General features: G+C 41.5%; 1 protein-coding gene across 1 annotated transcript; it reads left to right on the plus strand.

Annotated features, from left to right (window-relative positions):
• The first annotated feature begins 20,082 nt into the window (after window positions 1–20,082).
• Window positions 20,083–119,165, plus strand: lypd6 (LY6/PLAUR domain containing 6). The gene is made up of 5 exons (XM_060928632.1): window positions 20,083–20,434; window positions 82,335–82,508; window positions 104,078–104,176; window positions 105,378–105,508; window positions 117,122–119,165. The coding sequence occupies exons 2-5, from the start codon at window positions 82,391–82,393 to the stop codon at window positions 117,287–117,289; spliced, it is 516 nt and encodes a 171-aa protein (XP_060784615.1). The 5' UTR covers window positions 20,083–20,434; window positions 82,335–82,390; the 3' UTR covers window positions 117,290–119,165.
• The last annotated feature ends 15,667 nt before the right edge of the window (window positions 119,166–134,832 follow it).

Raw genomic sequence — 134,832 nt, forward strand, 5'->3', positions numbered from 1 at the left:
TTCAGTTAACCTGCTTAATGCACAATTTGAAATTGCAAATTAAAAAAATGAATAATGGAAACAAGTGAATTTAAAAGAAAACCTCAAATATTGCAAAATGAGTTTTGGTTTTTTTTTGAAAATTCAATAAAGCAATATTTTGCAAACTTGAAATGGAAATATTTTTTCACAATTAAGTCACATGAGCAAATAGAAACTATAACTTTCTGAAAAAAGTACTCTGTAAGAGATATCACGAGAGGAGAAAACCCAGCTTTACTTGCATAACATCACTCAGTGGAAACACAAACCATTCACAATTATGCTTTGTTGATTTTTTTTTTTTAAAATAGAAGAAACATTTTGTGCAAAACTGCAGAAGAAACCCTGCTAATGATGCAGTGGCCGAATGAAGAGTTACTGTTATTTTCCTACAACAGCACGCCAAAAGAGTTTTATTCCCTTTATTCCACAACAATTTGCCAACGATTACATTTTTTTTTTATAGTTAATGTTGTAGCGGCACGGTGGTGTAGTGGTTAGCGCTGTCGCCTCACAACAAGAAGGTCCGAGTTCGAGCCCCGTGGCCAGTGAGGGCCTTTCTGTGTGGAGTTTGCATGTTCTCCCCGTGTCCGCGTGGGTTTCCTCCAGGTGCTCCGGTTTCCCCCACAGTCCAAAGACATGCAGGTTAAGTTAACTGGTGACTCTAAATTGACCGTAGGTGTGAATGTGAGTGTGAATGGTTGTCTGTGTCTATGTGTCAGCCCTGTGATGACCTGGCGACTTGTCCAGGGTGTACCCTGCCTCTCGCCCATAGTCAGCTGGGATAGGCTCCAGCTTGCCTGCGACCCTGTAGAACAGGATAAAGCGGCTAGAGATAATGAGATGAGATGGGTTAATGTTGTGGAATGTCCATGAAACACATTGGGTCTTGGTTTCACTTGCATTATAACAGCTGTAAATAATTGTTAATAGTATGAAAAATGAAGCTTGTTATTGAGAAACCGCAAATCCTTCTATCCTGAAGACTGGAAAATATAATTACAGCTTTACCTCGGACTGTGACAAAGTGCTGACACTGGAGACTCCTTCCAAAAAAAACAAGAAGACAGAGTCATCTATATCCCCTGCCCTATATACCAACTATATACCAATTTTTCAAGATGATATTTGTCACATTTTTCAAGTTCTGCTGCAGGAAACCAACCCTACCTCTTTACACTGACCTCAGCAGCTCATGGCATAAGCCCACCGGACCTTTGGTCTAGGTGAGCTAAAAATTAACATTTCCCACATTTCTTAGTATCAAAAGGCACATATACATTACTTAAACAATACATATATCAACTTTCAACACCATACCACTCATAGTTTTCAAGTTCTGCTCCGGAAACAAAACCTACCCCAAAGACTAACCTGAGAGACTAAGTCTGAAATTGTTTCCATGGAAACATGAAACATTTTCTCAAACTTCTTAGTATGAAAAGGCACATCTACATCACCTTGTTAACATGTCCACCAAGTTTCAAATCTGTATCATGAATAGGTTTGGCTATATGCTCCGGAAACGAACATTGCTCTTGGAAACTAAGTCAAAATCTATTTTTTATGTAAAAAATTGAAAAAATTTTTTTTACAAAAATCCAAAATAGCAAAAAGCACCAGTTCACATGTTGCTTGATATGTATACAAAGTTTCATGAAGATGCCTTCAGTAGTTTTAAAGATATGGCCCGGAAACGAAAACGTGACCAGATGGACTGACCGAACCTGTTTCTATATTCCCCGCCAAACTTCGTTTGGGTGAGGGATTAAAAAAAAAGCAAAATAAATGTCTCCTTCCAGAAAACGGTACCAGATCAGCAGTTCCACATGTTCAGCTGTTTATGTGGCGCTTCTACCATACAAGTCCCTGTGTAAGCTGTTGCTTCAGAAATGATCATGTATTAGAGCGAGTGCATTAATATAAACCTGTGACTCGTCAGAGCTGCTGCTATAGAAAACTAATCAACACCTTCTGATCAATCAGACATGCAAATCTAGTTACAACTCAACCAAACTCAAGTCATATCATTCATTACTCTCTGGGATATGATGCTGTAGTCAAGAAGATGAATCCTTAAGCAGCCATGCTGAGCTAAAAGATGTTTATCTATTATTGGTCTGATTAAAAAAAAAAAAACCCTGATCTTAGATGTACATGTGAATGAGAAATCTAATTGTAATTCGAACTAAAGGACACTTTTAAAGAAAATGTCAAAGTAATGTGTTCACAATTCAGTTAATTTAGTTGGTGTAACTATGACTATATACAGGGTGTTTCAAAAAAAATTATATTATTTGAGATGTAAATATCCCAGGAACTACATAGTCGAGGCAAATGAAACTGACCAGGTTTAATGCTGAGCAATATAAGATTTATTCCTCAAAATCTGAATGAGAAATTCAAAGGTACAGTTAGGTCCATAAATATTTGGACAGAGGAAACATTTTTCTAATTTTGGTTCTGTACATTACCACAATGAATTTTGAACAAAACAATTCAGATGCAGTTGAAGTTCAGACTTTCAGCTTTAATTCAGTGGGTTGAACAAAATGATTGCATAAAAATGTGAGGAACTAAAGCATTTTTTTAAACACAATCCCTTCATTTCAGGGGCTCAAAAGTAATTGGACAAATTAAATAATTGTAAATAAAATGTTCATTTCTAATACTTGGTTGAAAACCCTTTGTTGGCAATGACTGCCTGAAGTCTTGAACTCATGGACATCACCAGACGCTGTGTTTCCTCCTTTTTAATGCTCTGCCAGGCCTTTACTGCAGCGGTTTTCAGTTGCTGTTTGTTTGTGGGCCTTTCTGTATGAAGTTTAGTCTTGAACAAGTGAAATGCATGCTCAATTGGGTTGAGATCAGGTGACTGACTTGGCCATTCAAGAATATTCCACTTCTTTGCTTTAATAAACTCCTGGGTTGCTTTGGCTTTATGTTTTGGGTCATTGTCCATCTGTATTATGAAACGCCGACCAATCAGTTTGGCTGGATTTGAGCACACAGTACGTCTCTGAATACCTCAGAATTCATCCGGCTGCTTCTGTCCTGTGTCACATCATCAATAAACACTAGTGACCCAGTGCCACTGGCAGCCATGCATGCCCAAGCCATCACACTGCCTCCGCCGTGTTTTACACATGATGTGGTATGCTTTGGATCATGAGCTGTACTGTACCACGCCTTCGCCATACTTTTTTCTTTCCATCATTCTGGTAGAGGTTGATCTTGGTTTCATCTGTCCAAAGAATGTTCTTCCAGAACTGCGCTGGCTTTTTTAGATGTTTTTTAGCAAATTCCAATCTAGCCTTTTTATTCTTGAGGCTTATGAGTGGCTTGCACCGTGCCGTGAACCCTCTGTATTTACTTTCATGCAGTCTTCTCTTTATGGTAGATTTGGATATTGATACGCCTACCTCCTGGAGAGTGTTGTTCACTTGGTTGGCTGTTGTGAAGGGGTTTCTCTTCACCATGGAAATTATTCTGCGATCATCCACCACTGTTGTCTTCTGTGGGCGTCCAGGTCTTTTTGCATTGATGAGTTCACCAGTGCTTTCTTTCTTTCTCAGGATGTACCAAACTGTAGATTTTGCCACTCCTAATATTGTAGCAATTTCTCAGATGGGTTTTTTTCTGTTTTCGCAGCTTAAGGATGGCTTGTTTCACCTGCATGGAGAGCTCCTTTGACCGCATGTTTTCTTCACAGCAAAATCTTCCAAATGCAAGCACCACACCTCAAATCAACTCCAGGCCTTTTATCTGCTTAATTGAGAATGACATAACGAAGGAATTGCCCACACCTGCCCATGAAATAGCCTTTGAGTCAATTGTCCAATTACTTTTGGTCCCTTTAAAAACGGGGTGGCACATGTTAAGGAGCTGAAACTCCTAAACCCTTCATCCAGTTTTAATGTGGATCCCCTCAAATGAAAGCTGAAAGTCTGGACTTTATGTCCATGTCCATTATATAACTATAACTTGAATATGTTTCAGTAAACAGGTAAAAAGAACAAAATTTGTGTCAGTGTCCAAATATATATGGACCTAACTGTATGTGGATTCCATGAACGATTTCACAAATTTTCAATATTCACGAACCCACTCACTCGACCGTCTCTTCCGATGCTGGTGGTCATCCAGATCCTTTTACCCTGCATACACAGCCTTTCTCTTTGAACTTTTTGTGCCGTGTCCAAATCTGTATTGCAGTTGGTGCATTTTTAGAGAATTCTCTCATAAACGCACGCTGCAGTCTTGTTCGACTGTGTTTGAGCGTACTCTAACACACAAAACACCTTTTCTTTTCCAGTGAATGGTGTTTCTATACCTAAAGAGATGAAAACAAAAAAACATTACACATAAAATTTGACCCGTTTCCACACATGCTGTTAAAATTTGAGGTCAATTGAACGAGAATTGGTAACGCTATTAGATTGTGAAATGATATAAAAAAATTTTTTTGAAACACCCTGTATTTAACCCTCTCTCTCTCTCTCTCTCTCTCTCTCTCTCTCCTCATCAGTTCAATTCTAATCTCTCTTCCTGTCTTGGTGCCCCCCCACCCCTACCCCTGGGTCAAATTCTCCTCATCTCACTTCTCATCTCTTCATTACATGAAACTGGAGCCTGTAATTCTGGAAAACGGGTCGATTTATAGATTCAGAACTTTTAATCAGAACTCAGTGGTGCGTGAAACTTCTACATGGTTCTCATAAGATAAGATAAACTTAATTTCCCCACCAAGGGATGAATAAACATGTTACAACAGCTCACAAACAGAAAAAGAGTCAGAAATAAACAGTAATATGTGTGTAAAGTAACCAAGAAATGACAGACAGGCTATGAACATAAATTGTAGACAACAATATAAGAGTGAGACTTAAATAAGAAAATACTTGCAAATAAAAATGATATTGTACCAAATAGCAATATTATTGTACAGCATAAGTAGATGATGGTGATGAGATGCAAATAAAGAGCAGTACAGTGGTGTGGTGGTTAGCGCTGTCGCCTCACAGCAAGAAGGTTCTGGGTTCGAGCCCAGCGGCCGATGGGGGCCTTTCTGTGTGGAGTTTGCATGTTCTCCCTGTGTCTGTGTGGGTTTCCTCCGGGTGCTCCGTTTTCCCCCACAGTCCAAAGTCATGCAGTTAGGTTAACATGGGGTGGCCTTGGGCTGAATTAGCCTTGAGCAAGGCACCTAACTCCCAACTGCTCCCCAGGTGCTGTAGCATAGCTGCCCACTGCTCTGTGTGTGTGTGTGTGTGTGTGTGTGTGTGTGTGTGTGTGTGTGTGTGTGTGTGTGTGTGTTCACTGCTTCAGATGGGTTAAATGCAGAGAGGAATTTCTCTGTACTTAAGTGTACATGTGATAAAGTTCTTCTACTACTTCTTCATTCTTCATAAAGTGACCAAAAGGTGATGGCAACATCTCATCTCATCTCATTATCTGTAGCCGCTTTATCCTGTTCTACAGGGTCGCAGGCAAGCTGGAGCCTATCCCAGCTGACTACGGGCGAAAGGCAGGGTACACCCTGGACAAGTCGCCAGGTCATCACAGGGCATGATGGCAACATGGGAAGAAAAAAAAAAACTGGAATGTTATGCCAGGCTGTCGTTGAAGAGTCTGGCAGCAGTTGGAACCTGCGGTAGCATTCCTTCTTGCACCATAGGTGCAGCAGTCTGCTGCTGAAGGAGCTGCTCAGAGCACCAGCAGTCTCCTGTAGGGGGTGAGAGGTGTTGTCCGTGATTGACATCTCATCTCATCTCATCTCATCTCATCTCATCTCATTATCTCTAGCCGCTTTATCCTGTTCTACAGGGTCGCAGGCAAGCTGGAGCCTATCCCAGCTGACTACGGGCGAAAGGCGGGGTACACCCTGGACAAGTCGCCAGGTCATCATAGGGCTGACACATAGACACAGACAACCATTCACACTCACATTCACACCTACGGTCAATTTAGAGTCATCAGTTAACCTAACCTGCATGTCTTTGGACTGTGGGGGAAACCGGAGCACCCGGAGGAAACCCACGCAGACACGGGGAGAACATGCAAACTCTGCACAGAAAGGCCCTCACCGGCCACGGGGCTCAAACCCGGACCTTCTTGCTGTGAGGCGACAGCGCTAACCACTACACCACCGTGCCGCCCCGTGATTGACATTAGCTTAGCTAACGTCCTCCTCCCCCCACCTTCTCAATGGATTCCAGAGAGTAGACTAGGACAGAGGACCCTTTTCACCAGCTTGTTAAGCCTTTTCCTGTCCCTCTCAGAGCTTCCACATCCCCAACAGACCATGACAAAGATGATGTCAGATGCTACCACAGTGTCGTAGAATGTCCAGCAGTGTCTTGCACACTCTAAAGGGCCTCCGTCTCTTCAGCAGGTGAAGATGACTTTGGCCCTTCTTGTACAAAGCATCTGTGTTGGTAGTCCAGTCCAGTTTATTGTTAAGGTGAACACCTGGGTATTTATATTCCCTCACGATCTCAATATCCAAACCCAGAATGTTCACTGGTGCAATCTGTGGAAATCGATCACCAACTCCCTCGTTTTCCTGGCATTGATGTGAAGGTTGTTATTTCCACACCAGTTGACAAAGTCATTGATGACCCCCCTGTATTCATGTTCGTTCCCCTCTGACACAGGGTACTTTCAGGCAGGACAGAAGATGTGAATCCAGATGTGCTCGTGGGCTGTTTAAGCAGACTGTAAAATGAAACCTGTTTCAAATTTATAAGCACATGGCTCGGCTCATTTTGTTCAGCATATGTTATTTTGTCTGTATATGTTTTCAGGACATGTCAATATTTGGATATATTTTTGAATATAATTTTGTACACCGTGTGTGTGGAGGGGAGCCATGCAGAAAAAAGATTTGTAAATGTGAGAAATGCTACAAGTTGGTGGTAGTAGTGGTAGTAGTTGTAGTAGTGGTAGTAGGACTACCGCCGCATTATAATGAAGAAGGATTACAAGAAATCCATTACGTAAGGAATAAAACACTTCAGGGTGTGCTGTTGTAAGAAATTAATCAACAACGAGAGGGTGGTATGATGTAACATGACATGAAGCGGAGTTAATGCTACCACCCCAGCATGTCCTACTTGTGGAACAGCACAGGCAAAGTGTTTTACTCTTTTTATTCTGTAGCAATTTACCAAGAAATCTTTTTTTGATGAAAATATAATGTCCGTTTGCATTTATACTGTAGTTATGGTTTAATTTTTTGGAACGTCTATGAAACAACAGCTACCAGATATAAACACACTAGGGGGGATGATTTAGTGGTTCGTTAAATGTGACAAAAACAAATCTATGGTTTTTACACACACACACACACACACACACACACACACACACACACACACACACACAAATGAAATTATTAGAATTAATTCAATGCTTGAAGTTCTGTACTAAATAAATTAAAGTAAATACTTTCCTGAGTTAAATTTACTTTAAATTGATTTAATTTTGAGCGTCATGGGTAGGCCATTTTTCAGTATTTCTTGTTTTGTGTTGGCGTTAAGCCCCAAGGCTTTTGTATTATGAAATAATTTGACAGATCAAGTGTTTCTGTCAAGTTTTCTTGCCCTTATACTGTTTACCCATTGGAATTTACTACTAGTTGGAACATGGAACCATGTTAGTCGCCATTAAGTTGTAATGATGAGATACGATCTGCGAAGTCAGATGTTGAGATTTACGTAATTGATTTAAGCTGTCTTGCATGAAATAAGCTTGAGTAAAATTTACAAACAAGAAAGAAAGAAAGAAAGAAAGAAAGACAACTCCTAGTTAAAAATATGCTTGGATAAATGTATTATGAGGCTATGTGTGGAAATTGTTACCACACTTTTCTTGAGTAAATCTCACTTCCGTTTTTTTTTTTAGTGCAGTCTTTCATTTTTCTCTCAATCTTTACAGTAATACGACAAAAATCTTAAGACCCAAAATACAAAGAAATTCAGCATAACCAGGATTGAATCATGCTAAAGGTCTAAAATAATTAAGTTATTCCATGAAATCAAGTCATATATGAGCTGATAGCTGACAAGGCATTTCATGCCAAGTTGGCTGTAAACCGTGTACGACAAGATTGAGTGGAATAACTGTTTTATTCTCTCCACACTCACTGGATTTTGACAGAGAATTTTTATTTTTTGCAAATTTAATAAATAACAATTTTATACAAAACGTCTGACAAAATAATTTCTGTTTAGAATGTAAACAAACCGGCAAAATGACAGCAGCAATTTGTGAAAAATGCTATAATAATAATTCTTGAAAAAAAAAAAGATATGTTCTTACCATCAAATACTTTCATTCCATGTTTTGTTCCTTTTTTTCGGGGGGGAGGAGTTGTTTTCGAGTACAGTTTATTTCGTCCTCGGTTGGTTCAGCAACATGCTCTGCCATTTTGTTTTTCTCTACTCACAGTATACAGTGGTCCTTGAAAGTTTGTGAACCCTTTAGAATTTTCTATATTACTACCACCACCATGTTTCACAGATGGGATAAGGTTTTTGTGCTGGAATGCAGTGTTTTCCTTTCTCCAAACATAATGCTTCTCATTTAAACCAAAAAGTTCTATTTTGGTCTCATCCGTCCACAAAACATTTTTCCAATAGCCTTCTGGCTTGTTCACGTGATCTTTAACAAACTGCAGACAAGCAGCAATGTTCTTTTTGGAGAGCAGTGGCTTTCTCCTTGCAACCCTGCCATGCACACCATTGTTGTTCAGTGTTCTCCTGATGGTGGACTCATGAACATTAACATTAGCCAATATGAGAGAGGCCTTCAGTTGCTTAGAAGTTACCCTGGGGTCCTTTGTGACCTCGCCGACTATTACACGCCTTGCTCTTGGAGTGATCTTTGTTGGTCGACCACTCCTGGGGAGGGTAACAACGGTCTTGAATTACTTCCATTTGTACCCAATCTGTCTGACTGTGGATTGGTGGAGTCCAAACTCTTTAGAGATGGTTTTGTAACCTTTTCCAGCCTGATGAGCATCAACAATGCTTTTTCTGAGGTCCTCAGAAATCTCCTTTGTTCGTGCCATGATACACTTCCACAAACATGTGTTGTGAAGATCAGACTTTGATAGATCCCTGTTCTTTAAATAAAACAGGGTGCCCACTCTCACCTGATTGTCATCCCATTGATTGAAAACACCTGACTCTAATTTCACCTTCAAATTAACTGCTAATCCTAGAGATTCACATACTTTTGCCACTCACAGATATGTAATATTGGATCATTTTCCTCAATAAATAAGTGATTAAGTATAATATTTTTGTCTCATTTGTTTAACTGGGTTCTCTTTATCTACTTTTAGAACTTGTGTGAAAGTCTGATGATGTTTTAGGTCATATTTATGCAGAAATATAGAAAATTCTAAAGCATTCACAAACTTTCAAGCACCATTGTATGAGCTGATATCCTAGTACTAGTAGATTAGCCAATCAGAGCGCACGATTGCTCATACTGTATCTCGTGAACATGAATAAAATAAAACATAATGTTTTAAAATGCCCAAACATTAAGGAAAGTCATCCAGTTCTATAGTAAGAAGGCATCAAGGTTAGTACTGTATCATGTAGGCTGACGTTCATCAGACCGATTCATATCAAACCAGAAGATACCAAGCATGCTGAAAATTCTGGCACCCTGGGGACCACCAGCATATCCTCACACCACACATCACACACACATCCTGTCTGAATGCACACACACTCCACACTGGTGCTTTGAAGTGCACATTTCGACAGTCAGGGTTATGTGCTGCTGATGGATTGATGTACTCTGGATGTAAATGTGAGCAGAGTAGATTTTTTCCAGTGGAATCTTTCTAAAAATACACAGATGCCCTCGATGACTGGGAAACTAGTGCTCAGTGTTGTGGTTGTGAACAGATTTGTTTAAAAAAGGCTATTTATTGATATGAAGAAATGAATAGTGAAATGGCTCAAGCAATTAATGGAATATTCCAATGAATGTTTTTTTTCCCGCATATTTAATGGTGTTCACATTTATGTGAACACCTTACCATCACACCCAAATGTGCCCTTAACAAAACCATAGGCGTGAACACGGACTTGGTCCCCCTTCTGCTGTTATAGTAACCTCTATTAGATTTTGGGGCATACATTTAGGGGTTTGTGTTCATTCAGCTACAAGAGCGCTCATGAGATCAGGCACTGATGCTGGGTGAGGAGGTCTGGGGTGTAGTTCTTCCCAAAGCTGTTCATTGGGATTGAGATCAGGACACTTGAGTTCTTCCAGTCCATTCATCCATCCATTATCTGTAGCCACTTATCCTGTTCTACAGGGTCGCAGGCAAGCTGGAGCCTATCCCAGCTGACTATGGGCAAGAGATGGGGTACACCCTGGACAAGTTGCCAGGTCATCGCAGGGCTGACACATAGAGACAAACGACCATTCACACCTACAGTCAATTTAGAGCCACCAATTAGCCTAACCTGCATGTCTTTGGACTGTGGGGGAAACCGGAGCGCCCGGAGGAAACCCATGCAGACACAGGGAGAACATGCAAATTCCACACAGAAAGGCCCTTGCTGGCCACTGGGCTTGAACCCAGGACCTTCTTGCTGTGAGGCAACAGTGCTAACCACTACACCACCGTGCCACCTCTTCCAGTCCAAATTTGGCAAACCATGTCTTCATGGAGCTTGCTTTGTGCACAGGGGCATTGTTGTGCTGGAACAAGTTTGGGTTCCAGTGAAATAATGCTAAATATATTCTAGACAATTGTGTGCTTCAAATGTTAAGGATAGAGTTTATGGAGGAACCTTGTATAAGTGTAATGGTCAGGTGTCCAAATATATTTGGCCATATCGTATACCTATACTGTAGGTAATTATTTCTTCATTAGCTTCATGGCTAATATTTGAACTGTAGCCTAGTAGTAGTTAGTTTAGTTACAGTGTCAATTTGCTTAGTCTTTTTTTTTCTCTCTCCAACAATGAAGTTGGAATATTTGTTATTAAAGATCTCACCGTATGAAGAATTATTTCAACCAGAGTATACTGAGGACAATTTGGTGCAGGTGGAGTCTAAAGATAAATACAGAGAGTATCGTTTTCCGACTATCAAAATCATCGAACAGGATAATGGGAATAGTGTCTGGAAGTGTCTTTGGATGTCCACAAGTGTCATCGTCAGGAGGCCTACTGGTGGAAGAACAACCAAAATAATGTGGCTCCATTTCAACAAATGGTGGTGGCTGCTTGGAAAACGAGTGGTTATGGTTTTATTCTTGGTTATAAGGTACAGTAGGAACCTACATTTAAATATGCTCACTGGCTCTCTAATCAGCCAATCTCTTGATAGCAGCACAATTCATCAAATCATGCAGATACCAATCAAGAGCTTCAGTTAATGTTCAGTTCAAACATCAGAATGGGAAAAATTGTGGTCTCAAAGTGTGACTTTCTTTCACTGTGGCATGGGTGTTGGTTTGAGCCAGATAGACTGGTTTGAGTATTTCAGAAACTGCTGATCTCCTGGGGTTTTCACACACAACAGTCTCTAGAGTTTACACAGAATGATGCAAAAAACACTGAGTGAGTGACAGTTCACTCACTCCGTCAACTCTTGCGGTCGGGTATTGATGATGGTTCTCCAAAAACGTCTATCCTACATGCTGGTTCCAATCTTCTGGATCTCATAACCAGTGTCATCCTGTAGTAGGTCAGCGTAGGTCTTTATGGGACGCCCTTGAGTTCTTCTCCCTTGTATAGGCTGCCATGTAACCAATTTTGACACCACACTCCCTTCTGCCCTTTTACAATGTCCTGCAAAAGCCAGTCTCCTGGTAGTGATTTTAGTTGTGAGATGAGGTACGTCACCAGATAGTTCTTTGTTGGTCATATGTGATTTCCAGCTCACATTCAAAACTGTTCTCAACATTCTGGTGTAACACCCATCCAAGGTTTTCCTGATTTTCTTTGTAATGGTCCAGGTCTCACATCCATATAGCAGCACACTTTCAACGGTGGCTTGGAATAGCTTTACTTTTAGGGGCCTTGGTAGGCTCGCCTTCTATATTTTATTTCCATATTCAATAGAACAACAGTTCTGCGGGTGGAATGGGCAGATTGGTTTGAGCTGCCAGGAAAGATATAGTAACTCATATAATCACTCTTTACAACCGTGGTGAGCAGAAAAGCATCTCAGCATGCAACAGCAGAAGAACACATTGGGTTCCACTCCTGCCTGCCAAGAACAGGAATCTTAGAATCAAGAACAAGTTCCGATTAAAGTGGCCAATGAGTTCCATTTTTTTTTTAATAAGTCTAAATTTAACATGAATCCAGCTAAAACTGACTAATGCTGTCCCCATGAATCCGCCTACAAAAACCACAGTCAAAAGGTGTGCACTGTTTAAGATACAAGATCCACTGTTTAATTCACAGCTGAGACACGCAATGGGAGCGAGACCTTTAAAAGAGCATTCCAAACATTTTTGCCTTAAGTATAAGAACCACAGACATTTTAATAGCCTGGAAAAGTTCGATATAAAGGGACACCCGAGGCCTTCAAATATTTTCTTGAGATTATTAATTAAGCCACTGGTAAATTAGTCCTTGCTTACTCAGTGATAATTACACCACACACTAGATTGCTTTCTGGCTATGCTTGCAGTGCAACAGGTTTCATGATTTATGACTATTGAATCCAGTGTGAACAGGGCAGCTATTTTCTTTTTGCAGAAACACACAGGTCTAATATCTGTAATGTAAAACTGGAGTGTTTATGTCTCTGTAAAAATAATAATAATAAAAAAAGCTAGCCACAAAAGCAGCTTCTTTAGATTGGTAGTTTTCAAAGTGGGGTCCAGAGACCTCCAGGGATCCGTGACTATTTTTGTTGCTACTGCCTCATGGAGGCGGAGCCACTATGTCATCGTGTTGTAAGAATGAGTGTAACAATAGCGCAACTTCGTAACCAATCAGCACTTATCTTGATCAAGTTCGATTACCTGTTCTACTTCTTGATCAACTTCAGAACCAATCAGAACCAGAACCGAAATAAGAGAAACCTCGTTATAACTTTGTAGTATCGCAAGATAATCGGCGGATAAAAAGATATAAACGAAATTCACCTCGTGGTTCGCCAAGGTTACTGATTCGATATTGAGTAAGTGGTGTTTATTTTAAGAAAATTTACCTTTTGATGATCACAGCTTTTGTTTGGTCCTTCTGAAAGGTCAAATGAAAGGTTTTGTAAGGTGGTTTTTTTTTTGAGCTTTTTTGGCAGATACACTACCGTTCAAAAGTTTGGGGTCACCCAGACAATTTTGTGTTTTCTATGAAAAGTCACACTTTTATTTACCACCATAAGTTGTAAAATGAATAGAAAATATAGTCAAGACATTTTTCTGGCCATTTTGAGCATTTAATCGACCCCACAAATGTGATGCTCCAGAAACTCAATCTGCTCAAAGGAAGGTCAGTTTTATAGCTTCTCTAAAGAGCTCAACTGTTTTCAGCTGTGCTAACATGATTGTACAAGGGTTTTCTAATCATCCATTAGCCTTCTGAGGCAATGAGCAAACACATTGTACCATTAGAACACTGGAGTGAGAGTTGCTGGAAATGGGCCTCTATACACCTATGGAGATATTGCACCAAAAACCAGACATTTGCAGCTAGAATAGTCATTTACCACATGAGCAATGTATAGAGTGGATTTCTGATTAGTTTAAAGTGATCTTCATTGAAAAGAACAGTGCTTTTCTTTCAAAAATAAGAACATTTCAAAGTGACCCCAAACTTTTGAACGGTAGTGTATTTACACCAAGAATTCCAGCCATTCAACAAAAACTCAAGAAGGCAGCGAAGACAAGGTTGGAATCTTTTGAGCGATGCACTCGGTTTGCAATTACAAAAGTCCCATGTGGGAATAAATCAGCTCCTTTGTGAAAACTAAAAGTATAATTGGTCAAATTTCTGCGATTCACTTTAATTTTTAAATTTTATTTTTTAGTCTTTACACTACACTTGTGAAACAAAACGTGCTCATTAGTACTTAATAATGCTTCGAAGACAATTCATGAACAAGTGCTTTCTTACTATATTGAAAATGGATCTAGTTCACAGCACTGTATTTTGAACAAAACACAGTAAACAAAATTGGTAACCAAAATACTCCAAGCCCTGATGCTGCTCACAGCTTGGTGATGCTTGCAAGAGATGAGGCGAGTAGAATTGATAACATGTATATATGTGATATTTACTGTATGGACACATGGGATCAGAAACCAATTTTATTTACAAGCAGTAGCCACATGCACCCATAGGGTACCTATTTTTTCTTTCTTTTTTTTGTTGAAGCGGTTGTAATCAGTGCCAAATTTCAGACCCTGCCAGAATTTTGTCATTGGCTGTCTTTAGTCACATCATAGTACCTAAAACCAAGGAATTATTTTACGATGTGTGATCGAGCCTTGTGGCGAACTGTGTCCTTTCTGTGTGGAGTTTGAACATTCTCCCCATACCTGTGTCGGTTTCCTCTGGATGCTCCGTGACCCTGCCAGATACAGTGGTGCTTGAAAGTTTGTGAACCCTTTAGAATTTTCTATATTTCTGCATAAATATGACCTAAAACATCATCAGGTTTTCACACAAGTCCTAAAAGTAGATAAAGAGAACCCAGTTAAACAAATGAGACAAAAATATTATACTTGGTCATTTATTCATTGAGGAAAATGATCCAATATTACATATCTGTGAGTGGCAAAAGTATGTGAACCTCTAGGATTGGCAGTTAATTTGAAGGTGAAATTAGAGTCAGGTGTTTTCAATCAATGGGATGACAATCAGGTGTGAGTGGGCCCCCCTGTTTTATTTAAAGAACAGGGATCTATCAAAGTCTGATCTTCACAACACATGTTTATGGAAGTGCATCATGGCACGAACAAAGGAGATTTCTGAGGACCTCAGAAAAAGCGTTGTTGATGCTCATCCGGCTGGAAGAGATTACAAAACCATCTCTAAAGAGTTTGGACTCCACCAAGTCGGACAGATTGTGTACAAATGGAGTAAATTCAAGACCATTGTTACCCTCCCCAGGAGTGATCAACCAACAAAGATCACTCCAAGAGCAAGGCATGTAATAGTCTGCGAGGTCACAAAGAACCCCAGGGTAACTTCTAAGCAACTGAAGGCCTCTCTCACATTGGCTAATGTTTATGTTCATGAGTCCACCATCAGGAGAACACTGAACAACAGTGGTGTGCATGGCAGGGTTGCAAGGAGAAAGCCACTGCTCTCCAAAAAGAACATTGCTGCTCGTCTGCAGTTTGCTAAAGATCACGTGGACAAGCCAGAAGGCTATTGGAAAAATGTTTTGTGGACAGATGAGATAAAAATAGAACTTTTTGGTTTAAATGAGAAGCGTTATGTTTGGAGAAAGGAAAGCACTGCATTCCAGCATAAGAACCTTATCCCATCTGTGAAGCATGGTAGTGGTAGTATCATGGTTTGGGCCTGTTTTGCTGCATCTGGGCCAGGACGGCTTGCCATCATTGATGGAACAATGAATTCTGAATTATACCAGCGAGTTCTAAAGGAAAATGTCAGGACATTTGTCCATGAACTGAATCTCAAGAGAAGGTGGGTCATGCAGCAAGACAACGACCCTAAGCACACAAGTCGTTCTACCAAAGAATGGTTAAAGAAGAATAAAGTTAATGTTCTGGAATGGCCAAGTCAAAGTCCTGACCTTAATCCAATCGAAATGTTGTGAAAGGACCTGAAGCGAGCAGTTCATGTGAGGAAACCCACCAACATCCCAGAGTTGAAGCTGTTCTGTACGGAGGAACGGGCTAAAATTCCTCCAAGCCGGTGTGCAGGACTGATCAACAGTTACCGGAAACGTTTAGTTGCAGTTATTGCTGCACAAGGGGGTCACACCAGATACTGAAAGCAAAGGTTCACATCCTTTTGCCACTCACAGATATGTAATATTGGATCATTTTCCTCAATAAATAAATGACCAAGTATAATACTTTTGTCTCATTTGTTTAACTGGATTCTCTTTATCTACTTTTAGGACTTGTGTGAAAATCTGATGATGTTTTAGGTCATATTTATGCAGAAATATAGAAAATTCTAAAGGGTCCACAAACTTTCAAGCACCACAGTAAGTGGTACAGATGATGTTTTTTTTATTTTTTTGCTTGACTGATGACAGATCGGGCGGCACGGTGGTGTAGTGGTTAGCGCTGTCGCCTCACAGCAAGAAGGTCCTGGGTTCGAGCCCCGGGGCCGGCGAGGGCCTTTCTGTGTGGAGTTTGCATGTTCTCCCCGTGTCCGCGTGGGTTTCCTCCGGGTGTTCCGGTTTCCCCCACAGTCCAAAGACATGCAGGTTAGGTTAACCAGTGACTCTAAATTGACCGTAGGTGTGAATGTGAGTATGAATGGTTGTCTGTGTCTATGTGTCAGCCCTGTGATGACCTGGCGACTTGTCCAGGGTGTACCCCGCCTTTCGCCCGTAGTCAGCTGGGATAGGCTCCAGCTTGCCTGCGACCCTGTAGAAGGATAAAGCGGCTAGAGATAATGAGATGAGATGAGATGATGACAGATCACTGATATTTTGGCACAAACCCCTGATTTTGACTAAATATAATACCGTACTTTTTTTTTTTGAAACATGATTTTGGATGTAAAACTGACAGCGTTTCCTTTTACTCCTCACCAGCAGAGGGCCATGTAATAAAATGCAACCTACAGTACGTTGATTAATTAAAACCCAGCTCTCGTTTCAGGATATAAAAACAAGATTCGTTTTTTGGAGCTGGAATCCTGAACCTGGAATGCAGAGTGAGAATCATCATCAACAACAAGAAGTTAGAATCTTCTGAAATAAATATGCACATGAACCTAACTGCACCAGTGACATGGTGTACGCTGGATGGAATATTGTAAACTCTGATGAAATAGAGTTCTGTGGAGAAAGTCTTAGGCACATGCAACGAAGTGCTGTAGAGCAAAGACACCTTCAAACGTCATTAAATTAAATGTTTCAGTAAATAGTCATGAATGAAACATTAATTGGTGTGATGACACTGTTTTAAAAAATGATAATGAAATGAGTTGTAGGTTTTCCTGAGTATCTTCCAGAACCGGGCGGCACGGTGGTGTAGTGGTTAGCGTCCTGGGTTCGAGCCCCGGGGCGGGCGAGGGCCTTTCTGTGTGGAGTTTGCATGTTCTCCCCGTGTCCGCGTGGGTTTCCTCCGGGTGCTCTGGTTTCCCCCACAGTCCAAAGACATGCAGGTTAGGTTAACTGGTGACTCTAAATTGACCGTAGGTGTGAATGTGAGTGTGAATGGTTGTCTGTGTCTATGTGTCAGCCCTGTGATGACCTGGCGACTTGTCCAGGGTGTACCCCGCCTTTCGCCCGTAGTCAGCTGGGATAGGCTCCAGCTTGCCTGCGACCCTGTAGAAGGATAAAGCGGCTAGAGATAATGAGATGAGATGAGATCTTCCAGAACCAGACACAGATCTTCTGGAGATTTTGAGTGTCACAATTGCTTCTTATTTTTGGAGGAAAACCCAGCAGCCTTCATTACGGTGGTGGTTTTTTTTTGGGGGGGGGCCTGAAAAGTATCTCTTACGTAATATACTTCTGTCTTTACAGTTTTCTGTAACATATAATTTTGTTCTGGAAAACTAATTTTCGGAATCGAAAATGTAGAAGTCAGAAATTAAACATCTATAATAAAGTTTGTCCTCAAACATAGTGTACCTCAGACTTTTGCACTGTCGGGGACAGCGACGAGACTTGGGGGGAGACAGGAGACATTGAGGGGAGACATGGAACAAAAATAAAATACTTAGCTTCATCCTACATGCTTAACTTTTATTTAGCATCAAAACTTGTCCCATATGACCTGTATGAACACACACTGCTGGTACAGCGATAGAAAAATATCAGTTTACCCAAAACCTGACGAGACAAAACAGTTCCATTCTCAAGAAGGAATGAAATAAGTTTAATCCTCAGGCAGGTACACGCCCACATTTTTAAACAGGTTTATATCTGTAAACAACAAGAAAAAAAACCCTGTAACATGATGAACTGTCCCAACTCTCCCCATCTGAACATTTTAGGGAAAACAATCCTGAATTTTTTTTTTTCCCACCAGAATTTAAGTTGAATAAATAATACTATTTGGTAACTGGGGCGGTATGGTGGTGTAGTGGTTAGCGCTGTCGCCTCACAGTAAGAAGGTCCTGGGTTTGAGCCCAGTGGCCGGCGAGGGTTTTTCTGTGTGAAGTTTGCATGTTCTCCCCGTGTCTGCGTGGGTTTCGTACGGTTTCCCCCACAGTCCAAAGACATGCAGGTTAGGTTAATTGGTGGCTCTAAATTGACCGTGAGTGTGAATGGTTGTTTGTCTCTGTGTTAACCCATGTGATGACCTGGCGACTTGTCCAGGATGTACCCTGCCTCTCACCTATAGTCGCTGGGATAGGCTCGAGCTTACCTGCGACCCTTTAGAACAGAATAAGTGGCTCCAGATGACGGATGGATATTTGGTAACTCTCAGCTATGTACATTAATTCCTGACAATTCACCAGTGTACATTACACCATAGAGTAGAGGTGGAGTAGAAAATACAAGTTTTGGTTGATACAATATTGAACTGCACAAACCTTTCTGCACTGTCCAGCTTTGTGGCTCCAAAGGAAGTAGGTTACTCTAAGGGGCAACATCGAACGTCTGATGTCATCTCAAACCTTCCATCCATCCATTATCTGTAGCCGCTTATCCTATTCTACAGGCGAGCTGGAGCCTATCCCAGCTGACTATGGGCAAGAGGCGGGGTACACCCTGGACAAGTCGTCAGGTCATTGCATGGGTTAACACAGAGACAAACAACCATTCACACCTACGGTCAATTTTGGAGCCACCAATTAACCTAACCTGCATGTCTTTGGACTGTAGGAGAAACCCACTGGGTCGATGCTGGGCTCGAACCCAGGACCTTCTTGCTGTGAGGCGACAGTGCTAACCACTACACCACTGTGCCACCCACATCTCAAACCTGATTGGTTGAAATTAATTCATGGGAATACAAACTCTCCCGGCGGCACGGTGGTGTAGTGGTTAGCGCTGTCGCCTCACAGCAAGAAGGTCCGGGTTCGAGCCCTGTGGCCAGTGAGGGCCTTTCTGTGCGGAGTTTGCATGTTCTCCCCGTGTCCGCGTGGGTTTCCTCCGGGTGCTCCGGTTTCCCCCACAGTCCAAAGACATGCAGGTTAGGTTAACTGGTGACTCTAAATTGACCGTAGGTGTGAATGTGAGTGTGAATGGTTGTCTGTGTCTATGTGTCAGCCCTGTGATGACCTGGTGACTTGTCCAGGGTGTACCCCGCCTTTCGCCCGTAGTCAGCTGGGATAGGCTCCAGCTTGCCTGCGACCCTGTAGAACAGGATAAAGCGGCTACAGATAATGAGATGAGATGAGACAAACTCTCCCAAGTCTTCCCTGTCCCAAGTCTCCCCTAATGTAAGTTAAGTGAAAAACAAATCCATACTACTACTACTACTACTACTACTAAGACAGATTCAGGTAGTCTGAGACTGTCCTCAGACCCGCAGCTTGTGAACAGGCAAGGCAGGCAACTGCTTGGGGCCCCCTGGCCCAGGGGCCCCCCGAGAGTCGGGGCCCGAGGGCTTATTTATTTTGTTTTTTTATTGTTCTTTACCATTGTATTTTCATATTTGGAATTTAAAAAACTTTGGTTTCATACATTTTTCGTTGGTGTCAGATTATTTATAACATACTGGTGATGAACATTGGTCAGAAGGGCCCCCTGGAAATTTTTGCTTGGGGCCACAATAGACTCTAGAATCGCCTCTGGCTGTCCTCCCCACATGATCAGTGTAAATGTTCACACTCGGATTTCTGTTTATTCGGCTGTGGTGTGGGTTGAGGTGTGTGTAATGAAAACACTCGCCCTGGGCGGATAAAAAGGTTGAGGTGCGCGTAACCGCGTAGACCAGAGCGCGCACACTGGAAGGGGCGCGCAAACTAACTCGTGCGCTCGTGCACACTGAGGACCTGCGACAGCAGCAGCAGCGCAAAACCCGGGGGAGCGGAGAGACGCAGCAGCAGCGCAAAACCCGGGGGAGCGGAGAGACGCAGCAGCAGCGCAAAACCCGGGGGAGCGGAGAGACGCAGCAGCAGCGCAAAACCCGGGGGAGCGGAGAGACGCAGCAGCAGCGCAAAACCCGGGGGAGCGGAGAGAGAGGCGCACCGGGAGCGGAGAGGCGCACCGGGGGGAGAGACGCTAACGGGAAGCCGGGAGACAGACAGACAGACAGACGGGTGTGAGGTCGAAGCTGATGAGGACGGAGAGGATCGTGTGTGTGGTTCCGGTGAGTCTCTCTCTCTGGTTCCGGTTCTGAGGGTGTGAAAGCAAAACAAGTGAGCGGGACTCAGGCGGAGCCGGTAAACACGCACACAACAACATTGTGTTCCTTGGGAAAGGGGTTTTACACGACCAGTAAAACCATCAGTGAATCCCAGTTAACGCTGAGTTTAGTGTTCAGTCTGTGTGAGCTGCGCTCAGTGCGGCACAACCGAGCCGAGACCCGCAGCGACTGCGCTCATTTACCCCTGCTATAGGCGCAAACACCATCCATCAGCATTATTATTATTATTATTATTATTATTATTATTATTACTGCTGCTATAGGCGCAAACACCATCCATCAGCATTATTATTATTATTATTATTATTATTATTATTATTATTACTGCTGCTATAGGCGCAAACACCATCCATCAGCATTATTATTATTATTATTATTATTATTATTATTATTACTACTGCTATAGGCGCAAACACCATCCATCAGCATTATTATTATTATTATTATTATTATTATTACTGCTGCTATAGGCGCAAACACCATCCATCAGCATTATTATTATTATTATTATTATTATTATTACTGCTGCTATAGGCGCAAACACCATCCATCAGCATTATTATTATTATTATTATTATTATTATTATTATTATTACTGCTGCTATAGGCGCAAACACCATCCATCAGCATTATTATTATTATTATTATTATTATTATTATTATTATTACTGCTGCTATAGGCGCAAACACCATCCATCAGCATTATTATTATTATTATTATTATTATTATTATTACTGCTGCTATAGGCGCAAACACCATCTCTCAGCATTATTATTATTATTATTATTACTGCTGCTGCTATAGGCGCAAACATAATCCATCAGCATTATTATTATTATTATTATTATTATTATTATTATTATTACTGCTGCTGCTATAGGCGCAAACACCATCCATCAGCATTATTATTATTATTATTATTATTATTATTATTATTACTGCTGCTATAGGCGCAAACACCATCTCTCAGCATTATTATTATTATTATTATTATTACTGCTGCTATAGGCGCAAACACCATCTCTCAGCATTATTATTATTATTATTATTATTATTATTATTACTGCTGCTATAGGCGCAAACATAATCCATCAGCATTATTATTATTATTATTATTACTGCTGCTATAGGCGCAAACACCATCTCTCAGCATTATTATTATTATTATTATTATTACTGCTGCTATAGGCGCAAACACCATCTCTCAGCATTATTATTATTATTATTATCATTATTATTATTATTATTACTGCTGCTATAGGCGCAAACACCATCTCTCAGCATTATTATTATTATTATTATTATTATTAAAGATATTTTGGAGAATGTGCTGCCTTAAATGTTGAAATCATGCATCATTTATGAAAAGGTGTTTATTATTATTATTATTATTATTATTATTATTATAATATCTCATCTCATTATCTCTAGCCGCTTTATCCTGTTCTACATTTTATTATTGTTAAAGATATTTTGGAGAATGTGCTGCCTTAAATGTTGAAATCATGCATAATTTATGAAAAGGTGTTTATTATTATTATTATTATTATTATTATTATTATTTATTTATTTATTTATTTAAAAAAATTAAAGATATTTTGGAGAACATGCTGCCTTAAATGTTGAAATCATGCATCATTTACAAAAAGGTGATTATTATTATTATTATTATTAGGGCGGCACGGTGGTGTAGTGGTTAGCGCTGTCGCCTCACAGCAAGAAGGTCCTGGGTTTGAGCCCCGTGGCTGGCGAGGGCCTTTCTGTGTGGAGTTTGCATGTTCTCCCCGTGTCCGTGTGGGTTTCCTCCGGGTGCTCCGGTTTCCCCCACAGTCCAAAGACATGCAGGTTAGGTTAACTGGTGACTCTAAATTGACCGTAGGTGTGAATGTGAGTGTGAATGGTTGTCTGTGTCTATGTGTCAGCCCTGTGATGACCTGGCGACTTGTCCAGGGTGTACCCCGCCTTTCACCCGTAGTCAGCTGGGATAGGCTCCAGCTTGCCTGCGACCCTGTAGAACAGGATAAAGCGGCTACAGATAATGAGATTATTATTATTATTATTATTATTATTATTATTATATTTTTAAAATTTTTCATCTCATCTCATTATCTCTAGCTGCTTTATCCTGTTCTACATTTTATTTTTTTAAAAGATATTTTGGAGAACGTGCTGCCTTAAATGTTGAAATCATGCATCATTTATGAAAAGGTGTTTATTATTATTATTATTAATCATAATAATATCTATTAGATGCTTTACAATATACTTCACTTTCTTTCTTTCTTTCTTTTCTTTTGTATACCATGCTTCATCTCATCTCCTGGGAAAGGTTAGGAATGATGCATGTCTGTTCAGTCAGAATGTGTTAAGGCCATGCTATGCCATGTATTATGCATGGTCCGATTTCACAGTCAGTTCATGGTTATATCGGACTCAAGCCGTGTTCATATGGACTGCCACTGCCCAGGGTGAGCACAAAGACAAACACAAGCAGGTGCATGTGTGAAATTCATACACACTGTGTGTGTGTGTGGAGGCATGTGTGTGAATCTGTGCACTTGAGAAATTCTTTGTTTTCGTGATTTGAAATAGTTTAAATTCAGCCTTAAACAAACAGGAAGACGATTTTATATATATATAAAGCATATTTATATATCAACATACAGTATATACAGTTTAGACTCTGAGACTGTCTAAGGTGGATTTACACTTTGCTCCCAGTTTTTCCAGGATAGGGTCTGGATCCATCATGATCCTGACCAGGATAAAACGCTTACTGAAGATGAATGAATGAATTATACAGATCTTTTCTCTTACATCCTGCTATTGCATATATATATAATAATTTTTTTGTGAAATCCACAACTGAAAGTATGAGATGAACTTTATCTGCTGATTGTGGATCTTTTTTTTTTTTAAATAAAATAAATCAATAGGAAAAAAAATGTCATAGAAAGCATCAGGAACAGTCAGTGTGCAACATTTACTACTGAATTAAATCACTGTGAGTGCGGCCAGGTGTTTCATGTGATTCATCGCATTATTATAAACCGTATTACGATGAATTTGAGCTTTGTTTTTTAAACAGCTGATTATCTATTTTATTCATAGTTGGTGATTTTTGCACTGTGGTTTTAACGTTTATATAAATATAGTCTGTTTAGATTCGAACACCTTCAGCAAAATCCTTGCATTGACCCTTTCATGTATACTGTTCACACAGAGTGAATTTAAGGATATTTTTTTTTAAAGTAGGAAAATATAAGATGCACATCAACATTACGGGCATTTATTATTCATTATTGTGATTTCTAGGCTATTTACTAATTTCTCATATCACTGGTAAATAATGTCATGCACAATCTATAAATAAATCCCAAATTACAGTAAAAAACCAAACAAATAAATAAATTTGCCAGTTTGTGTCATGCAACTGTATACACTAATATTATTGATCAAGAATATTGCTAGTTTGTTCAAACATTATATTTTTTTAATAATTGCAGTACTCATTTTATATTACACATGAATGCGATATTTTTGTTTAAATAGTAGGAGGATTTTTTGTATAATTTTTTATCCTTTTACTTTTTAATATACATAATATTTATTCAGGGCGGCACGGTGGTGTAGTGGTTAGCGCTGTCGCCTCACAGCAAGAAGGTCTGGGTTCGAGCCCCGTGGCCGGCGAGGGCCTTTCTGTGCGGAGTTTGCATGTTCTCCCCGTGTCTGCGTGGGTTTCCTCCGGGTGCTCCGGTTTCCCCCACAGTCCAAAGACATGCAGGTTAGGTTAACTGGTGACTCTAAATTGACCGTAGGTGTGAATGTGAGTGTGAATGGTTGTCTGTGTCTATGTGTCAGCCCTGTGATGACCTGGCGACTTGTCCAGGGTGTACCCCGCCTTTCGCCCGTAGTCAGCTGGGATAGGATCCAGCTTGCCTGCGACCCTGTAGAACAGGATAAAGCGATAATGAGATGAGATAATATTTATTCATATTCATGACCTGCAATTTAAACAATAATAATAATAATTTTAAAAAATATGTGGATGTTTTATTCAGGGTTTATTCAGGTTTTCTTTTTTAATTCTTATTAAACTTTTGACCAAAATGTTCTCTCCTCCTTTCTAGTTAAGTGACTTCTTTTAGATGTTGTAGAGATAATTCTAACACCGTTGCAGTAATATAGTTGGCCGAGTTGCCTGCTGAGATGATCAGTTATTTTGCTGAGGCAGAAGTGGGTTAGGACTCGAGACTGTTGTGCTGAAAGCCATGAAATGTTCATGCAGAGAGGAGATCCACAGTGACAGACATGGCCTTCCTTTGATGTGTGGTCTGAGAGACGTGCAGTGTCTCGAAGAACCTGCCGGTTGTTTTGCTTCATGTTCAACCTCTATACTAATATCCAGTGTAATCATTTATAATGTGCTTTATAATAAAGTAATACAGACCCAGCTGTATAAAGAGTAACAGAAATGCACATTTTTAGTGCCACATGCATTAAAAAATAGAATTACAGCACCATATCCAAAGCCCAGCAATAACAGAAAAGCAGTGAAGCAGCACAATCCCTTGAACAATGGATCCAAAGGAATATTTTAGGGATGAAAGGATCCTCGCTGCCATAAAAAATGTATTCCGTCTTTAAAAGCACAGTAGCCTACGCAAGACCCCTGATAGTCAAGGAGTCCTGTTTATCTGACGCTGCGGAATATTAATGCTCCAAATCACAGGGCTGACAGATAGATATTTAGGCAGTATGATGATATAATATCAGTATCATGATATATTATGAAACGGTACGGTATGATCATTACCTCTGCCAACTTTGTTGAAGAACATTATGTTTTCACTTCTGTTTGTTTGGCTGTTCCCAACGTAACTCAAAAAGTAATGAATGGATTTTGATGAAATTTGGAGGAAAAGTGAGCCATGGGCCAAAGAACAATTAGATTTTGATGCAAATCTGGACATGCATGTGAATCCAGGATTTTTTTTTTTTTGTCTGTTCCCAATGTAACTCAAAAAGTAGTGAGCGGATTTGGATAAAATTTGGAGGAAAAGTGAGCCACGGGCTAAGGAACAATGGCTTAGATTTTGGTGCAAATCCGGATATGTATGTGGATCCCGGATCCAGATATGTATGTGGATCCAGGATTTTTTGTCCGTTTCCAATGTAACTCAAAAAGTAGCAAACAGATTTTGATGAAATTTGGTGGAAAGGTGAGCCATAGGCCAAAGAACAATTGGTTAGATTTTGGTGCAAATCCGGATATATAATGTGGATCCAGGATCTGGATATGTATGTGGATCCAGGTTTTTTTTTTTTTTTGTCCGTTCCCAATGTAACTCAAAAAGTAGTGAACAAATTTTGATGAAATTTGGCAGAAAAGTGAGCCGTGGGCTAAGGAACAATTGGTTACATTTTGGTGCAAATCTAGGTATGTATGTGGATTCAGGATTTTGTTGACAGTTCCCAGTGTAACTCAAAAAGTAGTGAACGAATTTGGATGAAATTTGGTGGAAAGGTGAGCCGTGGGCCAAGGAACAATTGGTTACATTTTGGTGCAAATCCAGATATGTTTGTGGATCCAGGCTCCAGATATGGATGTGGATCCAGGATTTTTTTGTCCGTTTATAATGTAACTCAAAAAGTAGTGAACAAATTTTGATGAAATTTTGCAGAAAAGTGAGCTGTAGGCTAAGGAACGATTGGTTAGATTTTGGTGCAAATCCAAATATGTATGTAAATATAGTAAACATCTGGATATTCTAACATGTGGCTTGGTGGAAGTATACGCTCTACCGAGTGCCCTTCTAGTTAATATGCTTTTATAATTGCAACTTTTGAACAAAAGCAGCAGATTGGATATCACTTTATATTGGTTTTGTGCAGAATTTCTTATTTCTTATTTTTAGTGTTAAATAACATGAATGTATTGTTAAATAGGTTTTTTAGGGGTTTTTTTGTTTGCAAGTCGACTGTTTTGCTGGCAAAGCTACATATTGTGACATCATACAGTAAATCACAGAAGTATCATGCTATATATTTTTTTCATATTGCCAAGGAAAACAAATGAAGTCATTTTGTAACACTTTGTGATGTCAAGAACCGTTTTCCTTCTCCCAGCCACTTGCCTGTTATTAGCTTGCAGTTAATTGTTTGCATTTCTAGCTCCACCATTGATTGACAGTGCTGCCAGGTCTGTTCAATCTGTGATATCCTTTTCAGTAAAACCTTGACATCTATGAACCTTATGATGTTCATTTGATGATCTATGTGGCATCACAGTTAGCCGTGCGGTTGCTAATCATATTCAGGAAGGCTGAAGCAGTGATTTGACGGATCACACCAGTGTTTGATGGATTAGGTTGTTCCTGCCTGCCAGAATATCTTGTTAGCTCCGTCTTGAGAAATGAGCTGTCGGATGTGTGCCGAGACCAGATTCATGCCCGTTAGCATGGACACTTTCAATTATGGGGGCTTTTGATGGAAGACCGCATCACACATTTGTGTATCAGACAGCCTTAAGCGACATTAGCCCCTATGATATTAGCAGATGTGTCCTCTGTTTTTGCCCAGATGGTTTTGAGAGAGTGAATGGTATCATTTGAAACCTGCTAATGACATGTTGGAAGATGCAATGAAGGCACGCATGAGGGTCATTATGAACTGCCAGTAATCTACATGCTAGGGGTGGATGGTGTAGCCAACTTTTGGAATCACAATGTAGTCTTTTTTTTTTCTAAGGGATCTCTGCAGAATGAAAGTGGAGGCTTTAATTTAATGGCCATTGGTGTTATGTAGTTTTCAACACGGAACCTGTTTGCTGTTGGTGCAACATTTCAATATTTCTTCTCTTTCTGTTTATTCAATGTCAACCTATACAACTTGCTTTCTCTAACACTCATTAGTGTCACCTGAATAACTGAACTACAAGCTCAAAAAAATTCCACAACAATACTCTGTCCTCCATTTAACAAATGTTGCCAAGCAAAACAAACCTTGCCTGGCAGCACTTATTTTATACCTATATGTTGATAATGGGGTGGCACGGTGGTGTAGTGGTTAGCGCTGTCGCCTCACAGCAAGAAGGTCTGGGTTCGAGCCCCATGGCCGGCGAGGGCCTTTCTGTGCGGAGTTTGCACGTTCTCCCCGTGTCCGCGTGGGTTTCCTCCGGGTGCTCCAGTTTCCCCCACAGTCCAAAGACATGCAGGTTAGGTTAACTGGTGACTCTAAATTGACCGTAGGTGTGAATGTGAGTGTGAATGGTTGTCTGTGTCTATGTGTCAGCCCTGTGATGACCTGGCGACTTGTCCAGGGTGTACGTCGCCTTTCGCCCGTAGTCAGCTGGGATAGGCTCCAGCTTGCCTGCAACCCTGTAGAACAGGATAAAGTGGCTAGAGATAATGAGATGAGATGTTGATAATGGTAATATTTCTCAATCATCAGCTGTCAGGTTATAATCCTATGAAAATCCATGACCTTCAGTTTGACATTTCAAAGTAATTCAAGGTCAAAGGTCATGGTGCCAAATGAAAGTCCATATGGCACTTCCAATAAGTTAATAATGGTAAATATCTGTCTATCATCAACCATTTTCAAATTACAGCCCTCTGAAAATCCATGTCCTTGAGTTTGACCTTTCAAGGTCACTCAAGATCAAAGATCATGGTGCCAAATGAAAGGCCATATGGAAGTTCCTATATGCTCATAATAGTAAACATCTGTCTATCAGCAACCATTTTTGAGTTATAATGGAAAATGTTATTTTGACCAAAAGGTTGACCTTTCCTGCGACCTTAACCTTCACCTTGACCCGATTACCCCCAAAATTTAATCAGGTAATCTACAGACCATTGCCCACCTACCCTGAAAATTTGAAGTCAATCAGTACAACTGTCTAGACGCTAGATTAACAGACACAAACAAACAAACAAACAAACAAACAAATGAAAGTTTGAAAGAAAACTATGAGAGATATCCCATCATGTAGCATATCAGTGGAAGCAGAATTGAAAGATGAACATTTTGGAATTGGTTTGAAGTAAATATGATGAATATGAAGGAAGGTATCACAAAAAAATGATGTTGACCTTTTTGGTGACCTTGACCGGGTGACCCTCAAAATGTTGGCGGTTCTATTTGAGACCAATGCCCATCTATCCTGAAAGTTTCATGAAGATTGGTCCAGCCATTTTCCTCGCCCCCTGGTGGACTCTGTCCCGGGCGAGGTAATGAAGTAACTGGTGCAGATTATAGCCAAGCTTGAGAAATGTCTTTATATTATGGCTATACAACTGCATGTTGTCCACATTTTACAACCCCAAACCAGAAAAAGTTGGGACGGTATGAAAAATAACAAATAAAAAAAAAAGAAAGCATTGATCTCTAAATTTACTTTGACTTGGAGTTCATTGCAGATGGTATGAACCCAAGCGCTTTCATGTTTTGTTGGTCAACTTCATTTCATTTATTAATATACTTCCATTCCTGAGTTTCAGGCCTGCAACACATTCCAGAAAAGTTGGGACGAGGGCAATTTAGGGCTAGTAATGAGGTAAAACAATTAAATAATGATGTGATTTGAAACAGGTGATGTCAACTGGTGACTGTAATCATGATTTGGTACAAAATCATTATCCAGGAAAGGTCTAGTCTTTGAGGAGTAAAGATGCACCGAGGATCTCCAGTTTGTCAACAAATGCATGAGAAAATTATTGATATGTTTTACAACAATGCTCCTCAAAGACAGATAGAAAGGGATTTGGATATTTCACCCCCTATGGTGCGTGATCTCATAAAACGATTCAAGAAATCTGGAGGAATTTCAGTACATAAAGGCCAAGGGCGCAAGCCTAAGCTGAACAACCTGTGATCTCCGATCCCTCAGACAGTACTGCATCAAGAATTGTCATTCACCTATAGCTGATATAAGCACATGGGCTCGGGATTACTTTGGCAAACCTTTTGTCAAGCACTACAATACGGAGCTACAGTACATCCACAAATGCCAGTTAAAACTTTACTGTGCAAAAAGAAAGCTTTATGTTCACTGTGTCCAGAAGCCCCGTCAACTTGTCTGGGTTTGGAAGCATCTGGGATGGACCATCACAGAGTGGAAATGTGTATTGTGGTCAGACAAATCAGTATTCCAGGTCTTTTTTTATTTTAATAAGAAATTGGGGTGGCAAGGTGGTGTAGTGGTTAGCGCTGTCACCTCACAGCAAGAAGGTCCGGGTTCGAGCCCCATGGCCGGCGAGGGCCTTTCTGTGCGGAGTTTGCATGTTCTCCCCGTGTCCGCGTGGGTTTCCTCCGGGTCCTCCGGTTTCCCCCACAGTCCAAAGACATGCAGGTTAGGTTAACTGGTGACTCTAAATTGACCGTAGGTGCGAATGTGAGTGTGAATGGTTGTCTGTGTCTATGTGTCAGCCCTGTGATGACCTGGCGACTTGTCCAGGGTGTACCCTGCCTTTCGCCCGGAGTCAGCTGGGATAGGCTCCAGCTTGCCTGCAACCCTGTAGAACAGGATAAAGTGTCTAGAAATCATGAGATGAGAAATAAAAAATGGACACCATGTGCTCTGGACCAAAGGTGAAAAGGACCATCCAGACTGTTACCAGCAACAACTCCAAAAGCCAGGGTGTGTCACAGTATGGGGTTGTGTCAGTACCCTTGGCAAAGATAACTTACACTTCTGTGATGGAGCATTAATGCAGAAAAGTACACTGAGATTTTGGAGCAACATATGCTGCCTTCAAGACATCTTCTCCAGGGATATTTCAACAAAACAATGCAAAACCACATTCTGCACACATTACAAAGGCAGGGCTGTGGAAGAAAAGGATGTCTGTCTCCTCTGTCCCCAATAGAGAATGTGTGGAGAATTTTGAAATGGAAAATATGACGGTGACGACCCTGTACTGTTGCACACCTTAAAGTGCATATCACGGGTAAATTCAGGAGCAAGATCAATGTAATTCTCCTATTTTATATTAAACTTCGGTCAAATATCTGTCACATTTTGCATTTTGTGCAATTTTTTTACCAGAAAAATTGAAATCAAGCCATTTGAGGTGAATTCGTCCGCCTCTGAAAAAACTTGGCATTTGGATTTCCCGGCAAACATTGATTTTCATGACATTGCGTGCGGGACGCCTCCTTCTGAATCCTACGTCAGTGCTGGTTTGTTTATGAGAAAACGACCTGGTGGTTTTCTGCAAATTTCTTCAACATTATCGCGTAATTATTAAAATGGTTAACAGATGTATCGTAGGAGGGTGTAGCAACACCAAGCATGATGGGATTAGTACTCATCATTTTCCAAAAGACCGGACAATGAGAGAGAAACGGGAGCGCTTCGTGCGAGCCACCCGGAAAAAGCCGAGGACCAAGCAGAGCCGAGAAAAAGACCAAGAAAATCGGCGATTCACAAGTTGACTGTTGCCAGGGTAAGAAATAAGAGAGACTATGCTCTAAATCAGGTGTTCCTGTGTTTGTGTGGTACACGGATAATGTTATTTATTGACACACACAAAAGTAAATAACACGAAAGCGCTGGGCGATAATACACTTACTTCACGTGTATCGAGGGATATGCGTGTCAGGGCTTGAGATCTTGGGACCTGTCAAACACATTAAATGTATGTCCGACCCTGCTTAGCCGATTCCATGCGTGTAGCTTATGAAATCTTTCTCCTACAGTAGCCAGTACTCTTCTAAATGAAGAAATATATAAATACATAATAGTAATTAGAAAAAATATGATTTATGTAACAGTAGATAGATGAGCATTGATACATGAATCCATGGGTTTAGAAGCTCCGGCGACAATTCCGTATTTCAATGCAAAGTCACTAGCTGCTAAACTTGGTCTACACAAATCAAATCAAATCAAGTTTATTTGTATAGCGCTTTTAACAATAAACACTGTCGCAAAGCAGCTTTACAGAATTTGAACGACTTAAAACATGAGCTAATTTTATCCTCAATCTATCCCCAATGAGCAAGCCTGTGGCGACGGTGGCAAGGAAAAACTCCCTCAGACGACATGAGGAAGAAACCTCGAGAGGAACCAGACTCAAAAAGGGAACCCATCCTCATTTGGGCAACAACAGACAGCCTGACTATAATATTAACAGTTTTAACAGGTATAACCCTCAACTGTCCTCATGGGGCCGTCCTTCACAGGAGCGGTGCGATAAAACCGTGGCAGGCTGTGCACTGAAACCGTGCAAGTTCTCGCAGCCTGCTGGCGCTTCCGCACGTGACGTCACGAATCTGGCTCCAGACTCCCTTGGGATTTTTCCAGACGTGTTTTGTTATTTTATTTTTTTTTCTGCTGGAGACAGACGGCCTTGTGCAAAATTACCCTTCTGGATGAGTGTGTAAAGGGACATACTTTCATGTAAAAAAAACCAAACACGAAATTGGTCCAGGATATGCACTTTAAGACCTGTTTGCAGGAAGAATGGGACAAACTAACACGTGAAACACTTCATCAATTGGTGTCTTCAGTTCATAAACATCTTTTAAGTGTTGTGAGAAGCAATCGCAACATTATAAAGTAGTAAATGCTTTACTGTCCCAACTTTCTTTGAAATGTGTTTATTTTGGGGGGAAAAATTCAAATTCACGAGGTAAAAAATCAAACAATGTGCTGTTGTATTGTTTTTTGAGTGCAATTCAAGTCAAAGATTACTTACAGATCACTGTTTTCAATTTTAATTCCAATTCCAGCATACCGTCCAAGCTTTTCCTGATTTGGGGTTGTAGTCCAAATACTTGATTTGCATTTGCTGTAGTACTTTAGCGGGATCTTGTTTCTACTTGTATACACACACCACTGCTACCAGCATGTCACTTATAAGCCAAAGAGATTCTGCAGGTTTGAGGAATGCCCTGTCCCACGATGCTGTATTTGTGTTCTCTCAGGTGTGTAGATCACTTTTAGCATGCTGAATGTTCGTGACTCAAGTTACACCCTTTACCATGCTGTTACTTCTTACCTAATCTGTCTTTTACACAGGTGGCTGAAAAATGTGACCCTGCTTAGTTTTAGGCAATGCCTGGTGAAGTCTTTTTTTTTGGGGGGAGAGTGGTTTTTCGCTAACCATTTGACCCAGAGGTACAGCTGTTTAGCTCATATATGCCAGACACGTCCAAAATATCAAAATATAATGTACTAGTTAAAACAAACAAATAAAAACATGGTGTTTTTGATGAATTTATGTCTGTCTTTCCCACTCGAGAACAGTCAAATGAACCGTATCTAATGTCAAATATTTATATAGATCTCTATTCTCTAATATTTCTAAATATACACTACCGTTCAAAAGTTTGGGGTCACCCAGACAATTTTGTGTTTTCCATGAAAAGTCACACTTTTATTTACCACCATAAGTTGTAAAATGAATAGAAAATATAGTCGAGACATTTTTCTGGCCATTTTGAGCATTTAATCGACCCCACAAATGTGATGCTCCAGAAACTCAATCTGCTCAAAGGAAGGTCAGTTTTATAGCTTCTCTAAAGAGCTCAACTGTTTTCAGCTGTGCTAACATGATTGTACAAGGGTTTTCTAATCATCCATTAGCCTTCTGAGGCAATGAGCAAACACATTGTACCATTAGAACACTGGAGTGAGAGTTGCTGGAAATGGGCCTCTATATACCTATGGAGATATTGCACCAAAAACCAGACATTTGCAGCTAGAATAGTCATTTACCACATTAGCAATGTATAGAGTGGATTTCTGATTAGTTTAAAGTGATCTTCATTAAAAAGAACAGTGCTTTTCTTTCAAAAATAAGGACATTTCAAAGTGACCCCAAACTTTTGAACGGTAGTGTATCTGATTTATCTCTTTAATATTTTTGTCCTTTTTATGAAACAAATGGAAGTCTATTTCTGATTTTGTGGTGGCACGGTGGTGTAGTGGTTAGTGCTGTCGCCTCACAGCAAGAAGGTCCGGGTTCGAGCCCCGTGGCCGGCGAGGGCCTTTCTGTGTGGAGTTTGCATGTTCTCCCCGTGTCCATGTGGGTTTCCTCTGGGTGCTCCGGTTTCCCCCACAGTCCAAAGACATGCAGGTTAGGTTAACTGGTGACTCTAAATTGACCGTAGGTGTGAATGTGAGTGTGAATGGTTGTCTGTGTCTATGTGTCAGCCCTGTGATGACCTGGCGACTTGTCCAGAGTGTACCCCGCCTTTCGCCCGTAGTCAGCTGGGATAGGCTCCAGCTTGCCTGTGACCCTGTAGAACAGGATAAAGCGGCTAGAGATAATGAGATGAGATGAGATAATATTGGCTGGCTTTTTTTCCATTGTCTATCAGATATATCCCATTCAGCTAGCATGCTATTTGACTCGTTCAATATCATACTAGCTGAATGGAATATATCTGATATACCATGAAAAAAAGCCAGCCAATATTATTTAATTATCGGATAGATTTGCTTATATAGTTAACGTATGTTTCTGATTGTTTAGAAACAATTTTATGCAGTGTTTGTGATAGTTATTTTGCTAAACTAGTACAAATATACAGTATCACCATATCTGAGACATGATGGTGACGAGAATAAGCTATTTAATTTGATCTCTAAACTACAGTATAAATATGTTTATTACTCAGTAGAGAATTAACTCAAATGATTGTACTTTTTGTAAAATAAATAAAATCTAAACGGATTTCAAAGGCTTCTTTTTTTTTTAAACAAGAGGACAGTCAGAGCAGCTTTGTGTGACTCCATGGTTTCCATAAAATCAATGCTGGTCTCAGCCCAGTGGTGTAGCGGATGGAGATGGGGGCTGGGCTCAGCATGCGCAAAAAAGAACGAGCCCCATAAAAGTCACTGTGAGCACTCATCTGTCTCTTCATTCGAGCGAGTGCAGCTCAGAGCGAGCCACGTCTTCATTCAACCTCTTTGTTCATCTCCAGCAAACTCCACACACATCAAATAATGCTTTTCCCTGCAACCAAGTTTATGCAGCAGAGCATAAAAGCATCCCTCGGTGTCGTATATGCTGTTTTTGAATTATTTAGTGAAGTTTGTGCTTCGCATTAGCTGCATGGCTGACCAACACGGGATCTCACTGTATGTCTGGCTGGGGATCATGAGACTGACTTTCTTTTTTAAATCGTGACTCATCTGGTGAACACATCTTTCATTACTTTTAAAGATCTGTGTTTTCCAGATACCTAAAAAAAAAAAAAAAAGATTGTCGAGGGGATTTGTTCCATGCTTCCTGGTTGAGGGAAAACAGCTTTCTTACACAAAGCCGGGATTTCCATGTCAGATTTTGATGCTAATTATCTCCTCCTGGGCCTCATTTCAGTGTCTTGCTGAGCAGATGTATTCGATTTGTCTTTCCAAAGGCTTCTCTTGCACCCTGCAGTGAACCTGCTGGCATTCTCTATTACTACAGTGTATCATAGAGCATTTTGGCCCAACAAGATTAGAGTAAATACATAGCACTTACTTTTTACTTTAAAAAGAATTTTGGTAAATTTTGTATTGATGCTACAGATATAAACCTAGGAAGTGATGTGTAGGGACCGTGTGTTCACTTGATTGAATCTGTGTAAATAGAAATCTGATCAGCATTTTTATGGTATGGAAACTGTCTTTAATTAATGCTCTTTTCTTGATGTCTTTATACACAGTGGGTCTGTACAGTGCTTCCCAGGAGTACAACCAATTCCAAAAAAGTTGGGACAAAGTACAAATTGTAAATAAAAACGGAATGCAATAATTTACAAATCTCAAAAACTGATATTGTATTCACAATAGAACATAGACAACATATCAAATGTTGAAAGTGAGACATTTTGAAATTTAATGGCAAATATTGGCTCATTTGAAATTTCATGACAGCAACACATCTCAAAAAAGTTGGGACAGGGGCAATAAAAGGCTGGAAAAGTTAAAGGTACAAAAAAGGAACAGCTGGAGGACCAAATTGCAACTCATTAGGTCAATTGGCAATAGGTCATTAACATGACTGGGTATAAAAAGAGCATCTTGGAGTGGCAGCGGCTCTCAGAAGTAAAGATGGGAAGAGGATCACCAATCCCCCTAATTCTGCGCCGACAAATAGTGGAGCAATATCAGAAAGGAGTTCGACAGTGTAAAATTGCAAAGAGTTTGAACATATCATCATCTACAGTGCATAATATCATCAAAAGATTCAGAGAATCTGGAAGAATCTCTGTGCGTAAGGGTCAAGGCCGGAAAACCATACTGGGTGCCCGTGATCTTCGGGCCCTTAGACGGCACTGCATCACAGACAGGCATGCTTCTGTATTGGAAATCACAAAATGGGCTCAGGAATATTTCCAGAGAACATTATCTGTGAACACAATTCACCGTGCCATCCGCCGTTGCCAGCTAAAACTCTATTGAGGTATTTCACTCACGTGACCAAGTCATGTGATGCTGCCATTTTGGACGGCACGGCTCGAATCAGTTTGAATGCGAGGAAGGCGACAAACGAAAAACAAAAGAAAAAGGAGCGAGATGCAGAAAACACCTTCACTATCCAGTGATGTAGGGCATTTACAGGGCGAGCAGAGGGAGAGGTATTTGCAAAAATTGAGGTTAGCAGGCTTAGAGAACGACGTTTACCTGCTTCCACCAGGATTGTTCACTGACGTACGGAAGTACACGAAGCCCTCGTCTTTACCTGACTTCAGCCCACATGATCTGTATACCTATGTCGTTAAAAACCCATCGCCATACACAGGTATTGATCTGAAAGCGTATAAGAGTTTGGATACCTACAAATATTTTGTGTCAGGCTGAGTAACATGCCTACATCAGCGGGTCGTCCCTGGAGCCGGTGGTCGCCATCTGATTACAGCTAAGGTTTGTTCACATTTTCATTTACTTTCGGTCCTCAGGATAAACAAAATGTTATTAAATGTCATTGAAATAACTTCTTAGTCTGTTGAGACATGGCCCGTTATAAATTTGCTGTTACCAGGCAATGACCAAGAACTGTATTATTAGGGTCGGTGTCTGTGTTGTAGCAGTGTATTAGCAGCTAGCTGTTAGCACTAGCTAATGTCAACAACATAGTAGCTAGTATGTTACTGTAGCAATGTTTACGTTCAGTCATTTGGATGACTGTTAAAACCTTTCAGTCTCAAGTTTTTCCTTTACTGGATTTACTAGTTTACTGAGCTAGCGCTCTTCGGCCAGGCCGGGAGCCATCGCGCGCTCTCCGTCCGAGCCGGGAGCCATCGCGCGCTCTCCGTCCGAGCCGGGAGCCATCGCGCGCTCTCCGTCCGAGCCGGGAGCCATCGCGCGCTCTCCGTCCGAGCCGGGAGCCATCGCGCGCTCTCCGTCCGAGCCGGGAGCCATCGCGCGCTCTCCGTCCGAGCCGGGAGCCATCGCGCGCTCTCCGTCCGAGCCGGGAGCCATCGCGCGCTCTCCGTCCGAGCCGGGAGCCATCGCGCGCTCTCCGTCCGAGCCGGGAGCCATCGCGCGCTCTCCGTCCGAGCCGCGAGCAATCGCGCGCTAGCTCAGTAAACTAGTAAATCCAGTAAAGGAAAAACTTGAGACTGAAAGGTTTTAACAGTCATCCAAATGACTGAACGTAAATATTGCTACAGTAACATACTAGCTACTGTTGTTGACATTAGCTAGCTTGCCGTCCAAAATGGTGGACACCGGGGCGTCACGTGACCCTGTGACGTCAGGTGAAATACCTCAATAGTTCAAAGAAGAAGCCTTATCTAAACACGATCCAGAAGCGCAGACGTCTTCTCTGGGCCAAGGCTCATTTAAAATGGACTGTGGCAAAGTGGAAAACTGTTCTGTGGTCAGACGAATCAAAATTTGAAGTTCTTTATGGAAATCAGGGGCGCCGTGTCATTCGGACTAAAGAGGAGAAGGACGACCCAAGTTGTTATCAGCGCTCAGTTCAGAAGCCTGCATCTCTGATGGTATGGGGTTGCATTAGTGCATGTGGCACGGGCAGCTTACACATCTGGAAAGACACCATCAATGCTGAAAGGTATATCCAGGTTCTAGAGCAACATATGCTCCCATCCAGATGACGTCTCTTTCAGGGAAGACCTTGCATTTTCCAACATGACAATGCCAAACCACATACTGCATCAATCACAGCATCATGGCTGCGTAGAAGAAGGGTCCGGGTACTGAACTGGCCAGCCTGCAGTCCAGATCTTTCACCCAGAGAAAACATTTGGCGCATCATAAAACGGAAGATACGACAAAAAAGACCTAAGACAGTTGAGCAACTAGAATCCTACATTAGACAAGAATGGGTTAACATTCCTATCCCTAAACTTGAGCAACTTGTCTCCTCAGTCCCCAGACGTTTACAGACTGTTGTAAAGAGAAAAGGGGATGTCTCACAGTGGTAAACACGGCCTTGTCCCAACTTTTTTGAGATGTGTTGTTGTCATGAAATTTAAAATCACCTAATTTTTCTCTTTAAATGATACATTTTCTCAGTTTAAACAATTGATATATCCTCTATGTTCTATTCTGAATAAAATATGGAATTTTGAAACTTCCACATCATTGCATTCCGTTTTTATTTACAATTTGTACTTTGTCCCAACTTTTTTGGAATCGGGGTTGTCCATTGAATTTTTTTAACCGCCTGTTGATAAAGAGCAGTTACATTCTGAGCCAATTCAGATCTCTCTGTTTATCTACAGATTTGTCTTTTTGTGGTTCAGTATAGTCGGTGTGTGACCGTGAGTTGGCCTAGTGGTTAGCGTGTCCACCTCTCGACCGGGAGATTGTGAGTTCTACTCATGGTAGGGTCATACCAAAGACCATCGTAAAAATGGTACTTACTACCATCTGGAAAGGCACGCTGCAATACAGATGCGAGTAGGGGAGTCAAACCCTCACGGTTACCAGAGGACTAGACCCCCACTGTAACCCTAGCTGTATAGGCGAGAGGCCGAGGGCTATCGAAACGGAGATCTGCGCTGTACCCATACGCCTCAAAGAACTGGTTAGTACTGGGACAGGAGACTACCTGGGAAGACCAGATTCTGGCATGAGAGGGACTTTGACTTTTTTGATAGTCGGTGTGTAAATGTAGCTAATTGACAGATACTTGAAAACATGGGCGTTTAGTTTAAAGTGAAGATCCCTTTACATCCAATACACTCACCATCCACTTGATTAGGTACACGATGGTGCAGTGGTTAGCACTGTTGCCTCACAGCAAGAAGGTTCTGGGTTCGAATCTCGGGGCCGATGGAGGCCTTTCTGTGAGGAGTTTGCATGTTCTCCCCGTCTGCGTGGGTTTCCTCCCACTTCAAAGACGTGCACATTAGGTAAAAATTGTTGAACTTGTTGTACGTTGCTCTGGATAAGAGCATCTGTTAAATGCTTGTAATGTAATATAATGTGCACATCTGCTCATTCATGCACTTCAACAGCCAATTATGTAGATCTTCAATTAATAATCACATCAAACATCTGATTTGAAGGGAAAAAACAATGTTCAACCGTTGCACGCTCATTGGTTCCAACTGGGCTGGTTTGAGTATTTCAGAATCTGCTGCAAAAACATAGAATTGTGCAAAAAACAAAAAACATCCAGTCAGTGGAAATTTAGCTGGAAACGTGTTGTTAATCAGAAAGACTGGCCAGTGACAAGTTTCCCAAAAGCCTCTTAACACTAAGAGCCTCTTAACTAGGAGAGAGTGTGTTCATTGTGCTGTTCGCTCTACCATTTAACGATGATCTTTGTGCTACGATTCTTTTGGGAAACTCGGCACAGATTGGTTCAAGCTGACAGGAAGGCTATTGTAACTCACATAACCACTCTTTACAACTGTGATTAGCAGAAAAGCATGTCAGAATGCACAAGATTGACACGAATGGGCTACAGCGGCAGAAGAACACCTCAGGTTCCACTCCTGTCAGCCAAAAACAGGAGTCTGAGGTTACAGTGGGCACAGGATCACCGAAATATGTTCACTGGATATGTTTCTCAATACGTTTTTGTATAAACTCCAGAAACCAGGCTTGTCGTACTCGAGTCCGACTCATGCCCTAATTTTAAGGACTCGTGACTCGACTTGGACTTGAGCACTGATGACTTGGACTCGGACTCGTGCATTAACTGCATTCGGACTCGTAAATTGGAGACGAGGACTCTGATTTTTTTTCTTTATTTTTTGTAACATGCCATAATAATTTGGCATAAGATATTTATATCTACATTAATTTTTGTACTAATTTCATGCAAGAGTGTCACACCTGTGTGCCTTGGCGCATGCATCAGATAGACTCTCGGGCGCACTCCGGACAGTGCGTGCACCAAGCGGACTCTCGCGCACGCCGTAAATGACTCGCACCTGCACAGGATTAAAGCGCAATCAGAGCGCCTATATAAAAACTGTGAAAATGCTCTTACTTTGCGAAGTATTGAGTTGCGTTGCTGACACATTACCGAGCCTTATTTCCTTGTTTGGTTTCCTGATCAGTGATTTTCTGTTTCTCGTCGTTTACCCTGTCCACACTAGGGATTTTGTACCGATACAAAACTACTTTCGTACCGCAACACCTGTCCACACTAGCAACTATACTGGTACTGTAGCGGTACAACTGTATCGGTACGAAACCCACAAATGTATGGGTTTCGTACCGGGACAGTATCGGTACTGTAGCGCTTCGCTGTAGTGTGGACAGATGAAGCTGTTCTGTATCGATACAAATATAATGCGCATGCGAAAACGAAACGAACGTGGAGCTACATGGAGCAAAGAAAGGGGGGAGAAAGGGAGGGGGGGGAAGAGGGAGGAAGAAAGGAGGGAGGGGGGAAGAGGGAGGAAGAAAGGAGGAAGAGGGGAAAAGGGAGAGAAAGGGAGGGGAAGAGAAGGAAAGAGGGAGAAAGTGAGGGGGGAGAAAGGGAGATTCGTTTTCTTTGTTTCTTTCTCAACTGCCTCGCGCGTTTTATACGATTCGACTGAATAAATGACCACCAGAAATACAGACTGTACATTGACAACAAAAAGCACACACACGTTGTTTCATCCGCCATATTCTCGGAAGGAAGTTACTCGGTAACCATGGAAACATTTCGCGCACGCGCATTTCAACTTCCGTGAAAGAAAACTGCAAACATTTCTCGCTAGTGTGGACAGATGCACTAAACTGTACCGGTATACTTTGTATCGATACAGTTATACCACTTTCGTACCGGTATAAGTGTGAACACAGCAGTTGATTCTGCCGAGTCTACGATAGCCTGTTTGTGCCTCGCTCGACCTGTTGCCTGTTTCATCGTTTTACAATTTTGCCTGGCGTTCTGGATTGTTTATTTGTCTTCACTTGTATTAATAAACACACCTTCTGCACTTACATCCGTCTCCCAACCATCTCTGACAGAATACTTCGCACTCTCTGACAAAGAGAACGCACATTCACCTGTTCATACGTCATGTTCAGGAACAAACTAAAACAGCCACCTGGAGTCTTGTTTTTGGACTTGACTAAAAAATGTTTTTTCAGTGACTTGGACTTGAACACCGAGGACTCGAGACTGGACTCGGACTCGAGATTTAGTGACTCGACTACAACACTGCCAGAAACTGTTGTGCGTGAAATTCCCAGGAGACACCAACAATCATGAGAGCCGGCCATTGTGCCACTGCCACATAACCGATTGTGTGTATACTGCAGGTATTCCTGTTAAAGTGCCCAGCGAATGAATGTACATTCACCCTTTTTTATGTTATTTGTTCCTGCATGTTGATTATTCGACACCGCAACAGATCAGATCAATCATGCGAGACGTTGAGAAAAGGGATATTCTAGTGCTATACTGTTTGAGTGTTTGCTTGAAGGTAGTTTCCTCTCTGTGCACATCAACTGACCCAATTTCTCTTAAGTTACATGGTCACTCTCTATAAAGAGCAGGACATCCTGCCTAACTTTGAAGTAGGAGGCTCATATAATTATCGTTTGAAGTTTTATGCCCCATGTCTAATTACATTTCCTTTCAAGCTCATCCTGCATATGTCTACAACAAGACTTGCCTAGAGTTCTGTCGTATTTAAAATACCTTTTTTTTTTAAATGAATGAATGAATTAATTCATTCCTTTTGTACCAGAAACATCAGCGGCATCTGTCTAGCCTTGTTTTTAACCTTATTGGTTATCAGCATGTATGTAATAAATGACTGTTCTTTGAGAAATCATGGCATCTATTCCCTCAAGTCTGCATTTGTGCTTGGAAAAGGCTTGCTATTAAAAGCTACAAGGCTCACGGTATCCCTGTCCCGAAAGAAAGCCTCCAAAATCCTAATTAGCTTGTTGTGCTTTTGCACTGTGTCAGGCTTCAGAGTTCAAGGGAGTCCGGTCCCCCCCCAAGACATTTCTGCAGCTGCCACTGGGATACTTTACCCCTCCTCGTTCAGATCCCTCGTACACTCCCCACCCGTATCCCAGGCTTAAAAATTAGGCATGTGACCCACCCTTCAAAGAGATTCACTCCCTTTCACCCCAAGTGCCCTCCAGACAGATTTAACCCTTCACACATCAATGACAGAAAGATGACTTGACCTAATCCTGCATTAGTACATTTTTGATAAAGCATCTGAACTGGAACCAATATGGTACAGAAATGGTCAAAAAAAGGATTTAGAAATCAGTTAGTGAACGAGATACAGAGTGTACAAATATGCGAAAGATCAGCTGAAAAGCAGAGAGGGGGTGGGTGGACAACTGAGGAGGCGAGAAAAGCACTTTAAAAGTCAAATAAGGCGAGAAGTACTTATCAATCTATCTTGGGACCTGATTTATTTTCCTCATCTTCATGGAATGTGCTCTCAAAATAAAAGAAAAAAAGTCTGCTGGTCAAACCTTACCATCACGAGCCACTGTGGGCCCAGCTGACCGGATTAGATTTGACTAAAAGAGGACTTACTTGATGACAGTGATTATTTGTGCATTTTTGTGGATAGCAGTGTTTAGATAACATTCATATTTGCTGTACTGGGGGAAAAAAGACCAAGCTAAAATGCATTATTCTATCCTCATGCACTGGATATGAGCAATCGGGCGCTCTGATTGGCTGCTCTACTACTAGGCTATCAGCTCATATACCATGAGTAAAGAAAAACAAAATGCTGGAGCGGGTTGCTGAACCAACCGAGGACAAAAAACACTATACTTGAAAACAAATCCCCCAAAAAATACAAAAAAAAAGCAACAAAATATGGAATGAAAGTATTTGATGGTCAGAACGTATTTTTTTTTCAAGTATTATTATTATTATTATTATTATTATTATTATTATAGCATTTTTCACAAATTGCTGCTGTCATTTCACTGGTTTGTTTACATTCTTCATCTTTAAGCATTAAAATTTGTTCAATTTTTTTTTTTTTAGGCTGGTTCAAAAGCTCAAAGAAGTTTGAAAATTGCATCACTGAAATGTCCAAGGAAGAATTAAATAAATGTCTAAAGCTATTCTATACCTCAGCACGACAGCAAGATGGCACTTTCTACAAAATACAAACAAACAAACCCACTAAAAAGTCAATTCGTGCAGCCATCGATAGGTTTTTAAGAAGTCCGCCTCAGAGGAAATTATTTTGTCAGATGTTTTGTATAAAGTTTTAATTTATTGAATTTGGAAAAAATAAAAATACTCTGTTTCTCAAAATCCAGTGAATGTGATGGAATAAAATAATAATTCTACTCAATCTTGTCAAACATGGTTGTCAGCTCACGTATGACTTGATTTCATAGAATAATTGTTAATTAGCACTCCATCGACACTATAAAGATCTAGCCATGTTTGGAATATCACCTGAATCCTTAGAATCCTCATTAAAGCTAGACGGCCTTTCGATTTCATAAAATCGGTGAAATTTAGTTCCCTCTGAAATTTGGTCATCGTGATGCACGTTTATTTCTGCAATATCTCAAGGCCATTCTGTGGCTGCAAAGTTATTTAATTTGAGGGGATTCCCAAGCAAATAAATGTGCATGAAATCGCCCATTTCGCGCAGACAGAGGAAGTCCGTGTGCGCATGCGCAGGTTTACCTTCTTCTTCTTTTCCTTCGGGCTTTACGGCAGCTGGTCTCCAGTGTTGCATTACTGCCATCTACAGGTTTACTTTAAGCGTGCACTGACAGTTCCATCATTCTGTCGCTAAATGAACAGCTGATCACACCGAGGTGCTCGCTGACCGCCGATATTTATTAGTTTGGTCCTGCGTTTCCTTTCCTTCGCAACATAACGTCTTTTCTTTAAAGATTTTTTTGGGGGGGTTTACCTTTATTAGATAGGACAGTGTAGAGACAGGAAATGAGCGGGAGAGGGAGAAATGACCTCGGGCCGGAATCGAACCCGTGTCCCTGGATTTATGGTATGGCGCCTGAGCCACAACGCCCCCCCCATAACGTCTTTTCTTCTCGCTTTCTGTTACTGTAGTCAGTCTTTCACGTTTCATTCGCACACTCACATCCTCCATTTTTCTCTCCTGTTTCAAATTTGTATCCCGCAATGTCTTGCACGAACGGGGAAAACCCACCATGTGATCTATGACATAGTAGCTTGAATTGGCTCATGGTGAAGCAGGAAAAAATAGTGGAGAATTTAGGGCCATGTGGCCTTAAATTCATTCATTGTTCTATTAAAAAAAAACTAATAAAATTGGAAGTCTGTGATTCGAATTCAGTAGCTTTCGGTCCACTAAACAAAAATAATTAGGTGTCGGGGAAAATTCTTTTTCTGACCTACACTTGAAAAATCTGAAAGGCAGTCTAGCTTTAAAAGTCCTCTCATTCTATATTTCCACAATAAGATCATTAAATCTTGATCTCTTTCAAACAGACTTTAATAACCCTTTCATGCTTAAATTAGTTTAATGTGTAATATGTTGCATGATGTATAACATTTGTATCCATTCTACCAAGATTTGTAGATTACCAAGCTACACCAGAATTTTCCATTCTGTGAACTATGTGATGTTTTTTTTTTTTTCGGTGGACCAAGTGCTTGAGAAGGGGATTAGGAAATTATCCAGCTGAACTGCAGCACTTCAGAAGCCTAGTGCTGGATCAGAGCATGTGCTCACGGGGTTTCAGTGAGCTGACCTGTCATTCTGATCTGAACTGACTCCTTGGGTTTTTGTCTGCTTGCCAGGAGGAACAGTTCAACACCATATGGCATGCAAAATGAGGAACCACTACAGGAATGTGTTGTTTTCTCAAGTAGGTCTTTCTGGTGTCGGTTTAGATGCTTTCAGTCACCTGTACGTGTCTGCAGATGCACATAATCTCAATGAATTTGTTCCACTTAATTAGGATCATGAAATGTGGCGTTGTGCAGAAAATACAAAAGTAGGAGTAAAATGGTAAAATGATTCATTGTTTAAAGTTGAAAGTGTATTGGGATTATTTGGTGTTGCTAAGCCTTTGGTCTTTAGATTAATGTTCACTGATACTTATTTCACTTCACTGGCATTTCTGAAGTGGCAGTCTGTGATCTAAACTCAGAATTCCAAGTTCGGTTTCTTGTTGCTGCTGATCCTAGAGTGGCAGATTTCCTTTCTTGTTAAAAACACTACCATTCAGGTGCCTGAAGCAAACTGGAAAAGCGCCACATCGGGCAGGGCCGCATTAGCTCATACAACACTTGTCCCGCCCTTACAGCTCTCTTACCATCGCAAAATCTGGTCCAACGGGTTTGAGAAGTCACAGGAGAGGATTTGCATTTCGTTTTCCCTCCAGAGGGAGACCCTGCCATTCACAGGCCACTTCACAGGCCGACGTATCACGTTGCCAGCTGAAGCTAGTCGTTCCCACCTGGCAGGAGCTCGGAAAGAAACCTGCAGGCCTTTAACCCTGCTGTACTGCAAGAATCCAGCACCCCTTCAGGTCCAAGTCAGCCCCTGACCTCAAGTAATGAGATGACATGGACATTGTCCAACAATATGGCTGGGTGTTCTGCGCCTCGCTGAAAGGAAGTTAGGATTTCAGAGCAACTCTGGCTTAATACTCTGATCAAAATCAAAAGGTGTGCCCCAAGGAATGTGCACTTTGTACATGATTGACTCGGTGGAAGAAGGAGCTCAAGGTTTCGTGCAAAATCTGAGACTGAAGGAGTTACTTGTTGGCTAAAAATATTTCTCTTGTTTTGCAGTTAATAATATCTTTTAATCCCATAAAGTTTGACTGTAAAATGTCAAATCTGTGTTTGAAATTCCTTTAAAGCTAGACGGTCTTTTGATTTCTTAAAATCGGTGAAATTTACTGTAGTTCCCTCTGAAATTTGGTCATTGTGATGTATGTTTATTTCTGTAATATCGCACAAAATATCAGGCCATTCTGTAGCTGGGAAGGTATTTAATTTGAGGGGATTCCCGAGCAAATAATGTGCATGAAATCACTCACTTCGCGCAGTCAGGCAGACAGAGGAAGTCCGTGTGCGCGTGCGCAGGTTTACTTTCTTCTTCTTTTGGGTTTTATGGCAGCTGGCATCCAGTGTTGCATTACTGCCATCTACAGGTTTACCTTTGACTGTGCACTGACAGTTCCATCATTCTGTCGCTAAACGAACAGCTGATCACACCGAGGTACTCACTGACCGCAAATATTTATTAGTTTGGTCCTGTGTTTCCTTTCCTTCACAACATAACATCTTTTCTTCTCGCTTTCCGTCACTGTAGTCGGTCTTTCACGGTTCATTCGCACATTCACATCCTCCATTTTTCTCTTCTGTTTCAAATTTGTATCCCACAATGCCTTGCGCGAACGGGGAAAGCCCACCACGTGATGTATGACGTAGTATCTTGAATTGGGTCATGGTGAAGCAGGAAAAAATAGTGGAGAATTTAGGGCCATGTGGCCCTAAGTTCATTAATTGTTCTATTTAAAAAACCCTAATAAAATTGAAGTCTGTGATTTGAATTCAGTAGCTTTTGATGCACTAAATAAAAATAATTGGGTGTCATTGAAAATTATTTTTAACTAAAATGTTTCAAGCAGTTTTCTATTTTCATTTTGATAATTATCAGAGGTGGACAGTAACGTAGTACATTTACTTGAGTACTGTACTTAAGTAAATTTTTTTTGAGTATCTGTACTTTACTTGAGTATTTTTTTTTTTGTAACTTATGACTTTAACTTCACTACATTTGAAAGACAAATATTGTAATTTTTACTCCACTACATTTCTATCAAGGTCCTCATTTCTCGTTACTAAGAAGTAGCTTTGAAAGTGGATGTTTTTTCTTTTCTAAAACATGTTTTAGTTTTTTCGCAGGTACGGTAACCCTGAGACAGCCCATCAGTAATCACTAGGGTCACGTCACGTCCATAGACTGTATAAAATAAAGTTCAAGGATTTCTCAGCGGCATTATTTGAACACGATCAGTTGCTGGCAGAATGGAAGGAGGCGGTTCTTCTGGGGAATGCATGCACCCATAGCCATACAGTGGTGCTTGAAAGTTTGTGAACCCTTTAGAATTGTCTATATTTCTGCATAAATATGACCTAAAACATCATCAGATTTTCACACAAGTCCTAAAAGTAGATAAAGAGAACCCAGTTAAACAAATGAGACAAAAATATTATACTTGGTCATTTATTTATTGAGGAAAATGATCCAATATTACATATCTGTGAGTGGCAAAAGTATGTGAACCTTTGCTTTCAGTATCTGGTGTGACCCCCTTGTGCAGCAATAACTGCAACTAAACATTTCCGGTAACTGTTGATCAGTCCTGCACACCGGCTTGGAGGAATTTTAGCCCATTCCTCCGTATGGAAAAAATAATTGCCCACCCCTGTTCTACAGGTTCTGCAAGCTAGTCAGTAAATCCAGTCGGTTGCTTCAGAGGTATGAGGTGTTATAAGCGTTGTGGCAATAATACAACAATGTGTTGACAGAAAATGTACTTTTAATACTTATTTTTAAAAGCAAATACTTCAGTACTTTAACTTGAGTAAAAATTTGACTGTCCAACTTTCACTTGTGTCGGAGTAACATTTGACCAGTGAGACCTGTACTTTGACTTAAGTAATGAAGTTGGGTCCTTTGTCCAGCTCTGATAACTATGGCCTACAGCAAAAAAAAAATTATGAGGATATTTCCTTTTGAGTTAGAGTAAAACAGTAAATAACGTGCATCTCTCAGTCTAGTTCAGAACACGCAACCACAATCACGGAAAAGACTGCTGACTTGACAGTTGTCCAGAAGACAATCATTTACCCTGTCCACACTAGGGATTTTGTACCGATACGAAACTACTTTCGTACTGCAACACCTGTCCACACTAGCAACTATACCGGTACTGTAGCAGTACGAAACCCACAAATGTATGGGTTTCGTACCGGTACAGTAGCGCTTCGCTGTAGTGTGGACAGATGAAGCGGTTCTGTATCGATACAAATATAATGCGCATGCGCAAAGTCACACACCTCAATCGATGTGCTCGCTGAATAAAATAGTGAAGAACAGAGATTCGTTTGTTTCTTTCTCAACTGCCTCGCGCGTTTTATATGATTCGACTGAATAAATGACCACCAGAAATACAGACTGTACATTGACAACAAAAAGCACACACACGTTGTTTCATCCGCCATATATTCTCGGAAGGAAGTTACTCGGTAACCACGGAAACATTTCGCGCACGCGCATTTCAACTACCGTGAAAGAAAACCGCAAACATTTCTTGCTAGTGTGGACAGATGCACTAAACTGTACCGGTATACTTTGTATCGATACAGTTATACCACTTTTGTACCGGTATAAGTGTGAACACAGCAGTTGAGACCGTGCACAAGGAGGGTAAGCCACAGTAGGTCATTGCTGAAAAGGCTGGCTGGAAAAGGTGCACAAGCAACAGGGATGACTGTAGCCTTGAGAGGACTGTCAAGAAAAGTCGATTCAAGGGCTTGGGAAGAGCTTCACAAGGAGCAGACTGAGGCTGGTGTCCATGTATCAAGAGCCACCACGCACAGACGTCTTCAGGAAAGAGGCTACAACTGTCGCATTCTTAATACCAAACCACTCCTGAACCAGAGACAACGTCAGAAACATTTTACCTAGGCTAAGGAGAGAAAGAACTGGACTGTTGCTCAGTGGTCCAAAGTCCTCTTTTCAGATGAAAGTAAATTTTGCATTTCATTTGGAAATCCAGGTCCTAGAGTCTGGAGGAAGAGTGGAAAGGCATGGAATCCAAGGGGTTTGAATTCCAGTGAGAAGTTTCCACAGTCTGTGATTATTTGGGGTGCCAGGTCATCTGCTGTCCATTGTGTTTTATCAAATCCAAAGTCAACACAGCTGTCTACCAGGAGATTTTAGAGCACTTCATGCTTCCATCTGCTGACAAGCTTTATGGATATGCTGATTTCCTTTTCCAGCAGGACTTAGCACCTGCTCACAGTGCCAAAACTACTACCAAATGGTTTGCTGACCATGATATTACTGTGCTTGATTGGCCAGCCAACTCACCTGACCTGAAACCTAGAGAATCTGTGGTGTATTGTCAAGAGGAAGATGAGAAACACCCGACCCAAAAGTGCAGAGGAGCTGAAGGCTGCCATCAAAGCAACCTGGGCTTCAATAACACCTCAGCAGTGCCACTGTTATGGGTGGTGGAGGTGGGGTGAGATAGGATCCAAAAGCAGAACACAAACAGTTATCCAATAAATAAGGTGATTTAATCCAGGGAAAAAGGGCATGGCAAAAAAGTAAACAAACAGGACAAGAAACAGATGGCAAAAATAGTCTGGGGAAAAAAAAGACAAAAAACTGGACAAAAAACACGAGACAGGCAAGGGCAAAAATTCTAGTGCAAAAAAACATGAACAAGAATAAACGCTAGTGCAAAAAACCATGAACAAGAGTAAACGCTAGTGCAAAAAACCATGAACAAGAAAAGAAAAAACCTTACTGCAAAAAAAACATGAACCAGAAAAATAGCTAGAGCAAAAAAACCACAAGCCACAGAAACGGCTAGAGTAGCAAACGAGACGTTCTGGCGAAGTGAATACAGGTGAGATGGAATTCCCGTCCCGGATCCGGATCGGCGCTGGCATGAGAGATCCTTAATCTCCGCAGTGGATGTCCGGGGCGGAGCATAACAGCCACAGGATAATCGTCCCCATGCCATGCTGCATTGATGCAGTGATTCATGGTAAAGGAGGCAAAACTAAGTATTGAGTGTATAATGAACATATTTTTCAGAAGTTGGACATTTCTGCATTGTAAATCCTTCTTTGATTGATCTTTGGAAATATTCTAATATTTTGAGACACTGGATTTCTTATTTTCATGAGCTATAAGCCACAGTCATCAAAATTACAACAAAAAAGGCTTGAAATATTTCACTTTAGGTGTAATAAATATAGAATACATGAAAGTTTACCTTTTTGGATTAAATTACGAAAAAAAAATTCACGATATTCTATTTGTTTAAGATGCACTAGCATATTCATTCTTGCAGTTGCTTCCACGGGCCAAACATTTTGTTCACGTTTTGGAATCTCTCAATAAAGTAGTACTTATGTTCATCATTATGCCTGATGTTAACTATGCACGCTGGTTAACTGTTTCCAGGTGTCTAGGTTTCCAGTAAAAGTGGAAAAACTCCACTGCGCTTTGCAATTAAGGTGGCATCCGAAGAGAATTCATGCTAACTGCTAACAGTAATTGAGGAAAATCAAAAGAGCATGACACTTGGAGCGATGTACGTAGATTCAGTGCTACAAAAAGAGGGAATATAAAGAAGTTGCTGTAACATAAAAGGTTAATAGTGTGCTATCTAGCATGTGAAATAGCCAAGCCTCTCTTTCTATCAACACACCCAACAAAGCAGATATGTGGATACTACATATCATTTCAGGGTTTACTGTGTATATACCCTGAAACTGTCTTTTATTCCAGCATGCTGCTGAATTGATTGACCCAATGGCTCAGAAGGTTTTGATTTATTTTCTTTAACAGCATGGCTTTGACTAACTCTAGTGCCTGCCGGAAAACAAATCACATGTGTATAATATTACATTACAGGCATACTTATCCAGAGCGACATACAACATGCCTGGGGAGCGAGGTGCCTGAGGGTTAGATGCCTTGCTCAAGGGCACTTCAGCCATTCTTGCTGGTCCAGGGAATCAAACTGGCGACCTTTTGGTCCCAAAGCTGCTTCTCTAACCATTAGGCCATGGCTTCCCTAATGCACTTTGTTTCTCTCGCAACAGCTCATTCCCAGGGACTTCATGTGCGCCACATAACCTAAATCTTCTAACAAACATATTTTAAAAAATTGTATTCAACAAATATTACCATACAATTACTATTATTATAATCATTGATATGTTTTTCTACAAGGAAGGCTTACATTTATATAAGATTTCTGGAAGGAGTCTCCAATGTCAGCACTCAGTAAGACTTCTGGACAAAGGACTTTTTTTTTTTTTGGTCTACTGTATTAACTTCAAGAGAGTGAAAAAGAGAGGTTGGTGAGGGAACGACTCCTTATATCACAACATTTAAAATGTACTTTAAATTAATAAAAGCATGATGTCATCATTAAAAAATAGCTGTTTACACATTGCTGTAGTACAATCGGAATAAAACATTTTGGGATGTGCAGTTATAAGAAAATGATCAACTCTGAAGTAGTAACAGCCAAATTATCCGTGCAGTCCATCACGCACATACACACCACAAATTTGTGAGGCGGCATTGTACGAATGCCAGGAAATAATGACTAACAGAATTAATTTCATGCTTTTTAGCATTTGTGACATTTCTTAAAATACCTCTTTGAGCAAGAGGTTAACCAGATATAAGTTCTCATATTAGAGCAATAAAAGCCATTCGATGGAATGCAAGTGAGTCCTGAACCTCCTAGCAGACATCCGGGCATGACTGACACACACACACACACACACACACACACACACACACACACACACACACTTTCACCACGAGTTAGTGCAGGGTGGAATGTTTGCCTGGTAATTACCTGTTGTGATAGACCATGATCCCTTTATACAAAGGAAAGTTTTCTTTCACCTCCACACAAGCAGCCGGAGCGTCTCTTTTGACTGATGACAGGTGTTCCTCAGAGTAGACGGACTGGTAAAGCTTAACAGAGTGTTTTCAGCACTGTGTGAAGTGTCTCATTCAGAAATGAATGGACAGAAATGGATCAGTGTCACTTGCTGTCTTAACTGTGAGGGCTGATTTTGCTGTGATAACATTTTAACACTTTCTTGTCCGTCTGCCATCACGAAAACAAAGAGCATGTAAGGATTATGGTTTTCAAATATCTTGGTGTGAGGTTTGTCAGGGTGTATTTTACTCACTTTATTTGGAACTTGTTCTTGGTTCTAAGATTCCTGTTCTTGGATGCAGGATTGGAACCCAATGTGTTCTTCTGCTGTTGCATGCTGAGATGCTTTTCTGCTCACAACGGTTGTAAAGAGTGATTTATATGAGTTGCTATATCGTTCCTGGCAGCTCGAACCAATCTGTCCATTTTCCTCTGATCTCTCTTATCGACAAGATGTTTGTTTCCACCTACAGAACTGTCGCTCACTCAACTCAGTGTTTTTTGTTTTTCACACCATTCTGTGTAAACTCTAGAGACTGTTGTGTGTGTGAAAACCCCAGGAGATCAGCAGTTTCTGAAATACTCAAACCAACACCCATGACACAGTGAAAGAAAGTCACACTTTGAGATCACAATTTTTCCCGTTCTGATGTTTGAAGTGAACATTAACTGAAGCTCTTGATTTATATCTGCATGATTTGATGCATTGTGCTGCTGTCAAGGGATCGGCTGATTAGAGAACTGCATCAAACAGCAGGTGGGCAAGGATCACTGGAGGAGTAGTATCTTTCTGGATGGCCTATGTCACCTCAGCATCCCAGACTGGTCTCCCCATATCCAGCTTAATGTGATGCGTAACATATGGCCAAATCATCATCAGGAAGTGGCCTTTCTATCTAGCCTCTCACATGTTTGAAGACCGTCCGTAGTAGCTCCAAGCGCCGCCCCGGTAGAACGCGGCGGATCTCGGGGAGAAAACCTCGAAAAACCCCCACTGTGAAACGATATGAGTATGGATAACCTAGAACCTGTGAACGACATTAATGGGTCCCAGACCAATGGAAAGGGAACCTCATCCGGCAGAGATGGTGTGAAAAGCCAGGCCCATCTAGGTCGTCATCATGCGACTGGCATGCAGCATTATAGTGAAGTAGCCTCTTCTGGCTGTCTTGCTAATCGTTTCAAAAAAGGCAAAGAACCTTTTTTGTCCTGCACCTCCAGGAAAAAATCAAATTTTGTTGTTGGTTCTATAAACACCTTAACTTGTAAAGACGAGATGAAGCTTTTCCAGATTGTATGTCAATGTAAAATGTTGGGACAGGATTTTACCTTCATTCAAGAAACCCATATGGCTGGTACCCAGGCTATATATTTCCAACATAGAGAGATCGCCAAATGGTCATTTATTAATTCTGGTTTCCAAAGAAAAGCAGCTGCTGGAGTTGGGATGGTACTATCTCCTCATGCAAAGCTTCTTGAGAGTGAAGTAGTTTTGGAAGGTAGGATTTTGGTTGCAAGACTGAAGGTAAAGGGTACAAAAGTTACAGCAATATGTGCATATGCCCCTACTGATACTAGTGCTGAGTCTAGCAAAGAGCGTTTCTACCACCTTCTAGATCAGAGGTGGGCAAACTACGGCCCGCGGGCCACATCCGGCCCGTTGGCGTTTTTAATCCGGCCCGCGGAAGACAATCATATAAACACGATTGAGCAGATCTATAAACTATAAGCGTCAGTGTTATCACTTAGACAGGTGTTCTAGAGATCCGTCTTTCCAGTCAGTCATATTCACGCGAGATTACATTTGCAGAGTGGTGCAGCGCGTGCCATGGAAGTCATTCTGGCGCCCGTGCCACTGATGATCTCGAGAATACAGGATAAAACTTTACAATGAGTGGTCCTAAAAAAAGAAAAGTGGACAGTGAGTGCAGGGTGTTCAATAAAGAATGGACAACTAAATATTTTTTTGCTGAAGTCCGATCAAAGGCTGTATGCCTTATTTGCAAAGAAACCGTTGCAGTTTTAAAGGAATATAACATCAAACGGCACTTTTCCTCCAAGCATGCTAATTATGCTAACAACCAGTCAGCGCAAGCACGGACGAATACAGCTCAGCGGTTGCTGAGTGAATGTGAGTATTAACACTTTCTCTTTTTAAAACTATGTTGGAGCTGTAATAAGATGGTAGTCACATGTTTACAGACATAATATAAAAAGTATAACTCTTAGTAATTTTGGTTGTCGTGGGTGGCTGCTGTTAGCCTGGCTAACGCGACTTCAAAGCTCTCCGAGCAGGCCCTCGTGTTGCACGCTTAGGATGGGCTGGCCCAGGCTAGGCTGCTGTAGTGCTGGTGTTTGTTTTTAAGTACCGTGTGCTTTTGGGTGTCGGCTCCGCCCCTCATTTATGTCCCTGTCTGCTATTATAGGTGTATTATGAGCAGCTGACCTTGCTTCTGCTTATATCTGTTCCTGGACTTTTGCCTGTGGAGGTTATTCTGATCTATGAGTGGCCTTTTGGAATATGAAAACCTGTTTGGAACCTGTGTTTTGATTTTTTGAGGACTGGAAATATTTCAGTGAGTGATTTTGAACCTGAAAACCAGTTTGGAGTTTTTTGCTTTCTTGAGCTGTTTTGTTTGATTTTGTGGGCTGGATGGATCCAGTGCCAAACCACTGAACTGCAAACATGTTGGCATGGTGTGGTACCCAAACTGTTGAACTGCAAACATGTTGGCATGGTGTGGTACCCAAACTGTTGAACTGCAAACATGTTGGCATGGTGTGGTACCTCTCCTACTAATGGTGGTTGGTTGGACTGGCAGGCTGGAAGTGGATGATTAAAAAAACACTCAGGTGTAAATCTACGAGTTCAGTGAAATGTACAAAAATGATATGTACTGATATGTAATTTAATTCAATTTAATGATATGCAATTTAGTTGTATGTATAAAATGATACAAATATACAAATACACTGGCATCCTACTCATCCTGGCAGCTCAAAGATGTAATTTAAGAATTAAGTGTGCTACTTTTCTTACTGTCACATATATGTGTGTGTGTGTGTGTGTGTGTGTGTATTACTTTTCTGGATGGATCCAGTGCCAATCTATTGAACTGCAAGCATTTTTCTGCTCTGCCTTTGTTGACTGAGAACTAAAATAAATGTCAATCTGATCTGCATTTGGGTCTGTCAGTGAAGGCCTTACAATAACACTAAAGCTTTTCCGGTTTATGTTCGATATGTATGAATTTGGTGTTGGCCCGGCCCGCCTGGCAAATTTCAAAAGTCAATGTGGCCCCTGAGACAAAAAGTTTGCCCACCCCTGTTCTAGATGGTACCATTAAGAACATGAAAAAGACCTTTCCGAGTTTTAAGATAGTTATCGGTGGAGATATGAATGCCACCATCGGAAATGATTCTGTAGGCATGTGGAATTGCCTTGGTCCGAACAATGATGATCTTATTACAAATGGTAACGGTAGACGTTTATTAACATTATGTGAGAATAACAACTTATTCATCATGAACTCAATGTTCCCAGCAAAAATCATCCATACTGCCACATGGTACATGAGGACTGGTTTTAAGAAAAGAACTGATTATATCCTGACAGAAGAATATGTTAGGAAGAGATGAACTCAATGCCGTGTCTACTGTCGGGCAAGTATTCCTTTCGAGTCTGATCACCGAATGGTGGTACTGTTTTCTAAACTACCAACTAAAGCTGAAAGGAAAGAACAACGGCGGAGGCATTCAACAGTGAAGAAGAAAAAAGCTGTGAACTGGAGATTGGTTGTCCAAGATAAACAGATAGCAGATAATTTCAGTCTTGCATCTGAAGAAGTACTATTAAGAAAGGCAGATAATGTTAACATGCTAGATGTGGACGACATTCAAAAAATTATCATAGATTCTCTTTGTGAAGCAACTGCTAGAGTTGTGCCTGAAAAATCTCTTGCTAAACAAGAGTGGGTAAATGATGAATTTCTCTTGCTTATTAAAGAATGCAGTACCTGCAAGAATCCCACAAGACTCAAAGAACTGCGATGCCAGATCAAAAAACTCTCAAGAAGTCTGAAAAATGATTTTTATACCAGAAAAGCAAACACTCTAAATGGAGCTAGTGAGGCAAAAGATGCTGAAGAGGAGTTCAAATTGTGTCACCAAGAAATTAAGTCAATCTACAATACCATCCAAGAAACTTGAAAAACACTTCAGTGAACATTTTGGCTGTTTGTCAGGTGATCCGCCTGATGAAGTCAGTAACCCACAAGATTATCCACAGGTACTACCAACGTTTGAGTATGAATCGTTGGATATTGATGAAGGCCCCCCTACGGTTAAAGAGGTTGTTGGAGCTGTGAAGAGTCTAAAAAATGGAACGTGTATGGGATCTGACGGACTGGTTGCTGAACAAATCAAGTACAATTTTTCAACAAAGCTGGTCTCTTTACTGTATGCTGTGATAGCTCTCATTTGGTCAACATATACCGTACCAAAATCGTGGCTCCACTCTCTGATAACATGCCTATACAAGAACAAAGGAGATAAGATGGATCCCAGTAATTATTGTGGTCTTTCTATTACTGCTACATGCTCTAAAATCTTTATTGCAATAATAATCGAACGATTAAGACCATTGTATGAATATCTGCTTCTTACAACTCAGTTTGGTTTTAGAGCAAATAAGTCTACAAATGATGCGATTTTTGTAGTCAAGGATGTTATTGATAATCATCAGGGTGAACTTTTCTGCTGTTTTATCGACCTGAAAGCAGCATATGATTGGATTGATAGATACATTCTTTTCAAGATCCTAGAGATACGTACTGGAGCAAGAACGCTAGTAAAATTACTGAAATGCATTTATAATGGGATGACTGCAGCAATTAAACACTTAATAACATCATTTGAAACAATCTCTGGCTGCAGACAGGGAGGCAGAGAATCCCCATGCGCATGGGCGCCACCAGGGGGGGAAGGTTAGATCAATTCTAGGGGCCCAGCACTGCCATGGGGCCCTTTAAGGGGCTGATAATATGCTTTTAATGATTTTAATAAGACTTTTGAAATAACAACAATGCAATATTCCATCTGGTAAAATGAGCTAATTGAACAAGGTTGTCTATTTCTTGAGTTCTTCAGCATATTGTCATTTAACCCTCCCCCTTTCGCAAAATGATACGGTCCAGTTCTGGTAGAAGCGCGATGCGTTAAATCTGTGTGCTGATCAGTGCAACGCTACTTGCTGCTGTGTCGCGGTGCAGCAGCCAGCCAGCCAGCAGTGGAGTGCGTACAGTCTATGATCGCTAAATATGAAGAGTGGCTGTCAAAAACGTAAAGAAAGGCAGCTGAAAGCTGAGAGGGACCGGAGAGGCAGGCAACTGGTCACTCAGTTTTTCCCAAAGAAAGGTAGCTATCGCTCACGTGTGTTCAAAATATTAGCGAATGGTAAATGAACAGTATGAACGTGGTTGGATTAGCCTATCAAGAGAACACTTTTACAGTTTGTACAGTGACATTTTTTCCATTTTAATAACTGAACTGACTTGTGTGATAAACAAGATAAAATATTACGTTATGCTGGTGCTAATAACTAGTGCTAATAACCAGTTTCATAACTAATGGGGTGCCCTAAATATGCACAGATTCAGCCTCAGGGGGCCCTCCGCCCTACCAAACCACTGAACCCCCCTTTGGAGAAGGAGGTAAGCAGCAATACAACCCATAAATGCTTTAGGATTGAAGTTTTTAATGAGCGAGCGCCATATACAGTTTGCTAGATTTCCATAGGTATTTTGATGCTGGGTAGAAAACTTTTTCTATGATTTATTAGCAGTCACATCACACATTTCACTACCAATTGTCCTAGCACAAGAAGGCATGTGGCAAAATCTTGAATTTTCATTTGTGATTGTAAATGCACCAGAATTAGTCACTGACCAGTTTTCATCTAGTCCCTGGTAGGTTAATACATAAAATGTAATAACAAAGTCACAAACTCAAGGTCCATGGGCTATCAAAAGTCAAATAATGACAATAGTGCAATTGTGACGAGGGTGGGCAAAGTTGGGGGGCCCAAAATTCTAATCTTTCATGGGGCCCAAAATTTCTGGCGGCGCCCCTGCCCATGCGTTTTCAACATTTTTCTTGACTTCGTTCTTAGATGTATTCTCCATCGAATTAGTAAAGAGATATGTAATCCTGGAGAACTTTTAAAGTATAACATCCCATATACTTGTACCAACCGAAGCCAGCGTAAAGAACATCCTTGTAATGGAGAAACTCGACTTATTCAAGTTAGTTATGCAGATGACATCGTTCTCTTCTGTAAAAGTGTATCTGAGTTGAACGAAATGCTTAAAGTATTTGATGAGGAGTTCACAAGATTTGGTTTAACCATTTCGACAGAAAAAACAAAGACAATGTGTTTCAATGTTCTTCCTGAAGTCAAGGCATCCAGATCTCTTATTAAAATAAGAGACACATGTATTGAGAATGTAACCAGTTTCACCTATCTTGGACATACCATCTCCAATGTAGAAGAACATTCAGCATTTACCATTCAACGCATCGTCTCAGCCCACAAGAAGTGGAACAAGATTAAGACAGTACTTACAGTACAGATCGTCAAGTTAAACTGCTGACACAAGTAAAATTTTTAACTACTTGTGTTCGCAGTCATCTTACCTACAGTATCCACGCCTGTTTTCTTAATGAGGGTCAGCTGAAGAAACTGGAGACTACGTGGATGAATTTTCTTAGAAAACTTGCACGTAAAGGGTTTGAGCGTGTAAATGTACCAGTAAGACACAGTAGGAATAGTTGTAGAGACGTACCTGCAACGGATGAAGAGGATGTGGCCCGGCGTTATAGATATTCTAACAATGACATACTCTGCCTCACTCATTCTATGCCAATCCATAACTTCTACCTATCTCAACACCTAAAGTACACTACCGTTCAAAAGTTTGGGGTCACTTTGAAATGTCCTTATTTTTGAAAGAAAAGCACTGTTCTTTTCAATGAAGATCACTTTAAACTAATCAGAAATCCACTCTATACATTGCTAATGTGGTAAATGACTATTCTAGCTGCAAATGTCTGGTTTTTGGTGCAATATCTCCATAGGTGTATAGAGGCCCATTTCCAGCAACTATCACTCCAGTGTTCTAATGGTACAATGTGTTTGCTCATTGCCTCAGAAGGCTAATGGATGATTAGAAAACCCTTGTACAATCATGTTAGCACAGCTGAAAACAGTTTAGCTCTTTAGAGAAGCTATAAAACTGACCTTCCTTTGAGCAGATTGAGTTTCTGGAGCATCACATTTGTGGGGTCGATTAAATGCTCAAATTGGCCAGAAAAATGTCTTGACTATATTTTCTGTTCGTTTTACAACTTATGGTGGTAAATAAAAGCGTGACTTTTCATGGAAAACACAAAATTGTCTGGGTGACCCCAAACTTTTGAACGGTAGTGTATATAGCCCACATAACAAGATTACCAAATTCTGCATTACAAAAACAGATCCTGTTCCGCTGTAATAAAAAACTTTACAGCCGTGATATATGGAAAAGATATGAGGGCCTTACTGGACTATCCAAAATGCAAATCCAAAGGCAGATGCAGGACAAAAAGCAGTTCATGCCGATGTTGGAGCGGCTCCTTGGCACCCAAGCTGCTGAAGCAGTGGATGGGGAGATATGATGATGATGATGTTGATGGGTGGGTGTACCTAATAAAGTGTCCAGTGAGCATATGTAAGGAATTAAATATGATCTGTCATGCAGTTATAAGAAAATCAATTACAAGTGAGTGTGGTGCTATTATCACCCCAAGGTTCAAAGGAGAAGTCAGGTTTTATCCCCCACTGGCCTAAAGGCCCGAAAGGGGATTATGTTGTGGCGATGTCCATCGGTCCGTCCCAGGAAAGGATACTTGCCTTCTGACATCAACTCCTCTCACAATTTTTGGACGAATTTCTCGAAGCTTGGCAAAAGGCCTTGTTATATGACGGTAATACGAATATTGCGATTTCATTTTGTTTGTGAAAATTTTACCAGAGTTTTCTCATCTCATCTCATTATCTCTAGCCGCTTTATCCTTCTACAGGGTCGCAGGCAAGCTGGAGCCTATCCCAGCTGACTACGGGCGAAAGGCGGGGTACACCCTGGACAAGCCGCCAGGTCATCACAGGGCTGACACATAGACACAGACAACCATTCACACTCACATTCACACCTACGGTCAATTTAGAGTCACCAGTTAACCTAACCTGCATGTCTTTGGACTGTGGGGGAAACCGGAGCACCCGGAGGAAACCCACGCGGACACGGGGAGCACATGCAAACTCCACACAGAAAGGCCCTCGCCGGCCCTGGGGCTCGAACCCAGGACCTTCTTGCTGTGAGGCGACAGTGCTAACCACTACACCACCGTGCCACCCACCAGAGTTTTGACCCTTGATTAAATAACTTGTACTTTGGCAATTTCATGAGGGCGTTCATTCTTCTGAAATCAACTCCTCTCACAATTTGTGGAGGAATTTCACCAAACTTGGCAAAAGGCTTTGTTATATGACAGTTATATGCCCACTGAAAAACTTTTGTTTAATTTGGGCAAATTTTACCAGAGTTATGCCCTAGATTATTAACAAACTTGTACTTTGGCAATTTAATCAAGGTGTGCTTGCTTTCTGAAATCAACTTCCCTCACAATTTTTGGAGGAATTTCATGTAATTTGGTAAAAAGTTTTTATCCCCCACTGGCTGAAAGGCCCAAAGGGGGATCATGTCATGGCGATGTCCATCCGTCCGTCCCAGAAAGGGTACTCACCTTCTGAAATCAACTCCTCTCACAGTTTTTGGAGGAATTTCATGAAACTTGGCAAAAGGCTTTGTTATATGTAGGTAATACTCATATTGCAATTTCGTTCAATTCAGTCGCAACTTTACCAGAGTTATGGCGTAGTTGCCAGGGGATATTGTGCTCTCAGAGCACTCTTGTTATACTCCTTGAATACTGCAAGTCTGACCTACTGTTTCTCAAAATCAGTATATCATCATGTTTAATGATATGAAATGTCTGGGAAACAAGTTGATTCCTGTTATCACTTACAGTATAACAGCTATAAACATTTTTTTTCCATCACCAGACTCTTTTTGTTTGAGACAAAAACAGTATAAGAAATCCTAAAAACACATCTTGGTGGAAAATGTATTGACTGCTACAAAGACTCCTTCCATAAATGTTAAATAAACCTCTACTTACAGAAATATCATTGACCATATGAATTATCTCATCTCATTATCTCTAGCCGCTTTATTCTGTTCTACAGGGTCGCAGGCAAGCTGGAGCCTATCCCAGCTGACTACGGGCGAAAGGCGGGGTACACCCTGGACAAGTCGCCAGGTCATCACAGGGCTGACACATAGACACAGACAACCATTCACACTCACATTCACACCTACGGCCAATTTAGAGTCACCAGTTAACCTAACCTGCATGTCTTTGGACTGTGGGGGAAACCGGAGCACCCGGAGGAAACCCACGCGGACACGGGGAGAACATGCAAACTCCACACAGAAAGGCCCTCGCCGGCCCCGGGGCTCGAACCCAGGACCTTCTTGCTGTGAGGTGACAGCGCTAACCACTACACCACCGTGCCGCCCACGAGAAACAGATCATTTTTATTTATTTATTTTTATTTTTTGCAAATTCGATAAATAAAAACTTTATACAAAACGTCCGACAAAATAATTTCTGCTTAGGTGGACTTCTTAACCTATTGATAGCTGCAGGAATTGACTTTCGTGTTGTTGTTTTTTTGGAGAAAGTGCCATGTTGTTGTCGAGGTATAGAATAGCTTTAGACTTTGATTTAATTCTTCCTTGAACATTTTAGTGATGTAATTTTCAAACTTCTTTGAGCTTTTGAACCAGTCTAAAAAAAATTCAACAAATTTTAAAGCTTCAAGATGAAGAATGTAAACAAACCGGCGAAATGACAGGAGCAATTTGTGAAAAATGCGATAATGATCACGCTTGAAAAATAAAAAAAGATACGTCCTTACAATCAAATACTTTCATTCCATATTTTGTTGCTTGCTTGCTTATTTATTTATTTGTATTTTTGGGGGTTTTGTTTTTGAGTGGAGTTTTTATTTCGTCCTCTGTTGGTTCAGCAACACGTTCCACCATTTTGTTTTTCTCTACTCGCGGTGTATAAGCTGATCGCGTAGTAGTAGAGTAGCCAATCAGAATGCACAATTGCTCAGATCCAATGAATGTGGATATAATAATAAGTATTATATAGCACTTAGATCCAGTCCATTAATTTGATTGGTTGAGCAGCATTACAACAGTGCCTATAAGGACTTTTCATTGTGTGTATCACTTCACTTCTCTGTGTTCACTGCATAGAATTCCACTTCCTAGTTTGAAACCAATACTGCAGTAGAGTTAGCGACATCATCAGCGGACATGGAAAACGATATTTTTCAGGGATATGATTTTTGACTTAAAATGTGAAAGGTCATCAAATGAAAACTAGACTGCATTTCCGCAGAGAAAATGCAAAGTGTACTTGCTGAGCTGTAGCAGAACAGCTAGCATGCTAAAAGCTAGCATGCCAACATGCTAATGCCAACATGCTAACAACTAGCATGCTAACAGTTAGCATACTAACATGTTAACAGTTAGCATACTAACATGCTAAAAGCTAGCATGTTAACATGTTAATGCTAACATGCTAATAGATATGCTAATAGATAACATGCTAACAGCTAGCATTCTAACATGCTAATGATCTCATCTCATCTCATTATCTCTAGCCGCTTTATCCTTCTACAGGGTTGCAGGCAAGCTGGAGCCTATCCCAGCTGACTACGGGCGAAAGGCGGGGTACACCCTGGACAATTCGCCAGGTCATCACAGGGCTGACACATAGACACAGACAACCATTCACACCTACGGTCAATTTAACACCAATTAACCTAACCTGCATGTCTTTGGGGGAAACCGGAGCACCCGGAGGAAACCCATGCGGACACGGGGAGAACATGCAAACTCCGCACAGAAAGGCCCTCGCCGGCCACGGGGCTCAAACCCAGGACCTTCTCGCTGTGAGGCGACAGCGCTAACCACTACACCACCATGCCGCCCATGCTAATGATTAACATGCTATTTATTCTAACACTTTAAAGCTAATATGCTGACAACTATCATGCTAACAGCTAACAGGCTAACATGCTAATGGATAGCATGTTAACTTTTAGCATGCTAACACGCTGAGGGTGACATGCTAACAGCTCACATGCTAGCAGTTAGCATGCTAACATGCTCAGGCGAACTTGCTAACAGCAAACATGCGAACTCTGCATGCTACCATGCTAATCCTAACATGTTAACAGCTCTCAGAGATAACATGCTAATGGTGAACATGCTAACAACTCGCAAGCTAACAGCAGGCATGATATCGTAATGGGTAACATGCTAACAGCTAGCATGGTAACACGTGAATGCTTATATGCTAATTGCTATCGTGTGTGCATGTAAGTATTCCTAATAAAGTGGCCATTGAGTTGAAGTTGATTTGCTGTCAAAGTCTCAAATGAGCAGATCCTTGCCAAATGCATCATCACCTATGGGGGAAGGGAGGAATGATTCAGTCAAGCTTCCATTGATTAGCGGCAAAATGGAGAAAAAATGGACAGATGAAAGGCAAGACAAAGACGAGTGCGGGTCAGAACCGATATCATGCGTGTGATGGTGATTTGGCCTGAGGTGCCATATGAAGTTTGGTGGATGTGTGGTGAAGTGTTACTGAGCAAAACTCCATTCATTTGAATGGGGCCAAAAATCAATGGAAGCCTATGGAGGTAAAAAGAGATGCGTGAAAACCAAGGAAAAGACGAGTGCAGGTCTCAGATGAGGGGATGGATCTGTGTGGGGACTTGGCCTGAGGCATCAAGTGAAGTTTCTTGAAGTTTGGTCACTTGGTTAAAAAAAAAAATGATGGAGAGTGAAAGTTTTTCTCCTGAAACACCATTCATTTTCAATGGGGCCAAAAATCAATGCAAGCCTATGGAGGAAAAAGGGATGAGCAAAAAGAAAGGAAAAATATGAGTGCGGGTCAGAACCGATTGCACGTATGTGTCGGGGGAGTTGGCCTGAAGTATCTCAAGAGGTTTGGTGCATCTGCGATGGAGCGTGTCCGAGTAGGACGATTCGATTCATGAGCCCTATTCATTCTCTATGGGAAAAAAACAAAAGAAAAATGACAAGAACAAGAGAACGGGCGTGTTGATCCAAAAGCTGTATACAAGCACACTACACCACTTCGGGCCAGATGTCTCAGAGTTCGAACGGTGTATCTATCTCGAACGCCCTAGGAGGAGGAGTGGATCCAAAAAACGTGTCGGAATAAGGCAGAATAAGTAAACTTAAGAAGAACAATAGGAAGCAGGGAAGTCCATTTCACCAGAAGCACCTTTAATGGGAATCAATGTGAGCTAGCTAGCCTGCTAGTTGATATGCTATAAATTGAGTGTAGCATCTTGGGGATTTATTTCCTCTAACAGAACAAAAAATAAATACGATGTTTGGCCATATTGTTTCTGAAATGTCAATTATTCGATATTCGTTTCTACTTGATAGAACTGTTGTATAAAAGCAACATCACACTTGCAATTACTCTATGCGGTTATACCGAATATCAGAATGGCTGCGATTAGCGACACCATTCACCCTGCGAGCTCGTACCAACTCCTGATCACAGCCGTGCCGATATTCAGTATGATCGCTCTATTGCTTGTGCGATATTGCATCAGTATTTAATTTGAATCAAACCCAGCACTATTGTCAGAGCTGCTGGTATGGAAAATTAATCAACACCTTCTGACCGATCAGATTTGAGAACTCAGTAGTGCTGTGGTATAAACTGATTCTCAGGTTTCTTGATCAGTAAGTGTCACTGAAAACTCAGCTCATGGTTGCGCACAGATAAACATGTTATAGGGCATGGACAATTTGAATATGATTTATACACATTATTCGGGGGAAAAGCATGAAAAAAGAGCATTCTATGGTCAAATACCATTTGTGTTCTATAAAATTGTACCCTGTGCAGCCAATTACACTCTAACATTGCACTGGACTGCCTTTAGCCTTAAGCTGCGTATTCACCGTGGCATTGTTTTAACAAATTTATGCAATGTCACAACATTTATTTCCATCCAGAATTGCACTAATTTTTCACCAAGATCTTTAGTTGAGGACGAGAGAGTCGAACCACTCCATACAAAGTCTTCTCCAGCATCCCAAAGACTTTCAATGGGGTTAAGGTCAGGACTCGGTGGTGGTTAATTCATGTGTGAAAATGATTCTTCATGGTCCCTGAACCACTCTTTCACTATTTGAGCCTTAAGTTTCTGCCTATGCCATTAGGGAAGAAAAAATCCATTGATGTGATGATAACCTGTAGCCTGGCAAGCCAGACTAAATGTGAATATTTAGTCTGGTCTCGGTCGTAGACATTTCCGAAGGGTGTGGGTAGGAACAACCCGTTGTCTTTCAAACTGTCTCTGTGCGTATAGGCCAACGCTCTGACCAATCAGCACAACAGTGACTGTGACGTAGTCAGAGCGACAGAAAGCAGTGGGGGAGTAGCCTGGCAAGCCAGACTAATGTGACAGCGAAACGTCCTTCTTGAAAAGGAATGAGCGGAGAGCCTCTTCCTGCTCATGTTTCAACGAAAACTCCAAGTCTAATTCTTCTAAAACTGATTCCAAAGCGGAGTCAAATGAGCGCTGTTCAATAGCCGTAGCCATCTTTCCTGTTGTGCTTTCTCCAGCGTCGCACAGCCTTGTCGTCACTCCTGCAAAAGCCCGCCCAAAGAATCCAAACAAAAACCTTGCGTTGTGATTGGCGGGCACGATTTGATGCCCGGGGTGTGTTGTTGATATGGTCTGAGGCTAGACCCACTCGTAGGCAAAAATATTTTTGGCCGCTAGGCGGGTGGGTCTAGTTTACTAGGCTAGATAACCTGGTCATTCAGTACATTCAGGTCATCACCTGACTTCTTCATTTTATTGCCCCATAATGTTGCTGAGCCTCGACCTGACCAAGCAACCCCAGATCATAACACTGTCTCCAGAGACTTGTACAGTGGCCACTGTGCATGATGGGTCCATCGCTTCATGTGCTTCCTTTCTTACCCTGGCACGCCCATCACTCAGGAATAGGATAAATCAGTAGGACTTATCAGACCACATGACCTTTTTCTATTGCTCCAGAGTCCAATCTTTATGCTCCCTAGCAAATTATAGCCTTTTCTCCTGATTAGTCTCACTGACAAGTGTTTTTTTTTGTGGACACACAGCTGTTTAGTCCCAATCCCATGAATTCTCATCACATCGTGAGTGTAGAAATGCTCTTAATTTCACTATTAAATATATCCGGCACAGTGGTGTAGTGGCTAGCACGGTCACCTCACAGCAAGAAGGTTCTGGTTTCAAACCCAGCGGCCAGCAAGGGCCTTTCTGTGTGGAGTTTGCATGTTCTCCCTGTGTCTGCATGGGTTTCCTCCGGGTGCTCCAGTTTCCCCCACAGTCCTTGGGCTGGGCCTTGGGCTGGGGTGCCCTTGAGCGAGGCACCCAACTGCTCCCCGGGCACTGTTAGCATGGCTGCCCACTGCTCTGGGTATGTGTGTGTGTTCACTGCTTCAGATGGGTTAAATGCAGAGAGGAAATTTCACAAGTGTGCGATGAATAAAGTTGTGCTTTCTTTCTTATCCGTGAGTTCTACTGTCCATTTTTTTAATGATTCAACTTTTCCAAGCATGATCTTTTCCAACTTTTCCAAGTGATCTCTGATCATGGTCAGTCAAGATTTTTTTTTCCGACCACATTTTTTCCAGAAAGTTGACAGTTCATCACGATTCTACTAGGTTTTAATAGTGCACTGGACAGTTTTAACCCAATTCCAGTCATTTCAGGAATCTTTTTCATTGTTTTCTTTGCTTGATCCAGGTCAATAATTTGACGCTGCTGAAACACAGTAATGTATTTTCTGTGACCACGGGATACGTCTTCTGGCATGGTTGTTCAAGAAATGAGAAACTACTCACTGCATCAGTTAGGGTTAAAATAATTGTTGCCAGCTGAAATGAATTAATCACTGCAGTAATTATCCAATCAAAGGCTCTTAAGTCTTTGCTTATTTAAATCCAAATGGCGACATTTTTAGCTGGGCAGGGTAGCTCTCAATGTGGTTATATCCCTCAGTTTTTATTCTGCTTCAATACACTCCTTCCTTGTGTTTTTTTTTTCTGGGAAAGTAGTTTTTTACAGCCATTGCACCTGCTGTGTTGGTCCTGATGTTATCCTCAAGCAAATGGCCTGAGTAAATGACACTGGAAGGCCGAGCTGGGTAAAGTTAGACTCCTTTACAGGAGATAACGCTTGCTGAGATGCATCTTGAGGTACGACAAAGACACCTGTGGTGCTGAAACCAAACCCATGTACTGTACTGGTGTCTGTAAAATGAAGCTTTCCCTTGATTAATTACTTAATGTTCTCACTGCAGCCGAAAGGTTATAACCCTAACCATCAAACCATAATTCCCATCAGTCTGTCATTCAGTTAGTTGCCCGGAAAGCTGTCAGTTTGTGTTTATTTGCTGTAATATAACTTGTTATAAACAATATGTTTCCAAAAAAGAGTAGTTTTTGTACATTTGGTGATAATGCTTTGTTCAAATTGGCTTTAAGAAATGACTGATAAATATGGCCCAATATTTTTTACCATTTTTCCAATAAATTGTAAACTTTTTGACCTGTTCATTTGATGCATGATTCAAATTTCCTATTTGATGCATGCATTCTGTCAACGGGCAAACCTACAGTATAGGGACAACAAAATGTACCTAAACTACAGCATGGCCTCCTCCCTCAACCAGCAGTCTGAAATAAGAAACGCACTCCTTGCATCTTGGTCCCTTTCTGAATGCTGATTTGGACCTCTGTTAGTGATAAGAATCTTTGTTTGTTTGTTTGTTTGTTTGTATGTATGTATGTATGTATGTATGTATGTATGTATGTAAAGGAAAGCCAATGCGCCCCAACATGGCTCTTGGGTGCTGCACTGTATTGTCTGAGGAGTCAAGAGCTACAGTGTCTTGCAAAAGTATTCATCCCCCTCGGTGTTTTGTGGCATTACAAGCTGGAATTAAAATGGATTTTTGGAGGGTTAGCACCATTTGATTTACACAACATGCCTACCACTTTACAGGTGAAATTGTTGTTTTATTGTGACACAAACCATAATTAAGATGAAAAAAAAAACAACAGAAAACTGGAGTGTGCATACGTATTCACTCCCCCAAAGTCAATACTTTGTAGAGCCACCTTTTGCTGCAATTATAGCTGCAAGTCTCTTGGGGTATGTCTCTATTAGCTTAGCACATCTAGCCACTGGGATTTTTGCCCATTCCTCAAGGCAAAACTGCGCCAACTCCTTCAAGTTAGATGGGTTGCGTTGGTGTTCAGCAATCTTTAAGTTATGCCACAGATTCTCAATTGGATTGAGGTCTGGGCTTTGACGAGGCCATTCCAAGACATTTAAATGTTTCCCTTTAAACCACTCCAGTGTAGCTTTAGCAGTGTGTTTAGGGTCATTGTCCTGCTGGAACGTGAACCTTCGTCCCAGTCTCAAACCTCTGGCTGACTCAAACAGGTTTTCCTCCAGAATCGCCCTGTATTTAGAGAGTCTGATCTGGAGTAAAACAAAATGTAGGAAATCCCTTTCATTCTTTCGGACTTGACTTTCAGATTAGCCGTGGGGTTTTCATTGTTTCAAATTAACATTATCTTCTAGAGCATTTTATCAGCTTATGAACATTGCCACTGTTAAAACCTTTGTTGTATGCTTGTTCCTATATTGTCTTTATTATCTATAGAGTACACACACTCACTGGCCACTTTAATAGGAACTTGTTCTTGATTCTAAGGTTCCTGTTCTTGGCTGCAGGACTGGAACCCAATGTGTTCTTCTGCTGTTGCATGCTGAGATGCTTTTCTGCTCACCACAGTTGTAAAGAGTGATTATATGAGTTTACTATGTTCTTCCTGGCAGCTCGAACCAATCTGTCCATTTCCCTCTGACCTCTCTTCTCAGCAAGACGTTTGTTTCCACCCACAGAACTGTCGCTCACTCAATTCAGTGTTTTTTGTCTTTCGAACCATTCTGTGTAAACTCTAGAGACTGTTGTGTGCGAAAACCCCAGGAGATCAGTAGTTTCTGAAATACTCAAACCAGTCCACCTGGCTTAAACCAACACCCATGCCACAGTGAAAGAAAGTCACACTTTGAGATCACAATTTTTCCCGTTCTGATGTTTGAAGTGAACATTAACTTGATTTGTATCTGCATGATTTGATGCATCGTGCTGCTGTCGAGGGATCGGCTGGGTGGATGGATGTACCTAATACAGTGGCCGTTATGAGTGTCTGAATCATGGTGTTTGTATGACCACTTTTTGACAGTTTATGATATCGTCATAACACTGATATAGAAAATGCTCATCTTTTAAGCTGTACATGTTCTTATTGGGTGAAAGTGATGGTTTTGTCTGCCGCAACATTATTTTGCGCACACTCAACATTTATGGAATTGCCATGAAGGATGTATGTGGTGTGATCTTAGCTATCATTTTATTTTCCTCTGAAAGGGAAGTCATTCAGGTTGCTATACAGTGTAATCAGTTATCAGCACGTCTTAGGTTGTATAAAACTGGACTCTGCCTCTGATGAGTTTGTTTTCTCATATTGCTTAAGCGTTTCCTTTCTGTACAAACAAGAAAATTTTTTTTGTAGCTTTCTAAAAGAAATATGACTCGAATAACACAGGATGACCCACAGTTACTCTCCAAGGCTTAAAACAGACACATGTTTAGTCTACTAATTGATCTGTAGTGCTGTGGAATGTCGCTAAAGCATTAACCTTTCAGAGTGGATTACAAGCACAGAGAATGAGGGGTGGAGAGTGGGGAAGAAGGCTTAAGTAACTAGAATTGCTAGACATAGTTCACACAGGGAGACACTTTATTACCACATATTAGTCATATATATTAATACCATTCATCCATCCATTATCCGTAACTGCTTATCCTGTGCAGGGTCTTGGGCAAGCTGGAGCCTATCCCAGCTGACTACAGGCGAAAGGCGGGGTACACCCTGGACAAGCCGCCAGGTCATCACAGGGCTGACACATAGACACAGACAACCATTCACACTCACATTCACACCTACGGTCAATTTAGAGTCACCAGTTAACCTAACCTGCATGTCTTTGGACTGTGGGGGAAACCGGAGCACCTGGAGGAAACCCACGCGGACACGGGGAGAACATGCAAACTCCGCACAGAAAGGCCCCTGTCGGCCGCTGGGCTCGAACCCAGAACTTTTTTGCTATGAGGCAACAATGCTAACCACTACACCACTGTGCTGCCTATATATTAATACATCAGAATGAATTGCGTTATTGTTTTGTTTTCTAGTGCTATACTGGAGTTCTAGATGATATATTGCCCTTATATCAATTCAGTTATCCATCTTCATTAAATGCTTCTCAAGTTTTAATACGAAACTCAACACAGACAATATCCCGAGTTCAGGATCAGAGCTCAAACACTGCATATTTTATAAATTTGTATTATTATTTTTTTCGCAGTGCGGTTTCCATCAAATCCTGCGCTCTGGCTGGCGAGCGGGCCCGTATCCTACGGTACGGACCCCAGTTACGGACCCCGGTTACGGACCTCTGGCGACTCGCTCGTTCACAACAACAACAAACATAGTAGCATTTTTTGTCAACATTTATCTTTTTTTAAAATAAGATTTATTTATAAGATTATCAAAAATTTTATAAATTTTTGCCAGCATTTCTCAGGAGAATAGCATTAATTTTACAGCATGGATAGCGATAACGACAGTGTTCACAGCAAACGCGAGTTTTACTACCCTGAGGAAGAAGAAATAAAAGAAAACATTTCAGGAGAAAGCTAAAAACCTCTAACTGTTGCTAACGCCGAGCAAAAACATGCCTGAATCCTGAATGACTCAATTTTGTATAAATAGGGGACTACATAGGCGGCAAAATGTAGTTTTTTTCCTGCCATGGAAGTGCACTTGTATACCGAGGAGGAAGCCATTTGCATTTCAGCCGTGAATGAGGATTCAAAATGGCGGCTCGGCTCAGTTTTCCCTTTCTGGCGCTCTTGTTTTCTGTTAGAATTTGGTAAAGAAAAAAATAAATATATTATTTACCAGCTTAAGGTCGGTCTGTATGGTGAAATACCGTGACCTCGGCCTTGAATACTGACCTCAGCCCAGAGGGCCTTGCTCAGTACTTTCAAGACCTCAGTCACGGCATTTCACGATATGGACCTCCCAGCTGCTAAATAACATATAGATATTCTACTGAACGCTATTTATTGCTGATTTTGTTAATAATATCAGCAGTTAATAAATATAAATAATTAGTATAACAGTTAGTTTTGAGCAATAATTCCTTCAGTGTGTACAGGTTTGGGACATCAGTTAAGGCCAATAAATATACCAGATCATGTAACACTTCACAGTTCAGCTTAATTGTCAGATTTAAAAATGGTAGCTAGGAATGTACTATTATTTACAATATATGACGAAAATGTTTGTGGACATCTGACCATCACTTTCACTGTACCTGTTGAATATCCCATTCCAGATTTCCTCCCATTTTTCCTGTTCCTCCACTGTTCTGGGAAGGCTTTCCACTAGATTTTGGAGCATGGTTGGAAAGATTTGCGATCATTCAGCCACAAGAGCCTTAGTGAGGTCAGATACTGACGTTGGGGTTCCACTCCAGCCTTGGCAAACCCTGTCTTCATGGAGCTTGCTTTGTGCACATCGTCATGCTGGAACAGATTTGGGCCTCTTAGTTCCAATGAAGGAAAATTGTAAAACGACAGCATGCAAAGACATTCTATACAACTGTGTGCTTCCAACTTTGTGAAAACAGTTTGGAGAAGGGCCACGCATGGGTGTGATGGTCAGGTGTCCAAATACTTTTGGCCATGCAGTGTAGCTTGGGACTGTATTTTATTATTATTATTGTTTGATTCCTAAAATCAAACTACTCAAAGTACAGTATGAGTAAATAGTACTTCCTTTAAATTCTGTAGTATTTCACACACCTTTAAATACGTCAGTGCTGATCATGTGAAGGCATGGAAAAGCTTTAAAGTGCATGATTGACTGGGAAGACATGATTTAGTAGATACGGAAATGCAAAAGAAAAGGCTGTTGCTCACATAAATACAAGGCGCCTCGCTCTGTTCCACCCACATGATCTGATGGCTTTCAACAAAAACACACCTCTCATTTGGTTTGTCGTCATCGCCAGTGAAGTGCACACATGTTTTGATTCAGTACAGTGCAAATGAAGTCATGCATCACTAATTTCTCTTAGGATAAGTGCAGACACTTGGTGTACTGTTCCAGTTGGAGACGAAAAGTCAGAGAGCAAAGTGAATACAGTACTTCAAAAACACAAACAAGGTACAGTTGTGGTCAGAAGTTTACATACAGTGACATGAATGTCATCTTGGATATGAATGTCATGGCAATATTTGGGCTTTCAATGATTTCTCTGAACTGTTCTTTTTCTGTAGCAGAATGATTGTACAGCATACAGCTTTAAAAAAACAAGCTAGAATTCAGTGCACAATTTTCTTTGGGTTTTCTGAGATCAACACAGGGTCAAAACTATACATACAGAGTAAAAAATGTACATACAGCACACCTAATATTTAGGTAAAATATCTCTTCATAAGATTCACCCTGGCCAAACATTTTTTGTCTACCATGAACAAGCTTCTGGCAGAATTCTGGTTGGATATTTCACGACTCTTCATGGTGGAATTGGTAGAGTTCAATTAATTTTTTTTCTTGGCATGGACTCGACTTATAAGCACAGTACATATATTTTCAATAGGGTTGAAGGGTTGACTTGTTTTAAGCTTAATATTAGCCTGCTTTATCCTCCACAACCAGCTCTGATGCGTGTTTGGGTTCATTGTCCTGTTGTGACTTCCAATCATGTTCAAGTTTCCAGTGGTTTGAGGTTATGCTGAAGAATTCTGAGGTAGTCCTTCTTCTTCATTATTCCAGCCACTTTGTGCAATGAACCAGTTCCACTTGCAATAAAACAGCCCCAGAGCATGATGATCCTACCACCACCACCAGTTGATACGGTACAGTGTTCCTCTGTACATGGTGGTCATTGTGGCCAAACAACTCAATCTTTGTCTCATCTGACCATACAGCTTTCCTCCAGAAGGGTTTTTTCTTTGTCCATGTGGTCAGTTGCAAACTTTAGTTAAGCTTGAAGGTGTCAATTTTGGAGCAGGGGGTTATTTCTTGGATAGCAGCCTCTTAGTCCATGGTGATCTGAACTGTAGACAGTGATCCATCAGCTTCCAGTTCATAGCAGGGCTGTGCCATGGTGGTTCCCAGGTTGTTCCTGACCATCCAAACCAATTTCCTTTCAGCTGAGGGTGACAGTTTGGGTTTTCTTGAAGCAAAGTGGCTTGGCAAAGTGACTACATCTCCCAGTAACTTATATACAATTGCTTGAACTGATCTTGGAATTTGCAGTTGTTTAGAAATGGCTCTAGGAGACGTTCCTGAATTGTGTACATCTGCAATCCTCTTTCCCAGACCTGCACTGAGCTCCTTGGACTTTCCCATTTTACTGTGTGTTGGTCAGTCCAATGAGTGCTGTAAACAAACCCTTTTTATGAAGGCACAGAGAAGTTGCCAGCTGTAGTCAATCATAATCACCAACAGGAAGTTAAGAGACCTCGGCCTTGGCAAGATAAGAGACATTTTGGAAGTTTCAGCACCTCTGAATTAATAAACTAAGTGAGTGTATGTAAATTTTTGACCCGGTATGTATAATTTTGACCCTGTGTTGATTTCAGAAAACCTAAAATAAATTAAAACTTCTGCACCAAATTCATGGTTTTTTTTTCTATTAAAGAAATATGTTGTACAATCATTTCGCCACAGAAAATGAACAGTTCAGAGAAATAATTGAAAGCCCAATACTGCCATGACATTTCATATCCAAGATGACATTCATGCCACAACTGTAGGAGAGAGCGGTGAGACTTGGGACATGTTTTCAGCTTTTGTACATTGTGTGAAATTCTTTGCAGGTAGCGTCACATTCATATTGCATTACAGAGTATTTATTTACTGTACCCTCTTACCACTGCATTCATTTCTCAGCTTGTCACATGGACTGGCCATCAGGCTTCATTTTTTTTGTCATTATTTTTTGCAAGGAGACATGAGACATTGAGAGGAGACATGGGACATTATGTTGGGACACTTGGGACATAGTGGGGAGACATGGAACAAAAATAAAATACCCAGCTTCATCCTACATGTTTATTTTTTTTATCAAAACTTGTACCATATGAACTGTATGAACACACAATGCTGGTACAGCGATCGAAAAATGTCAGTTTACCCAAAACCTGACAAGACAAAACAGTTCCATTCTCAAGAACGAATGAAATAAGTTTAATCCTCATGCAGGGACACGCCCACATTTTTAACAAACATTTTTAAACAAGTTTATATTTGTAAACCACAAGAAAAAACCTGTAACATGATGAACTGTCCCAACTCTCCCCATCTGGACATTTTTTTTTTTGGGGGGGGATCTTTTAAATGTGTGAGTTTTTTTTGGTTTTTCCACCAGAATTGAAGTTTAATAAATAATACTATATATGGTAACTCTAGGCTACATATTTTAATTCTTAACAAATCCCCAATTCACCAGCGTACATTACACCATAGAATGGAGGTGGAGGTGAAGTAAACTGGGATGTAACAGGTAAACTGGGATGTATGGATGCTGTCAGTCCCCACTCGCTTGCTCACTCGAGTTTTTTGACGATGTAGTGGCTGGCTGCTTTATGTCCCGGGGCTCCCTCGTGCCTGTGTTACTTTCTGGCTCTCCCCTTTTAGTTATGCTGTCATAGTGAGTTGCCGGAGTCCCTGCTTGTACTCAGTGCAATATGTATACTGTTCCTACTTATTCAGGTGACATTGGGCATACCTAACAACCTGTGTTTTCTTCCCCCCCCCCAAATCTGTCCCTCTGAGTTACATGGAGTCAACAGGAAATCTTTTGGTGGAGAGGGTGGAGACCTCGACTGGCTATTGTAGCCTGCAGGGAATTGGCCGTCAGACATTCTGTCGCATGTCCCAGACCCGGTGAAATGTAACTGAATTGTCTTGGCCAGCCCTAAGGGTTCCATCTGCATCTCATCATTGCTGAGGAGTGCGCTCCCATCACCCAATCAAGCATCCAGCCAGAGCAGTGCTGGCCTCTTCTGCCCCTCTGACCCTCTTGATCCATCCTGGTGCCCTGTGTCTAGTTGGAGTTTTATCGCATCGCTCCTGTGAAGGACGGCCCCATGAGGACAGCTGAGGGTTATACCTGGAGGATGCTCTGGACTCTTACAGTAATGCTTTTATGGCTGAGGACTACAGTTGACTTGCTAACTTTTAGGATTGCAGTTGTCATGAACAATTTTGCACTCAAGTTTCCATCACTGAAGAGTTATAACATCAACGAAACTGACTCCATGTTAAAACTGTTAATGTTATCGTCATGTTGTCTGTTGTTGCCCAAATGAGGATGGGTTCCCTTTTGAGTCTGGTTCCTCTCGAGGTTTCTTCCTCATGTCATCTGAGGGAGTTTTTCCTTGCCACTGTTGCCACAGGCTTGCTCATTGGGGATAGATTAGGGACAAAATTAGCTCATGTTTTAAGTCGTTCAAATTCTGTAAAGCTGCTTTGCGACAATGTTTATTGTTAAAAGCGCTATACAAATAAACTTGACTTGACTTGAAGTAGAAAATATAAGCTTTGGTTGATAAAAATATCGAACTGGACAGACCTTACTGCAGTGTCCAGCTTTGTGGCTCCAAAGGAAGTAGGTTACTTTAAAGGTGAGGCTAGACGGGGCAACTTTTTGGGCAATATTGCCGGCAACAGCCAACCAGGTCAAACACGGGGCAACTAATTAGAGCAACAGACAATTGGCAATAACCAATCAGATAACAGTAAATCTATTGCCAGTGAAACAGACACCGCAATGATGGACACTGAAACATTTGCAGCTGTCACTTTTAGATCAAATGATAAAGTAAGACAATCTCTATTACAACTCACAAAAAAAATCATGAGATGCCCATCACTTTTAACTTGACGCAAGAGAGCTAATGTTATCCTTACATAGCTAGCGATAACTTTCAGCTATGTTAGCAAAAACCACTGCTACTTAGCTAAATCCCATTCAATCTCTCTGGAGCGTTGGTTAGCTAATGGCAGGTTACACTTAGCTGAAGAAAATCGACGTCTTAATTACAACCTGAGCACATAAAAATAGATGTCTGTTGGTTTTCTAAGCATTTGATGCGGTAAATTCATCATTTTGGGTTTACACCACCGTGCCGCCAAGATATAAATTGTCTCTCTTTTTCTTCGCTCCACTGCCGTTAAGACGCCACTATCTTTGTTGAAAATTTCAAAAGCTCTCAGGTGGTCATGTGATTCACTGCCAGCACTCTGATTGGTTGATCTTAAAAAGTTGCCCAAAATGATCAAAATCGTTCAGATAGAAATAATTGCTGTTGATGTTACTTACCGGCATAAAAAGATATAAATTCATCTCATTATCTCAAGCCGCTTTATCCTTCTACAGGGTCGCAGGCAAGCTGGAGCCTATCCCAGCTGACTACGGGCGAAAGGCGGGGTACACCCTGGACAAGTCGCCAGGTCATCACAGGGCTGACACATAGACACAGACAACCATTCACACTCACACCTATGGTCAATTTAGAGTCACCAGTTAACCTAACCTGCATGTCTTTGGACTGTGGGGGAAACCGGAGCACCCGGAGGAAACCCACGCGGACACGGGGAGAACATGCAAACTCCACACAGAAAGGCCCTCGCCGGCCCCGGGGCTCGAACCCAGGACCTTCTTGCTGTGAGGCGACAACGCTAACCACTACACCACCGTGCCGCCAAGATATAAATTGTCTCTCTTTTTCTTCACTCCACTGCCGTTAAGATGCCACTATCTTTGTTGAAAATTTCAAAAGCTCTCAGGTGGTCATGTGATTCACTGCCAGCACTCTGATTGGTTGATCTTAAAAAGTTGCCCAAAATGATCAAAATCGTTCAGATAGAAATGATTGCTGTTGATGTTGAGATTGATTGATTGATTGATTGATTGATTGATTGATTGATTGATTTTGTTAATGTTGCCCAATCTCAATGGCAATGTGTCAAAACGCAATTGCCCAGCATCACTGCCCAAAAAGTTGCCCTGTGTATCATCACCTTAAAGGAACAGTCCACCGTACTTCCATAATGAAATATGCTCTTATCTGAATTGAGACGAGCTGCTCCATACCTCTCTGAGCTTTGCGCGACCTCCCAGTCAGTCAGACGCAGTCAGACGCGCTGTCACTCCTGTTAGCAATGTAGCTAAGCTCAGTATGGCCAATGGTATTTTTTGGGGCTGTAGTTAGATGCGACCAAACTCTTCCACGTTTTTCCTGTTTACATAGGTTTATATGACCAGTGATATGAAACAAGTTCAGTTACACAAATTGAAATGTAGCGATTTTCTATGCTATGGAAAGTCCGCACTATAATGACAGGCGTACTAACACCTTCTGCGTGCTTCGACAGCGCATTGATACTGAGCTCCGTATCAATGAGCTGTCGAAGCGCGCAGAAGGTGTTAGTACGCCTGTCATTATAGTGCGGACTTTGCATAGCATAGAAAATCGCTACATTTCAATTTGTGTAACTGAACTTGTTTCATATCACTGGTCATATAAACCTATGTAAACAGGAAAAACGTGGAAGAGTTTGGTCGCATCTAACTACAGCCCCAAAAAATATCATTGGCCATACTGAGCCTAGCTACATTGCTAACAGGAGTGACAGCACGTCTGACTGCGTCTGACTGACTGGGAGGTCGCGCAAAGCTCGGAGAGGTACGGAGCAGCTCGTCTCAATTCAGATAAGAGCATATTTCATTATGGAAGTACAGTGGACTGTTCCTTTAAGGGGCTACATCTAACTTCTGATGTAATCGAAAACCTCATCTCATCTCATTATCTCTAGCCGCTTTATCCTGTTCTACAGGGTCACAGGTAAGCTGGAGCCTATCCCAGCTGACTATGGGCGAAAGGCGGGATACACCCTGGACAAGTCGCCAGGTCATCACAGGATCGAAAACCTGATTGGTCGAAATTAATTTATGGGAATACAAACTGTCCCAAGTCTCCCTGTTCTCCCCTACCCTTCAGGAAGCTGTGTCTTGTCTCGAGGCGTGTATTGTGATTATATTAGTTGTTGAACTGCGATACAGCTACAGCTTGGTTTCGTTTTGTCTTGGTTGTGGCACCATGGTCCAGGGTGTCATGTACTCCGTCTGCTTATATGTGTATGGAAGGAAAACAGTGCTGAAAACATAAAAAAGAAAGCAGGAAATGATTGGTCTAAGCTGAACTGATTTCTATCTAACAGATGCACAATTTGTTCCAGATTGCTTTTCAGAAAACCTGAAAGACTTTCTTTATAGGCTTCTCTTAGATGATTTGTTTTTGTTTTGTTTTTTTGGTTCGACAAGAAAATTCAGCTCACCAAAACCTTTTTACTGACATGACATGACCAGCCTAAACGTAGAATGATGTGCAATCATGGTACTTATTAAGATATTTCTCGAATGATGAAGTTGGAGATTTTTGTTCAATATTCACTGAAAGACCAAGAAGGACATATCACATAACTCTGAAGTTGCAGCTTAAGCAGGATCGTCACGAGAAATTTTGGGGCCTACGCAAGAATATAATATTGCGCACCCCTCCACGTTCCTGGTAACCCAACTTCTTCATGAAGTCAATCTACTGATGGTTCACCATCCATTCTGCTTCTACCGTGCTCAGCTGACGTTAGTGCTGGATTGGAAAGCAACAAACCTAACGCGGTGTCACGCTCTGGCTCCACCTACACAAGGCTGTACTATGTAATGAATCGGGAGAGGGGTGAAATATAAAGACTATCTATTCTCATAATTTTGCAGGAAATGGAAAACCAAACCAGAAGGTTGTTGTATTTCTTCATTTTAAGAGACAAAATTATGAATTTTTTTTTTAATGAAATTAATTTATCAGAATCAGAATCAGAATTACTTTATCCCCGGAGGAAAATTCAAATTTGCTACCAAGCTCCTGAATCAAAGAAGAAGTAAACATGTCTAAAAATAGAAGATTAAACTGTCTGAAAAAAAGAATAAATAAAAATAAAATAAATTTAAATAAGTTCAATAACTTAAGTAAAAGCAAAATGAAGTGATTTTATATACAATGATTCCTATATACATATATTGCACCTGAGTTAAGGATACATGGTAAGACAGTGTACCACAGTTATACACTGGCATTGTACAGCTTGACTGCAACAGGTAGGAATGATTTCCTGTGTCTCTCAGTTGTGCAGCGTGGAAGAATCAGCCGTTTACTGAATGTGCTCCTGTGGCTGATCAGCTCCTCATGTAGAGGGTGGGAAGGACAGTCTAAGATTGTTTTTATTTTGGACAGGGTCCTCTTCTCCAACACCGCTGTCAGAGAGTCCAGTTCCACGCCTACAACATGGCCAGCCTTCCTGATGATCTTATTGAGTCTGTTAGTGTCCTTCACCTTCAAGCCGCTGCCCCAGCAGACGACAGCGTACAGGATGGCACTGGCCACCACAGACTCATAGAACATCCGCAGCATCATTCGGCAGATGTTGAAGGACCTCAGCCGTCTCAGAAAATAGAGACGGCTCTGGCCCTTTTTGTATACAGTGTCCACGTTTTTGGACCAGTCCAGTTTTTTATCCAAGTACACCCCCAGGTACTTATATTCCTCCACCACGTCCACACTGACCCCTTGGATGTTAACAGGGTTCACCGGAGCCCTGATTCTCTTCAGATTGACCACCAGTTCTTTCGTCTTCATCATGTTGAGCTGTAGGTGGTTCTTCCTGCTCCACGTGACAAAGTTGTCCACCACCGTCCTGTACTCACTCTCATCACCACCGGTAATATGTCCAGCCACTGCAGAGTCATCAGAAAATTCCTGGAGGTGGCAGGTCTCTGTGCGGTAGTTGAAATCAGTGGTGTAGAGAGTGAAAAGGAAAGGAGAAAGGACAGTCCCTTGCAGAGCCCCGGTGTTGCTGATCACTCATTATACCGTATATGGTAATAATGGGTGGCACGGTGGTGTAGTGGTTAGCACTGTCGCCTCACAGCAAGAAGGTCCTGGGTTCGAGCCTAGTGGCCGACGGGGGCCTTTCTGTGTGGAGTTTGCATGTTCTCCCTGTGTCCATGTGGGTTTCCTCTGGGTGCTCCGGTTTCCCCCACAGTCCAAAGACATGCAGGTTAGGTTAATTGGTGACTCTAAATTGACCGTAGGTGTGAATGTGAGTGTGAATGGTTGTCTGTCTGTATTGCCGCTTTTCCACTACCAACGCGGCTGAGTTGGGCTGAGCCGTGCCATGCTGAGTTGGGCTGAGTCAAGCTGAGTGGGGCTGTTGGAGTTGCATTTCGACTACAACCGCGCTGAACCGTGCTGGCTGGAAGTGGGTGGACACATTGGGTGGAGTTAGCGAAAGTGGGTGGACGTCACGTGATGTCGTTAGGCGGCGCAAACAGTGACATCAGTGAGCTTTTAAGCGGTAGTCTCATGACCCGGATAGTAAACAATAAACATGGAGTCGTTAGTGTTGCTGGTCTTGGTGCTGTGGCTTGTTGTCACCGACAACACCAACAGATACTGGCAAGAGTGTATAGATGAGGCGAGGCGCATAAGGCTTCAGAAATTCTCGTAATTCATAATTCTTCTTCTTCCGGGTTTACGGTGTTTACAGAACCCAGCGTGCTCGCGGGGCGTGTGTGGGCATGTGAGGACACTCCTCCTCACCAATCAGTGCACGCCCCTAGCCCCACTCGGCTCGGTTGGGCTCGCTTCAGCCCCACTCCAAAACCGTGCGAGTTTTGGGTGCTGGGTAGGGCTGAAGCGAGCTGAGTCGTGCTGCTCTGAGGTAGTCGAAACGCGAGCCGTGTCAGGCTGAAGTGAGCTGAAGTGAGCTGAAAAAGGGTAGTGGAAAAGGGCCATATGTATCAGCCTTACGATGACCTGGCGACTTGTCCAGGGTGTACCCCACCTCTCGCCCATAGTCAGCTGGGATAGGATCCAGCTTGCCTGTGACCCTGTCGGACAGGATAAGCGACTACAGATAATGGATGGATGGTAATAATGTTAATATTGTCCTCTGAGGGCCCTCTGTCAATCCTGGGCCCTTAGAATTGTCCTAAACCCCCCCAGCGGCGCCTCTGAGCTTAAGTGTTAAATAATTTGTAACTGCACAACAATCTTGTTCGAACATAACTTCTTTTTTTTCGGACACAACATCTATACTGTGGTTTAATCTGTAAAAGCTCTGTGAGACTTCTTGACTATATGTATGTGGTAGTGTGTATTTCTGCGGTGCACAGCCACTGTTTATGAGATTCAGTAAACAAAACACTATGACTCAGTCCAAGCCCAGACTACAGTGCGAACAATAAAGAGCTCGAGGATCAGGAGACCGGCAGACTTCTGACAGTGACACTGATATAATGAGACATAATTGCTGGAATAACAAGCATGGCTCCGTTTGTGCAGGGAGACTGTGCTTGCTCACGTTCTCTGAATACACTGGACAGAGTAACACAGTCACTGTTTAGGAGGCCTGAAGACAAGAGACAGCTTGGTCGCTTAATAAGTGCTTTTGTTGAGTGAGTGAAATAAAAGCGCTTGGAAATAGGCATGGGCATGTGCAGTACACTCACCGGCCACTTTAAGAGGAACTTGTTGTTGATTCTAAGATTCCTGTTCTTGGCTGCAGGAGTGGAAACCAATGCTGTTGCATGCTGAGATGCTTTTCTGCTCACCATGGTTGTAAAGAATGATTATATGAGTTACTATATCCTTCCTGGCAGCTCGATTTGCTCAGTCTCTGACCTCTCTCATCAACAAGATGTTTGTTGCTAACCACAGAACTGTCACTTACTCAACTCAGTGTTTTTTTGTTTTTTGCACCATTCTGTGTAAACTCTAGAGACTTGTGTGTGTGAAAACCCCAGGAGATCAGCAGTTTCTGAAATATTCAAACCAGTCCATGTGGCTCAAGCCAACACCCATGCCACAGTGAAAGAAAGTCACACTTTGAGATCACAATTTTTCCCATTCTGATGTTTGAAGTGAACATTAACTGAAGCTCTTGATTTGTATCTGCATGATTTGATGCATCGTGCTGCTGTCAAGGGATCGGCTGATTAGAGAACTGCATCAAACAGCAGGTGGATGTAGGGGTGTTCCTAATAAAGTGGCCAGCGAGTGTATGTGTCCCAAAATTAGTGAAAGACATGGAATTTTACAGAAAAGGAGGCGAGTCATTTTCCTTTGGTATTATTCATGACTGACTATTAAAAAAAAATTCCTTGAGATTCTGCATATTTAAAACAGACTTTTATATGAAAAGTTTTCTAGTGCCTCGTCCATCCTTGATTTTGTTCCTGTTCCGTTTCACAGGTGCCTTTTGGGATTTGACCCATCACAGAGCTGCATGTGTGAGTGTACTCCCAGCAATGGAACCCTGGCCGATAGTGGCCTGGTTCTTAATGCTGACTTTCATCGCTGACTGGCTAAAGACTGTGCGGTCAAGAGACTTTACAGAAAAGGACATCATTTTCCTCCATCCCTCTAGTAAGTATCTAACGCTACGTTCACACTGCAAGGCTTAATGCTCAATTCCGATTTTTTTGTGAAATCCGATTTTTTTGTGAGGTCGTTCACATTAACAAATATATGCGACTTGTATGTGATCCTCAGTATGAACGAAAAGCGACCTAAAAGTGTTCCGCATGCGCATTGCAGGATACGACGACGTCACACGCAGTGAGCATGGCCAGTGTTTACGGAAGTAAAACCGCCCGGTTGCGGTATGACCCATCCAATCTAGCTTGAATAGCTGCATCCCCCCAAATGGAAATCAGCTCCCTAACCTCTGCGTCCTTCCATTGAGAAGATTCAGAACCTTCACAGCCCGAAGTGTCCCTCGCATTGATGTCATGTGCAGGGGCGCAGATACGTTTTTTGAACTGGGAGGGACAAAAAACTGGGGGGGACAAAGCTGCCAGCAAACCAACCCCAACCCCGATATGCCTGTCAAACTTGTTGTTAGTAACCATAGCAACCAAGCTCGAGCTCGCAACCTGTGCAGTCTGCGCAGCTCAACCAACCGAATATCAGTCTTTGTTTTATGTGAGTTGTTGCAACTATGTATACACTGCTGTGCACCTCAATAAACCAAATGGTAATTAGTCTTTTGATTTTTCCGTGAGGTTTGCCTTATACAAAGAAAGACAGCATAGAGGTTTTTTCCTCTCTATAAGTGGGGGGGACCGAACGAGGTGAATTTAAATCTGGGTGGGATGAGTCCCACCCTCTATCTGCGCCCGTGATTATGCGCCATGTTGTAACTTTTTTTGAGAGACCCGCCGCCTACTTCAGCGCAGAATAGTGACGTTTGTGGCTTGTTGATGACGTGTAAGTCGGATGAATGCGACCTGGCGGTTCAGACTGAAGTCGCATATGAAAAGAGCGGATAGGAATCGGAATTAGGACCACATATCCAAACGGCCTGGGTCGGATTTGAAAAAATCGGATCTGTGTCGTTCATATTGTCAATAAAAGATCGGATACAGGTCACATATGGGCGAAAAGATCGGATTTGAGTCACTTCAGCCTGCAGTGTGAACGTAGCCTAATACTCAGCCAAATATCCATATAAAAGCACAGATATATGTCTCCAGATAACATTCGGTGGCAGAGAGTAATCCAAGTGAAACTGAGATCTATTTTCATGCTGTGATTTGGTAATATGCTGCTATTTTGAATTTAGTGCACAATGACTTAGAACAGTTCAATTCATGCTTTTTTTTTTTTTAAAGTGAATCGCACTTTCAACAGTAAACATTGTCTCAAAGCAGCTTTTCAGAACTCCTGTAGATTTACATCATTAATGAACAAGCCAGTGATGACGGTAGAAAAGAAACCTTGAAGGAAACCAGACTCTAAAGGGACCCCATTGTGTTCTGCGTGACAGCAAATAATGAGCTCATAAATAATAACAAATTTACGCTCACCAGCCACTTTAATACGAACTTGTTCTTGATTCTACAGTGCCTTGCAAAAGTATTCATACCCCTTGAACTTCACATTTTTCCACCTTACAACCACGAACTTAAAAGTTTTTTATTGAGATTTTATGTGATAGATCAACACAGAGTAGCACATAATTGTGAAGTGAAACGAAAATGATAAATGGTCTTCAAAATTTTAACCAAATAAAAATCTGAAAAATGTGGTGTGCATTAGTATTCAGCCCCCTGTACTCTGATACCTCTAAATACAATCCAGTGCAATCAATTGCCTTCAGAAGTCATCTAATTAGTTAATAGCGTCCTACTGTGTGTAATTTACTCTCAGCATAAATACACTTGTTCTGTGAAGGCCTCAGTGGTTTGTTAGAGAACACTGAAGAACAAACAGCATCATGAAGACCAAAGAACTCACCAGACAGGTCAGGGATAAAGTTCTGGAGAAGTTTAAAGCAGGGTTAGGTTATAAAAAAATATCCCAAGCTCTGAACATCTCAAGAAGCACTGTTCAATCCATCATTCAAAAATGGAAAAAGTATGGCACAACTGCAAACCTACCAAGACATGGCCGTCCACCTAAACTGACAGAGCGAGCAAGGAGAGCACTGGTCAGAGAAGCAGCCAAGAGGCCCATGATCACTCTGGAGGAGCTGCAGAAATCCACAGCTCAGGTGGGAGAATCTGTGCACAGGACAACTATAAGTCGTACACTCCACAAATCTGGCCTTTTTGGAAGAGTGGCAAGAAGAAAGCCATTGTTGAAAGACAGGCATAAGAAGCAATGTAGGGGAAACAGCAAACATGTGGAAGAAGGTGCTTTGGTCAGATGAGACCAAAGTTGAACTTTTTGGCCTAAATGCAAAGCGCTGTGTGTGGCGGAAAACTAACACTGCTCATCACCCTGCACACACCATCCCCACTGTGAAACATGGTGGTGGCAGCATCATGCTATGGGGATGCTTTTCTTCAGCAGGGACAGGGAAGCTGGTCAGAGTTGATGGGAAGATGGATGGAGCTAAATACAGGGCAATCCTGGAAGAAAACCTGTTGGAGGCTGCAAAAGACTTGAGACTGGGAAGGAGATTCACCTTCCAGCAAGACAATGACCCTAAACATACAGCCAGAGCTACAATAGAATGGTTTATATCAAAGAATATTCATGTGTTAGAATGGCCCAGTCAAAGTCCAGACCTAAATCCCATTGAGCATCTGTGGCAAGACTTGAAAATTGCTGTTCACAGACGCTCTCCATCCAATCTGGCTGAGCTTGAGCTATTTTGCAAAGAAGAATGGGCAAAAATTTCAGTGTCTAGATGTGCAAAGCTGGTAGAGACATACCACAAAAGGCTTGCAGCTGTAATTGCAGCAAAAGGTGGCTCTACAAAGTATTGACACAGGGGGGCTGAATACTAATGCACATCACATTTTTCAGATTTTTATTTGTTTAAAATTTTGAAGACCAGTTATCATTTTCGTTTCACTTCACAATTATGTGCTACTCTGTGTTGGTCTATCACATAAAATCTCAATAAAAAACTTTTAAGATCGTGGTTGTAAGGTGGAAAAATGTGAAAAAGTTCAAGGGGTATGAATACTTTTGCAAGGCACTGTAAGATTCCTGTTCTTGGCTGCAGGACTGGAACCCAGTGTGGTCTTCTGCTATTGCATGCTGAAATACTTTTTCTGCTCACCACAGTTGTAAAGAGTGATTATATGAGTTACTATATCCTTCCTGGCAGCTCGAACCAATCTGGCCATTTTCCTCTGACCTCTCTTATCAACAAGGCGTTTGTTTCCACCCACAGAACTGTCGCTCACTCAACTCGATGTTTTCTGTTTTCCACACCATTCTGTGTAAACTCTAGAGACTGTTGTGTGTGAAAACCCCAGGAGATCACCAGTTTCTGAAATACTCAAACCAGTCCATCTGGCTCAAACCAACACCCATGCCCCAGTGAAAGAAAATCACACTTTGAGATCACAATTTTTCCCATTCTGATGTGTGAACTTTAACTGAAGCTCTTGATTTGTATCTGCATGATTTGATGTATCGTTGTTGAGCAGTATAAATACAAGAATAAAGGTCCTGGGATAAGGACAGGAAGTAGAACGTAGAAATCACTTGAGCAGGGAGAACATGGAACTACTTGTTAATTAATGAATTATTATTATTATTATTATTGATGGGCGGCACGGTGGTGTAGTGGTTAGCGCTGTCGCCTCACAGCAAGAAGGTCCGGGTTTGAGCCCCGTGGCCGGCGAAGGCCTTTCTGTGCGGAGTTTGCATGTTCTCCCCGTGTCCGCGTGGGTTTCCTCCGGGTGCTCCGGTTTCCCCCACAGTCCAAAGACATGCAGGTTAGGTTAACTGGTGACTCTAAATTGACCGTAGGTGTGAATGTGAGTGTGAATGGTTGTCTGTGTCTATGTGTCAGCCCTGTGATGACCTGGCGACTTGTCCAGGGTGTACCCCGCCTTTCACCCGTAGTCAGCTGGGATAGGCTCCAGCTTGCCTGCGACCCTGTAGAACTGGATAAAGCGGCTACAGGTAATGAGATGAGATGATGATAATAATAATAATAACATCGGGTGTTTTATTGGCTCCTTTTGTTCCTTGTGCATTTGTTTGGAAGCTTACAAAAAAAAAATCAGATTCAAAGTTGAATTTGTTTCTCGCTGCAAACAAACCATACTAGTGTTTACATGGAAGTAAACCGAGGAAGTCTTGGGTCAGTTGTTTTGGTTTGCGGTGTTCTCACCTGTCTTGACAAACTGCCCTGAGGGAATAAACAACAGAGTGAGATTTAAACAGACCACATGCTGTATGTGGGACGACACCTTAAAGCACTTGCATGGAAGACAAGATCCCATTGAAATTGCGGCCCACTGAAACACACTTGGTGTCATTCTGTTTTATTGCACTGTTGCTGTGGTTTATGCATGTTGTCATTTTAACAGGAGGATCAGCGTATCCAGGATAAATGGTGCACAGCTGGTTTCGGTTTTCATTCAGGACATTTACAGTGGTGCTTGAAAGTTTGTGAACCCTTTAGAATTTTCTATATTTCTGCATAAATATGACGTAAAACATCATCAGATTTTCACACAAGTCCTAAAAGTAGATAAAGAGAACCCAGTTAAACAAATGAGACAAAAAAATACACTGACAGTCAATGAAAATGTCCAGGTGACATTTATGAAAATAATTTTATTCATAAGCTATGAAATCATGTACTAGAAGCTTACAGATCAATATACTGACATTTAACTCGAGATGAATAAACAAAAAATTACAATTGTTGTGAGCTTTGATAATGTACAGTCCGAACAAAATGGATACCCTGTAATTGGAAAGTTGCAGCTTCAGTACCGAGTATTGTCCCCACCAACAGCAATACAAGCCGTCAGTCTGCAACGCATACTGCGTATCAAACGGCGAATCCTGTCTTGTGGAATGGCCTGCCACTCCTCTTGAAGAGCCTGGATCAGTTGACCTCTGTTCATGGGACGAGGAACACGGTTCTGGATCTGAACACCAAGGTGATCCCATAAATGCTCAATGGGATTGAGATCAGGTGAATACGCAGGCCATGGCAGGGTTTGGACATTCAATCGACGCCCAACTTCTGAAAAACTTAGGCCGGCTTGCACCATGCCGAGGGCCCGCCATCTATCATCTGGATTTAACCGTGGCATCTTGGACATAAGGAATACAAAAGTCGGCTTTTTCATGGCCTTAATAAAGGCTATCCAACCCATCCTTTCAACCGTGTACAAATTTTTGTTTTTCTCCAAAACAGCACTTTGAGCTGATTCCTAAAGACCACTCCCTGAAGACTATTGAAAAATGTTTGGATTGAGGAGAACTCATTAATGACTTCTGTGCACGCTATTCAATAGAAACATCTCAAAACAAACATTTCCCCAACTCCGTATTGCATAATATGTTGAATTATTGACCTGGACTTTTTCATTGACTGCCAGTGTATTATACTTGGTCATTTATTTATTGAGGAAAATTGTCCAATATTACAGGGTAGCACGGTGGTGTAGTGGTTAGCGCTGTCGCCTCACAGCAAGAAGATCCTGGGGTTGAACCCCGTGGCCGGCGAGGGCCTTTCTGTGCGGAGTTTGCATGTTCTCCCCGTGTCCACGTGGGTTTCCTCCGGGTGCTCCGGTTTCCCCCACAGTCCAAAGGCATGCAGGTTAGGTTAATTGGTGGCTCTAAATTGACCGTAGGTGTGAATGGTTGTCTATGTGTCAGCCCTGCGATGACCTGGCAACTTGTCCAGGGTGTACCCTGACTCTCGCCCATAGTCAGCTGGGAGAGGATCCAGCTTGCCTGCGACTCTGTCGGACAGGATAAGTGACTACAAATAATGGATGGATGGATGGATTTATGGATGGATGGTAATAATGTTAATATTGTCCTCTGAGGGCCCTCTGTCAATCCTGGGCCCTTAGAATTGTCCTAACTCCCCCCCAGCAGCGCCCCTGAGCTTAAGTGTTTAAAAATTTGTAACTGCACAACAATCTTTTTCGAACATAACTTCTTTTTTTCAGACACAACATCTATACTGTGGTTTAATCTGTAAAAGCTCTGTGAGACTTCTTGACTATATGTATGTGGTAGTGTGTATTTCTGCGCTGCACAGCCACTGTTTGAGATTCAGTAAACAAAACACTATGACTCAATCCAAGCCCAGACAACAGTATGAGCAATAAAGAGCTCGAGGATCAGGAGACCGGCAGACTTCTGACAGTGACACTGATATAATGAGACGTAATTACTGGAATAACAAGCATGGCTCTATGTGTCGGCCCTGTGATAACCTGGCGATTTGTCCAGGGTGTACCCCGCCTCTCACCCATAGTTAGCTGGGATAGGTGCCAGCTTGCCTCCGACCCTGTAGGACAGGATAAGCAGCTACAGATAATGGATGGATGGATGGATGGATGGGTGGATGGATGGGTGGATGGATGGATGGATCCAATATTACATATCTGTGAGAGGCAAAAGTATGTGAACCTTTGCTTTCAGTATCTGGTGTGACCCCTTTGTGCAGCAATAACTGCAACTAAATGTTTCTGGTAACTGTTGATCAGTCCTGCACACCGGCTTGGAGGAATTTTAGCCCATTCCTCCATTCAGAACAGCTTCAACTCTGGGATGTTGGTGGGTTTCCTCACATGAACTGCTCGCTTCAGGTCCTTCCACAACATTTTGATTGGATTAAGGTCAGGACTTTGACTTGGCCATTCCAAAACATTCACTTTATTCTTCTTTAACCATTCTTTGGTAGAACGACTTGTGTGCTTAGGGCCGTTGTCTTGCTGCATGACCCACCTTCTCTTGAGATTCAGTCCTGACATTTTCCTTTAGAATTTGCTGGTATAATTCAGAATTCATTGTTCCAACAATGATGGCAAGACGTCCTGGCCCAGATGCAGCAAAACTGGCCCAAACCATGATACTACCACCACCATGTTTCACAGATGGGATAAGGTTCTTATGCTGGAATACAGTGTTCTCCTTTCTCCAAACATAATGCTTCTAATTTAAACCAAAAATTTCTCTTTTGGTCTCATCCGTCCACAAAACATTTTTCCAATAGCCTTTTCCAAGAATAGCAATGTTCTTTTTGGAGCGCAGTGGCTTTCTCCTTGCAACCCTGCCATGCACACCATTGTTGTTCAGTGTTCTCCTGATGGTGGACTCATGAGCATTAACATTAGGCAATGTGAGAGAGGCCTTCAGTTGCTTAGAAGTTACCCTGGAGTCCTTTGTGACCTTGCCGACTATTACACGCCTTGCTCTTGGAGTGATCTTTGTTGGTCGACCACTCCTGGGGAGGGTAACAATGGTCTTGAATTTCCTCCATTTGTACACAATCTGTCTGACTGTGGATTGGTGGAGTCCAAAATCTTTAGAGATGGTTTTGTAACCTTTTCCAGCCTGATGAGCATCAACAACGCTTTTTCTGAGCTCCTCAGAAATCTCCTTTGTCCGTGCCATGATACACTTCCACAAATGTGTGTTGTGAAGATCAGACTTTGATAGATCCCTGTTCTTTAAATAAAACAGGGTGCCCACTCACACCTGATTGTCATCCAATTGATTGAAAACACCTGACTCTAATTTCACCTTCAAATTAACTGCTAATCCTAGAGGTTCACATAGTTTTGCCACTCACAGATATGTAATATTGGGTCATTTTCCTCAATAAATAAATGACCAAGTATAATATTTTTGTCTCATTTGTTTAACTGGGTTCTCTTTATCTACTTTTAGGACTTGTGTGAAAATCTGATAATGTTTTAGGTCATATTTATGCAGAAATATAGAAAATTCTAAAGGGTTCACAAACTTTCAAGCACCACTGCATGCACAGTAACATTCCACTATTATTCCGAATATAACAATATTCAAAATTTGATATGGGTCATGTAAACAACATATTCCGTTTGGATATTCCCAATTTGTCATGTGGGGTATGCTGATCTTATTCCGATTTTAGGAGAATTCTTTGGGCATGTGTACAGCGCGGCAGGAGTATGCATCTCAATTGGGGTTTTTACAGCAGCTTGCAACACACGGCCTCTGTGCGTTGTACACAAACTGTTGGCTTGTGTGGGCGTTTACATTAATTAGAGTCTGCACGGCTGCATGCAAACGGGAATATTCGTGGAATGTTCTTTTTCACAGCCAAGAAGGAATCTTATCTTTTTCAGACTAAGGACAAAAACCGGAATATTTTTGTGTATGTAAACACAGTGAGCCTTCATAGTCATGGGCGGAGTCATCACTAAGGAGTGGGAGTGGTTAACTTGCATTTTCTTTGATAATTGTGACTCGGCTCGTCTGTTAGTGATTCCAGAATAGACTTTTCAGAGTGCAGCTGGTCAAGAGACCAAAACAGCATTGCATGCTGAGTATCTTGACAAAAAAAAATCCTACATAAAAAAGAGAAAACAAGCAAAAGAGAATTATTTAAATAAAGAAAGAAACAACACAAAGACAGACCAGTGTTTGGGCACAAATTAAATCGTGTAAAACTATGATTATCTATGTCTACAAAAAAGTAAATGTTAGTTTAGTTACTAACTTGAATGAAGTCAAAATAGAAATAACAAGAAAACACTAAGTAAGGGTAGTATCTTACTGGGCTGCGACAGCCCGCGTCTAGTTGGAGACATAATTGCGATAAAATACGCAAATTAGCGACAATTTTCACTTGGAATCACACTGAATTGATATTCGCATATTTTACCGCAATCGTTGTGTCTCCAACTAGTCGCAGGCTGTCGCAGCCCGGCTTTCCCTCGGCAGGCAGGGAAGTAGAGAAGCCTCACGGAAACTGACTTGAGAAGGGTTCGCGACGGCTTTGCGAAGCCAGTGACACATTTGCATCTATTTTGAGAGAAATTTTGTCGCACAGATTTTTTTAACATGTTCAAAATTTCAGCGACGAAGGAGCGACACTTTGCAACTCATACGAGGAAATTGAGAAGCCACGCGAATGTTTCAAGACATTTTTGAAACTCTCTCGCGAATGACGTTTGCAATTTGTCGCAAGCTGTCACAGCCCAGAGAGATACTAGCTTAAGAGTCACATACACCCTTCAGAGAAGAGTTTCAAGGTACCATAATACTGATTTTCCCAATGTCATGTCATTTATTATGCTGTCTTATCGAGCCGGTTATTTAGCACAAAAGTCTTTTAGCATAAATCCAAAGTCTTTTAGCACAACTCTATGTTCTTTAGCACAACTCTGGATTATGGTCACTATAATCGAAAAAAATATATATACTCATCTTAAAAAATGAAATTAATGCCTTCCAACTTCTTAAATCGTATGCATTTTTCGTGGCACCTGCAGTTTAATTGATTATCAAGTTGTTGGTTTTTTTTCCTTTCAAGTTTAATTGTTTCACTTTCTTGAAGTCACAGCAATCATCTAAAATGTAAATAGCTTAATAAAATAATTGAAATAGCTGTACATAGTTTTTTCCTTTCTTTCGACCTTTTTTCTTTTGTAAAAAATTTAAATGAACAAACAAAAAGCTTTCTTTAAACGCTTGTAAATTTCACTTGACTTTTCATTCTTTATCAAATTAGCAAATTGTAAATAATAAATATGATATAATTTCAGCTCAGCACTTTAATAAAGACAAAACAAACCTGGAAGTCGGCTGTAGCGGTGTACTGGGTCAGGGTACGTGCTGTGTTAAATAATTTGGAGGGAGGATTGGTGACTAACATACGTGCTCCAACCCCGATTCCAAAAAAGTTGGGACAAAGTACAAATTGTAAATAAAAACGGAATGCAATAATTTACAAATCTCAAAAACTGATATTGTATTCACAATAGAACATAGACAACATATCAAATGTCGAAAGTGAGACATTTTGAAATTTCATGCCAAATATTGGCTCATTTGAAATTTCATGACAGCAACACATCTCAAAAAAGTTGGGGCAGGGGCAATAAGAGGCTGGAAAAGTTAAAGGTACAAAAAAGGAACACCTGGAGGACCAAATTGCAATTCATTAGGTCAATTGGCAATAGGTCATTAACATGACTGGGTATAAAAAGAGCATCTTGGAGTGGCAGCGGCTCTCAGAAGTAAAGATGGGAAGAGGATCACCAATCCCCCAATTCTGCTCCGACAAATAGTGGAGCAATATCAGAAAGGAGTTCGACAGTGTAAAATTGCAAAGAGTTTGAACATATCATCATCTACAGTGCATAATATCATCAAAAGACTCAGAGAATCTGGAAGAATCTCTGTGCGTAAGGGTCAAGGCTGGAAAACCATGCTAGGAGCCCGTGATCTTCGGGCCCTTAGACGGCACTGCATCACATACAGGCATGCTTCTGTATTGGAAATCACAAAATGGGCTCAGGAATATTTCCAGAGAACATTATCTGTGAACACAATTCACCGTGCCATCCGCCGTTGCCAGCTCAAACTCTATAGTTCAAAGAAGAAGCCGTATCTAAACACGATCCAGAAGCGCAGACGTCTTCTCTGGGCCAAGGCTCATTTAAAATGGACTGTGGCAAAGTGGAAAACTGTTCTGTGGTCAGACGAATCAAAATTTGAAGTTCTTTATGGAAATCAGGGACGCCGTGTCATTCGGACTAAAGAGGAGAAGGATGACCCAAGTTGTTATCAGCACTCAGTTCAGAAGCCTGCATCTCTGATGGTATGGGGTTGCATTAGTGCGTGTGGCATGGGCAGCTTACACATCTGGAAAGACACCATCAATGCTGAAAGGTATATCCAGGTTCTAGAGCAACATATGCTCCCATCCAGACGACGTCTCTTTCAGGGAAGACCTTGCATTTTCCAGCATGACAATGCCAAACCACATACTGCATCAATTACAGCATCATGGCTGTGTAGAAGAAGGGTCCGGGTACTGAACTGGCCAGCCTGCAGTCCAGATCTTTCACCCATAGAAAACATTTGGCGCATCATAAAACGGAAGATACGACAAAAAAGACCTAAGACAGTTGAGCAACTAGAATCCTCCATTAGACAAGAATGGGTGAACATTCCTATCCCTAAACTTGAGCAACTTGTCTCCTCAGTCCCCAGACGTTTACAGACTGTTGTAAAGAGAAAAGGGGATGTCTCACAGTGGTAAACATGGCCTTGTCCCAACTTTTTTGAGATGTGTTGTTGTCATGAAATTTAAAATCACCTAATTTTTCTCTTTAAATGATACATTTTCTCAGTTTAAACATTTGATATGTCATCTATGTTCTATTCTGAATAAAATATGGAATTTTGAAACTTCCACATCATTGCATTCCGTTTTTATTTACACTTTGTACTTTGTCCCAACTTTTTTGGAATCGGGGTTGTACATCAAACATGGCGGTTTCAAGATGGCGGAGTGGGGAAATACAATTGCTCATTTTTGATCGGAATCTTGGCAACTTTCATTAAAAAAAATCCATCAAACATCTTTAAACATGATCAGTAAGTATTCATAATAAAGATTAAGTGTTCTTGGATCTTGTGCTAAAGGACTTAGAGTTGTGCTACAAGACTTTGGATTTGTGCTAAAAGACTTTTGTGCTAAATAACTGTAAACCATCGAGCCTATAGCATGTAAGTGAGAACATGAAAGAATTAAAGGCAAACTTAAAAAAAAAGTCTGGGGTGGAAAATCTCATCTCATCTCATTATCTCTAGCCGCTTTATCCTTCTACAGGGTCGCAGGCAAGCTGGAGCCTATCCCAGCTGACTACGGGCGAAAGGCGGGGTACACCCTGGACAAGTCGCCAGGTCATCACAGGGCTGACACATAGACACAGACAACCATTCACACTCACATTCACACCTACGGTCAATTTAGAGTCACCAGTTAACCTAACCTGCATGTCTTTGGACTGTGGGGGAAACCGGAGCACCCGGAGGAAACCCACGCGGACACGGGGAGAACATGCAAACTCCACACAGAAAGGCCCTTGTCGGCCCCGGGGCTCGAACCCAGGACCTTCTTGCTGTGAGGCAACAGCGCTAACCACTACACCACCGTGCCGCCCCGGTGGAAAATTATTTTTAGATTTTTCTCCTCATTAAAATGGCCCAGTGCATTCAAAAAAAAGGAAAGGCAATTCCCATGCAGGACAGAATATGTTCTTTGAAGGAATGTAGGAATCACGAACATGATTTACCATTTACACATTTGCTCCCTAGCAGTTTATTCCGTCATCTTTGCAATTCATTGATCATCGTCCAAGGGGAACAGCTGCAACAGATAAGCATGAAAATCTTAGCCCAGTTGCTGTCGAGATCAGACTGTGGCCTGCACCATGGATGTGAGCAGTGGTCTTTCTGTATCGGACATGACAAATGAGTTTGTCACGTCTCAGCTGGTAGTCATGGCCGTTAATCTCATTTGGCTAGCAATGAAAGGAAACTCTTTCTGCCAGATCCTGGAATCCAGGCCACTTCAGCTTGTCTCATGTCAATGTTTGATTAAGTGGTTTATAAAGCCTGAGTGTTAATACAGGACATTGTGTCTCATGTGAGTAATTTGATGTTGAAATACGATTAGGGAAAAGCAACTGGACACACACAAGTTTTGTTTTCCTTTCCCAAAGCCGTGAACTAGGTTTGGTTAGTGCTGCGTCACGTCAGTTTCAGCATTGTGTCTGGATCAGATTTGTCATTTTCTGATCCAGTGTTGTATCCAATATTGTGTGTGTGTGTGTGATGATTGATCATAGATTTTGTTCGTCAACAGAGGTCACTAATATTCTTCGATCAGCATCATACCTCTGAACAGACCCTCGTAGTGAGTTTGCAGAGCTGTGATGCAAGTATCCTGTTAATTGAACTAAAATTTTTTAAAAGGGGCCAACACACCCAGGTTTTGGAAGATTGTAGGTGTTGAATCATGTAATCAAAAGTTAGGACACAGCTTCTAATTCAATCTTTTATCTTTATTTTTTATTAATTAATTAAAAGTCACTTCATGTCTTAAAGTAATGATGGATGTTGTTTCTCTTTACTTAGTCGAGTGGTTCTTGACATAATATGGATTACTACAGTTGTGGAATTGGGCTATTTACTGTACAACCCCGATTCCAAAAAAGTTGGGACAAAGTACAAATTGTAAATAAAAACGGAATGCAATGATGTGGAAGTTTCAAAATTCCATATTTTATTCGGAATAGAACATAGATGACATATCAAATGTTTAAACTGAGAAAATGTATCATTTAAAGAGAAAAATTAGGTGATTTTAAATTTCATGACAACACCACATCTCAAAAAAGTTGGGACAAGGCCATGTTTACCACTGTGAGACATCCCCTTTTCTCTTTACAACAGTCTGTAAACGTCTGGGGACTGAGGAGACAAGTTGCTCAAATTTAGGGATAGGAATGTTAACCCATTCTTGTCTAATGTAGGATTCTAGTTGCTCAACTGTCTTAGGTCTTTTTTGTCGTATCTTCCGTTTTATGATGCACCAAATGTTTTCTGTGGGTGAAAGATCTGGACTGCAGGCTGGCCAGTTCAGTACCCGGACCCTTCTTCTACGCAGCCATGATGCTGTAATTGATGCAGTATGTGGTTTGGCATTGTCATGTTGGAAAATGCAAGGTCTTCCCTGAAAGAGACGTCGTCTGGATGGGAGCATGTGTTGCTCTAGAACCTGGATATACTTTTCAGCATTGATGGTGTCTTTCCAGATGTGTAAGCTGCCCATGCCACATGCACTAATGCAACCCCATACCATCAGAGATGTAGGCTTCCGAACTGAGTGCTGATAACAACTTGGGTCGTCCTTCTTCTCTTTAGTGCGAATGACACGGCGTCCCTGATTTCCATAAAGAACTTCAAATTTTGATTCGTCTGATCACAGAACAGTTTTCCACTTTGCTACAGTCCATTTTAAACGAGCCTTGGCCCAGAGAAGACGTCTGCGCTTCTGGATCGTGTTTAGATACGGCTTCTTCTTTGAACTATAGAGTTTTAGCTGGCAACGGCGGATGGCACGGTGAATTGTGTTCACAGATAATGTTCTCTGGAAATATTCCTGAGCCCATTTTGTGATTTCCAATACAGAAGCATGCCTGTATGTGATGCAGTGCCGTCTAAGGACCCGAAGATCACGGGCACCCAGTATGGTTTTCCGGCCTTGACCCTTACGCACGGTGATTCTTCCAGATTCTCTGAATCTTTTGATGATATTATGCACTGTAGATGATGATATGTTCAAACTCTTTGCAATTTTACACTGTCGAACTCCTTTCTGATATTGCTCCACTATTTGTCGGCACAGAATTAGGGGGATTGGTGATCCTCTTCCCATCTTTACTTCTGAGAGCCGCTGCCACTCCAAGATGCTCTTTTTATACCCAGTCATGTTAATGACCTATTGCCAATTGAACTAATGAGTTGCAATTTGGTCCTCCAGCTGTTCCTTTTTTGTACCTTTAACTTTTCCAGCCTCTTATTGCCCCTGTCCCAACTTTTTTGAGATGTGTTGCTGTCATGAAATTTCAAATGAGCCAATATTTGGCATGAAATTTCAAAATGTCTCACTTTCGACATTTGATATGTTGTCTATGTTCTATTGTGAATACAATATCAGTTTTTGAGATTTGTAAATTATTGCATTCCGTTTTTATTTACAATTTGTACTTTGTCCCAACTTTTTTGGAATCGGGGTTGTATTTTTATGATTTACTATTTACTGTTTGATCTCAAACATATTAAGAAGACAAGAAATTGCACTCATTAACTTGGGACGAGGCACCTGTTAATTGAAAAGCGTTCCAGGTGACTACCTCATGAAGCTGGTTAAGATAATGCCAATAGTGTGCAAAGTGTCATCAGGGTAAACACTGGATACTTTGAAGTATATAAAATTTAAAGCTAGTCTGCCTTTCAGATTTTTCAAGTTTAGGTCATAAAAATAATTTTCCCAGACACCCAATTATTTTTGTTTAGTGGACCGAATGCTACTGAATTCGAATCACAGACTTCCAATTTTATTAGTTTTTTTTTTAATCAAACAATTAATGAAATTAGGGCCGTATGGCCCTAAATTCTCCACTATTTTTTTCCTGCTTCACCATGACCCAATTCAAGATATTATGTCATGCATCACATGGTGGGCTTTCCCCGTTCACGCAAGGCATTGTGGGATACAAATTTGAAACGGGAGAGAAAAATGGAGGACATGAGTGCGCGAATGAAACATGAAATACCGACTACAGTAACGGAAAGTGAGAAGAAAAGACGTTATATGCGAAGGAAAGGAAATGCAGGACCAAACTAATAAATATCGGCAGTCAGTGAGCACCTCGGTGTGATCAGCTGTTCGTTTAGCAACAGAATGATGTAACTGTCAGTGCACGGTCAAAGTAAACCTGTAGGTGGCAGTAATGCAACACTGGATGCCAACTGCCGTAAAATCCAAAAGAAGAAGGTAAACCTGCGCATACGCGCACGGACTTCCCCGTCTGCTTGACTGCACAAAGCGAGCGATTTCATACACATTATTTGCTTTAATCCCCTGAAATAAAATAATTTCCCAGTCACAGAATGGCCTGATATTTTTTGAGATATTACAGAAATAAGCATATATCACAATGACCAAATTTCAGAGGGAACTAAATTTCACCGATTTTATGAAATCGAAAGGTCATTGAACTTTAAACGTATTTGGGTTTTTTTGAACACTTTTTGTTTACCACACAATTCCATATATGTTCCATATGTTATTTCATAGTTTTGATGTCTTCAGTATTGTTCTACAATGTAGAAAATACAGAATCAAAATACAGAAAAACCTATGAATGAGTAGGGGTGTACAAACTTTTGACTGGTACTGTATATGCAATCCACTTTAATGACCCTAATCACAGAGATTTGGTTAATTTCTATCATAATCATACAAGGTTTAAGTACCACAACCATATTTATTGACCGTACCTAAAGACTGTCATGTCGTATTTGTCTCTGAACGAAGGCCGATATATTGGACCTAATTTGCAACCTGCAGCCTGCACAGATGTGTGTGCGCTTGAGCTCTGGATTGTATACGGATCATTTTTCCTGACCAGTGGATTCTCTTTGTTTGCCAAAGACTCGGTGAACCTCTGATCCCTGGCCAAGTTCAGATTGGCACATCTCTCGCTTTGTGTAGGACCAGGAAGTGAAATATTGAGAGGAAGTGATGGTGACCACTCTGTGTTTGGTCAGTATGGTGTTCACTCAGTAGGGTGTTGGTCCTCATGCTTTGTATGACTAGCACTTGGAGATCTGTCTGGTTCAGTTATTTGGGCTGAAGTTCAATGCCATGCTTTCATCAACAGTCATTATCAGGATGACGAGCTGAATGCATGCTTGCTACCCAACACCCGGACATTTTGGCTTGAAAAGAATGTTCCAGTGTTGATTCAGGGACAGCAATATTAATTAGATTACAGTAGTAATTCTAAGGGGTGGCATGGTAGTGCAGTGTCACTTCACAGCAAGAAGGTTGTGGGTTCGAACCTCATGGCCGATGGGGGCCTTTCTGTGCGGAGTTTGCATGTTCTCTCTGAATGGTTGAGTGGAGAAAACCGCTATAATAACAATTCAATAGAAGGCAACGGGAAACCATGACTGTAATTCTTCCCTAGAAGCTTTGAAGGGTGGAGCTGTCAGAGTGGCCACGTCATTGCAGTGATGTGTCAAACAGAGGGAGGTCTTTTTATAATCACTGCTGACCAACATTAAACCAGTCCTCCAAAGATAGGTATAGTAGCAGTGTTGTAGTCAAGTCACTAAACCTCAAGTCCAAGTTCAGGTCTCAAGTCCCCAGTGTTCAAGTCCAAGTCATTAAAGGAAATTTCAAGTCGAGTCCACTATTGATCCGAGTCGAGTCCGAGAACAAGACTCCAACCGCACCATTTGACGGTGGCTGTTGCTGCCTTTATATAAAACCGTCTCTGCTACTGTGTTGGACTAACGTTCCTGCTCAACTGCCCCATTTTAGTTAACAGGCTACAGATAAAAAGCTTGTTCATTGCTCAGCAAGCCCCGCCCACTATCAACAGGGCAAATAACATGAGAGAGGGTTAACACTAGCTAGTTCATCGCTCAGCAAGCAAGCCCCACTATCAACAGAGCAATGAACATAGCGTGTCACTTCCTTCTCTGCGTGAAGTCTTGCCAAATGACGATTGAAGTTCGAGGTCGTCCCCGTCGTCTCCTCGATAGTTCTACATATGGAACACACAGCGGTGCATTTTTTCCCACTGCACGAGAAGTCTGTATAAGCAAAGCGGACAATCCTAGGGGCGTTCTCTCCAGGCATTTTACCGCCATTTTGTTCCTGAACTTGACGCATGAACAGGTGAATGTGCATTCTCTTGCACAACATTAGTATAAAAATTAATGTAGATATAAATATGCCAAATTATTAAGGCATGTTACAAAAAAGAAAGAAAAAATCCGAGTCCTCGTCTCCAATTTATGAGTCCGAATGCAGTTAATGCACGAGTCCGAGTCCAAGTCCGAGTCATCAGCGCTCAAGTCCAAGTCAAGTCACGAGTCCTTAAAATTAGGGCACGAGTCGGCCTTGAGTACTACAAGCCTGTATAGTAGCACATGTTCTTTCCAGGATATAGCTCAAGATGTCCATGTCTGCTCAGGTGTGCATGTCTTTTGCCAGAAAACAATTAGTTTGGGAAGTGAGACCTCAGAAAGTGAAGGAGGCACGCAGCTCAGCTTCACAAGGTTCACAGCTAACTCCGTTTGGAGGAAAAAGCTGTACGTATTGTACACATTAATGTGCTAACAGACGACCTGACCCCAGACCTTCTCGGTTTCAACACAACAGATGGAAAGTGTTGGCTTTTTTTCTCCATGGAGACATTTAGGAAATCTGATCACTTCCTCTTTTAGCTTTCAGTTTCACACGATGACAAATATGGAAGCATCTGTTCATATTTTTCAAGTGCTTGAATCACCAGATTGCAACAAAGATTTTCACAATATGCTGGTTTTGTTTGATGTTAATTTATTTGTATTTTTTTAAATGAAGTAAACATCATGATGATCATAGATCAGACTTTCCCAAACTCCTGGGCTCATGATTTACAAATGGGGTCATGAGAGAAACTCCTAATGTCCTAATTTATCTTGTACACTAATAAAAGAAATATCTGTCTGATAATGAAGAAGGATTTTGTGTGCTAATATTACGTTTCCCTGCATATGGAAGTGTATTGCCAGTGTATCCATGCCAGAAAAAGAAAAACGGACCAGTATTATGTTATAACGTGAAAAGTTTATTTATAACAAGATGTTTTTCACGATTTAACATGTTATTGACATTTTATAACTTTTCTTGTTATAACAGAATACTATTTATCTTGCCATAACATGATGAATTATTGTTATAACATAAAATGTTTTGTGTTATATCACATTTATATTGTTAGGCTATAAGGTGAAACTCGTGTTTGAATGAGGAAACGGTGTGTAGAGAATGAGAACTGAGGAATACAGCTCATTTACACCATTTGACTAAGTTCAACTTGATGCTTGGGTTGAACTGTGGCGAGATTCTGCTGGTATTGAGCACACTGGATGATTGTGTCATCTAATATCTACTTTTAGTATAAATATGGAGGCGATGATAGGAAATCGCGTGCACACACTCAACAATTGCTTGAGAAATTTCTGATGATTTCTCGATAATCATCTCGAGCGACTCAGAAAAATGGTGGCCAATCGCTTTGTCGCTGTAAGTGAAGAAGAATTACAAATGATGAAAGAGAATGCTGTTCCTAAAAGCACTAAAGAGGCTACAAAGTTTGGTCTAAAACTATTCAAAGGTAAGGTGGGATTGTGATTTACAACCCTGATTCCAAAAAAGTTGGGACAAAGTACAAATTGTAAATAAAAACGGAATGCAATGATGTGGAAGTTTCAAAATTCCATATTTTATTCAGAATAGAACATAGATGACATATCAAATGTTTAAACTGAGAAAATGTATCATTTAAAGAGAAAAATTAGGTGATTTTAAATTTAATGACAACACCACATCTCAAAAAAGTTGGGACAAGGCCATGTTTCCCACTGTGAGACATCCCCTTTTCTCTTTACAACAGTCTGTAAACGTCTGGGGACTGAGGAGACAAGTTGCTCAAGTTTAGGGATAGGAATGTTAACCCATTCTTGTCTAATGTAGGATTCTAGTTGCTCAACTGTCTTTGGTCTTTTTTGTCGTATCTTCCGTTTTATGATGCGCCAAATGTTTTCTATGGGTGAAAGATCTGGATTGCAGGCTGGCCAGTTCAGTACCCGGACCCTTCTTCTACGCAGCCATGATGCTGTAATTGATGCAGTATGTGGTTTGGCATTGTCATGTTGGAAAATGCAAGGTCTTCCCTGAAAGAGACGTCGTCTGGATGGGAGCATATGTTGCTCTAGAACCTGGATATACCTTTCAGCATTGATGGTGTCTTTCCAGATGTGTAAGCTGCCCATGCTACACGCACTAATGCAACCCCATACCATCAGAGATGCAGGCTTCTGAACTGAGCGCTGATAACAACTTGGGTCGTCCTTCTCCTCTTTAGTCCGAATGACACGGCGTCCCTGATTTCCATAAAGAACTTCAAATTTTGATTCGTCTGACCACAGAACAGTTTTCCACTTTGCCACAGTCCATTTTAAATGAGCCTTGGCCCAGAGAAGACGTCTGCGCTTCTGGATCGTGTTTAGATACGGCTTCTTCTTTGAACTATAGAGTTTTAGCTGGCAACGGCGGATGGCACGGTGAATTGTGTTCACAGATAATGTTCTCTGGAAATATTCCTGAGCCCATTTTGTGATTTCCAATACAGAAGCATGCCTGTATGTGATGCAGTGCCGTCTAAGGGCCCGAAGATCACGGGCACCCAGTATGGTTTTCCGGCCTTGACCCTTACGCACAGAGATTCTTCCAGATTCTCTGAATCTTTTGATGATATTATGCACTGTAGATGATGATATGTTCAAACTCTTTGCAATTTTACACTGTCGAACTCCTTTCTGATATTGCTCCACTATTTGTCGGCGCAGAATTAGGGGGATTGGTGATCCTCTTCCCATCTTTACTTCTGAGAGCCGCTGCCACTCCAAGATGCTCTTTTTATACCCAGTCATGTTAATGACCTATTGCCAATTGACCTAATGAGTTGCAATTTGGTCCTCCAGCTGTTCCTTTTTTGTACCTTTAACTTTTCCAGCCTCTTATTGCCCCGTCCCAACTTTTTTGAGATGTGTTGCTGTCATGAAATTTCAAATGAGCCAATATTTGGCATGAAATTTCAAAATGTCTCACTTTTGACATTTGATATGTTGTCTATGTTCTATTGTGAATACAATATCAGTTTTTGAGATTTGTAAATTATTGCATTCCGTTTTTATTTACAATTTGTACTTTGTCCCAACTTTTTTGGAATCGGAGTTGTAGTTTATTGATTTCCAAACAAAGTATTTTCTAGATAAGTGACACAAATCTGCGTCACGCCTTTATTGCATTTGCATGCTGCTTTTGAAGCCTGAAATGAATTATTTGTAATACGATTTAATTTTTTTTTTAAATAATCACCTGTGTATTTATACAAAAACAATTATCCGCCTCAGGCTCAATGAATATCTGTGAATAATAACCTCGAATTCGTATATTGGCTGGTGTTGAGTGGTATATCAGATTTATTCCATTCAGCTAGCATGATATTGAACGAATCAAAGACGAGTAACTGAATGGAATATATCTGATATACCATGAAAAAAAGCCAGCCAATATTTATTATTATTATTATTATTATTATTATTATACATTCACATCGTTCTCTTTCAAAATTCTCTCAAAATCTTCCATATTTAATGACGCAAACCTGGCAGCCATGTTTGTTTACAAATTGTCACAGTCGCTTGCTAGCGCGGAGGTTTTATGTGTAATACAGATCTTATCGCATTTTCAATTCATTGCGACAGTTTACTGTGGGTGCCGCCAGCGAACAAAGAAATGCTTCTGCGCATGCGCAGCAGAAAATGTTCTCATTGGATATTCGTATCAGCTCCGACGTGTGACGTCATGTGGTCTTGCCAACCATGCAGTATCGTAAACCATATGCTCATTCTCGATTGCATAGAGTGACGTAATACACGTAGCATAAGCAATATGCTAACAATATTGCATGCTATCAAACCGAATGAATGAAACCCGCTAGAAGGGAATAGAACACGTTTTTATTCCATCGAAAAAGTGTCCTGTATGTATAATAATCACCGATATTCACTTCACCTTCAGCGAATAATAGTTAAATAACATGAAACATTTTATGTCGCAAGATAAATAGTATATTGTTAAAACAAGAAAAGTTTCTTATTCTGACGTTTGTGTCGTAATAACCTGAAAATATCTTGTTAAAGTGTGAAAGAAACTTAGCACAATAAACTTTTCACATTATAATGTTATCCTGATTTTTTTTTCCTTTTCCTGGTGTGCCAGCAATACAATTCTGTAAAACAGAAAATGTCTAGATCAGGTTAGAGACTAAGCTCACTTTTTGCACTCACTCTGCTCACAGCTACCCCGTATCCAGGCGGATTCAAGTGTTTCACGTGTGAGGAGGCAGCTGACAATTACGAGTGTAATCGCTGGGCACCAGATGTGTACTGCCCGCAAGGTAAGACCAATCCAGCTCCAGTTGTCCCATGAAGAAAGGTGGTTGTTGTTTTTTTTTTTTTTTAATTCTGTGCATTCTTTCAGAATAACGTCAGCGTAGATTTTGATTTGTTTTGCCTGTTGTGCTGTACGTCTGAATGATTCCCTCATGACGAGCATTTCTAGTTAGAAACGTGACATTAGTAGGGTTTCATTTGTGCAATAGTCATTATGTATCCAAGTGATCATGGTATGCACTGTCAGAAATATGCATCCACTTCTTCCTCAGGCCAAGTTTACATTAGACCGTATCAGCGGATCATCAGATTAACGTTTTTAAAACGATTAGTGTGCACACAGCAACGCCAATGCACGATTCGCGTGCACATAGCAACGCCAATACACGGATACGCTCGGCTCCGCAGGCATCCTGCGCTCCAAATCACTCCGCCCTGAACAGCGAGTGCCCTCTGGAGGGTGCGCACTCCAGCCCTGCACAGCTCACAGAGCACACGAGTATAGCGCACGAGCAGTGATTCGGGACTGAGCCGCTGTGTGTGTGATCTCAGTGCATATCACTTACCACTTGCAAGTGGAAGGATGGCAAGCCTAAAGACAATCATAACTACACAATGGGCAGTATTTGCATCAGTATTTGCAGTATTTTCATACTTTTATACTCTTTAATGAAAGGTGATACAAGGCGGAAGTCCGCGCCGTTTTTCAGCAGTCGCGTCACATGACCAACGCCAGCGAATCAGGAAGGTGGATGTCACAGTGACGTTGTCCAATGACGACGCCAGCTAGAGCTCAGCACAGCGTATCCGCGTATCTCAATCTTTACACAGCACCGGACCAGACACGATCTGGATTGAATACGTGGACGCTGGCGGATTCCCGTTTCCCGGCGTTTCCAGGCGTTTTAATGTAAACGGACAGTGCATCCGCGAAGAAAACGAGACAGATACGGTCTAATGTAAACTTGGCCTCAACCTTTCCATTCTGGCCCTGAACACTTTGAGTCACAAAGAAAGTGGAGTTGATTTACAGCACTTTGTTAATGACTCATCATCAATCTTTTAAATTGCACTTTATTTCAGTGTTGAGCTGCAATTTAAAAGGGAGTCACAAAACGTTATCTTAAAATATGACCGACCTTTAATAGAAGTGCTGAAAAGGTTATTTTAGTGTGAAATTTTCCAACCGTTCCCCTCCCATTGTAGAGACTAAATATTGTTCTACACATCACAAGCTGGACTGGAGTGGGAACACGGTGTCCGTGACAAAGCGTTGCGTCGCACTGGAGGACTGTCTCACTACCGGCTGCATGGACATGGACCATGAAGGAATCAGGGTATGTCCCACTGAACATTTTCATCTAAACATGGTCTGAGTAAAACACTAGACCTGTTCACATGATCACTCTACAGCTTGCATGCTTGCAGCAGAAAATCACTAATGTGAGTCATTTCATGTTTGACAATGTTATGCACACACTTCAGAATTATAGAAACACAATAACTGTAGTGTTTTCAGATAAAGAACCGCAAGGACCATCAGACGTCGAAAACCGCACATTGATATCTGCGATAATAAAAATTTGACGGAAATTGGTCAAACTTGCTACAATTTCATGGATTTTTTTGTCTCATTTTTTTCAATGAGGAAATTCTGTATTGTAATATAATATGATTTCAGTTTATTGGATGCGCTGTTTGTGCTAGTGTATCATATTTCTTCATCTTTCAGGCTGAAGTGCACCATTTTGTTGCAAAATATACACTACCGTTCAAAAGTTTGGGGTCACTTTGAAATGTCCTTATTTTTGAAAGAAAAGCACTGTTCTTTTCAATGAAGATCACTTTAAACTAATCAGAAATCCACTCTATACATTGCTAATGTGGTAAATGACTATTCTAGCTGCAAATGTCTGGTTTTTGGTGCAATATCTCCATAGGTGTATACAGGGTGCGATTTGTCAAAAAAAACAGAAGGGGGGATGTTTTTTTTTTTTTTTTAATCATGAAACGTCACAAAATTAAGGTAACAATAGGCTAACAGCTCAATAACATCCGATGATATCAAATGAATAACACTAAATGAAAACAAACACTAAATCAGAGATAGTAAATTCATCTTCCTATCTCTCTGACTAAATACACGAACACACAACAAAGTTCGCATTGCTTGTCGCGTTGCTGTGATGTTTCTCTCCCTCCGGATTAAATGGACAGTGACTCGAAAATCACTGAAATACATGAATACTAAATGAACAGTTTGCTCTGATGGCGCAGTTCATGTGGCCTTTTCTGCTTTCCCGTCGGTGCACTATCCGCCGCGTTTCGCCCTTCTTTAATCCACATTTCTGCGAATTTCTCAGCAGGGAAGGAACGCACGCCTGACCCATTGACAGCGAGGAAAAGAAGGCTGTCAGTGTGGATACACATTCATTCTGTTGCACTCATCAGTAAGGATGTGATGCATGGCGCTAAATCCACGTTCACACTCTGGATATTGTTATTATCTACAATGTATCTATTTGCTGGGGACGTTCGTGAACATCAAAGCTGCCACTTCGGGTCATTTTGAAAGTGAGTGCAATGTAGACCATAGAAAACTGTGTCACAACATGCCTGTCATGTCAACTTTTTTTTTGGTTTGTTTGTTTTATTGACGGGGTTGTCCCCGAGGATTTTTTTTCAGCAGAGATAAAAACCAGAGGGGGGGATGATCCCCACCATCCCCCCCAGCAAATCGCACCCAGGGTGTATAGAGGCCCATTTCCAGCGACTATCACTCCAGTGTTCTAATGGTACAATGTGTTTGCTCATTGCCTCAGAAGGCTAATGGATGATTAGAAAACCCTTGTACAATCATGTTAGCACAGCTGAAAACAGTTTAGCTCTTTAGAGAAGCTATAAAACTGACCTTCCTTTGAGCAGATTGAGTTTCTGGAGCATCACATTTGTGGGGTCGATTAAATGCTCAAAATGGCCAGAAAAATGTCTTGACTATATTTTCTATTCATTTTACAACTTATGGTGGTAAATAAAAGTGTGACTTTTCATGGAAAACACAAAATTGTCTGGGTGACCCCAAACTTTTGAACAGTAGTGTACATCTTGTTGGACCACGCCTGAAATGTCTGCAGTGTGACAGATTTACTATTGAGATATTTTCTGTCAAATTTATCAAGCTCATGATGTCAAATTTGCATTTAATATCTAGTTTATAATGAATTTCTCATCTACAAAGTATCCAGATGGGAAAAAAACAAACATGTTCACAATATAACTTGCTAATACTACTGAGGTATGATTCAAAATGACAAAAATCTCCGTCGTGTCCGTAGGCCCCCCATGTACACAATGCTGAGAGACACAATGAGCTCAGTACAATAACTACAGTATGAAGGGTCTTTAGTAAGAACACAATATGTCTATATGGTACTTGGAATGTATTGCTGAATTACAAAATGCAGGACGATTAACTCACTTGTAGTGTCCGTAGCCCACCTGTACTGTCCGTAGGCCCCATGTTATCTCATACAAAGAGTCAGTTACATAAAAAGCTATAGGCAACTTTTTGAAATAATCAGGAAAAATCATTCATTTTCTCTGTATGTGACACAGAAACAAATACACAAGGAACTTTTTTCATGATATTTGGAAGATTCAGGGGCGTAGCTGGGGGGGGGTCCTGGGGTGCCCGTGACCCCCTCCCTTTTTTGGACCATACATTTTTTTTCAATAGCCACATATTAGAAACGAGGCCACTGTAATTTTTCTACCATTTTTTTTTAAACTAGAATGTCACCTCAGCCTCATTAGGATTTCTATAACCTTGTATAGACTTCCTGTGGTTTGGGCGCGAAAACCCAGTTCTGCACAAGCGCAACACGATCGCATGGTCAAGCTGCCAGTGTAGCTGCAGTCTTTTTAGTTGCGAATTATTGCAAGCCGAGTATTTCCTCTTGTGTTAATAATTCGCCATGTCAAAACAAGCAAAACTTTCCTCCTTCTTTCGGCGTGAAGAGAGATAAGCAATTTATTATATATTTTTTTCCATCAAAGTTGCATTTTGTGGCTTCGAAGCTAAGTTTTAGTGTGCCGTTTCTAGAACACAACATCAAGAAAACGTGGAAGAATACACTACGGCAGAGCGATCGACATTGACAAGATCGTTGACATCTTTGCCATTCGGCATCCACGACACCTTTTACTTGGAAACATTTTGGCCGATGAGCAGTAAGACAACAAGAATAGAGAGATCTGCATCGGTTGACTAGGGTAAGATGTCGAGCCACTATCCATACACTGCCGGATAAAGCTGATTTGGCCTAATCATGTCGGACGACATCTCAGCAGCTCGCAACATGAGATGAAAGAATGATGCAAAGACCGCGTTATTTTCTCAAATGTATTCAATGTATTTTTTCATTTACAAACCTGCGGGTATGTACTCAGGGCGCCAGTCAGTGTGTGACCCCCCCTTTGAAAAATCCTAGCTACGCCCCTGAGATTTAATTACAGTTCAGAACACCACATGCTGAGAATTCTGATCTTGCTAGAGTTAAAACAAAGTATTGGGATAGTATTGCTTTTAAAAATAGTCGACCTGAATATTGTTAGTTAATCAGAACATGAAAAGCATGTATCACATGTACAAAGTCTCATCTCATCTCATTATCTCTAGCCGCTTTATCCTTCTACAGGGTCGCAGGCAAGCTGGAGCCTATCCCAGCTGACTACGGGCGAAAGGCGGGGTACACCCTGGACAAGTCGCCAGGTCATCACAGGGCTGACACATAGACACAGACAACCATTCACACTCACATTCACACCTACGGTCAATTTAGAGTCACCAGTTAACCTAACCTGCATGTCTTTGGACTGTGGGGGAAACCGGAGCACCCGGAGGAAACCCACGCGGACACGGGGAGAACATGCAAACTCCACACAGAAAGGCCCTCGCCGGCCCCGGGGCTCGAACCCAGGACCTTCTTGCTGTGAGGCGACAGCGCTAACCACTACACCACCGTGCCGCCTCATGTACAAAGTAATATGGCAAAATGTAGTGTCCGTAGGCCCCTGATAGTGGTGTAACTTGAATGTATGTAACTTTTTTGCCGTTGAAGATGAGTGAGAAAAATTTTAGGGGGGTTAGCACCATTTGATTTACACAACATGCCTACCACTTTAAAGGTGAAATCTGTTTTATTGTGACACAAACAATAATTAAGATGAAAAAACATAAATCAGATTTTTGCCCATTCCTCAAGGCAAAACTGCTCCAACTCCTTTAAGTTAGATGGGTTGCGTTGGTGTACAGCAATCTTCAAGTTATGCCACAGATTCTCAATTGGATTGAAGTCTGGGCTTTGATTAGGCCATTCCAAGAGATTTAAATGTTTCTCTTTAAACCACTCCAGTGTAGCTTTAGCAGTATGTTTAGGGTCATTGTCCTGCTGGAAAGTGAACCTTCGTCCCAGTCTCAAACCTCTGGCTGACTCAAACAGGTTTTCCTCCAGAATTGCCCTGTATTTAGTGCCATCCATCTTTCCTTCAGTTCTGACCAGCTTTCCTGTCCCTGCAGATGAAAAACATCCCCACAGCATGATGCTGCTGCCATCACCATGCTTCACTGTAGGGATGGTGTTCTCAGGGTGTTGGGTTTGCACCACACATGGCATTTCCCATGATGGCCAAAAAGATGAATTTTAGTCTCATTTGACCAGAGAATCATCTTCCATGTGTTTGGGGAATCTGCCACATGCTGGTGGGCAAACTCCAAACGTGTTTTCTTAAGCAATGACTTTTTTCTGGCCACTCTTCCATAAAACCCCACTCTGTGGCACGTATGGCTTAAAGTGGTCCTATGGACAGATACTCCCATCTCCGCTGTGGAGCTTTGCAGCTCCAACAGTGTTATCTTTGGTGTCTTTGTTGCATCTCTGATTAATGCCCTCCTTGCCTGGTCTGTGAATTTTGGTGGGCGGCCTTCTCTTGTCAGGTTTGTAGTTGTGACATTTTTTTTTCCATTTTGTTATAATGGATTTAATGGTGTTCCGTGGGATATTCAAAGTTTGGGATTTTTTTATAACCCAACCCTGATCTATACTTCTCCACAACTTTGTCTCTGACCTGTTTGGAGGCTCCTTGGTTTTCATGTTGCTTGCTTAGTAGTGTTGCAGAGTCAGGGTCCTTCCAGAACAGGTTGATTTATACAGACATCATGTGACCGATCATGTGACACTTTGATTGCACACAGGTGGATCTTAATCAACTAATTATGTGACTTATGAAGTGAATTAGTTGGACCAGCTCTTATTTAGGGGTTTCATACAAAAGGGGGTGAATACCTATGCACACTCCAGATTTCTGTTTTTTTTTTCATCTTATTATTTGTGTCACAATAAAACAACAGATTTCACCTTTAAAGTGGTAGGCATGTTGTGTAAATCAAATGGTGCTACCCCCCCCCCAAAAAAAAACAAATCCATTTTAATTCCAGCTTGTAATGCAACAAAACAGGACAAACACCAAGGGGGATGAATACTTTTGCAAGACACTGTAGTTTACTTGAAGGATATGAATTTACATCTTGTTCATCCAAATAGTCTGGAGGATACAAGTTCACAACCACTTTACACTAATCTTTAGCTCGTTGCTGAGTGATTTCACTCCAGAAGAGTGAGACGTCAGTTAGACCATCTGCCCACAACAGGCAGCCTGCTTAATCTGTGCTGAAAGCTTTGCTTCTCCACATCACCATTGCTCATTGTGTAGCTTATCTCTTGCCTCTTAGCGCAGCAGGAAATGACAAAATAGCAGACAGAGCAGGGAGTTCCCGAAGTTTTAAAGTCGTCTGCTGCAGCAGTAAAGTAGCCAGGTGAAGGTCAGCATTTGTTGGCTTTTCTTTTCATCTGTAAGGCATTCAGAAGTGACAAGACTGTGTCATCAAAGTCATCAGAAAATGCCTTTCAGCTTGTATTCAGTGATGTTCAACCAACAGCGTGAAGAAGCTACTCATTATTGGAAGCTAGTGTTACAGTCAAGCCCACCTAAACCAAGACCAAGTCATGACCAATATCAGAGTGTATCGAGACCAAGACAAGGCCAAGACTTTGAGGGGTTGAGATCAAGTCAAGACCAGAACTAAGGCAGGGTGAGACTGAGTCAAGACCAGAACCAGACCAGTGGGTGTGCAAGGGGTGGGGGAGGGGTGAAAAGCATTATCCATCCATCCATTATCTGTAGCCCCTTATCCTGTGCAGGGTTCCAGGCAAGCTGGATCCTATCCCAGCTGACTATGGGCGAGAGGTGGGGTACACCCTGGACAAGTCACCAGGTCATCGCAGGGCTGACACATGCCCCTTTTCCACCAAAGCAGTTCCAGGGCTGGTTCGGGGCCAGTGCTTAGTTTGGAACCAGGTTTTCTGTTTCCACTGACAAAGAACTGGCTCTGGGGCCAGAAAAACCAGTTCCAGGCTAGCACCAACTCTCTGCTGGGCCAGAGGAAAGAACCGCTTATGTCAGCGGGGGGGCGGAGTTGTTAAGACCAATAACAATAACAAGACCGTGAAAGATCGGCATTTTTAAGTGACGAGAAGCAGCAGCTGTACAAACGCGAAGTCATCCATTATTATTATTATTGTTGTTGTTGTTGCTGCTGCTTCTTCCGTGTTGTTTTTGCTTCGATATTCGCGCCAAGGTTTATGCAAACGTAGCGACGTAACTGACGTATACAGCGACGTAATGATGTATACAGCGACATAACTGACGTATACAGCGATGTAATGATGTGGCTTCCCTTAGCACCGCGAGCTATGGAAAAGCAAACTGGCTCTCAGCTGGCTCGCAAGTTGAACGAGTTGTGAACCAGCACTGGCCCCGAACCAGCCCTGGAACTGATTTGGTGGAAAAGGGGTAACATAAGCTACATCCACACGACAACGGCAACGAGATGTTATTTAAAAATATATTGCGTCCAAATGGGCAACGATCAGTAAAATATCAGGTCCATATGGCAATGCAACGCTTGCTGAAAATGATGCAATACACATGCCACACCTCTAGGGGCGCTGTAAGACAGTCCCTTTGGAGACACCAGAACAATAGAAGAAGTAAGGACGCATCCGCATAAACTATTATGCGCGAGACTTCATATTAGCCACAAAGTCAGGAAAATCTGTTCGTAAAATTACATTATAATGACCAAATACAATGAAAAGTATTTTTCCAGTCTCACCTGTGAAAGGTAATCCCATGTGATCTCGTTTGGACGGCAAACCTGTTGGTACAGTTAAATGCAGCTAATCTTTATTCTCCGCTTTGACCTATCCAATATGGCAGCGAGGATGACGTATGATTCTACGCGGAAGGCGGCGTCTTTAATGGTCCGGAATAAATTGAATGCTACACGTTGATGGATTAATTTGTTCTTCTACGCCCTTTTTGAGGAATGTATTGTAGGACTAAAACCAACATCTGAAGAGGTGAGATCGCTCCTTTTTTTCCCTATTTTTGCTGGCGGGATTGACTCTCTCTCTCTCTCTCTCTCTCTCTCTCTCTCACTTTGCACGATTACACAATAAATATTCACAGTGAAAATATTTTGTAAGCGCGTTTCATGAACCAAGTTATAGGATTTGTTGACAACTCGCATCGAGTTTGTTACACTTCTACCCGGCGTAAAGCACTCACAGTCATGTGGTTGTGACGTCATCGTAAACAAATCCGTTCTACTCATCCAGACGACTTCACAACGGCAACGTTGCCAGATCTCTGGAACTCTGGAACCCGTTCTCAAAAAGATTGCGTTTTGGGCACCCAAAACGCCGGTGCCGTGTGGACGCCAGGCCTAAACGATAAGCAATTGTATCGGAGTCACCTGAATCTGTTGCCGTGTGGACAGGGCCATAGAGACAAACAACCATTCACACTCACATTCACACCTACGGTCAATTTATAGCCACCAATTAACAAAACTGCATGTCTTTGGACTGTGGGGGAAACCAGAGCACCCGGAGGAAACCCACGCAGACATGGGGAGAACATGCTAACTCCACACAGAAAGGCCCTCGTTGGCCGCTGGACTCAAACCCAGGACCTTCTTGCTGTGAGGCGACAGTGCTAACCACTACACCACCGTGCCGCCCTGAAAAGCATTAACAGGAAGAAAAAATTTTAATTAGCAATGAGTCATATTGCTCGCATTTGAAGCAGGAAGTTTTACATCCAATCACAGTAACAACGTTAACAAATAAATCAGACAGTACACTGGCAATTTATTGAAATCCCGACAGTTGTGGTCTTGACCGGTCTTGAGCTAAAATCCTGAGTCTCTATGTCTGAGACCGAGAAAAGACCGAGTAAAAATTTAGTCGATTCCAAGATGAGACCGAGACCTTCAAAAAGTGGTCTTCAGACCAGTTACGAGTACTACAACACTATCGGAAGCTACAATAGTCAAAGAAATAGATACCTGCAAGGGACTATGTTTCTTCCTGATGTTTTAATAATTCTGGCAAGCAATGAGTTAAAAACAAACATCTGTTTGAAGAAGGGGCACACAATGAGGTTCGTGCCGTTTCTCTGTGGCTCCAACAGTTGAAAAAAAAAATTGTCCATTACTTTAGCATCTTTAGAGCTTGTGAAGTTACTGTTGTGGAATATTGATCTACATCAAGCTAATCCTGCGTTTTCTGGTTGATCTGTCCAAAAACAATTAACCCTTTGATGCAAAACATGGGTCAAAAGTGATCTGGCTGAGTTTTTATCTTCTATATCTTTGCAATAAATTAATTCCATCATTCAGTATTCAAGGTATTCCTCAATTAACTTGTTTTTGATCATCATACATCCTTATTTTATTTTTTCCTTTCTTACTTTTTGAATAAAAACCCTTTTTGTATCACTACCCTTCTAATGCACAACATGGGTCAAAAACGACCTGCATTCATTTTCCAGGTTATTTCATGTATGGCTGAGTGTTTCTATGATATACTTTTGAAATAAATTCATTTTGTCATTTACTTTTTCAAATATGCAGTAAATATCTTGTTTTTGTTTAGCACAAATCATTTTTATTTTTCCTTTCTTAAGTTATGAACAAGCACAGCTTTTGTAATTCTACATCAAGTTTACACACATGGGTCAGAAACGACCCGCATGCATTTACTCCAGCGTTTGGTGGGAACTGTGAATTGTGCTCGTGTCAGACATTTCACAGCTCAGCACAGCGCCCTTTGCCCGTCTCATACATGTAAGTATTGTTTTTCAATTGTTCTAACATTACCTTAGAAAAAAATTTATGTTTAGGTTACCTTGAGAGTGAGTAGATTACTTGTCAGAAAGTTACAAGTAATTACTATTAGCTACCTAGCTGTTGACATATTCTACTTTAGTTAGCTAATTTTATTGTAGTTGGCTTAGCTAACTACATAGTTAATAAATAAATAACTGGCCCCATTCACTGCTAAAGTAATTACTTAAAACAAATTATTATTATAGTTTTAAGACATTTAATTTTAAATCACACTTAGATGACCCATGTGTAGTAATATAAAAAGTATTTTTGTTCATAAAGTAGGAAAGAAAAAATTAAATTAATGATTTGTGGTAATTAAAAACAAGATATTTAAAGAATACTTGGAATATTCAATCATAAAATAAATTGATTTCAAAAGATAGAGCAAAGAAAATCTCAGTCAGCATGAAATAACCTGGAAAATGAATGCAAGTCATTTTTGACCCATGTTGTGCATTAGAAGGGGTGTGCATATGTTTTGCATCAAAGGGTTAATTTCATTTCATACCTCATGAAACAGATTTTGAACAACTATTAGAAAAGCTTACACATTAGCAGTGGAGTGTAATCACTGAGGCAAGTACTGGATCTTGGCAAGAAAACAGAAAACTTGCTGAATAAGCCATTTTCTTATAGCTGAGGACGTTTGCCAGTGTTCTAAGACAAATCCAAGAGTTATACATAAATCCTACACAGGTTTTGTGAGATGGCTAAATTTTTGACTTGTAAAGACATAATCCAAAACAGTTTATGGACTAATGCATTATTTCAAACTAAGATTAAGATTATACTGTATACCGAGCAAGAAAGTACTGGTACAGAATATTTGTGCTGTTTTCCCCAATGATATTTTATATTCCAGCTTACCAAACAGACTTTTAGGGTTGGTGACATTTAGCACATGTAGCAAGGCCGTCCCAAAACCATTTTCTTAAGGTAACTTCATGGTTGTCAAAGTGCTACTTGATATTAAAAAAAAACCAACAACCCTGATTTCTAAGGCAGCATGGAATCAAAGCGGCTGATTTCTGTTTCAGACGTACGTTTGGAATTTAAGCGAACTGCTAATGCTGGCTAGTTAGCTAGCCTGATCTACAGTGGGATGTTCCTGATATTTCTGGCTCCTGAAGCATTGTTACAATTGTAATTATGGATATGGTTTAATCAGTAACTACTACACCTGATGTGTATTTGTAAAAAATAAAGATATATTGACCACTGAAGGAAAAGTTAAGGTTAATAATATATCAAACTCTGGTGTCAGAATTGTTTTGAAGGGATTTTCAGGTCTAACTTTTAAAAAACAGGATAAATTCAAGTGCACAGTTACCGTATACATGCTTGAATGAGTGTACATTTAGAGTATATTTAATATACTAATTTAAAAAAAAAACAATTTCACCTCCGCCAACTTTCTTGAAGGAGGTTGTTTTCACCAGGGTTTCTTTGTTTGAATTTTCCCAACATGACCCCAAAAAAGTAGTGAACAGATTTGTATGAAATTTGGAGGAAAGGTGAGCCATAGGCCAAGGAACAGTTGGTTAGATTTTAATGCAAATCCAGATATGCGTGTGCGTCCAGGCTCCAGATATGTATGTGGATCCAGGATTTTTTATGGCTGTTCCCCATGTAACTCAACAATTAGTGATCAAAATTTGACGTAATTTGGAGGAAAGGTGAGCCATTGATGAGGGAACAATGGATTAGATTTTGATGCAAATCTGGATACGTATGTGGATCCAGGATCTTTTTTTGTGTTTATTCTAATACGTGACTTGGCGTAGGTATTCACTCTACCGAGTGCCGTTCTAGTCTCCCGATTTGCTTACTTGCCAATTCCTACCCAGCAGCTAGCTCTCCTCATCAAGCGATAGCTACTACCCAAGGAAGGATAAAGACTTCCTGAAGCCAGCCATGGCATCTTTTCAAACTGTTGTTCATTCAGGTTCACATGGAAGCCTAACACACTCTGATACCTCCCTCCGAGTACTGTCTGCCCTCTTCCACATATCCGAGCTCACAGATTACCATATCTGAGCATGAGCTAGCCATATACACAGTGACTAGATCTTATTGGCTGTGACTGGATGTTGGAAGCTGCAAACACGATCTTTTTTTAAGCTCATTTCGAATGTATAGGAATTCAGTCGGGTTTTATTCAGTAAAAAAAAAGAGGTTATTGCAGAACTTTTTTTTTTTAAACGTTTAGAGTTTGTTTGGGGCGGCACAGTGGTGTAGTGGTTAGCGCTATCGCCTCACAGCAAGAAGGTCCGGGTTCGAGCCCCGTGGCCAGCGAGGGCCTTTCTGTGTGGAGTTTGCATGTTCTCCCCGTGTCCGCGTGGGTTTCCTCCGGGTGTTCCGGTTTCCCCCACAGTCCAAAGACATGCAGGTTAGGTTAACTGGTGACTCTAAATTGACTGTAGGTGTGAATGGTTGTCTGTGTCTATGTGTCAGCCCTGTGATGACCTGGCGACTTGTCCAGGGTGTACCCCGCCTTTCGCCTGTAGTCAGCTGGGATAGGCTCCTGCGACCCTGTAGAACAGGATAAAACAGCTAGAGATAATGAGATGAGATGAGCATTTGTTTAGCAGCTCGCATTTTATTCCCCACATTTGTTCCCTAATCCTATTTTATCCTGTCTAATTTGTCTGTACAGGTGTGCATTTCCTGTTGTGAGGGAAACATCTGTAACATGCCCCTCCCTTGGAATGAAACGGACGCCATCTTTGCCACCACATCACCCCTGAATGGCAGCAATCACGCTGTTCTGGATCGTACACTACTCCTCTCCTTCATCTTCATCCTCCTCCTCAGCTATGGCTGAGCCTTTACCTGGTTCTTTGCTTCAGATATTACAGTAATACAACTGTGAAATTACTTTAAAGTAACACATGGCCCTTCACGTTGGTATCGCAGCGCCAACATGGATAAGTGGCCAGCCTTGAATCACATATTTGATGAGGGTTTACAAACACCATTCATTTTTAACACCTTAAATTCACATTATTTTAGTGTTGCACGTCTAGTAACAAATTACAGTGGGTCCTCTTGAGCTGAAAAGAACGAGGGTTAAGAAACAAAGGAGCAAACAGTGGTTTATACATTAACTCGAGCAATAACTGAGGGGCACGACTGTGGCTGGATCTCCTGGACTTCCTGCAAATGAAGCCTTTTTTTTTAAATCAGCTGTTCTTCTGTTTCCTTTGCTACCTTTGCGGTGAAAGCATCCGATATACAAGAAGTCATTCTTGGATAAATGTCGACTTTTTGAAAGTACAACCTTAAATTAAAGATGATGCTCAGGCTTCATGAGCATCACGTATTGACGTGTAAAAAGGTCAGACTCTACCTTTTACCACACTGAGTGTATGGAGGAAACGGATGAGGAATCCGGGATCATATTTATGGTTAAATGGAAACTGTACCTTTTGTGTCATGAATCATAATTTTGATGTATATTTATTTCTTGGACCATACATTTATGGGAAGATGTTAACACTAAAGCGCACTGTGTGTGTGTGTGTGTGTGTGTGTGTGTGTGTGTGTGTGTGTGTGTGTGTTTTTTATATATTATAATATATATATATATATATATATATATATATATATATACACACACTAGGGCTGCGTACCGGTAGCCTGGGCCCGCCCATCCTAAATGTGACGCAACACGAGGGCCTGTTGCGAGCTTAGTCTGGCAAGGCAAGCTATCTACAGCTCTTCCAAGCTCCCGAAAAATCGGGAGCCAATCAACTTTGAGCATCTCCAACGGCCCTGGGTAGAGGCGTGTTCAAGGCAGTGACGTAGTAGAACTGCGACCGGAAGCCATAGATTGTTTACAGAATCTATGCCCGAAGCGCTTCATTCACTAGAAACATTACGAACATGGAGTAAGTTCTCATTGAAAACGGAGCAAAGAGCAGCCCTGGAGGTATTTATTGAAAGGAAGGACGTTTTCGCCTTGCTCCCAACCGGCTTCGGTAAGAGTTTAATCTACCAGTTAGCCCCGTCGCGTCACATACGTCAGAGGAAAGAGTGATGTGATTGGTTTAAGCTTCGTCACAGCCTTTTCTGGCTTCGACCAGTAGCAAACTGAGGCATTTCAGGGAGGTGGGTCAACCACGGGCTCTGGGAAACGGTTGGGCTTAATATCTTTGCCAGACTAATGCTCGCAGAGCTTTGAAGTCGCGTTAGCCAGACTAGCGTACCGGTACTGTACCGTGAAAATCGATTCAGTACAGGTCCAAAATACCAGATCATGAAGTACCGGTACTGTACCGATATAAATTTACACCAAGTATATGCTTGTGACTGAAGATGCATAAATCCTACCACAAAGACGAAAATTTAGCACTGGAAAAGATGTAAAATGCCGCGCTGAAACTTGAAATCAGAGCCATCTTTGATTTGAGATCCTCTCGCCACAGTCACATGAGACATTGCGAGAGCTTGGCTGATCCAGCGTTCTGATTGGTCAAAAAGACTCCAAAGCACAGGGATGTGATTTTTCCGCGAATTCGCGGAATTCCGCTTTTTTCACCTCAAAACTTGAAGAAAATTTTTTTTCCGATTTTTCCCTCATCCACATTCGTATCCTATTCGTTCCGACTTTGTTTGAAAGATGGCAGCCTCGGATTTGCATCTTTACGCCTCGATCACGGAGGCTGCCATCTTTCAACTCTTTGTTTGAAGCGAGCTTACGTACAGCTATCTAACAAGCGCGTTCATTGGTTGTTACAGAGCGATGAGCCAATCACGTACCTCGTTTCATCTCAATGACGTAATTGCGTAAATGACGTAATTACGTCAATGAGATGAAACGAGGTACGTGATTGGCTCATCGCTCTGTAACAACCAATGAACGCGCTTGTTAGATAGCTGTACGTAAGCTCGCTTCAAACAAAGAGTTGAAAGATGGCAGCCTCCGTGATCGAGCGTAAAGATGCAAATTGAGTTAAAGAAATCGACAGAATAGTGAAAAAAAAGTTCCTCTGGGAATGGTTGGAGAAAAACCGCGGCTCGCCTCGGGGCGAATTACGTCACAAGGCGCGGGGCTAGCGGGCCCTGCTCGCGCTGGTTCTTTGCGGGGGGGTGAGAGAGTGTGTGTGAGTGAGTGAGAGTGTGTGAGCGAGCGAGAGTGTGTGTGTGAGCGAGCGAGAGTGTGTGTGTCAGAGTTGCATGTTGACCATTAAATTGGCTTGAATTTGTTAATCATGACTGCTTGCCATTTTAGTACAATTTTTAAGTCAGAAAACCCCAGAACCCAGGAGCTTCGGGGGGCTTCCCCCCTTGTCCCCCCACCAGGCCGCTGCCCTGGACCAGCTGGGGGCCTACGGCCCCCAGCCCCCGGGCTAAAATTTTCAGATAATTTCACCAGCCCCAAATCACATCCCTGAAAGCAGGTCAGCCATTTTTTCTTTGCTGGCACTGGTGGCCTTTGTTGCTTTGTGTAATTTTGCCGCGTAAGTTAAACGCCGGGCGGCACGGTGGTGTAGTGGTTAGCGCTGTCGCCTCACAGCAAGAAGGTCCGGGTTCGAGCCCCGTGGCCGGCGAGGGCCTTTCTGTGTGGAGTTTGCATGTTCTCCCCGTGTCCGCGTGGGTTTCCTCCGGGTGCTCCGGTTTCCCCCACAGTCCAAAGACATGCAGGTTAGGTTAACTGGTGACTCTAAATTGAGCGTAGGTGTGAATGTGAGTGTGAATGGTTGTCTGTGTCTATGTGTCAGCCCTGTGATGACCTGGCGACTTGTCCAGGGTGTACCCCGCCTTTCGCCCGTAGTCAGCTGAGATAGGCTCCAGCTTGCCTGTGAACCTGTAGAAGGATAAAGCGGCTAGAGATAATGAGATGAGATGAGAAGTTAAACGCCGCGGACTGCGCGTAGTCTGTAATACTCTAGTATAGTCATTTCTCGCTGTGAGACAACTTATGACTTTTTGTCCCAAGTTAACTATAATGCGAGACTGAGAGGGTGACTGAGAAGTGAGGTAGGAAACCTAGTTATGTTCGGTTTTCTTTGAATAAAGATACTGACAAGTTGTCAACAGTTTATTAATGTTTCTGTCATTATTGAAGAAGTTCAGAAGAACACATGTTAATTTGTCAAATTGTTCAGGTACAGGTACAGGTCCGGACCTGTACCTAAACCTCTGTACCGGTACCTGTACCTGATGTTACGTTTAGGTACGCAGCCCTAATACACACACACACACACAGTAGGTCACTGCATGAACCATAAACCTTTTCAACCCATAAACAAATTTTTTGTCATAAGCAAAGAAAAAAAGCCTTAACCTGCTGCAGTTATTTATCATTTTCATGTTTTATAATGATTCATAATCAAAGCACTTGTGTACAGATAGATGTGTAAGATGATGCCCACGCTGAGCTTTGCGTTAAATTTTGAATCCGTTTTAAAGCCACTGGTGGCTCGTATGGTTTTTATGGTGAATGTGGCCCTTTACCCTTTGTGTGGGCTTGTTTTTGACATTAATAGTTTCCAGCAGAATGTCTAACAATGTTACTGAAACATGTTACCAGTTCATCACTTTGTTGGTGAAGTACTCATGAAAAAGAAGAAAAAAAAGTACAGTGTTCGCAAATACAGTGTTATTGTTCGTTCGGGATTTATGATTTGTTTAGGCGAGCTGCCCAGGACTGGAAAGAAGTTGTTTCCTTTCAGAATATAAACGCCAAGCATGGAACGTTTTGTTCCATAAGCCGCAATGCTTTTTCGACTCTCTAAAACAAAGGGCATGCCAGTTACCTGGAGATAACAAAAGGGCTAATGTAATCTCTCGTGTCTTCAGTGTCGCTCAGGTAATCGCGTACCATTGAAGAAGACCATGTCAGCTCCACACTGTGCATAAAACTGAGTGTGCCTAACAGAAAACCCTGCAGGACCAAAATATTGTGCATGAATCACATTCTATGTGCTGACTTGTATGCCAAGTTTGATTTCTCTCTCTCTCTCTCTTTTTTTTAAAGAAGTTTGTATTTTTTTTGTAAATGAGTGTACATACTTTTGAATATATTAAAGAATACATTCTGTTAAAGTCTTAAGTCTCTTTGAAACCTTATAAATTGTCATTACATCACTGTTGATGATCCATATTTAAAAAAAAACAAACAACACTGGCTCAAAGTGATGGTTGAAACAATCAGCTATTTGATGATCAGTCAGGTCTCATTATCGTCCATCAAAATGAAATATTTCTCTGCTCTGAAATATTCAGCCTTTCCACATGCTAATGTGTTTTTCCCCCCAGTGACACATTATGAATTGAATAAATTATAGATTTGTCCTTTTCTAGTTCTAAACAGCTCCTCACTCCAAATTCATGAATACAACCTCAACCAGTGACATGAACTGTGAGTTGTCGGTTCATGGTGGTCAGATTATGTCCGCTATTTTGCTCTACGCTGAGGCTGATTAAAGCCCACAGTGTGTTAGTTTAGCCGTCTGTCTCTGGGTTATCTCTTAGTTCTTTTGTCTGGAAAGAAAACTGAGTTTCTCCAACCTCTCTTCCTGCTCTTGCTTTGCAGAATAACAATTGCGATGAAGCCTGAGAGCAAAGGTGGTGTGCTAAAATCAATCAAGCTGAAATATTAACGAACTCTGATTGATTAGACAGTTTAAACTGCTACGGTTAGATCTTCTATAAGCAAGGTGCTTCATTTCTTCTTGTGCCAACAATGCAATATTTAATTATGTTTAAGACAAAATGGAAAACAGCCCACCTGCGGACTTTCAGTTTCTCCTTTCAGAATATGTCAAAATGTAGACTTTATGTTTGGACAGGTTTAAGTCTTGTTTCATGCCCTGAAAGATTTACAACAAATTTTAATTGCTTAGAAATGGCCAACGGGATAGGAAGTAGGAACACGACCCCTGTTGTGCTTAAAGTCTGGGGTCAAAGGTGAAAACCTGATGCCACTTGTGTTACAGATGGACTTTTGAGTTTGTTCATGTTCAACAATTTTTGGTGTTATTTGTCAGTTGGTTTGTTTGTTTTGGATGGATCGTTCCTCAAAAAAAAACAATGACCGATGGATTGGAAGAAAAATTTACAAAATGACACGTCATGAGAATATTTTACACAAATTATAATCATACAAGTTTTACACAAGTTATCTTGCGTGTATATATCTAACAGTTATTCCACGAAATCGAGTCGTACATGAGCCGATAGCCGACGAGGTGCATAGCATCGAGTTGGCTATAAGCCATGTACGACAAGATTGAGTGGAATAACTGTTTTAAGGGCTCTGCATGCTCTTGCGACAAGGCTTTCACAGATAGCTTTTCGCAGACAGTTGTAATTTATCGTTGAGCGGGGAGTAATAGGCGTGTGCGATGTTATTCACTGCCACAACGCAAGGGGGCGCGAAGTCGTGAAATCGCTAGGAGTAGTTGGTGGGTGTGGTTAGTGGAGTGTTTATCCTCTGGTTACTTATAATGACTAGAACTGGAGTCGTATAGATGTACGTACTTCCTCACTTCCTCGATCAACCGCTCTTCGTGCTGCTCCATCTTCGCTCGTGTTTTTAAAAATGGCGGTCGTGAAAACAAAACAAACCGGGAAAGTAGGGAAGCGGAAGTGCGTGTACAGCAGATGTAGAGTGGACCAATCAGAGCCCTCTTGTCTGCGACGCTGTCTGCGAGGCTGTCTGCGGTGGTCACAATTTTTGGGAGGTGCACGCAGAGCATCTGCGAAGGGGGGGGGGGCTTTGCAGATGCCATCTGCGACGCCATCTGCGAGGACTGGGTTGTCAGCATAAATTGGCCTTTATTCCATCCACATTCACTGGATTTTGAAAAACAGAGCGTTTTTATTGTTACTTTTTGCAAATTTGATAAATAAAAACTTTATACAAAACGTCCGACAAAATCATTTCCGCTTAGAATGTAAACAAACCGACGAAATGACAGTTGCAATTTGTGAAAAATGCTAGAATAATAATTCTTGGAAAATAAAAAAGATATGTTCTTACCATCAAATACTTTTATTACATATTTTGTTGCTTTTGCTTTTTTGGGGGGGAAGGATTGTTTTCACCCTCCGCCATTTTGTTTTTCTCTACTCATGGTATATGAGCTGATATTGGAGTATGAGAGTAGCCAATCAGAGTGCGCGATTGCTTATATCTAGTGAATGTGGATAGAATAATATGACGTATTTGCAGTTAAGTGCTAAAATAAATTGTTCACCTTTCACTGCAAAACTGATGAATGATAGCTCCTGATCTGCAGATACATCCACCAACACTAATCCTGTTTCTTAAGTCGACATTTCCTGCCAAAGTCAAATTTCCTCACCTTCCAGATGAGCGGTAACACGATTTTAATGATCTTGACCTGTTGCATGGCTGGACCTCAGGTACCTCATCTGGAGTCCAAAGAATGACCCTTATTGTTTGGCGCCGTGGCTGCATATCCTGTTCATTATGGCCATGCTGAGATTTTAAGTACTGCTGCTGCACAGCTTCAGAAGAGATTGACCAGAGATGGAAACAATCACAAGCCCTTTTTGCTGTGGGAAAATATCAACTGACTGCCTTTGTGACAAATGTAGGCAGAGTTCTTATATTATATGAGTATGGGTATTAAGCATGTATTGCCACAAGTATGGTGATCATTTCCCAAACATTTGTTTTCTTTGCTTTTACACACCTGATTCAAGGAAGCCAAGCCCTTTTCAAGCCAAGACAGGTATGTTTGGACAGTGAAATGAACAATTACACTGTAAAAAGTGTACTGGGATACGGTTAGGAAGAACTGCCATGGGGACCATAAGCTGTACAAGAGTTTAGTGACAATTGGCTTGGAAAATAATGCAGCAATAAAACTAATGTTGAAATCTGGTGTCTTTTTTGTGGAACTTGATCAGGGGATCAGTGATCCTTCATTGAACACTGTGAAAATATAACCTGAAACCACTTTGCTTGGTAAATGTGTCTGCGTCTATGGAGCAAATATGATTATCAGAATGTGACACATTTGTTTCCAGAATTTATAGTAATTTAATGCATATTGTAATTTTGAGTAAACTAATGAAAAATATATATCTTATAATGTCACTGAGAAAACTTACTGTTGCACTAAAATGTTCAGGGATATAGTCCAGGAGATGCATCTTTTTTTTCCCCTCCAAGGACTAAAATGTGTAGTTTTGTACAGTTTTTTTTTTCATAATACCGATGCTGCCTTGCATTTGGCCTTTTTCATATATCCAATATTGTTTGATTAAATTTACAATCGTGAGTAACACTGGACATATGGATGACCGTCCCACACTGGATCACATGGAGGATAGAAAGTGTGTATGTGAACAGAAATTCTGGCAAAATTCTAATCAGATGCATATTTCATTTTCAATCCACTCAACCTGCTATTGTGTAAATGAAACGTTGAGCCTCAAGGATAATTCTAAAAAAGAGAGGTTAGTGTGTGAGATCATGTTGCTACAAATACAGAAATAACTATTGGACAATGCTAAAACTGTCCTAAGAATCTTGTATTAAGGGAAATCTAGACATCATGTGACCGTTATCAGTGTGAGAAGTTGAAGGGCGGAGGAGACCCAGACAGTACAATTTACAGGGTGCAGACGGAGCATGATGTAAGTGTGAAAGTGATGCAAGGATTTCCATCACAAGGACAGTAAGTGCCCGATAGTATCCCGGGGCATTAGAGGAAGAGTCTGATGGAGACTTGCAGATTTAGAATCGGAGGCATGTGTTTGTGAACTATGAAAGGTCCCACAATTCATTGAAGCCATGAAGTCTGAGGCACTTTCCATAGACCTCCATGATCAAATTGGATTGAGACATAGATCTGGACAAGTATATAAAGCCATTACTATACCACTGAATGTTCCCAGGAGTACACTGGGATCCACCATTGTGAAATGGAAGAATTCTGGAACCACCAAGATTCTTCTTAGACCTGGTTGTCCGTCCAAACCCCATAACCTTGCTAGAAGGGCCTTGGTCAAGGAAGTGACCAAGAAACCCATTGACCATTTTAACAGAGCTTTAGAAGTCCTCTGCCAAGACAGATGAACCTTCCAAAAGGATAATCATTTCAGAAATACTCTTCATGGTAGAGCAGCCAGATGGAAGCCACTCCTGAGTAAAGGGCATGTGTGAGAGCAAGAGAAAAATGATTACATGTTTAATTAAATTAAATGCATTTGAATGAATTGAATGAATGAATTTGAATGAATTAATGATTAAATGAAAAATGATAAAGTCCAGCAGTGTCCCTGCTTCCTGCAGAGGCTGAGAAAGGCCAGTCTCCCCCCTCTCATTCTTACCACCTTCTACCATGGGACCAGTGAGAGCATCCTCTGCACATGCATCACTGTCTGGTACGGAAACTGCAATGTCACTGATTGCAAGTCCCTGCAGTGGATTGTGAGGGCTGCTGAGAGGATCATCAGGTTCCCCTTGCATCACTTACAGAACTGAACTATAAACACTCTATTTGCTGTGCAACCAGCATTGTAGCAGGCCCCTCCCACCCCTCCCATGGACTGCTCACCCCTCTGTTGTCTGGCAAAAGATTTCAGAGCATCCGAACCACCATTGCCAGATACTACAACTTCTATAGCGTCTTCCCCCAGGCAGTCAGCCTCCTCAACACCTTGGTGCCCCCTTCCTGCACCAAGAGCCTGAAAATGGACTAACTCACTTCTGGACTGTTTACACTAACTATTGGCATAAAGTCACTTTACACTTACTGTTGCATAATTTATTATACAATGCTCGGTTTACAGTGGTGCTTGAAAGTTTGTGAACCCTTTAGAATTTTCTATATTTCTACATAAATATGATATAAAACATCAGATTTTCACACAAGTCCTAAATGTAGATAAAGAGAACCCAGTTAAACAAATGAGACAAAAATATTATACTTGGTCATTTATTTATTGAGGAAAATGATCCAATATTACATATCTGTGAGTGGCAAAAGTATGTGAACCTCTAGGATTAGCAGTTCATTTGAAGGTGAAATTAGAGTCAGGTGTTTTCAATTAATGGGATGACAATCAAGTGTGAGTGGGCACCCTGTTTTATTTAAAGAACAGGGATCAAAGTCTGATCTTCACAACACGTTTGTGGAAGTGTATCATGGCACGAACAAAGGAGATTTCTGAGGACCTCAGAAAAAGCGTTTTTGATGCTCATCAGGCTGGAAAAGGTTACAAAACCATCTCTAAAGAGTTTGGACTCCACCAATCCACAGTCAGACAGATTGTGTACAAATGGATGAAATTCAAGACCATTGTTACCCTCCCCAGGAGTGGTCAACCAACAAAGATCATTCCAAGAGCAAGGCGTGTAATAGTCGGCAAGGTCACAAAGGACCCCAGGGTAACTTCTAAGCAACTGAAGGTCTCTCTCACATTGGCTAATGTTAATGTTCATGAGTCCACCATCAAGAGAACACTGAACAACAATGGTGTGCATGGCAGGGTTGCAAGGAGAAAGCCACTGCTGTCCAAAAAGAACATTGCTGCTCGTCTGCAGTTTGCTAAAGATCACGTGGACAAGCCAGAAGGCTATTGGAAAAAAGTTTTGTGGACGGATGAGACCAAAATAGAACTTTTTGGTTTAAATGAGAAGCATTATGTTTGGAGAAAGGAAAACACTGCATTCCAGCCTAAGAACCTTATCCCATCTGTGAAACATGGTGGTGGTAGTATCATGGTTTGGACCTGTTTTGCTGCATGAATTCTGAATTATACCAGTGAATTCTAAAGGAAAATATCAGGGCATCTGTCCATGAATTGAATCTCAAGAGAAGATGGGTCATGCAGCAAGACAACAACCCTAACCACACACGTCGTTCTACCAAAGAATGGTTAAAGAAGAATAAAGTGAATGTTTTTGAATGGCCAAGTCAAAGTCCTGACCTTAATCCAATCGAAATGTTGTGGAAGGACCTGAAGCGAGCAGTTCATGTGAGGAAACCCACCAACATCCCAGAGTTGAAGCTGTTCTGTATGGAGGAATGGGCTAAAATTCCTCCAAGCCGGTGTGCAGGACTGATCAACAGTTACCGGAAATGTTTAGTTGCAGTTATTGCTGCACAAGGAGGCCACACCTGGTACTGAAAGGAAAGGTTCACATACTTTTGCCACTTACAGATATGTAATATTGGATCATTTTCCTCAATAAATAAATGACCAAGTATAATATTTTTGTCTCATTTGTTTAACTAGGTTCTCTTTATCTACTTTTAGGACTTGTGTGAAAATCTGATGATGTTTTAGGTCATATTTATACAGAAATATAGAAAATTCTAAAGGGTTCACAAACTTTCAAGCACCACTGTACATTACACTGACACTTTAGACTGGTACAAAGTCACTTTACACTCTCACTTGCATAATTTACATTACCATTGTATTATTCTTTGCTTATTTTGCGCTACCTGTTTGTCCTTTTGTCCTGCACTAGGTTATATTTTGTCTTTAATGTTGCATAATGGGTCTTAGAGAAATATCATTTTAACCTCACTGGATACATGTATATGGACCAGCTGACAACAATTAACCATATGATCACTAAGATGAAACATGGTGGTGGCAGCATAATTCTATGAGCATAATTCTTCTCAGCAGTAGTGACTGGGAGACTGCAGAGAATTGAGGAAAAAATTAATGCAGATTCAGCTTTTATAATAATAACAACCTGAAGTATACAGCCAAGACAATACTGGAGTGGTTTTAGGACGTCACTCAATGCCGTCAAGCGGCCCAGCCAAAGCCCAAACATGAACCCCATAAAACATATGTGGACGGATCTGAAGGTGGCAATTCACAGATGCTTTCCATTCAATCTGACTGAACTTCAGAGAACCTGCCAGGAACTTACCCAAAAAGACTCAACTCTGTAAATGTTGCCAAAGGTACTGGTATTTGCACTCATTAATAAATATAGTATGTACAGAAAGTATAACATCCATCCATTATCTGTAGCCATTTATCCTGTTCTATAGGGTCACAGGCAAGCTGGAACCTATCCCAGCTGACTATGGGCGAGAGGCGGGGTACACCCTGGACAAGTCTCCAGATCATCGCAGGGCTGACACATAGACACAAACAACCATTCACACTCACGGTCAATTTAGAGACACCAATTAGCCTAACCTGCATGTCTTTGGACTGTGGGGGAAACTGGAGCACCCGGAGGAAACCCACGTGGACAACATACAAACTCCACACAGAAAGGCCCTCGTTGGCCACTGGGCTCGAACCCAGGACCTTCTTGCTATGAGGCGACAGTGCTAACCATTACACCACTGTGCTGCCCATAAATATAACATTTATAATAATAAAAATTGTAATTAAAAGTTACAACTGAATGTGATACCACAGTGGGGGTCTTTTTCTATTGCCTTTTCTAAACATCACCCTGCTCTCTTTAGTATCTGTAAGCAGTTCCAAGCTATTCACTATTTGCAAGCTCTAATCCACTCTTTAATTGAGGTGAATGAGAGCACCAACAGGATTACCAAGCAGATCATACAGAGCTGAATGAAAAGGGTGCATAGGTCATGGTAAACGCCTGGATTATGCTCAAGACTGCTGGGATGGATCAACACAAAATGCCAAGCTGTTCTGCATAGACCCCTGCTGCACTGCATGACTGCTTTGGACGACAGCTAAATGCTAATTATTACATCAGGGGGTGGCACAGCAGTATAGTGGTTCATACTGTCCCTTCACAGGGAGAAGGTTCTTGTTTTGAACCTCATGGCTGACAAGGGCCTTTCTGTGTGGAATTTGCATGTTCTCCCTGTGTCTGCATGGGTTTCCTTCAGGTGTTCTGGGTTCCCCCACCGCCAAAGACATGCAGTTATGTTAACTGGCTACTCTAATGCCGCTTTTCCACTACAAACGCGGCTGAGTCGGGCTGAGCCGTGCCGTGCTGAGTCGAGCTGAGCAGGGCTGTTGGAGTTGCATTTCGACTACAACCGTGCTGAACCGTGCTGGCTGGAAGTGGGTTGACACATTGGGTGGAGTTAGCGAAAGTGGGTGGACGTCAGGTGATGTCGTTAAGCAGCGCAAACAGTGACATCAGTGAGCTTTTAAGCGGTAGTCTCATGACCCGAATAGTAAACAATAAACATGGAGGACATGGAGTCGTTAGTGTTGCTGGTCTTGGTGCTGTGGCTTGTTGTCACCGACAACGCGGACAGATACTGGGAAGAGCGTATAGATGAGGCGAGGCGCATAAGGCTTCAGAAATTCTCGTAATTCGTAGTTATTCTTCTTCCGGGTTTACGGTGTTTACAGATCCCAGCGCGCTCGCGGGGCGTGTGTGGGCATGTGAGGACACTCCTCCTCACCAATCAGTGCACAGGGGAGTGTCTGCTCACACCCCCAACCTCACTCGGCTCTCTTTGGCTCGCTTCAGCCCCACTCCAAAACGGTGCGAGTTTTAGGGGCTAAGCAGGGCTGAAGCGAGCTGAGTCGTGCTGTTCTTTGGTAGTCGAAACGCGAGCCGTGTCGGGCTGAAGTGAGCTGAAGCGAGCTGAAGTGAGCTGAAAAAGGGTAGTGGAAAAGGGCCATAAATTGCCCATAAGTGTGAATGGTTGGGTGGGAACTGCTCTACATCCTCGACATCCACCCTGGGTAGCTCTCCTGAGCTAGCTAACAAATCTGCAGTAAACAGTCAACTACAGTCTTGCTTAATTGGGCTGTGTGTAGCTGACATACGAGAAGAAGAACTACATCAGGCACCTTAATTAGATATTCAATCAGGATATCTGAGGTGAAAGGGTTGTTGAGATTATAAACTTTTAAATATTCTAACATTGTGTTTCCTCCAATGAAGAATCAGAAGCATTGGTTCTGAAATAGTTCAAGAACACTACAGTGATTTGCTCATCTGTGTGAACAGTCTAGTATCTTCTATAGTAGGGAACAGTGCAATATAGGTTCTGCACCCATTGGTGGTGCACTGTGAGCTGTCCTGAATGCCATGGACTTGCATTCAATATGCTTTTGGACTTGAATGTCCGACTGCTAAAATGTAGAATTGTGAACAGGTCACGATTGGTTCCAAATCATGGCACAGTACACAGTTTGTTCAGAAACTGCACATGCTAGATGGAAAACCTTTATTAGCTGGGTGTGTAGTGTTCTTGAAGCTATACAAAGTGAAATCCTATGAGGTTCTACGGGGTTCCCTTTCCTAACCTACTAGGGCCAGTAATGGCTCAACAGTTAAGGCTCTGGGTTATTGCTCTGAAGGTCATGGGTTCAAGCTACAGCACTGGCAAGCTGCCACCCTTGAGCAAAACCCTAACCTTCTCTGCTCCAGGAGCACTGTCATGTACCCCCTTGTTGTATGTCACTCCAAATAAGAGCATCTGCTAAATGCCTATAATGTACTGTAACTTCCTTGCTGCTGGAGCAACCACTAGGCAGGCTAACACTGGCCATTAACGTTATCCATTGCTATTAACAGAAGTCACTAGCAGGCAAAGATAAAACACAAAACCTCGTTGATGTCCCAACTTGTTTTCTGTTGGTTCACAAGACTACAGCTCATTAATTTACAGGTAAAAGTTCACCTAGTTAAAGCTGGCACAAAGCTCCCAGAAGTGAATGCACATCTGCCAGGTCCTGCATTCTTTTCCCTTCAGCAAATTAGTTTTTCTGACAGGTGACTTTCAACCAAATCTCTGGTGTCTCCCAGTTTTTGTATGAATTATTATGCATTTACACAAGGCAACACTATAGTATAACACAATCTTCTGAGCCTAAAGTAATACATCAATGAATCTGATCGACAGCTGACATGCAGTGTTCAGAAATATGGTGCATAGTGACTGTGGGAAACGGTTGAACCCCTTCTAGCTCATGGGCTTTGGTGCATTTTTGCATCACTGGTTAAACAATCATAAAGAGCAGAAGCAAAACTCCCCCACCGCCCAAGAACAACAGGGGCTGGAACTCCGGAGTTCCAGTGTGCCAGTCAATCTGAGCTGCTCTCTGAAAACAGGAAAGCACTCGGAGTTGAGTTATGTGTATGTTCCATTGTTCGGAGCAGACCTGTGGCACCAGGCTCTCCGGTTCATACCAGCATATCCTGACGCCGAAGTTACTGAGTAACAGCAATAAGCAGATCAACTGCGTCATCCAGAAATAGGATCAAAATTTTAAATTTTGTATGAGCATTTATCCAATAAATAACCTTTTTAAACAATAATTATCAGCTTGATTAGTTTCAGATAATGATAACTTGGTAGTAAACCCACCTTTTGAGTTCTATGAACCCAAAAATCAGACTCAGAAATACTTTGTTATGCCTTGCAAATAAATGCAAATTAATTTGCCATTTATTTACACGAAGGTCCAAAGTGACCATGGTGTCTGTATGAAGTATCGCTTTGGCTTATTTTTCTGGGTAGTTTTGCTGACAGATTTTGGAAGCTGGCTGGGATGCCGTAAAATGTTACACAGCTCTCCTGAGAGGTCTCTGGGATGGCCCACCAGAGTGACATAGTGCTGTAACTGGCGAACCGGGTGTGGACTCAGAATAGAAGACAAACCTTTCTCCCAATTACAAGTCAATGTACCATAAAAGTGATTTTGAAGCTGATATTTTGGGGTAAAATCCCTGCCTAGTGTTGCTTTAACCTAACCTTGTAGATAATTTGGCACTAGGTACAGTGTATTCCATCCATCCATTATCCATAACTGCTTATCCTGCGCAGGGTCGTGAGCAAGCTGGATCCTATCCTAGCTGACCGTTGGCGAGAGGCAGGGTACACCCTGGACAAATCGCCAGATCAACGGAAGGCTGAAACACAGAGACAGACAACTATTCACACTCACATTCACACCTACGGTCAATTTAGAGCCACCAATTAACCTAACCTGCATGTCTTTGGACTGTGAGGGAAACTGGAGGACCAGGAGGAAACCCAGAACATGCAAAACTCCACACAGAAAGACCCCCGTCGGCCATTGGGCTCGAACCTACAGTGGTGCTTGAAAGTTTGTGAACCATTTAGAATTTTCTATATTTCTGCATAAATATGACCTAAAACATCATCAGATTTTCACACAAGTCCTAAAAGTAGATAAAGAGAATCCAGTTAAACAAATGAGACAAAAAATATTATACGTGGTCATTTATTTATTGAGGAAAATGATCCAATATTACATATCTATGAGTGGCAAAAGTATGTGAAGCTCTAGGATTAGCAGTTAATTTGAAGGTGAAATTAGAGTCAGGTGTTTTCAATCAATGAGATGACAATCAGGTGTGAGTGGACATCCTGTTTTATTTAAAGAACAGGGATTTATCAAAGTCTGATCTTCACAACACATGTTTGTGGAAGTGTATCATGGCACGAACAAAGGAGATTTCTGAGGACCTCAGAAAAAGCGTTTTTGATGCTCATCAGGCTGGAAAAGGTTACAAAACCATCTCTAAAGAGTTTGGACTCCACCAATCCACAATCAGACATTTTCTGTACAAATGGAGGAAATTCAAGACCATTGTTACCCTCCCCAGGAGTGGTTGACCAACAAAGATCACTCCAAGAGCAAGGCGTGTAATAGTCGGCGAGGTCACAAAGGACCCCAGAGTAACTTCGAAGCAACTGAAGGCCTCTCTCACATTGGCTAACATTAATGTTCATGAGTCCACCATCAGGAGAACACTGAACAACAGTGGTGTGCATGGCAGGGTTGCAAGGAGAAAGCCACTGCTCTCCAAAAAGAACATTGCTGCTCGTCTGCAGTTTGCTAAAGATCACATGGGCAAGCCAGAAGGCTATTGGAAAAATGTTTTGTGGACAGATGAGACCAAAATAGAACTTTTTGGTGTAAATGAGAAGCCCTATGTTTGGAGAAAGGAAAACACTGCATTCCAGCATAAGAACGTTATCCCATCTGTGAAACATGGTGGTGGTAGTATCATGGTTTGGGCCTGTTTTGCTGCATCTGGGCCAGAACGGCTTGCCATCATTGATGGAACAATGAATTCTGAATTATGCCAGCAAATTCTAAAGGAAAATGTCAGGACATCTGTCCATGAACTGAATCTCAAGAGAAAGTGGGTCATGCAGCAAGACAACTACTCTAAGCACACAAATCATTCTACCAAAGAATGGTTAAAGAAGAATAAAGTTAATGTTTTGGAATGGCCAAGTCAAAGTCCTGACCTTAATCCAATCGAAATGTTGTGGAAGGCCCTGAAGCGAGCAGTTCATGTGAGGAAACCTACCAACATCCCAGAGTTGAAGCTGTTCTGTACGGAGGAATGGGCTAAAATTCCTCCAAGCCGGTGTGCAGGACTGATCAACAGTTACCGGAAACGTTTAGTTGCAGTTATTGGTGCACAAGGGGGTCACACCAGATACTGAAAGCAAAGGTTCACATACTTTTGCCACCCACAGATAAGTAATATTGGCTCATTTTCCTCAATAAATAAATGACCAAGTATTATATGTTTGTTTCATTTGTTTAACTGGGTTCTCTTTATCTACTTTTAAGACTTCTGTGAAATTCTGATGATGTTTTAGGTCATATTTATGCAGAAATATAGAAAATTCCAAAGGGTTCACAAACTTTCAAGCACCACTGTAGCTGTGAGGCGACAGTGCTAACCACTACACCACCATGCTGCCCTATGTACAGTTATATTGCTTTTGTAAAAAGGGTTAGTAAAAATCCACCTTTTGGTGAAGTCACTTCATCTCACACTGAAAAAATGAGAAAAATCCAACCTTTAATTGAAATAATTTTATTCAGAGAAAAACAAATCCCTCATCAAGAAATAATTACTTGCAACAAAAATATACGTGCCACTATTATTGGCACCCCTGTGTTTAATACTTTGTACAACCTCCCTTTGCCAATAAAACAGCACTGAGTCTTCTCCTGTAACATTTTATAAGAATCAGAATCAGAAAAAGCTTTATTGCTCAGTAATTGTTGCAACTACAAGGAGTTTGGCTTGGAATTAAGGTGCTAAATAAATAAATAAAGACTAAATAAAGACAGTCTATTCTAATAAAGGAGCTTCATAAAAACAGTCTATTCTAAAATATTAAGAAATAAGAAATAAAATAAATGGGGTGGTAACAAAATGGGGGTCACTAGTCATGTTTATGAGGCCAGCAGCGGTAGGAAAGAAACTGTTTCTGTGGTGTGAGGTTTTGGTCCTGATGGACCACAGCCTCCTGCCGGAGGGGAGTGTCTCAGAGAGTTTATGTTCAAGGTGGGAGGGATCAGCCACAATCTTTCCTGCCTGCCTCAGTGTCCTGGAGGCGAACAGGTCCTCAAGTGAAGGCAGGCTACAGCCGATCACTTTCTCTGCCAAGTGAATGATACCCTACA

This window comes from Neoarius graeffei, chromosome 9, assembly GCF_027579695.1.
Source record: "Neoarius graeffei isolate fNeoGra1 chromosome 9, fNeoGra1.pri, whole genome shotgun sequence".
Taxonomy (NCBI): Eukaryota; Metazoa; Chordata; class Actinopteri; order Siluriformes; family Ariidae; genus Neoarius; species Neoarius graeffei.

Bases quoted from the DNA above. Each gene is read 5' to 3' on its own strand.
- lypd6 (XM_060928632.1), top strand. From the start codon at position 82,391: ATGGAACCCTGGCCGATAGTGGCCTGGTTCTTAATGCTGACTTTCATC. The intron at 82,509-104,077 runs GTAAGTATCTAA...CTCTGCTCACAG, and splicing joins CATTTTCCTCCATCCCTCTA to CTACCCCGTATCCAGGCGGA. The intron at 104,177-105,377 runs GTAAGACCAATC...CTCCCATTGTAG, and splicing joins AGATGTGTACTGCCCGCAAG to AGACTAAATATTGTTCTACA.